The sequence below is a fragment of the Mya arenaria genome, chromosome 14 (assembly GCF_026914265.1).
Source record: "Mya arenaria isolate MELC-2E11 chromosome 14, ASM2691426v1".
NCBI lineage: Eukaryota > Metazoa > Mollusca > Bivalvia > Myida > Myidae > Mya > Mya arenaria.
Window position 1 is genome coordinate 39,222,126 of NC_069135.1, and position 121,896 is coordinate 39,344,021.

At 35.4% G+C, this 121,896-nt stretch overlaps 3 protein-coding genes across 7 annotated transcripts; 1 reads left to right on the plus strand and 2 right to left on the minus strand.

Annotated features, from left to right (window-relative positions):
- Positions 1 to 27: 27 nt before the first annotated feature.
- LOC128216114 (fibroin heavy chain-like) lies at positions 28 to 2,721 on the plus strand. Its single transcript, XM_052922702.1, has one exon. It carries the CDS (start codon positions 28 to 30, stop codon positions 2,719 to 2,721), a length of 2,694 nt encoding a protein of 897 aa, XP_052778662.1.
- A 33,752-nt stretch (positions 2,722 to 36,473) lies between these two features.
- Positions 36,474 to 104,566, minus strand: LOC128217749 (uncharacterized). Of its 5 annotated transcripts, XM_052925114.1 has the most exons (39): positions 104,457 to 104,566; positions 103,498 to 103,936; positions 102,943 to 103,029; positions 94,323 to 94,432; positions 93,944 to 94,063; positions 93,397 to 93,473; positions 90,198 to 90,335; positions 89,373 to 89,452; positions 88,812 to 88,977; positions 88,082 to 88,288; positions 87,494 to 87,655; positions 87,128 to 87,217; positions 86,436 to 86,588; positions 85,958 to 86,060; positions 85,542 to 85,694; positions 84,880 to 84,970; positions 84,559 to 84,667; positions 84,079 to 84,233; positions 82,461 to 82,511; positions 81,619 to 81,701; positions 80,443 to 80,541; positions 79,537 to 79,705; positions 78,202 to 78,321; positions 73,084 to 73,265; positions 72,747 to 72,825; positions 67,717 to 67,922; positions 67,292 to 67,465; positions 66,476 to 66,841; positions 64,924 to 64,963; positions 61,244 to 61,477; positions 59,136 to 59,363; positions 58,319 to 58,374; positions 53,792 to 53,827; positions 48,650 to 48,702; positions 46,129 to 46,215; positions 43,557 to 43,684; positions 41,230 to 41,428; positions 39,757 to 39,915; positions 36,474 to 38,779 (listed from the first exon to the last, which is right to left on the minus strand). In XM_052925114.1, the coding sequence occupies exons 2-39, from the start codon at positions 103,904 to 103,906 to the stop codon at positions 38,584 to 38,586; spliced, it is 5,355 nt and encodes a 1,784-aa protein (XP_052781074.1). In that variant the 5' UTR covers positions 103,907 to 103,936; positions 104,457 to 104,566; the 3' UTR covers positions 36,474 to 38,583. The 5 variants fall into 5 exon arrangements, with proteins under 5 accessions (XP_052781074.1, XP_052781070.1, XP_052781072.1 ...); XM_052925110.1 differs by lacking the exons at positions 88,812 to 88,977; positions 89,373 to 89,452; positions 90,198 to 90,335; ... (4 more) ...; positions 103,498 to 103,936; positions 104,457 to 104,566 and adding an exon at positions 70,942 to 72,228 and having other exon boundaries at positions 88,082 to 88,271; XM_052925112.1 differs by lacking the exons at positions 78,202 to 78,321; positions 88,812 to 88,977; positions 89,373 to 89,452; ... (5 more) ...; positions 103,498 to 103,936; positions 104,457 to 104,566 and adding an exon at positions 70,942 to 72,228 and having other exon boundaries at positions 88,082 to 88,271.
- Positions 104,567 to 108,950: 4,384 nt separating this feature from the next.
- Positions 108,951 to 110,981, minus strand: LOC128216115 (uncharacterized). Its single transcript, XM_052922703.1, has 2 exons — positions 110,129 to 110,981; positions 108,951 to 109,183 (listed from the first exon to the last, which is right to left on the minus strand). The coding sequence occupies exons 1-2, from the start codon at positions 110,979 to 110,981 to the stop codon at positions 108,951 to 108,953; spliced, it is 1,086 nt and encodes a 361-aa protein (XP_052778663.1).
- Positions 110,982 to 121,896: the final 10,915 nt, after the last annotated feature.

Below are 121,896 nucleotides of genomic sequence, written 5' to 3' on the forward strand. Positions count from 1 at the left end.
GGTCATATTGGCACTACTCGAGCGAGGATGTCTAGTGGTGCGGGTCATATTGGCACCACTCGAGCGAGGATGTCAAGTGGTGCGGGTCATATTGGCACCACTCGAGCGAGGCTGTCTAGTGGTGCGGGTCATATTGGCACCACTCGAGCGAGGATGTCAAGTGGTGCGGGTCATATTGGCACAACTCGAGCGAGGCTGTGTAGTGGTGCGGGTCATATTGGCACCACTCGAGCGAGGCTGTGTAGTGGTGCAGGTCATATTGGCACCACTCGAGCGAGGCTGTGTAGTGGTGCGGGTCATATTGGCACCACTCGAGCGAGGCTGTCTAGTGGTGCAGGTCATATTGGCACCACTCGAGCGAGGCTGTGTAGTGGTGCGGGTCATATTGGCACCACTCGAGCGAGGCTGTGTAGTGGTGCGGGTCATATTGGCACCACTCGAGCGAGGCAGTGTAGTGGTGCGGGTCATATTGGCACCACTCGAGCGAGGCTGTCAAGTGGTGCGGGTCATATTGGCACCACTCGAGCGAGGCTGTCAAGTGGTGCGGGTCATATTGGCACCACTCGAGCGAGGCTGTCTAGTGGTGCGGGTCATATTGACACCACTCGAGCGAGGCTGTGTAGTGGTGCAGGTCATATTGGCACCACTCGAGCGAGGCTGTGTAGTGGTGCGGGTCATATTGGCACCACTCGAGCGAGGCTGTGTAGTGGTGCGGGTCATATTGGCACCACTCGAGCGAGGCTGTCTAGTGGTGCGGGTCATAATGGCACCACTCGAACGAGGCTGTCAAGTGGTGCGGGTCATATTGTTACCACTCGAGCGAGGCTGTGTAGTGGTGCGGGTCATATTGGCACCACTCGAGCGAGGCTGTGTAGTGGTGCGGGTCATATTGGCACCACTCGAGCGAGGCGGTCTAGTGGTGCGGGTCATATTGGCACCACTCGAACAAGGCTGTCAAGTGGTGCAGGTCATATTGGCACCACTCGAGAGAGGCAGTGTAGTGGTGCAGTTTATATAAGCACCACTCGAGCGAGGCAGTCTAGTGGTGCGGGTCATATTGGCAACACTCGAACGAGGCTGTCAAGTGGTGCGGGTCATATTGGTACCACTCGAGCGAGGCTGTCTAGGGATGCAGGTCATATTGGCACCACTCGAGCGAGGCTGTCTAGGGATGCATGTCATATTGGCACCACTCGAGCGAGGCCGTCTAGTGATGCAGGTCATATTGGCACTACTCGAGCGAGGCTGTGTAGTGGTGCGGGTCATATTGGCACCACTCGAGCGAGGCTGTCAAGTGGTGCGGGTCATATTGGCACCACTAGAGCGAGGCTGTGTAGTGGTGCGGGTCATAATGGCACCACTCGAACGAGGCTGTCAAGTGGTGCGGGTCATATTGGTACCACTCGAGCGAGGCTGTTTAGTGGTGCGGGTCATATTGGCATCACTCGAGCGAGGCCGTCTAGTGGTGCGGGTCATATTGGCAACACTCGAGCGAGGCCGTCTAGTGATGCAGGTCATATTGGCACCACACGAGCGAGGCTGTGTAGTGGTGCGGGTCATAGTGGCACTACTCGAACGAGGATGTCAAGTGGTGCGGGTCATATTGGTACCACTCAAGCGAGGCTGTCTAGTGGTGCAGGTCATATTGGTACCACTCGAGCGAGGCTTTCAAGTGGTGCAGGTCATATTGGCACAACTCGAGCGAGGCTGTCTAGTGGTGCAGGTCATATTGGTACCACTCGAGCGAGGCTGTCTAGTGGTGCAGGTCATATTGGCACCACTCGAGCGAGGCTGTCTAGTGGTGCGGGTCATATTGGCAACACTCGAGCGAGGCTGTCTAGTGGTGCGGGTCATATTGGCAACACTCGAGCGAGGTTGTGTAGTGGTGCGGGTCATATTGGAACAACTCGAGCGAGGCTGTCTAGTGGTGCAGGTCATATTGGCACCACTCGAGCGAGGCTGTCTAGTGGTGCAGGTCATATTGGCACCACTCGAGCGAGGCTGTGTAGTGGTGCGGGTCATATTGGCAACACTCGAGCGAGGCTGTCTAGTGGTGCAGGTCATATTGGCACCACTCGAGCGAGGCTGTGTAGTGGTGCGGGTCATATTGACACCACTCGAGCGAGGCTGTCTAATGATGCGGGTCATATTGGCACCACTCAAATGAGGCTGTCAAGTGGTGCGGGTCATATTGGCACCACTCGAGCGAGGCTGTCTAGTGGTGCAGGTCATATTGGCACCACTCGAGCGAGGCTGTCTAGTGGTGCAGGTCATATTGGAACCACTCGAGCGAGGCTGTCTAGTGGTGCAGGTCATATTGGCACCACTCGAGCGAGGCTGTCTAGTGGTGCAGGTCATATTGGCACCACTCGAGCGAGGCTGTTTAGTGGTGCGGGTCATATTGGCATCACTCGAGCGAGGCCGTCTAGTGGTGCGGGTCATATTGGCAACACTCGAGCGAGGCCGTCTAGTGGTGCAGGTCATATTGGCAACACTCGAGCGAGGCTGTGTAGTGGTGCAGGTCATATTGGCACCAGTCGAGCGAGGCTGTTTAGTGGTTTAGTGGTGCGGGTCATATCGCCACCACTCAAGCGTGTCTGTCTAGTGGTGCGGGTCATATTGGCACCACTCGAGCGAGGCTGTCTAGAGGTGCAGGTCATATTGGCACCACTCGAGCGAGGCTGTCTAGTGGTGCAGGTCATATCGGCACCACTCGAGTAAGGCTGTGTAGTGGTGCAGGTCATATTGGCACACCCGAGCGAGGCTGTCTAGTGGTGCAGGTCATATTGGCACATCTCGAGCGAGGCTGTCTTGTGGTGCAGGTCATATTGGCACAACTCGAGCGAGGCTGTCTAGTGGTGCAGGTCATATTGGCACATCTCGAGCGCGGCTGTCTAGTGGAGCAGGTCATATTGGCACATCTCGAGCGCGGCTGTCTAGTGGAGCAGGTCATATTGGCACATCTCGAGCGAGGCTGTCTAGTGGTGCAGGTCATATTGGTACCACTCGAGCGAGGCTGTGTAGTGGTGCGGGTCATAGTGGCACTACTCGAACGAGGATGTCAAGTGGTGCGGGTCATATTGGTACCACTCAAGCGAGGCTGTCTAGTGGTGCAGGTCATATTGGTACCACTCGAGCGAGGCTTTCAAGTGGTGCGGGTCATATTGGCACTACTCGATCGAGGCTGTCTAGTGGTGCAGGTCATATTGGCACCACTCAAGCGAGGCTGTCTAGTGGTGCAGGTCATATTGGCACCACTCGAGCGAGGCTGTCTAGTGGTGCAGGTCATATTGGCACCACTCGAGCGAGGCTGTGTAGTGGTGCGGGTCATATTGGCAACACTCGAGCGAGGCTGTCTAGTGGTGCGGGTCATATTGGCACCACTCGAGCGAGGCAGTGTAGTGGTGCGGGTCATATTGGCAACACTCGAGCGAGGCCGTCTAGTGGTGCAGGTCATATTGGCACCACTCGAGCGAGGCTGTGTAGTGGTGCGGGTCATATTGGCAACACTCGAGCGAGGCTGTCTAGTGGTGCAGGTCATATTGGCACCACTCGAGCGAGGCTGTGTAGTGGTGCGGGTCATATTGGCACCACTCGAGCGAGGCTGTCTAATGATGCGGGTCATATTGGCACCACTCAAATGAGGCTGTCAAGTGGTGCGGGTCATATTGGCACCACTCGAGCGAGGCTGTCTAGTGGTGCAGGTCATATTGGCACCACTCGAGCGAGGCTGTCTAGTGGTGCAGGTCATATTGGCACCACTCGAGCGAGGCTGTCTAGTGGTGCAGGTCATATTGGCACCACTCGAGCGAGGCTGTCTAGTGGTGCAGGTCATATTGGCACCACTCGAGCGAGGCTGTCTAGTGGTGCAGGTCATATTGGCACCACTCGAGCGAGGCTGTGTAGTGGTGCGGGTCATATTGGCAACACTTGAGCGAGGCCGTCTAGTGGTGCAGGTCATATCGGCAACAATCAAGCGAGGCTGTGTAGTGGTTCAGGTCATATTTGCACCAGTCGAGCGAGGCTGTTGAGTGGTTTAGTGGTGCGGGTCATATCGCCACCACTCAAGCGTGTCTGTCTAGTGGTGCGGGTCATATTGGCACCACTCTAGCGAGGCTGTCTAGTGGTGCAGGTCATATTGGCACCACTCGAGCGAGGCTGTCTAGTGGTGCAGGTCATATCGGCACCACTCGAGTAAGGCTGTGTAGTGGTGCAGGTCATATTGACACACCCGAGCGAGGCTGTCTAGTGGTGCAGGTCATATTGGCACATCTCGAGCGCGGTTGTCTTGTGGTGCAGGTCATATTGGCACATCTCGAGCGCGGCTGTCTAGTGGTGCAGGTCATATTGGCACATCTCGAGCGCGGCTGTCTAGTGGAGCAGGTCATATTGGCACATCTCGAGCGCGGCTGTCTAGTGGAGCAGGTCATATTGGCACATCTCGAGCGAGGCTGTCTAGGGGTGCAGGTCATATTGGCACCACTCGAGCGCGGCTGTCTAGTGGAGCAGGTCATATTGGCACATCTCGAGCGCGGCTGTCTAGTGGAGCAGGTCATATTGGCACATCTCGAGCGCGGCTGTCTAGTGGTGCAGGTCATATTGGCACATCTCGAGCGCGGCTGTCTAGTGGAGCAGATCATATTGGCACATCTCGAGCGCGGCTGTCTAGTGGTGCAGGTCATATTGGCACATCTCGAGCGCGGCTGTCTAGTGGAGCAGGTCATATTGCACACGAATGTGATTCGATTATCAAGCTTTCAAGCATTAACAAATGTTACCGTTGTTGGTATTAAAAACTTTGTTTTTAAACAATTAAAAACAATTAATGCGTACACGTGCCCTTTAGTGATTCAGCTGTTTATTGGAGGAAACATAAATAATGCTCTTTGGATTGAATTTTAGTGATCTTTCATTCAACCTTTTCAATTTTGTCAGATTCAAAAATATGTTCCGTACTTTTTTTATAGCTTATCATCATCGTCTCTGAAAAACGAACAAATTGGCCCAACGTTGAATTTCTCGTAAACTGTTCCATAATATTAGACGCTCTCGCGAGTGTTTGCGTCCATGATCTTTATTGCGTTTACTAGATTGGTTCTATAATGTTTGCATTTTACTTGAATGCATTTGAAAATAGGACTTTATGGACAAAGAGTGAATGTCGTTTCAGATCAGACCTTCTTAATGAGTATATAATATAATTATACAATTTCGCATTTTCTATCCCTGACAGATTCTGCCATTTATCATTTATCATATGACCATCGGCACTCTCTCTTGACTCATGATGTGTTTTCTAGCACTAGGTTTTTACCCAGAAAACGGACAATAATATAGATCGGGGATTGGTTCGGGGTAATCTTTAAATCTTCTTACACTTCGATAATGATTAACTGAGGCAATTAAAGTGGCCATAAATCCGAGTGTCGGTTTACTTCTCAAATTTAACCACCATGAACTTGGTGCTTCTGGAGATACGGGTATTCTCTAACAGCCATAATTTTTACTAATTACGTTCCATAATACGATAAATGTTACCTGTCGGATTAGCTGTAGATCACTCATCGAACATTAGCCCAGCTTGGCACAGAATTTGTTTCTTTTAGCTCTCTTGGGTGTGATTAAAGATACCAATTTTCTAGATATTGATGTCAACAAAGGTAGTAGAAAAAAGTTGTAAAACAAAACCATGAACTATTCTGAAAGTTTTGTAAGATAATCTTAATCATTTTGTTCTGATTTTGTTCTGCAAACGGGAACAACTTGAATACAGTCATATCCTCAATATACACTCTCTGCATGAGGATCTGAGATTGACCTATAGGTCAGACACCACTAAATAAAATTCCAATATATTATATTGTCAATTGAACAATTTGCATGAGGAATGTCACTAACTTCTAGTGATTCACAACCCGTATCACCATATCATCATATTTGGGTAGAAAGTTCCACATGTGTACTAAACATCGAAGGGTGAAAGCAAAGAAGATCTATCTGCTTCTTTATTTAATGTCACTTAGAACCTTTTCACATTCACACCTTGACAGGATTGTAGAACGTAACGACAGTGTATTCTATAAAGGTTAAACACTACTAAATTAGTCTCGTACAGTGGCTTTGCATTCCTGGAAAAGCAAAACAACAATGATACAAGGTCAGACAGGATCATATAATTTATACTAGTACATATCTGATTATAGAAATACATCTTTTCTCATTTGACAAGTGACATATTATTTGAAAATATCAAAATAACTTGAAAACCGATGGTCACTTTTTACCCGACTGACCGATTTGAATATAGATATTTCGAACCCTGTTTGGTAGGTAGTAAAGTCAAAAGTTTAGGCTTACATCGAATATTCGAATACTCGTCCGAAAGAATTACGAATATTCGAATATCAGGTTTGCCACTCGTTTGCATCTCTACTACTACTGATTCCCCTATACATTTGAATGTGAACAGGCACAACTTCATTTTGGAAAAAATGTAATTTCAAGCGTATATTACAGCCATACATTTTCTTAAGATTCAGTTAAAACCCAATTGATTTAAACATTAAAAAGCTATGTCGCGTTTCTCCTTAGAAAATTCACTCGCTTTGAAGTTTAGCCCCGTTAATTATTCAAAGAATCCATGTTGCAGCCAAGTTGTGGTCGAGCAATACCTGTTTACTCTCTGAGATATTAATGATTTTTTTCCCCTCTGAGTGCAGGCATTGGACGGTCGGCGCAATCAAATTAGAAGAAAAACGTGCATGTAGATAACCAAAAAAATGGTTATTATTTCAATGATAATTTGTTGGGTATACATATGTTCGAAGGACATTATGGTTGATAATATTGTTACAATAGTAAAAACCCGGAATTATAGATATTCCATGTTTTTGGAAGCTAATCCTACAAACTAAATAATGCCAAAAATATACACACGCTACTCCGTTACTTTTATTTGTACCGGCATGGAAAAACCCAGTTATGTGAATTCTGGGCTAAATATATGTTGTATTTTTGTTTTTGTGAACACATTTTACTCTCGAGTTAATAGAACGGGGATAAAAAATACCATACATTCAGAGGGAATTATCTGGAGTTCATTCTTTCGAATGACATTTTCAAACAAACAATTAAGCTCAATGTTATTTGTTCAAAACTCGCTGTCGCCAAGGGAGATTACTGCGTAGGAGGTTTAGAAACATAAAGGATATTGTAATAGTACCGTGTAACCTTCATCTATCGGGGGATATCAGTTGGAACACCTCGGCCAGTATCTATCTTGAACCTTGCCGGAGATGTCCGAGTTGTTGTGATAGAGTTGATATTTAAAATCAAAATTTTCAAAATGATAAGCAGGGCTATTATAATTTCAGGTTTCCTTATCAATTAAAGTGTAAAGTTTTATAAAACACACTAAACTTCATATTTTACCATGCAATGTGGAAAATATAGAGAGTTTTGTTCTGCAATTTGGCGCCGACTAATTATGTACATGTCTCAGACTTAAACAAAATATCAATCTCAACCTTAAATATAAAGAGGACATCCTAGATTACGTCCTGTACCTAGCATTTAGTTATAGCGTACCTACAGTGACCATATCCGGTGTACGAATACAATGCGGTGTAAATGTAAACAAAAAGGTAGATCAAGTAGATCAAGCATGTTCAGCCTGTTTTTAAAATCACAAACCATTCAGTCTAAAAACCTAATGGAACGCAGCCAATGGTCTGAGATGGTATACCCATGCTTTGATTCACTGTCATCTGTAAATAAAAAGCAAATAAGCATTCAACACTGAGTAATCACTTCCGAATCGGTGTAATTAGTCCTAAAGGTCATCTTCTGACAACAATTCCATCTAACCGAACTGATAACTCAGTGGTAAAGCGTTCGTTTCGGGTACGGATGGTCGCGAAACGATTCAAACATATCCGAAGATGTTGCGTACATCGGAGAGTATTTGAAATTGTCGAAAGGCCGTTCATTTAAGGAATGAAAGTTAACATGCAAATATAAAGTTGTGAACTTAAGAATAGCTCCGTCGATTATATCCCTTAAAACATTTTTAGAATGTCATTAACGCATATTCTTCATTAGAGGTTTCCTTGTCTATCAATTCCGCGACACAAATTACATGTATTTATAAGAAAAACAAAAGCTTTCACTTTGACTGTTAAGGGTCATGAACTTTTAAGTATTTTTGTTTCAAATCTTAACATGTATAAATCAAAATTGTAAAACATTTTTTTAGTTTTTGTCCTGGTAACGTAATTTCTCCCGTTTTAATCGTGTTTTAAGGCATGCCTGCACACGTTCGAACCTCAAATCTAAAACATGTATTGTCAGATCTTCTTTTTGACATATGTTAAAAGAATTAATGCGCCGGGGTTATAAAAATGGACTTATGATGTTATGCGGTTTAAAATTGTGCGAATAAAATGGCCACAATATGTTCATACGATTTCAACGCTAATGTAAATTGAAAACAGACAGACTAATCTTAAATGAATCTAGCTCAGGAGCCGAGGGAAAGAGGTAATTATAGATGCTTACGCAGAAAATGAAAACGTATTGAATAAAAGGAACCTCCCTTATTTTACCAACGACAAGTAGTTAAAACATCCTCCGCTTTTATCAGTTTTCATTCATTTAACTTTAAATAGCTATACAAATTACAAGATAAAGGTAATGTTCATATATCTAAGAACATATAGGTTAATCAGTCACTGTTATGAAACTAGCTGATTGTATTAGAAAACTGATTGACATTACCTATTCTTAAGTAATGGCAAGCTCTTATTGGTAACAGTTTGGGTCCACATATTTTTATTATTTCATCTTAAAGTGACACTCTTATTCAAAATCAATACATACACATGAATTATACACTTAACTTTTGAGTGATTAACCTTTAACTACTTACTAGATAATGCATTTATGAAAAATATTTGTTACTGATAACAAGATTGTAACCATGGATCTAATAGCTAAAAACAAAAAAATATATTAAATGATTTCCTTTCTGGGTGCTACTGTGATCTACTATCGTCTCATAAGGTAGTGTTTTCTGCACGTTTCCTTCAAGTTCAACTCGTTATACTTCATAAGAACCACTGTTTTTTACATTTATTCATTCTTTTTGACATACTAAAACAATTGAATCAATTGTGGTAAATCTGATTTGGTAATTAGAGTGAATCTTTAAATACATGTGAACAAAATTGTATAAGAAGTGAAATCAGCGCGCCTTCAGCCTTTTAACGCTTTCATTGCTTTGATTTACATTCTATGGACTATAAAACACAAACTATATATTGATCCATTTGTTTCCCATTCTGAGCACGTAATCAGTAGCTAAAATGTTCAGGAAAATAACAACACCTACCGGCATTGTCTGGTTAGTTTCTTTTAGCACTCAATGGGTCAAATGTTAACACAAAATGGATTATGCGCGATGAAAACAACGTAATGTAATGAATTTGTTGCGGACCTGATTACTTCTTGTTTTTTTAGTTTCGTTTGAAGGCTTTCGAAGAATATAACCGACTGTTCCGACGAGGGAAACTCAATCGGAGCACCTCGGCCATTTTCAATCAAAGGTCACACACTACTAAATAAATCCCCTTTGTAATATATAGACAATTGACCAACTTTCTAGCGAAATAAAATTGATTTCTTGTGCTTCACGGCCCCAACATAACATATGAGGAGAAAGTTCCACATGCGTACTAGACAACAATAAACGTTTTAAAAAAGTTTTTATAAGAAAAATAAATTTAGTTGAACGTAGCCCATGTCTATTTGATCAAGTGACCAAATCCGGTGTACGTGTACATACAATGCGGTGAAAGTATATGCAAAAAGTAGATCAAATAGATTAACCACGTTCAGCCTGTTTTTGAAATCACAAACAATTCAGCTACAAAGTAATGAATATGGAAAGTAGCCAATGGTCTGAGATGGTATAACCATGCTTTGATTGACTGCCGTGTGTCAATTAGAAATAAGGCATATGACAGTGAGGAGGCACTTCCGAATTGGTGTAATTTGCTCTCAAAAATAAAGAAAATGACCGAGGCGATCGAATTTTAGGGAAACTAACACAGTACGTGAGATATTAACTGTTGAGCTTAGAACCTAGCTACAGCCTGTTGTTCTTTTGTTTCGTTTGAAAGCCTTTCGAGGTTAATAAACGACCGAAGAGGGCCAGAAAACCAACACTCCTTGTAAATGAATGTTTATTATTCATGTATTCATGTTTCGTTATCATAGACCCGACTTAAAATGATGATTCTTGTATCTTGAAATATGAACTTTTTGTGCAAAACGATATTCCTTTTCATTAAAAGGAAGGTAATACTGAAATTGCATACATTAGTTTATAAATATTTAATGAGTTTCGAAACCGTAACCCACAAAAACGGGTAATATAAAACATTAATTGTTTGCAATTTTCAATACAACAAATGGTTCATGTTGATCTTAACTTAAAATTGAGAACGTGTGTGTCTTAAAGGCACATTAGCTGCAGTTTCTATGTGATCAGATGTAAAATATTTCTCAACATTTTGATATGTTTATCAATGTGATAGTTATAACATGAAATTAAATGTATAGCAATCAAAAGCAAACCGTGGCGCTGGCAGCAGGAACCAATCCTGGTTTCTCTAGATCTGCCCGGACCGTATCCAATAAACCATGGTAGTAAAACAAATGCCGTAGAAATTCGTGATAAAGTAAACGTAATTTAAAATTTTGGCAGAATTCGTCAACATCACAGCAAAAGACACATTCAAATGATTATGTGTATGTTCTGCAGGTAACTTAAACATCCCTTTAAAATTCGAAATGTTTTACTTTCCGTCAGAAGATAAATAAAAAATGAGCAATTTGCACTTTATTTTATGCATTCGTAAATATAGCAAACAAAAATGGTCAACACAGAGAATGTGGCTTTAAGAAACGGCTAACCAGGTGAGCAAGACCAAAACATTACAACATGTACTCCAAGTATGATTTTTTTTCGTGAAATCGATTTCGTTTTTTAAAAACGGTGAAAAAATCATGAAACGGCCTAATTGACACCACGCCGATTACGATAAGCCACGCCTACATTGTCACGTGACGACTTAGTAAGGGCCCTCCGACATGAACATAGAAGCAGACGATAATTATACAGAAGTCATACTTGACAATCAGATAAAAAAGATGCATGGAACATAGTAAAACATAGCAATGAAAGATAGTACACGTTTAACATTATATTAGGTAATTGTTATTATCATTAGTTGAATTCAATGTTGGATTAAGGTAGATATAATTTAATGTCTAAACTTTGAATAAATTACAATAATTAATTTCCAAATAACATCTGAATTTTGTTACAATAGAAAGGCAGTCTCTATTATAAAACTCAATTTCGGGAAACAAAACATGTGTTAATTTCCTTTACGAAAGTCAACAATAAACGACGTTTGTTTAGATCAAATGGATTTTGCTGTTTTTCTTCCTTTCTCAATTAAAAATCACTTTTTTTTTATAAGTTTAGTGAATTATTATTATTGATATAACTACCGTTATGTTTCTCTGAATGAATTAATATCCGTATTAAATGAAATGCGAAACAAGCAACATACATGTAGGACTTACAAATGATCATAGTCATTATAAATACACAGGTTTATACATTAATTTGCGTCATTTACGAAGATGATTTTGTTTTATCTATACGCATATACTTTTTGTGACCTTAAGCTATATGATATTAGATCTTTTATGTAAGTTTAATAAACAAAATGCAACTCAAGTCAACTTAATTGTCATTTTCACTAACAGTATGCCCAACCAAAGTCAAAAGCAAATGTGTATGCCTCGGATTTAAACCTTAACGCGCAAGAAGGAGAAAAAATATTAATAAAAATAAATCGCAAGATGTCGTCAATATTATACACTAATACTCATAATGATACTTCTTGTTTTAAGACTAACGGAAAAGATACGTATATCATGTACGAATTAAGAATTTGGAGGGTGGGATAGTCTACTGAAAATTCACTTTGTTATAACACAAATGCCAAAAACATGCATAATTTGAGCAGCAATAAGGGAAAACGTCAGTATTATGGGTTTCCTCTCTTGTCTTTACCATCTCTCAGTTATAAGAAACATATTTTGTGTTAAATATATATATAAAAAAACAGAGTAATAACACTACTGTTGATAAGTGCAGATTGTCGGAGGTCATGGCAGATAGCAACGGGCAACTGATAAGCCCCGCCTAATCTGGACGCTGATTGGTCAGTCGGGTATCGTCCAGCCAGTTTGACTGACAGGCCGCTTCTTGTTAATTATACTAGTGAATGAATATTGCAAAGTTTCGGAAATGACGAATGCGATAAAAAAATACGTCAATTAATCGTTCAAAAATAGTTCACATAACAACTGGTTCATTATATAATCAGATAAATTCAGCGTTTGCTCGAAACACAAATACGAAAAGTTTTGTCTACACACCAAAAGAGGGTTTGAGAAGCATAACTTGTTAACGTACGTGGTGAAATGCCGTAGTACTGTACATACGAGTTTATACATGGCAAAGCAAGCAGCAGAATTGTACATACACGTACAGATGGCACAGCAAAGCAAGCAGCAGAATTGTACATGCACGTACAAATGGCACAGCAAAGCAAGCAGCAGAATTGTACATACACGTACCAATGGCAGAGCAAAGCAAGCAGCAGAATTGTACATTCACGTATAAATGGCACAGCAAAGCAAGCAGCAGAATTGTACATACACGTACAAATGGCAGAGCAAAGCAAGCAGCAGAATTGTACATTCACGTATAAATGGCACAGCAAAGCAAGCAGCAGAATTGTACATGCACGTATAAATGGCAGAGCAAAGCAAGCAGCAGAATTGTACATACACGTATAAATGGCACAGCAAAGCAAGCAGCAGAATTTTACATACACGTACCAATGGCAGAGCAAAGCAAGCAGCAGAATTGTACATTCACGTATAAATGGCACAGCAAAGCAAGCAGCAGAATTTTACATACACGTACCAATGGCAGAGCAAAGCAAGCAGCAGAATTGTACATGCACGTACAAATGGCACAGCAAAGCAAGCAGCAGAATTGTACATGCACGTATAAATGGCACAGCAAAGCAAGCAGCAGAATTGTACATACACGTACAAATTGCACAGCAAAGCAAGCAGCAGAATTTTACATACACGTACAAATGGCAGAGCAAAGCAAGCAGCAGAATTGTACATTCACGTATAAATGGCAGAGCAAAGCAAGCAGCAGAATTGTACATACACGTACAAATGGCACAGCAAAGCAAGCAGCAGAATTGTACATTCACGTATAAATGGCACAGCAAAGCAAGCAGCAGAATTGTACATGCACGTACAAATGGCACAGCAAAGCAAGCAGCAGAATTGTACATGCACGTACAAATGGCAGAGCAAAGCAAGCAGCAGAATTGTACATGCACGTATAAATGGCAGAGCAAAGCAAGCAGCAGAATTGTACATGCACGTATAAATGGCACAGCAAAGCAAGCAGCAGAATTGTACATACACGTACAAATGGCACAGCAAAGCAAGCAGCAGAATTGTACATTCACGTATAAATGGCACAGCAAAGCAAGCAGCAGAATTGCACATGCACGTACAAATGGCACAGCAAAGCAAGCAGCAGAATTGTACATGCACGTACAAATGGCACAGCAAAGCAAGCAGCAGAATTGTACATTCACGTATAAATGGCACAGCAAAGCAAGCAGCAGAATTGTACATGCACGTACAAATGGCACAGCAAAGCAAGCAGCAGAATTGCACATGCACGTATAAATTGCACAGCAAAGAAAGCGGCAGTTTTTTACAAACACGTATACATGTCACCGCAAAGCCTGCGACAGTCTTGCACACACTCGTGTACATTTAACAGCAAAACAAGCGAAATCTTGTAGACGTACGTATACATGGTACAGCAAAAAAACAATGTCTTGTACACACACGTATACATGTCACAGCAAAGCAAGCGGCAGTCATATACACAAACGTAAACATGGCACAGCAAAGCATTCGGCAGTCTTGTACAGACACGTACACATGACACAGCAAAGTGAGCGACAGTAGTGTACACACATGTATACATGGCACAGCAAAGCAAGCGACAGTCTTGTAAACACACTTATACATGGCAAAGCAAAAGCAAGTTGCAGTATTGTATACATACATGTCACAGCAAAGCATTCGGCAGTATTGTACACACATGTTTACAGGACACAGCAAAACGAGCGACAGTACTGTATACACATGTATACATATCACAGCAAAGCAAGCGGCAGACTTTGCGCAAAGCAAGTGTGTGTACTGTACACTCAAGTTCAAACAGCAGTGTTCTACACACACGTATACATGTCACAGCAAAGAGAGTGGCATATTAGACCTTTTACAAGAGTTCTAAAAAAAGAAGGCGCACTATTATACCGAACTCGTTTCACTGCGACGATTGCAACGAAATAAACGACAACGCCAAGTCTATCACAATACCCCCGACCATTTTTTCCTTCAAAAACCTGTGATAAGTGACAATCAAATTTAGATGTAATTGTTCGTATTTACATCCGTTTGGTCTTCTGTGTATAGAAAACTCGACGATCTTATTACATAACCCGCAAGGAGTTTTGACGTAATCGTTTATTTCAATATTAAGGGCTTGTCACACCTAATCGAGTTTGCTCGCCGGAGCTATACCGGTGCACAGTTTTGGCGATTATCGGGAATCGATACTAGTACGGCAGCTCTCCAGTGGCCTCAATGTGTACCGTACTGATACAGATGTGATATCGTTGTCCTGCCGATGTACTAACGATGTACTACCGTTTTTGGCAATGTTATACCGTACTGCTAACGTACTAGTACCGTTTATCGGTAGTACAACTGCATCGCACCGGTCAGCGGTGTCACAACGGCGGCTCTTTGGTATAACACCGGTGACAATAAAGTGTTATCTCGGTAGAACATCGGCTCTTACGCCGGAACTACATCGGTATTGCTACGGCAAGTTCTGGTTATTTTTTTCAAGTGCTTTCTCGACTAAGCTCCTCCGATTGTTTCGCCGTTCTTGTGTGCTCCGGTTTTGTCCCGGTGAGGTACATCGGTAGTGTGTAACAGGCCCTTTACGTAGCGCAAGGTCATGAAACCAATGGTATGCGACGAAACACTTATTGCCCACTCTTTTATAAAAATAGTATCTTAGCATTTATCTTCCTTTATTTATGAAACTCGATTGCGGAAGATTTTAAAAATCTAAAAGTGCATCCTCTCTAATGTTTCGTCTCAATCAGAGCAATCTGCTGTAAGCAATATGATCGCCGAGTTTCGTTCTATACAAAAGATGCGGATGTAAATATAAATCATTACATCTAAGATTTACTGGCATGCGCTTATCGCATGTTCTAGAAAAAAGCAAAATAGGTTATTTAAATATAAGAATCGATCGTATTTTTCTCGTGTTCAAGATGCATGAACACTTGAGGGCACGCAAAACACGCGCGTATAACAGCTATGCTGTCATTTTGTGATAGGACTCGCGCGTATAACAGATATGCTGTCATTTTGTGGTAGTACTCGCGCGTATAGCAGCTATGCTGTCTTTTTGTGGAAGGACAAGAGCGTATATCAGATATGATGTCAAATATATATAACGTATAACAGCTATTTTGTCATTTTTTAAGTAGGACACACGCGTATAACAGCTAGGTTGTCATTTTGAGGAATGACGCATGCGCATAACAGCTATGTTGTCATTTTGTTGTAAATTAAGTTTGTTTTTGTTTGTACGACCAACACCGTTACGCGGATTGTTAATGAACTTAAATGATAAGTTGATATTCAATTGCAATTTACATACCTGACAAAGTTAACTTTTCACAGTACACTTCGGTGGCATAGAGATGACAAACATGTTATTTTTATCTCGTTAAAACGACCTACATATCTCGTTAATCGAAATTTATCTGACCAATAATTATTTTGTTAACCACTGATTATTTGGCTCCGTTTTGATTTTTTAAATTTTAGTTTCTATTATTTCGGAAGAGGTCTGAGGACGCAAAACAATTATTATATATCAATTTGACATGGCCTGATATTATTACGTAAACCAATAGGCAAAACAGTTTAAAGGTTCCGTCCCACAAAAAAGCCATTTCTATTATACTTGTGTACTTAATATTATTACAATTTTATATGGGTTCTTTAGTTCAACTGAAACCGGACTTAAATGAGATAATTTGCAATAAAATCTATATTAATTATAAAATTGTTACTACTCAAGTGTTTTTATGCCCCCACAAAGTGGCGGCATATAGGGTTGCCCTTGTCCGTACGTCTGTCTGTCTGTCTGTCTGTCTGTCTGTCTGTACGTACGTACGTCCCGAAGATTGTTTCCGATCTAATTCTTGAAAACCGTTTGTCCAATCCTCACCAAACTTTAAACACATGTTTGTGACCATAATATCTTGATCAAGTTCGATAGTCATGGAAATCGCTTTAGTCATTTAGGAGTTACGGCCCTTTTTTGCCAAAAATACTTCAAAAATATATGTTTCAAATCTAATTCTTGAAAACTGTTTGTCCAATCCTCACCAAACTTTAAACACATGTTTGTGACCATAATATCTTGATCAAGTTCGATAGTCATGGAAATCGCTTAAGTCATTTATGAGTTACGGCCCTTTTTTGCCAAAAATACTTCAAAAATATATGTTTCCAATCTAATTCTTGAAAAGTATGTGTCCAATGTGGATCCAACAAGTTTTTTCCTGCCTGAATGGCGCCATATAACCTATACAGTCTTGCGATGCCGTAAAACCCAACTCAACTCAACTTATCCTATATGTGCAGATTATCCTGAATAATCATTATTTTCCTTTGTACCTCACATTTAAATGATAATCCCGAGTAATATAAACGTTATTTTACTTGTTTTCCAACCATTTCTGAAGCTGTCTGCTTGAAGAATTCTTATGTTTAAAACGACGCCTCGATAGGGGGCATTAGGATTGTTTTGCATTGGACTTAAGTTTTGAAATAACATGTACGTTTGACCATTCATAGAGAGTTAGGGGTAGACAATGTATCAATACCATAGTTATAATATTAAAATCGTACTTATAACATATCTTACAGCGATGCAGTAATATTTGCCCCCGTTATAGTTTTCATATATATATATAGATTAAGTATAACAATAATATTGCAAAAAGGCGACCACTTTAGTTTTTTAATATTCGTTGTTAAGAGATGTAAACAAGGAAGATAAAATAGCAAATATACTCAATATATCATATTACCGTATTAGCTTAAGTGAACGATGTGATCACATGACATAATGGATTCAACAAAAGATGTATATAAATAATATTTGAGCTGATTTGCTGTTTGCCACTGCGAGCTCACTCGCATAAAACAGAGAGAGGACAACGCTGAACAGTAAACTTCTGAAATTTAAAAACATGGCGTCAGGACTATTGATAAATCAAGATGAATATAATGACTATTTTACAAACAGTTGTATGTACGGTACAAAAGGGTGGCCAAACAAACCCGTTCTTTTATACAAGTACAAACTTAAATGTTTAAATTCGAAAACAAAAAAAAACGTGATATAATATGGAATAGTGGATGGAAACGTTGTTATAATGATAAAGATCACGCTGAGATAACCATGATAGACCAGATTGATAAGTGGGTAGAGAGTCAGAATGACGGATTTTTTTTACAACACAACATTCGTGCTTACAATTTACGCCAGCTACTCACCTTGTAGCAACTGTTCAGAGAAGCTGAAGCAGTTTATTCACTCAATGACAATCGACGGTATTGGAGACGTAGAGGTCAAGATTCGATTCCAGTCATTTTACCTTATGCCAATGACGTGGAATGGAGGCAATCCAAACATCGTCTTTGACATTCGTCACGAGCTTCTCGAGCTTCACGAGAATCTAATGGGCATTTTGGATCTGATAGCCCTCGATGAAGAAGGACGAATAGAGCTAGGGCTAATACCGGATAGGGGTTTCAACTACAATAAATTCTTGAACTCCATTGGCATCTCACAACATGACAGAAAAACATGGATCGTCCCTGCTCCACCGGAACTGATAGCTAAGAATAACGTTACAAGAAGGTGGATGAAGCAACTACGCGAATATCAAGAGAATACGATTCCTGAGATGACGATGGCTATATTTTCATCTTCATAGATCAACGTCAGTGCATAAAGTGCTAACAAGCGTGAAAGCGACTTTCGTTTTGATTTCCAAAATTATTTCCTCGCTTTCTCATAAACTTTAAAATGATCATATAAGTGTGAAACTTAACAAATGGCTATCAACGAACTCTTGCAATGGACCAGTGGGGGTTTGAACATCGGATATTTTCTACAATATATTCTTAAATTTGTAACCTTATTTTTTCTCAAGTGAGTGAATGAATTCATCAATAAATGAATACATTCGATCCAGCCCGTCGATTCGGAGATATGTTATTAATTAGGTGATTTCATGTTGGCCAAGGCATTTGTCCGAGGTTAGTTGTATAATAATGGCCTGAGGCCAAAGGGCGAAGGCCAATACACGTGACTGAGGACAAATAACTCGGCCAATATGAAACCACCTAATTTATGAGTATTTTATTATTTAACTATAACACATGCTACGACATTTTGATAAATAACATTTTAATACCTTACTTTATTATTGGAGCTCATTTTCCTTTTTTATTCATGGATTCTGCTATTCAAAACTAGTAATTCAAGACCAGTCTTTGCCGAATTTGACATGCATCCATAATAGTGACATTGCACAGACTTACGTATAAATAAAGCCGATTGCACTGTTCAGTCAAAGGAAACATATCTTTTCGTGATTATTTCGTTAACCGTTTGCCAGAAGTTCAAAATTGTTTTCGCGATTGTTTTCTCCTCCGTCGCCCAAAAGATAACTGTCATAAAATCCACCAACAGATTAAATACAAATGTTATATAAAACCGTACAAAGTGGTTGAGGTATTTTAAAGTCTAGTATTTCAAAATATATATTTAAACAAGGCACACAATTTTCAAAACAGTCTGTAAAACGGAAAACAAAATGCTGCTTTTAAAATAATTTCTAGCAAATTTTTCATATAAGGGCAAGTTTCGACAGCCAATGAAAATGGTCCATTTCTAATATCATATATTTGGCGAGTTTAGAAGCCAATCAAAACCGCAGAAACTCATATTGGCACCCTTTGGACGATATTGTGCGAGTTTTTGGCATATACTGTTGTCCTCAATTGTCTGGTATTAGTACTATGAATGTTCCGCGTCTCGCGTCAAATTCGTAATAGGTGATTAAAAACACATGACTGTATATATGTATGTATCGAATTGTATCAGTTGGTGGGAATTCAAATGAATAGATGTGTCTTTATTCTTGTAGAATGTTCAGTCATAAACATGGAAGCTAACTTATAAGTGGAAGTTTGCTGAACAAAACAGAATAGACGATTTATTTCGACTTAAGCATTACAAGCTCATTGTATTTGCATTGTATCTGCGTTTTTTTTATTCATATTATTACTTGTTGTGTATGATCTAATCTAATATTTCGAATGAATTAATGCATGAATGAACTAAACGACGATACATGTATATGTATCGAATTTTATTAGGTGGTTGTACTGCGCTTTGTGTTGTCTTTCTTTCTTATTAAGCAAACTTATCTGTTAAATATTTGGATATAGCCTTAATTCCCCTTTCAATTAATAATGAAGGCATTGTAATGAATACATTAAAATGAAATGTTTCTGATATACATATTTGCTTATATTCTAATATGTGTTTGGATTGACTGAATAAATGGATGAATAGATTGCTGGTGAACTTATTTACATAATTTTATGAAATTCGTATGACTTTGTTAGCCCCTCTATCAGTCAAAGGTCTATAAGCATCATGAAAGAACTGAACTGGTTGTAAGAACCCAGCATTTATTAATAAATACATTACGATGCTTTTATAACTGTCCTTGTTGTGATGAACGCCACTTATATGCAGGTCTAGGCGTAATGCCTTTAAACAGTGGTTTCGTTCAATGCGTTAGATTCGTTGACCTTGTCCCGGTACATTTCTTTGTACAACAATACGTAAAATTTACAGCAGTCTTGTACACACACGTATAAATGTCACAGCAAAGCAAGCTGCAGCATTGTACACACATTTATACATGTCACAGCAAAGCAAGCAGCAGTCTTGTACACACATGTACAAATTTCACAGCAAGCATCAGTCTTGTCCACACACGTAAAAATGTCACGGAAACCCAAGCAGCAGTATTGTACACATACATGGACATGTCACAGCGAACAAGCGTCAATATTGTAAACACACGTGTACATGTCACAGCGAAGCAAGCAGCAGTCTTGTACACACATGCATACATGTAAAAGCAAGCAAGCGGCAGTCTTGTACACACACGTATACATAACCCAGCAAAGCAAGCAGCAGTTTTTTACACACACGTGTACATGTCCAGCAAACAAGCGCCAATATTGTAAACACACGTGTATATGTCACAGCGAAGCAAGCAGCAGTATTATTCACACACGTGTACATGTCACAGCGAAGCAAGCAGCAATCTTGTACACACGCGTGAACATGTCAGAGCAAAGCAAGCAGCAGTATTGTACACACACGTGTACATGTCACAGCGAAGCAAGCGGCAGAATTGTACATACACGTATACATGTCCCAGCAAAGCAAGCGGCAGTCTTGTACACACACGTATACATGTCAGAGCAAATCAAGCAGCAGTATTGTACACACACGTGTACATGTCACAGCGAAGCAAGCGGCAGTCTTGTACACACACGTATACATGTCAGAGCAAAGCAAGCGGCAGTCTCGTACACACACGTATACATGTCAGAGTAAAGCAAGCAGCAGTATTGTACACACACGTGTACATGTCCAACAAACAAGCGCCAATATTGTAAATACACGTGTACATGTCAAAGCAAGCACTAGTCTTGTACACACAGGTATACATGGTACATCAAAGCAAGCGGTAGCTTTGACCTCTTGACAAGAGACCAAGTGAACGAAAAAAAGAAGAGAGACACTTCTCTACCGATCTCGTTTTACTGTAACGGCGACGACGCCGACGCACCAAGGGTATCTCTGGAAAAGTGTGATAAATGCATGACAGTACAACTTAGATGAAATTATAGGTATTCACATCCGCATATGTTGTGAAGAGAAAACTCGACGATTATACTGCAGAACCGTCGATAAGTTATAAGGTCATGGTATATTTCAATATTGCGTAGCGTAGTAGTATGCGACGAAGTACTTACTGTCTATTCTTTTATACAACTAGTACGTTTTAAATTCTCCTTATCAATAGTAACTCAGCTTGAAAAGATTTAATTGATTTTCATTTATGATGAATCTCTATTTAAAATGTTAATATAAGAATTGACATCTTGACGTTAGGTTGCATGAATGCAGGATGGCACGCGAAATACTGTGCAAACCATCTAAGTAGTACACAACTGGTAAACAAATGAACTAAATAGATTGTAAATCGTTTTAAATCATGCACAGAAAAGATTTGCATGTCGTTCTTAAGTAAGAAACACATGATCATACGAAGTGTGAAACATGAATTAGTTTTCAGATAGATCAATATAATAAGAATTTAAAAAGGACGATCGCAAAAATGTATTTATATGCGTTGTGCTAACATGTTAACAAAGAATATAATAGCCAAATTAGATCATTATAATTATATTATCATATAAGCGTATGTAAACAATGTGATCAAATGACATAATCGATTCAACAACATGTCTGATTTGAGCTGATTCACTGTCTACGCCTGAACAAATGTATCTCACACTGGCAATATTAACAGAGAGAAATGAACTCCTTAAACCAATTTTAAAAAAGGCGGAACAAACAAAAATAAGAAAACGTTTGGAAAAAAAAAGTTCGAGATTCGTTTCCAGTCGTTCTACAGTATTACATCTAAATGGGATCACGACGCAAAAAGATCCGTGTTAAACATTGAACGTGAAGTTAGCGGCCTAGCGGCCTGGCGGCCTAGCGGCGTGAAGTTGGTGGCCTAGTGGCCTGGCGGCCTAAAATAAATTTCTCTATTTCCAAGCAATTGTTAAGGCGTTTTTTTTTTTAAAAAAAGAAGATAAATCAAAGTTTTTTATTCATACAGTTACATAGCGGCATTCAATTGTTTTCTATTCAAATAATTTTCTATACGTTTTATTCTAAAACAATTATAAATTAACTGTTTTATGCACAAAATATCACTCTGAAGCGTTTTTCAATTTTTTTTCAAAAAAGTCGATCGAGCACTTCAGTGGCCTAGCGGCCTAGCAGCGTGAAGTTAGCGACCTAGCGGCCTAAAATGATTTCCTATTTCAAAGCAAGTATACATGCATTTTTTCTTGAACAATGACATATTAACTGTTTTTATGCACATATGATCACTCTTAAGGAACTATCTTCTTTTTTTCTCAAAATAGTCGATCAAGCAGTTCAGCGGCCTAGCGGCCGAGCGGCGTAAAGTTAGCGGCCTAGCGGCCTAAAATGCTATCCTATTTTAAAGCATGTAGACATGCATTTATTTTTCGAACACAATGATATATTAACTGTTTTTATGCACAGACTATCACTCTGAGGCGATTATAACCTTTTTTCAAAAAGTCGAATAAGCAGTCAGCTTTTCAAAGCATGTGAACATGCCTCTCCTTCTATTTTTTATATATTTTCTGTTTTTATGCCCAAATTATCACTCTTAAGCAATTCAAAAAAGTCGATAGAGCACTTCAGCGGCCTAGCGACCTAGCGGTGTGAAGTTATTGGCCTGGCGGCCTAGCGGCCTAAAATGGTTTCCTATTTTAAAGTGTTTATACATGCGTTTTCTTCCAAAACAATGATAAATCTATGGTTTAACAATTTTGCTAAATACAAAAAAATAAAAATGCTGATATTCGCTATAATGGAGTTTTAGGCAGCTTGGTCGAGTTTTGGGCGAAATGCAGATATTCGCTAAAGGATGGTGATTTGTGAATATAAACCATTAAAAAAAATTAGAAGAAAAGGCATGTATAAATGGTTTATAATAGAAACCAATTTTAGGCCGTTAGGCCGCTAGGCCACTAGGCCGCCAGGCAGCTAACTTTACGCCGCTTGGCCGCTGAACTGCTTGATCGACTATTTTGAAAAAAAGAAGATAGTTCCTTAAGAGTGATCATTTGTGCATAAAAACAGTTAAAATATCATTGTTTAAGAAAAATGCATGTAAACATGCTTTAAAATAGGAAACCATTAGGCGGCTGCTAACTTCACGTACATTGTTTAACGACTATCGGCCACAGCCATTTCCTGGTGGCTATCGGTCCCGCAGAAATGAAACAAGTGTGGCTCGATTCTGCTTCTCAGATGAACTGGCTTTACTGAAATAAAAGGATGAAGTAACTGTAAGGTGGAGGCAGAATATACTCGAACATAATGATCTGAAACTTAACAAATGACTATCGACGAATACTTTATGTATCAGCGAGTTATGCATAGCGGGCGTTTTACAACAGAACGATTGAGCTCATTATTGTAATTTAAATAGCTGTCAGTGTGGTACATCGTTAAAACTTCATAAATATATAAAAGATATTCGTTCGAGTTATTTAATACTGTATTTGTATAACCATTGAGTTCTATAGTTTTGAAATGGGGAGGCTATCAATGTTTAAGAATCAGCCAATGAGCGTTGATTTTAGAAAATTCTAAACTACATTTGTATATATCTTCTTATATGATTCTACATAATAATAATGTGATGAAATGAAATAGAATAACGAAATAAAGAACGGAGCAGAACAGAACCTAATATTTAAATTGACTTTAAAATTGCAAGCTCTTCCGTCATTTCATTGTATCTGCCCTTTCTATGCATATTATTATATGTAATATTACCGATATTTATTGTTCTATTTTATATGTGAGTGTATCTTTTGACATTGTACTGTACATAGTTACATAGTCTCCTATCTATTATTCAAGAAGGCGTTGCAATGAATTAATTAAAATTATTTGCTTAATCTTATTCGATTTATATTGCGTGTGTTATGATCGAATGAATAAATGAATACATGGCTGATAAACTTTTACATGTTAATATGATTAAGTAAATTATTGTTTAGTTATTCTCTCTTTCATTTATAAGCATTAATGAACCGCTGAACTTCCACTTGGACGTCTATATCGTTGACCGTTTCAAGAACTCAACATTTATAAATAAACACATTGCTACTTGTGAAGCCTATCCATATTGTGCTGAACGTCTTTACACAGGGTATTTGTTTGACAACTGATTGTCCCAGTAATGTCCTTTGTATTGTTATACATTCAATTTAGCTAGCATAGATAAAATTAAAGCTGAAAGAATTTGGTGAATTAGTTTGATCATCGAGTGAAACGTTTTAAACTAACCGTTTTAAGGTAGAAACGCTTAAACTTATTTTATCGTTATTGCCCATATTTTATTGTTAATGTCGATATGATATTGTTATAGCCGATACGTTATTGTTATGGCCGATATTTGATTGTTATTGCCCATATTTTATTGTTAATGCCGATATCTTATTTTTATAGCCGATACGTTATTGTTATGGCTCATATTTTATTGTTACGGTCGATATGTTATTGTCATGGTCGATATTTTATTGTTATGGTCAATATTCTATTGTTTATGTCCTTATTGTTATTGCCGTTATTTTATTGTTTTGGCCGATAATTTATTGTGGTCGATATTTAATTGTTTATGGCCGATGTTTTATGGTTTATGTCGATATTTTATTGTTATGGCCGATATTTTATTGTTATGGTCGATATTTTATTGTTATAGCCGATGTTTTATTGTTTATGTCGTGATTGCTATTGCCGATTTTTTATTGTTATGGCCGATTTTTAATTGCTATGGCCGATATATTATTGCTATGACAGATATTTTATTGTTTATGTCGTTATTGTTATTGGCGATATTTCATTTTTCTTGCCGATATTTTAATGCTATGGCCGATATGTCATTGTTATGGCCGATGTTTTATTGTTTATGTCGTTATTGTTACGGCCGGAATTTTATTGTTATGGTCGATATTTTATTCTTATTGTCGATATTTTATTGTTATTGCCGATATTTTTTGTTATAGCTGATATTGCATCCCCGGTGCATGCCATACACACTTTCTAATTATTTACTTTTAAATGTCTTTCTCTATAGGACCATAAGCTGGCTCATAATTTTGACTATTCATTGCATTACATCATGGAGTGAACAATGTATGCTTTTAAAACTTTATTGTGAACATAAAGAAGAACAATTAAATTATAAAGATCGATTAATTCGCAATGTAATAATGTTTTACAGTTACAATACCGTTCACAAAGGACCTATTTAGAAAATATTTTATATAAAATCATTTATAAAGAATGAAATAGCATGGGGTAGATAAACTTTCTCCTTGCTGGACGCCCACACAGCAAGGAACATGTTCCGACTTTGTTCATTTAATTAACGTTAACATTTTTTTTGTTCGAACGCATTCTTAACACATCAAAATCCGTGGCTTGTATCTTGTGCCCACATAATTTAAACGTTAACATGTTTCTATTAGTAGAATCACAGGCTCCTCAAACGATAGTTAAAAAAAAATATTAAGTATGAATACTTAGAAGTATTAGATCTCAAAATTGTTTTGTCATAAAATACATACTTGTATGTCTGCTATAGGAAATATAACATATTCTTTTATACTTTATAAAACTTATTTAGTCAAAACATTGTTGGACACAATGTTTTATTTTATTTAATGTAAAAGTCACACAAATACAATTAGCAAGCCATAAAGGTTAATAACTCTTTCATGTCACAATATTCATCTAAAATTACTAATCATTTATGTTATTCTGCCTGGTTTAGAACTTATATCAATATCGTCGGCATATAAAATAGAAACAATATTTTAAAAAAAACACACACAAATCAACTCCACTGAAGTCATTTATACCCTGCAATATCATTGAAATGCATGGAAAATAGAAAGGAAGATAATGATTCTCCCTGTCATACCCTGAATTTTAACTCATAATTAAATCATACTTAACATGCTATACATAATTATAAACTCCTGACGACTAAATTCTATTGATGTTTTCATTGAACTATTTCTTTCGCTGATTTAAAAAAAATATAAACACGAACGCCAGCATTGTAATAATTCGCTAAAGCTTTTAGCATGATAGAAGGCAGAACATAGTAATGGTTAACAAAACATGAAAATAAAACAAATCGCAGACAGGGAAGTTGGAGAAATCTGAACTGATAACAAGCTTAGAATCAGAGTTTTATGGCGTCTGGCTGTGTGAAAGTTCTTTTGTTTTATTAATAGTGCGGGTATTGTTTTCTTATCAGTATATTTTATATTAAGGCAGTTGAGAGTTTCAACCCTTGAGGAGTGAAAACTTCTATCAGATCTCAGGGTGCGCCGGTTTTTATTAGAATTATTAATACAAATTATATTGGTCGATTCTTGATTCAAGCTGCATTCTCACAGATTGATCGTTTTGACAACTTTTATTTTTGTAATGAATGAGCCATTTTTTGCGCATACGTTTGGAATCCAGTGATATAAGACTACTGTCAGATCGCAGTTTATCGTATTCACGTTCGAAAATTGATGTGTTATGGCTAAAAGCATTAATTACGCTTTAAGGGAAATTGAAATTTTAGGCAATTTACCAAACAGTGAGTTATTTAATATGTCAAAATTAAAACGTTGATGTCCAAATCAGTCCATTCTGGTTACTGACAGTCTGTGAGAGTACATCTATAATTGCAGAAGAAGTTTGAAATTTATTTGCAGAGATTTAATTACATACATTGATGGTATCTTTTTAAATACATAATACAGAAATAGGGAATTAAATATGCAACACAAAACGCTTTTCGGCGTAATATAGTCAACGAACAAAAAGAAAATAATGAGACTTGCATGATTATTCATTTTTCTCGGTCGTTCAGGAACTGGACAAAATGTTTTTTGAACATATTTAAACACCAAAATAGATTATAAATTATACTTATAATAATAATATAGTATTAAATTTGTTCACAATATGCCTAGAACTTCGTTTAAGCTAAATAAATTCTTAAATTTCACCTGGAACTAAAATGGAAACAATTGCAGTATTTCTAGCAAGATTCAGTTCACTTGTTTTTAAGATGTATTAGTTTCATCTGATTAGATTATACTGTTACAAAAAATCACCTTTTAAGTAACGTTATTTATTTTAACAACTTTCTGAACAATCGGCGAAATTTTCAACTACATTCTTTAACTATATCCAGGTCCGAAATTACTTTCGATACATTTCAGAAAGCCGCAAATATATAGTCATACATTGTAGTTGACTCATCTTACGGTATGTTTCATTCATAAACCTCACATATATGTATAAGTAATTACTCATCCCTTATATCATTAAATTGTTGACATATTTAAGATAAATGTTATAATAAATATCTTTAAGATAAACATATTATTAAGCAATGTTAGATTGAGTTTTTCCCCATTCTCAAAACAGAAGTTTCAGCGTTGGGACATGTTTCAGGAATCCATCAATTTAACCACAAGAGGGTGGATATGTCAGGTAAATTATGGAAAAGCTCACAGAAATATTTACGTGTTTCCCCTAAAAACATATACAACTGATAAGCCGCTAATCAGAAATAATTGTCGGGCAAGATAACCCACATCTTTTATTTCCACACTCCCACATGTCTTTTGTTTCTAGGAAATTAAATAAATCTCAGGAACAGCTGAAACTATGGTGTCATTTTCCAATAGGCTTGCCTCAGAGCAAGGAGAAACGAGAACATCGCAGGCGTATTCAAACGCGTCTGAGGTTGTTTTTTTATCGAAAACATGCGTTACTCAAGTGATAGGCATTGCTGTATTTTCGCTGCTAACAAACACACTAAGTTTCGTGTAAATACCTTAAATAAAGTCTGAGTTATTGCCAATGTTAACTTGTCATACCAGCCCATGACGACGACAACGACACGACTGCGTTACCACATAACCTCAATTATGAGTTAACATCCGATGACGGCGACCACGACACCACGGCTTTACGACAGAAACTCGATTGTCTTTCTCTAAAAGAAGCAAAAGATGACCTGATTTTATACATTATTATTTAGGTTAATGTACCCCCGCAGTGGCAGCAATAACGCATTAAGTTGTCACTTTTGAAATTAGCCCTCTGATAATCTCATTTTGTTTCCCAGTAAGATGAAATGCAGCAAACTCTGCGTCAGGTCGCGTCGCGTGCAACGGTAGAGACAGGTGCAATGTTTGTCGCATACAACGGTAGAGGCTGGTTCAACGAAAGTCAAGGGCAACGTGTCGTGTACAACAGTTTTCATGTGCAACGGAAGTTAGACAATGGCGGTCAAGAAACAGGAGTCAGGTGCAGCTGCGGTAGTGTCGGGTGAAACGGCTTTCGCGTGCAACAGTAGAGTCGGGTGCAACGCTAGTCAGGTGCAACGGTAAGTGCAACGGTTGTCGCGTGCAACAGTAGAGACAGATGAAACGGTTGTAGCGTTTTACAACGGTTGCAGAGTGCAACGGTTGCAGAGTGCAACGGTTGTAGTGTGCAACGGTTGTAGTGTGCAACGTTTGTAATGTGCAACGGTTGTAGCGTTTTACAACGGTTGAAACGTGCAACGGTTGTGACGTGCAACAGTTGTAGTGTGCAACGTTTGTAATGTGCAACGGTTCTAGCGTTTTACAACGGTTCAAACGTGCAACGGTTGTGACGTGCAACGGTTGTGACGTGCAACGGTTGTAGTGTGCAACGGTTGTAGTATGCAACATTTGTAATGTGCAACGGTTGTAGCGTTTTACAACGGTTGAAAAGTGCAACGGTTGTAGTGTGCAACGTTTGTAATGTGCAACGGTTGTAGTGTGCAACGTTTGTAATGTGCAACGGTTGTAATGTGCAACGGTTGTAGTGTGCAACGGTTGTAATGTGCAACGGTTGTAATGTGCAACGGTTGTAGCGTTTTACAACGGTTGAAAAGTGCAACGGTTGTAGTGTGCAACGTTTGTAATGTGCAACGGTTGTAGTGTGCAACGTTTGTAATGTGCAACGGTTGTAGTGTGCAACGGTTGTAATGTGCAACGGTTGTAGCGTTTTACAACGGTTGAAGCGTGCAACGGTTGTGACGTGCAACGGTTGCAGAGTGCAACGGTTGTAGTGGGCAACGGTTGTAGTGTGCAACGGTTGTAGCGTTTTACAACGGTTGAAACGTGCAACGGTTGTAACGTGCAACGGTTGTAGTGTGCAACGGTTGTAGTGTGCAACGGTTGTAGTGTGCAACGTTTGTAGTGTGCAACGTTTGTAATGTGCAACGGTTGTAGCGTTTTACAACGGTTGAAACGTGCAACGGTTGTGACGTGAAACGGTTGTAGTGTGCAACGGTTGTAGTGTGCAACGGTTGTAGTGTGCAACGGTTGTAGTGTGCAACGTTTGTAGTGTGCAACGGTTGTAGTGTGCAACGTTTGTAATGTGCAACGGTTGTAATGTGCAACGGTTGTAGCGTTTTACAATGGTTGAAACGTGCAACGGTTGTGAGGTGCAACGGTTTCAGAGTGCAACGGTTGTAGTGTGCAACGTTTGTAATGTGCAACGGTTGTAGCGTTTTTCAACGGTTGTAGTGTGTAACGGTTGTAGTGTGCAACGTTTGTAATGTGCAACGGTTGTAGCGTTTTACAACGGTTGTGACGTGCAACGGTTGTAGTGTGCAACGGTTGTGACGTGCAACGGTTGTAGTGTGCAACGGTTGTAGTGTGCAACGGTTGTAGTGTGCAACGGTTGTAGTGTGCAACGGTTGTAGTGTGCAACGTTTGTAATGTGCAACGGTTGTAGCGTTTTACAACGGTTGAAACGTGCAACGGTCAATGTGCAACGTTTGTAATGTGCAACGGTTGTAGCGTTTTACAACGGTTGAAACGTGCAACGGTTGTGACGTGCAACGGTTGCAGAGTGCAACGGTTGTAGTGTGCAACGGTTGTAGTGTGCAACGTTTGTAATGTGCAACGGTTGTAGCGTTTTACAACGGTTGAAACGTGCAACGGTTGTGACGTGCAACGGTTGTAGTGTGCAACGGTTGTAGTGTGCAACGGTTGTAGTGTGCAACGGTTGTAGTGTGCAACGTTTGTAATGTGCAACGGTTGTAGCGTTTTACAACGGTTGAAACGTGTAACGGTTGTGACGTGCAACGGTTGTAGTGTGCAACGGTTGTAGTGTGCAACGGTTGTAGTGTGCAACGGTTGTTGTGGGCAACGGTTGTAGTGTGCAACGGTTGTAGCGTTTTACAACGGTTGAAACGTGCAACGGTTGTAATGTGCAACGGTTGTAGTGTGCAACGTTTGTAATGTGCAACGGTTGTAGCGTTTTACAACGGTTGAAACGTGCAACGGTCAATGTGCAACGGTTGTAGTGTGCAACGGTTGTAGCGTTTTGCAATGGTTGAAACGTGCAACGGTTGTGAAGTGCAACGGTTGTAGTGTGCAACGGTTGTAGCGTTTTGCAACGGTTGAAGAGTGCAACGGTTGTAACGTGCCACGGTTGTAGCGTGCAACGGTTGTAGCATGCAACGGTTGTCGCGTGCAACGAAAAAGACTGGTGCAACGGTTGAGACAGGTGCAACGGTTGAGTCAGGTGCAACGGTAAACAAACACAACGGAAGTAATGAACGACCTCATTTAGATTAAACGGTACTTTGAACTCATTTCTAATACACAGCAGTAAGTGTTGTCTTTACTTGTAAAATACGACAGATGCAGCGGTGGTGTTGATTCAACGGCTGTGTTGACTTATACAAGTACAGCAGTACTTTTGACTTGCATTCCAATCTTGTCCAACGAATCGATGCACTGTTCATAAGCATCTGCAACGTTAATGTTTATATATTGATGAGCCCACCGACTCCCCTGTCGCTTTGAATCATCTAGCTGACACGTAGCTGACACGTACATCGAAGTGTTCGTGCAACGGTACTGTTGACTTTTTAAGTGCTATTGCATCATTGTTATATTCATTACAATCAAGTTAAACGGTATTTTCACTTTCTCGGTGATAGCTGTTTAATCTCAGTTTTGTCTCAGATGTTAAGACAAATGACTGTAGACCACTCAAATATATTTTAATGACTTGTGTAAAAGAACCGTTTATATGCTCAGAAGAAAAAGTTTAGTCAGTACTTCTACTTTGTCAAATAATTTTCGGAAATGAAACTATAACGTTAAACCATTTGACTTACCACATAGTTTATTCAGTATCCAACATTTGTTACCAATTTAAACACATAATACCAGTTGATTACAGTATTTTACACTTCATATTTGGCATAGGGGTCCGAATGAAAAATGATGTCGATGTCAATATCTAGTGTGACCACCCCTCGCTTCAATAACAGCAACACACTGACGTCTCATGCTGTTTATTAGTGTTCTAATAACGTGAAGTGGTATTCTCGCCCAATCCTCATGTAAAGCCCGCTCAAGGTCCGCAACGTTATTAACGTCATCTCTGCTACGTACTTTACGTCCAAGGTAATCCCACATATGCTCGATCGGTGAGAGATCAAGTTATTTTGCAGACCAATCAAGGGTGTCGATGTTGTGTCCAGCCAGAACGTTTTGTGTGTAACGTACAGTGTGGCAGCGAGCGTTATCCTGCTGTAGAACGTCAGCATGACGGTTGGCTATGTACGGTGCAAAGATGGAAACAATGATTTCATCACAATAGCGAACAGCATTTAGATATTCACGTATTGTTTTAAGTTCTGTTTTCCAACTGTATGAAATCCCGCCCCATATCATAACACTTCCACCACCGTATCGATCACGTTGGATGACGTTAGTAGGGTCCAGCCGTTCACCTTTGCACCCTGTCATCTGCCCCTTGCAGATTAAACTTGGATTCGTCTGTAAAACAATCCTGTTCCATTGCCGTCCTATCCAGCCAAGACGTTGGCGAGCCCAATTTAGACGTGCTGTAAGTTGACGCGCACTCAGCGGAATGCCAGCGTAAGGGCGACGAGTGCGAAGTCGTGCGTCCTTCAAACGATTACGTGCAGTGAAAACCAAAATTCTGGTTCCTGTGGCAGTTCTCAATTGATTTGCGATATTTCGGGCAATCATGAAACGATGACGTCGAGATGACGTCACTATGTACCGATCTTCGCGTGGCGTCGTTTTACGAGGTCTGCCTGACCGTGGCCTGTCCTTAATGCTGCCTGTTTGAATGAATCGTTCTTGCAGACAACAAATAGTCCGTTCGTGAACACCAAAACGTCATGCGAGGTCAGCTGCGTGTATACCGGCTCACAGCAATCCTAAAGCGTTATTTCTGTTATCTAATGATGAGCCTGGGCGACGTCCAATGATTGTTGTCGATATTTTGTGTTAAGATTATTTCAATGTGACCACTACACTATTCATTTGATAAAATTGCCGACAAAATTACCATGCCGATTAACGTGTGCACGTGTCCCAAGTGAATTTCGAAAAAAATAGCAAAACGTCTGTATGCAGTGGCAAATCAGGGATTAACCGATGTATTGATAATAAATAGGTCAACCATATGTTGTTAAAATTAATTTACTTAAACTATTTTCAAAATTGTTGACTTAGTTCAAAAATGAAAATCCTGACTAAACTTTTTCTTCTGAGTATAGTTAAGTCGGCGAGCATTTGAGATACACTTATAAGATGAAGTTTTGAAATGATTTTTTCCAGATAATGATTTCTAAATTCTTTCCTTAAACAAAAAAATCTTTGAAAACACATCAAATATTATGTTTAAGTACACACTATTAGATTGGTAATAAAAGGTGATAATTATGTTTTCAGTGAATTGTCGTTTTGTAATAAATGATGTATATGTTATAGTATACTAATGGCCAAAAGTCATGTCCGGTATGGGTTTCATTTGTGCCTTGCAAATCCTCAATGCCAATTTTCAACACATTACTGTACCGGCAGTACTGGCTCAAATTCCAAAATTCTTTTTTCATTGAATGCATATTAATGTCCTCTTTCCATCGATACCAAATTTATGAGTGTGCGATTTAAAACAAAACAGATATTGTAGTTTTTGTAGACCGGACAAAACTTTTGGATATTAATATATGTCTTTTGGGCCGGAGGCCTTTATGGACTGAATAAAGTTAAGTTGAGTTGAGTTGAAGAGACTTATTACTCATTGCGAGCCTCTCGTTATCATCAGTTATGTGTCGTTCGCTTGTACGTTCATTGATTATTTATAAAAAACAACCCTTTTTATTCTTTCTAAAGTTAGCATCAGAAATTCCCCATTTTCAGAAAAAAAATCCAAACAAAAAACTTTTTCTCACAAATCCGAAACAAAATCGAATACTTTCAAATCCACGATTGACCTGCCAAAATACAACTTTGGCAAATCCAATTAAGTTCAGGAAGATAATGCACTTATTCTGTAATGGACTGTTCGTTCATCTAAGAAAACTTCGGGCCGCGTCTAATAACATAAAAATATTTGCATAAAAAAGCAGTAGGACGTACCTTGAAATGAAGATAAAAAGCTACGGAAACAACTTTAGAAAGGGAAAATTAATATGATTAACTTCTACCCTAACAGACCCCGGGTATTTTTCAGGATATCTGCTGTATAGTTTTTCCTATCGATGTTTACAAAATATTGAAATTTTAACGTAATATTATTTTCAATATTCCGTAGCCAGTCTACAAAGCTGAACTCTCGTTCATGTGGTAGCATTATGATCATCCCATTCCCTGGCAACAGTTGTTATATAAACAATAGTGAGAAATGGTGTTCAGTTTCTATATTCTTCTACATTTCTATTGACGGATATTTTATTATAAATATTAAATCGGTTCCCATTTTTTTAGAAATATATACATTAGAATAGTTCTGATCGGCACATAAATAGCTAATGTGATCAGTCGTTGTTAACATGTATCCCCCTCCCCACCTTCGGATTTAAATTTTGGTTTAAGTCACATTTGGGGATGTGACGGGGTCAGGCCATTATGCAGCCATTATACGGCGCGGGCAGACCTTTAGAAACCCAGCAACAACATGCGCCGTGCGTTTTCCTTTTCTTCTAAACAATTAACAGGCACAGAATGTGTGTGTCATATGTATATCAAGTACGATTCTTGGTCACTTGTAAGGCAACAAGTCATAATGTTTGAGAATACTTGTGTTCTAGGTGCCAATGCCCACACAATCGTCATGAAAATAGGTCAGCATTATATTTTATCAATTTAAGTGAATTTCAAATGTGACCAGGCATATCAGGTCTTTAAGTAGCTCAATAGATCAATTGTTAACAAGAGCGTTGCCGACCGAACAGCAACGCTCGTCTATATACATGAAGTTGTTTTCATCAAAAAAGAGAAAGTACTCAGTAATGCACCAGTCAATTGTAACCACGGCCCCCACAGTCCCGGGGAATAGCGGGGACTTTGACTTTCGGTCCAGCCAACCCCGGGTAAAATCCCCGCCCTGCGGGAACGAACTGATGGTAAAATCCCCGCCAAATGCCCCCGCACCCCAGGGACCCTAGGTAAGGCCCATTCCCCGCTATATTTAAAGCGAAGACAAAACCACCATATTCGCCCGGCACTGCGGGGCCACCTGAAAGGTGAAAACACGGCCCATTTCCCCGGCTATCCCCCCGGACCTGGGGGCCGTGGTTACAATTGACTGGTGCATAAGTACTCAAATCAGATGTATGAGCCTTGATGTACACTTGCGTATTATTTTTATTTTTTTTATTTTTAGTTGTGGCCATGTTTCTGTTCTTTCTTAGCGACGTGAACGACGAAACCAGCAAATATATGTCAATACCTAGACTTTTCTTCGAAAGAACAGACGAGCTAAATAGGCCATAGTTAAGTCTCCCTCTCTCAAAGGAAGAGTAGGAGACATATTGCTTTTGGCATAGTTGACTGTCAGTTTGTCTATCTGTCACACAATCTTGTGTCGCTCGTATCCAAAAATGCCAGAGTGGTATAACTACAGAAATGTTTATCAGCATGTGAAGATGTGCACCTTTGTGTGGGACTGCATAAAATAGAAACATTACCAGAATGTTTATCGCTATAGAATATAGAATGATTAGTAGTAAAACACGTTGCTCTTAGTTTGTAAACATCTTCTTAGATGTTTTAATTCATATCGAAAACATCAAGGGAAGTAACTATTGGACCTTTAATAAATCAAAGAGCTACGGTTTTATACGGGTACAAGCACAAATTGGCATGTAATTTGTGATTTCTATAATCTTCCAATTTTATTTCTATACAAAATATTTGTTTGTCACAGGAGGTAATTTGGAAACAAATGGACAATCGCTGTCTTAGCAGCGGGTACAAAGTTTACGAACATTTTACAATCAAACAGGTTTGTAACGTTCCCGACCATTTATTCCCAGCACTTTTTTGCGGGACAAATTAACACGAAGTAGAGTGTTTTTACAGTAGATTGTGGACTGGCAATACATGAATGAGAGCGAAGAGTGAACCGCGAACAGTTTATAATTTTCTGTTTTATTTTCACTTTTTTTCTAGACCCCTCCCATATAAAAAAAAATAAAAAATAAAAATAAAAAAATAAAAAAAATAAAACAAGTTTTTATCAAAATATATAAAAAAGATAATTAATCTTAGCAGACATATCCATTTCTTGTTGTCTCAATTTGTAATCATATTTGTGTTCAGTCTGGATGCTTGATCTACACGAAACATTGAAAAGCCTACTTTAAACATGATTGTCAAGATTCTTGGAAATCTTGTAATGCTTGGTAACAATTAAGAGTTATGGTTCTTGAAATGCGCATGATTCAAATATGTATTACCATTTATCAATATTTCAATTTAAGCGTTAGCATAAGGGAGTTTTTTCCTAATCAATGGAGGTAGTTTGGCAACAGTAAATCACAGAATTATAGTTCTTATACTACACACAAATTGAAATTGCTATATATATTAATGTCCAAAGTTCCATTCCATTTCTTTCATAAGTTTAAGTTCTGATAAAAAGTTAAATGATCTGATAAATTTTAATAAGATAACTAAGGGCCATTATTCAGACAATATTGGAGTTATAACTCTATTATTTAAAAGTCTGTGAAGGAGTGAGTTGATACTGTAATAAAGTTTATAAAGTTTTAGGACAGACGGTTGGACGGACGGACAGATGGACGAATAGGGTGATTACTAATGGGCATCCTAATAAAGCATTTGCATTATTTCATGAATTTATTTCTATTCTTTTATAGATAAACTTTATAAAATCAAAACATCATCCTTCAAGAGGTTAACAATAATATATAAATGAATAAAAAACAACATACTTCCAATGAAGATATAAAGTCATATATACCTAACAAGCATAATACAATAAGAACATTGTAAACATACATCATTTTCATCAATTTGTTTATTCCTTAAAAACACACAAACAATTTGCATAATAGCTGCATCATCATCATCATCATCATCATCATCATCATCATCATCATCATCATCTACCTTTTTAATAAAATAAACTGGCATATCAGTGTTAAAATGCTTATAAAATCATACTTCAAATTCATTTTTTTATATATGTATATATTCTAGTAAGTTGCTATATAAAAACTTCATTTAAATGTTTATCATATAGGAAAGGAAAGCAAAAATGCAACACCGGCTAAACACTACAATGTGTAGATCATGTAATATGATTATGCCAAATTCTATAAAGAGTTCATCATAGTCTGTGAAAAAATTATCACAGTGTTTGATAAGTAAATTACAAAGTGTGAAAAGAATATCACAATGTGTGTTAGTATAAATGTGTGAAAATAGTTCACAACATGTGAAAAGTATATCAGTGTGTGAAAAGAATATCACAATGTGTGAAAAGTATATCATAGTGTACAAAAAGTATATCACAATATGTTAAAAGTATATAATGTGTGAAATGTATATCAAAATATGTGAAAGTCAGTCACAACATCTATCAGAAGTATATCACAATGTGTGAAATGTATATCACAAAGTGTGAAGTGTATAGCACAATGTGTTAAATGTATATCACAAAGTGTGAAGTGTATAGCACAAAATGTGAAGTTCATATCACAATGTGTGAAATGTATAGCACAATTATATATTATAAATTTGATAGATGGAAACAATATGAGTTTTAACCAGATAAAGACTTAAATAGTGTTCACTTTGGTTGTTTGCTTGGACTTCATGTACCAGTTCACTGTGTACCAGTTCACTGTGTGTACCAGTTCACTGTGTACCAGTTCACTTTGTGCCAGTTCACTGTGTGCACCAGTTCACTTGATGTACCAGTTCACTGTGTACCAGTTCACTGTGTGTGCCAGTTCACTGTGTGTGCCAGTTCACTGTGTGTACCAGTTCACTGTGTACCAGTTCACTGTGTGTCAGTTCACTGTGTGTACCAGTTCACTGTGTGTATCAGTTCACTGTGTGTACCAGTTCACTGTGTGTACCAGTTCACTGTGTACCAGTTCACTGTGTGTACCAGTTCACTGTGTACCAGTTCACTGTGTGAACCAGTTCACTGTGTACCAGTTCACTGTGTGTACCAGTTCACTGTGTACCAGTTCACAGTGAGTACCAGTTCACAGTGTGTACCAGGTCACTGTGTACCAGTTCACTGTGTGTACCAGTTCACTGTGTGTACCAGTTCACTGTGCGAACCAATTCACTGTGCAACCAGTTCACTGTGCGAACCAGTTCACTGTGTACCAGTTCACTGTGTGAACCAGTTCACTGTGTGTACCAGTTCACTGTGATCATGTTTATTTGTTAACATGAGTTTTCATGTGTATTACACATATCATTTTCAATTACCAAATCTAAATATTTTTTTCTATTTTTTATTTGCTAATTACAAAACTCAGCACAATCATTCCCCTTTCGCTACTATTGATGATCACTTCCAACATTTATGATTTTGAATTATTTCATACTATATATTCAACTTGTGATTTCATTGACCATCCCGACCCCTAAGCCCCCTCATTTTGTGCTATCATAAATATTTTAAGACTTAAATAAAATGTGTACAGCAGTCACATGGTCTTATACCATGGTCACATGACTTTCATGATGGCAGGGATTTCCCTTTATGACAATATCCCATCCCCAACCCCCCTCAATATTTGTTGCTGTAAATATTTGATGACTAATGAAACACCTACAACAGTGTAATTTACAGTCACATGACTTTAAATGATGGTCACATGATTTTCATTGGCCGTTATTTCTTTTTATGACAATTGCCCAGTATCAGAGGCTTGCACCTCAGTAAGTCAACAAAACACTACCGATAACCACACAACACTATGCTAATCTCTGATAAACAAAAGGACTATATTCGTAATTGTACGACTTCTTTATCCGCGGCGTAATTAGTTCGGGCATGGTCACTATTTTCTGTCCCATTTTTGGGAATCGTTCTATCAAGAGTTGTTCTTCTAATGGTGATGGTACGGGGTCCGAGACTTTTTCCTTGGGTTTGTTCACGAGGACATATCGACTGGAAATAGAGATATATGTAACAGAAGGACACAAAAATTTGGAAGAGTAAAATTAATTGACTCACAGTTCTTTAGTAATTTAATGTCACGGAGACAATAAAGTTACATTTCGTATTATAAGTAGGTAAGTCGATGTAGAATAAGTGTACATGACCACATGAGGTATAAACGATATAGGCCATTGTTTTTTGTGAATTGAAAATTGTACAATTTTCAGCATAATGATTTTTTTTGTAATTTTTTTAAGCAAAAGGGAGATAACTGAAGGTAAATGATATGCACATTTACAAATAAGTATTTTTCTCCTGAAAATAACATATAAACGAAGAATGAATATTCTGTACTGCAATGTAGTAAAAAAGGAAAATTTATTTATAAAGATCAGCCGATGATATGGTCCAAGATTGGCAGGCCATATCACCTATGTAATGAGATATACTAGAATACTGTTCAGACTGAAAGGCCATGCAGCCAGATTTTAAGACCAGATCAAAGTATGTAATACAACCAAGATTGGTAAATCTCCTATGGGTCAGTTTGATGGACCAAACAGCCCAGACCAGTGGACCAATGACCAAGAACAGCAACAATTTGTTTACTTTAGCTCATTCCAATTTTCGGACATCCAGTCTTTCAAACCGGGCCTAATCATCAGGCCCCAATTTCTCGAAACTTCTTAAGTCTCTTATAACAGGATTAAGCTAAGCTCACTATTTTTGTCTTTCAATAATTTGTGTAGTATTTACTTTTTAACAGGTTTTATGCTTTAGATGGAAATTATCATAATGATAATCACAATAAACCATTTTTCATTAATCAAATTCTAATTTTAGAATGTCCTCTGCCTGATTGAAATAAGCTACTTAAGCCTGTTAAGCTTAAGAAGTTTCGAGAAATTGGGGCCAGGTCTTGCAATCAAAGCCTCATGGGATAGATTTACTTTCATTAAACCGCATTAATGTAAAAACCTGCTTACTTGCACTTGCTCGGTATAGATCTACTAGATTTTGGCCTCCAAGCACTAGGGTTTCGAGGGTCTATCCAGTGAGGACTGAAGTCCGCTACAGATGATATTGACCTTGAACTTGCTGGTCGTGACCTTGCAGTTGACACACCATCCTTGCTTAGTCTGTACCTAAAATATGAAAGTACGAAATTTATTGCATGAACCATTGATGGTTAGAGTGGACATACTCGTATATAATTCTAGAAGAGGGCATTTATCATATTCATGTCAGAATTTTTTATATCACAAATAAATAAATAACTGTCAATAAACTAATACTTATAATTATTGACCCATTTATATGCTTAAGAAATATTTTTTTATTTTTTAAGATTTTCACTCTTAATTTCCCATTTATAATGAGTTCTCACCATTGAATTGCAAATAAACTTTGTATTCTTTATTGAAATGTAATTCATTGAGTTATTTTAATTAAAAAGCATACATTTTTTCAGGCTGTGGGATGCTAACATGCCAACAGCTAATATGTGCTCTTAAGCACAGGGGCCCATATTCACTTACGTCTTGAGTCTAAGTTTGAGACTCAGGCTCAGTCTAAGTTTGAGACTCAGACTCAGTCTAAGTTTGAGACTCAGGCTCAGTCTAAGTTTGAGACTCAGGCTCAGTCTAAGTTTGAGACTCAGGCTCAGTCTAAGTTTGAGACTCAGGCTCAGTCTAAGTTTGAGACTCAGGCTCAGTCTAAGTTTGAGACTCAGGCTCAGTCTAAGTTTGAGACTCAGACTCAGTCTAAGTTTGAGACTCAGTCCAAGTTTGAGACTCAGTCCAAGTTTGAGACTCAGTCCAAGTTTGAGACTCAGGCTCAGTCTAAGTTTGAGACTCAGACTCAGTCTAAGTTTGAGACTCTGAATCAGAAAAGCAAGATCTTAATTTTGGTGTAAAAATACTATATCAAGGACAAAGATGGTAAAAATGCTGTATCTGTCACATAGTATCTTGTCACATCTTTTGTCAAAATAAATTACATTATTATTTTGAAAAATTTAAGAGTCAAACTCAGACTCCAGATGTCAATGAACTCTGGGGCAGTGATTTACAAACAGTCTCAAGTCTGAGTCTGAAAGTGTGACTCAGTCTCAGCACCTGAGTCTAAGTCCAGACTCAGCTGAGCTTGTCGAATATTACATGATTTCAAACAGCCTCTGACTCAGTCTGGGGCCTGAAACTCAGAGTAGAGTTCAAGAAAGATAACCCATGCAAAGTAAACAATGGCTGCTTACATCCATGCAAATATAAATATTGCTGATTGGTCTCAGACTCAACGTTGAGACTGAGTCAGAGACTGTTTGAAATCGACATTGTAATTTTTGACAACTCAGCTGAGTCTGGACTTAGACTCAGGTGGGGAGACTGAGTCCTATTCTCAGACTCAGACTTGAGATTGTTCATAATGACAACCCCTGACCCTGCTATTTCCATCCATACCTAAATGCCTTCTCTTGGCTAAGCTCATTTTTCAGAATCTGTTGTTTTTCGAGATCAGCGAAGGCAGTCTTAGGGCGAGGTTTATCCCTTGAGGGAGGGGGCCCCATGTTGACCCCGTATCCAAGGGAAATAGGAACGGACATGGAGGTGTTTGCGCGCTTTACTGTCTGTATGCTGGCTGTGTCCATTGTACCTCCAACTGTAATTAAATAAAAATTATCTGTATTTGATATTGTTTATTTAAATCAATAACTTCCCTAATATATTCCCTATGACGATAAATAATCCAAAGTCATTTTGCTGAAACAGCAGGAAAACAGCAGGAAAACAGCTCTTATTTATAGGGGATTGACACCAGATGGTCCCTAAATCTGCAGATACATTATTTCCCCAAGACCAGCCTAGAATTGTCAATACAAGCTAGTCACATAATGAGACCTAAAACATCATTGTACATGATTAAAAGAATATTTTCTTGCTGTCTTAGCTGAGCTTAAATTTTTTCTATATGTGTTTACATATTAACATTATCACTGGAAGCAGAAATCAATTTTATGCACCGCGGTAATTTTTGACAATTTTCTCTTTTTTTTGCAATTGCATTATTAAGTGTCTAGTCCCTAATGCTTCTAGATGCTTCAAGAGTATAAAACAAATTCTCTGTATTATGCCTTAACTTTAAAAAGACCCAGTGAATAAGTATGTTTAAATTTGATTTAAATTGTAACAATATCATTCAAACTAATTTAATTTAGCTCCATTGTGTAAACAACTGAAATAAATCACTCTTGCATCTGTTTTCTTGGTAAGAAACCAGTATTTTTGTCCTTTTATGAGGCAAAAATAGGCCTATTGGTGGGGATTAAACCCATGGACTCTTGAGTGAGAGGCAGTCATCTATTCAAGTAGACCATTATTGTATCCTGTTTACGAGGCAAAGAGAAATTATCCTGTTGGTGGGGACTAAACCCATGGCCACTTCAGTGAGAGGCAGTCATCCATTCAAGTAGACCATTATTGTATCCTGTTTACGAGGCAAAGAGAAATTACACCTGTTGGTGGGGACTAGACCCATGGCCTCTTGAGTGAGAGGCAGTCATATATTCAAGTATACCATTATTGTATCCTGTTTACAAGGCAAAGAGAAATTACACCTGTTGGTGAGGACTAAACCCATGGCCTCTTGAGTGAGAGGTAGTCATCTATTCAAGTAGACCATCATTGTATCCTGTTTATGAGGCAAAGTGAAATTACACCTTTTGGTGGGGACTTAACCCATGGCCTCTTGAGTGAGTGGAAGTCATCTTTTCCACAAGACCATTATTGTGTCCTGTGGACAAGGCAAAGAGAAATACACCTGTTGGTGGGGACTAAACCCATGGCCTCTTGGGTGAGAGGCAGTCATTTATTCAAGTAGACCATTATTGTATCCTGTTTACGAGGCAAAGAGAAATACACCTGTTGGTGGGGATCAAACCCATGGCCTCTTGAGTGAGAGGCAGTCATCTATTCAAGTAGACCATTATTGTATCCTGTTTACGAGGCAAAGTGAAATTACACCTGTTCGTGGGGATCAAACCCATGGTCTCTTGTGTGAGGGGCAGTCATCTATTCCACAAAACCATTATTGTGTCCTGTTTACAAGGCAAAGAGAAATTACACCTGTTGGTGGGGACTAAGCCCATGGCCTCTTGTGTGAGAGGCAGTCATCTATTCAAGTAGACCATTATTGTGTCCTGTTTACGAGGCAAAGTGAAATTACACCTTTTGGTGGGGATCAAACCCATGACCGCTTGTGTGAGAGGCAGTCATCTATTCCACAAGACCATTCTCAAAATAATTAATGTCAGTTAAGCATCATTATGTCAAGTTGTACCCCAGATATTTTAATGAACATTGTATTATCTTTACTATTGAGACAGTATATTTAAGTATATGTAGCCCAGATGATATTTTAGATAGTTTAAGGGAGACAATTCATGCAGACCTTGACTGCACTTTTAAAATTACTTCCCTTAGACCATGGTCAGTTCAATTATATACATGTTAAGTGATGTCATTGGTCAGGTGATCTGTGTGCACAAGATTTCTCTCCCTGATGAAAGTTTGAGAAGTTTAATGGAAGCTTTTTTTTATATTCGCCAAGTTTAGGAAACCTATATGAATGTGTCATCTTTATATATAGATTGATATTATGTTTATTAAATGCTGAAATGGTGCATTAAAGGATTATAACGAACTCACGTCTACCCAAACATTTTCCCCTAAGTATAATTAATCTTCACGATATAAAATGGACAGAAGTTAGATATATACACTGTACTTACTAGCAGATTCACACCTCGAGGTGAATAGTTTTTGTGTGTGTTTATCTTTCTGTATCATCTCGATGGCTTGCCTGCGCTGCGCCGCCGACTGGGCCCGAATCTCTTTCTGCATTCGTAATAATGTGTGTCTGAAAAATAATTAGAATGATATTGATTCATTTTAGGGTTAGTTGCTAAAGCTATCTTGAGCGCTATAAGAACAAATCGTATGAAGCGATATGTTACAAAATAAATAAACATGTATCCTCTAAGGAGGAATAAGTAAATATGACGTAAATTTTAATGACCTTCATGAGTTGTGACCTTGACCTTTGCCTCCATGAACTCAAAATCCATAGGGGTCATCTTCTGGTCACCCCCAACCTAAATCAAGTTTGATGGCCATGGGTGCAGGCATTGTCGAGTTATCACACAGAATAGCTTTTTGCCTTCAACGTCACTGTGACTTGACCTTTGACCTGATGATCCCTTAAATCAATAGGGGTCATCTACTGGTCAGGCCCAACCGCAAAGTCAAGTTTAAGGCCATGGGTGCTAGCATAGACAAGTTACCACTAGGACATTCTTTTCACATTCAAGGTCACTGTGACCTTGACCTTTGACCTGATGATCCTTAAATCAATAGGGGTCATTTACTGGTTAGGCCCAACCTTTATGTCAAGTTTGATGACCATAGGTCAAGGAAAAGTTTTGCATTCAAGGTCACTGTGATATTGAACTTTGACCTAATGACCCCTAAAATCAAAAGGGGTTATCTACTGGTCAGGCCCAACCTCCTATTCAAGTCTGAGGGCCATGGGTGCAGGCATTGTTGATTTATCATTCAGACAACCTTTTAGCATTTAAGTTCACTGTGACCTTGACCTTTGACCCAATGACCCCTTAAATCAATAGGGGTCATCTACTTGTCAGGACCAGCCTCCATGTCAAGTTTGATGATCATTGGTCCAGACATTGATGAGTTATCACTCGGAAAAGCTTTGACAACTTTTTCCCTTTACAGGTCCTTTGACATGATGACCCCTAAAATCAATAGGGGTCATCTACTGGTCAGGCCCAACCTTCATGTCAAGTTTGATGACCATAGGTCAAGAAAACTTTGAGTTATCACTCGGACAAGCTTTGGTCTACCGACGGACCAACCGTCCGACTGACATGTGCAGAGCAATATACTCCTCTTCTTTGAAGAGGGGGGGGGGGGGGGGGGGGGGGGGGCAAAAAAACATGTCAACTTTCTGAAGGTTGGCTTAACTTTTAACCACTCTTTTAAATGGATCAATTTAACTTATTTTTAACCAAAAGCACTTTTGAAAAGCGAGACGTTGCTTAGGTTATTAAAGTTCTTTTGTGGCCCTATACATAATATATCTTGCTTGATTGGTTGGTTTTGTTTTTATGCAAAACATTTTAACCTCACTTATAGCTGCACTCTCAAAATCAGATCGTAGATTTTCATATATCTGTTCAAAAATTAATGTTTTATGGCTTAAACCGGTAAATAACGGTTTAAGAAAAATATATAAAACATCAATTTTTGAACTTAAATATAAAAATCTGCGATCTAAATTTTTTGTCAGCAGTCTTATACAACTGGTTTCCATCAATTTTCGCAAAAATTGGCTCGTTCCAAGACAAAAACTTAAGATGTTGTCAAAACGTTCAATCTGTGAGAGTGCAGCTTTAACTCTCCCTCAAAAGAGGTTTAGTTTCTCAGGTACTTAGCATGCTTGTTAATCAGTTAAACAAATGCCAATTTGAACTGAAGAGACAGTCAATTTGTAGAGTTTCAACAGCTGCTTCAAAAATTCAGTTTTAACTCTTCAAAGAGTTTCATTTGTCAATGAACTGTACTTACAAGCATTATTTAAAGCTGCCCTCTCACAAACTGACAGTTTTGACAAATTTTTTAGTTTTTGTCTCAGAATCAGTTGATTTGGGCATCAATGCTTTCAATTAAGTCATATAAGATAACTCACAATAAAACAGATCAGAATTGTTTGGAGAGCTTCTGAAAATTTAGTATTTTCTTAAAGCGTTAGTAATGCACTTGTAGCCATAAAACATCAATTTGCGAAAGTATGAAAAATATTTTATTAGCAGTCTTGTATCACTGGTTTCCAGACATTTAGGCAAAAATTGGCTCATTCCAAGACAAAAAAATAAAAGTTGTCTAAACAGTCAATCTGTGAGAGTGCAGCTTTTATACTACTAATTAATTGGTCGGATGACAATTGACACTAATGTAAACAACTTATGTAAGGATGCCCTGCAGGTGTTTTAGTAGTTTCATCTATGTGAAAGTTAATTCCATGATCTTTCAATGCTACAAAACCTTGAAATGCTAAGCTCATTTGCAAGCAGTAGTAAGCATTTATTGTTTAATCTAAATTGGTACAACTGCAGTGTTTTATATTCAGTCATTGCCCCTTGGCTCAAACTCCCAGGGACCGGCAAAATACCTCGAGCCTCAGAAAATTCTAACCAAGTGGAAATGATTACCTTCAGTATAGAGAAATCTGTCCTTTACATACAACTCCAGCCAAACAGGAATTTGGCTGTATATATTATATACCTTTCTATGACCCGTTCCTGCCAGTTATCTTCAAAATGCAATCCGTCATTTCTGTAAAGAGTTTCTGCTGAGATTAATGCTGGCGTTCTGGAAATATAAAACAATCATTTTATTACAATAAGCTAAATCATTCAACTTTTGACATGTGGATTAAGATCAAAGTTCCATAAATGATAAGGCGTCAGTTTTGCAAAAGATAAAAAGCTGATCACTTTTTAAGGCTTTCAGTTTCGTCTATGTGCTTAACTTTGAAATTGAACAATTATCGTTAAAACAATCATGACAATACCAAAAAGTCAATGCATTTTGTTTATTTTTCTTGCAGTTTCTTTCAAAAAAAAAAGAATAACATAGTTTATTTTCTAACCGAAAATTATTAGATGTCAAAATCAAAAGTTATAAAGTCTGTGTATTTTTTGAATGCATGGCTCTTCTATCAATTTTAATTCTATATGACATACATCTTAAAGTATTAACATTAAAATTAACATTATCAGCAGATACCAGTGTTCCTCTGTTCTTGTTCTCTGAGTCAATCAAAGGGGATATTTCTTCCTAATCATTTAAGCATACATGTGATAACGTCCCGGACGTCCGGGATTGTCCCGGAAATCGTATCTCTGTCACGGAGTCACGGAGGGTGCATGTTTGTCCCGGAAAGTCATAAAAAAAACGAAAAAAATAATAATCTCGGAATCGGAATCGATTATCTTAATTTTACCAATGTAAGTCAGCTATTTTGCCTGTCCGGGACACTGGTCGTAAAACACAGGACATGTTGACACTAATCCGTTACGGTACGTGTGTCGTCGAGGTCATCGTCAATCACCCGATAATTGATCTATCGGCCTATTGTTGTGCTTAACGAGTGGGGGAGGGTTCTTGTATACAAATTCATTGTTTTCATATGGATTTGTTTGGTCTTATGAATGATAGCTTTTAATTGATGAATTGATATTTTTCACACATTTTACCAACAAACGAGCATGAAGGTAAGTTCAAAGAAAGTGACAAAATGAGTAAAAAAACAAAATTAAAACACGGAAAACATCCCATATTCCTTTCAAATTTCAAAGTCGATACGTCGTCATACTTTTAACAACTTATGCGTCCATAAGGAATTTTAGTGTTTTGACCTTTTTTCCGAACTATCGTGTGTATTTTTACGCCGAAATAAAACTGACGATATGGGGTTTACAGGTGGTTATATAGAGTGCTTTAATCACGTGACCATGGTAAGTCACGTGATCGCTTTATACAGCCGATTGTTGACACGTCTCTATCAAAATTATATGCATCTCCAAACGGAAAAAAGCTCATCGACTGGAAAATTTTCTTTATCGTCTGAAAAATATTGTGTGTCATAAATTGCAAACGTTTTAAATGTGATGAAAAAATAAATATTTTGTAACGCATGTTCTCAAAAGCGCGGGAAAACAGGTGCCCGTATAGTTGTTTATTTCCTGTTTTGATGAAACCGAAAGTAGACTGCATATCCTCCTGGTTAGCACTTCATTTAAAGCCTGGGAAAATATCTGGTGGTTTTATTTTTTCAAGAAAATGCAGAAAAAAACAACCATGTCAAGTAAAAAATACGTCTTGGCAGTCAAAATAGGTACATTTTCCCGACGTTAAAAACGACTAAAATAGCCCCAGATATGCTATAGAATGCACCACAGACGTTCCCCATTTAAAAAAAAATCCGGGGGGGCATGCCCCCGGACCCCCCTAGTGTGCGTTGACATTACGATGGGTGTCCCGGAATCGACCCAAGAAATTATCACATGTATGATTTAAGGCAGAGTTATGGGCCTTGCTACACATGTGCATATTGTCACTGAACTAACCCATACTCAAAGAGATGACTTTTGTGGTCAGTCAACATCTAATTTGGCCACAGTCATGACTACATTTTTCTTCCAAAACACACTTTAGCTACCTTTTTTATTCATTTTCAAGAAGATTTCAGACAAAACTGTTCGGCCAAACAAAAATTATGTTGTGGTTCCGGTTACCCAAATTAACCCTATTTTTAAGTCCCATCACAAGTAACATGTAATATGAAGAATATTTTCATATTTTTTATCATTGGAAATATAAAACATGTGGCACTTTTATTTGTACAAAGTGATACAGTGTACTTGTGTTGTGTTTTACCAATATTAATTACAGAATGTGTAAACAAAATAAAAAAAAAAAACACTTAGTACACAATAGAATAATAAATTTCAAAACCAAATACATTCCCTACAAACCTAGACTTTTCTTTAGGTTTGTTATAGGAACCATAACATTATTTTTGTTTGATCTAAATAGAATGAGTAATTTTCAAAGCATAATAAAAAGAAAGAATTTTAAGCTGATATTAAGTGGGGTTTTATTCCAGTCTTTCTGGCTTCCCCACAAAACAAGACCACACTCTCATGCATCATCGTGCCAATGAAAGTGACTTAGCACAAGTTAATATTAAACTTGCTTCACAATTGTTGTAAAATAAAAAGTTTAAACAAAGCATACATACCCCGGCAAATCCTGATATTTTCTTAATGCCTCCTCAAAAGCAGACTGCAGGTCCTACAATAGAATTAATGTTATATCATTAATCGTTATTCAAAGAATATACCCCCTGAATAATTCAATTGCATAATTGTCCCTGATTTAAAAAGAAACTATAATTTAGAAGTTACAAACAAGTGGTTTATATATACTTCCCATGTATATTTTTATGAAAACTTCAGCAATTTTAATCGTAATATTAATTGAATGTTTAATGAACAATGTTTGTCTCCCCTTTCCATACATATCTTTCCTGCCCATAAATATCTTCCCAGAGCCCATTAATTTCTTCCCTGCACATTAATTTCTTCCCTAGTTGTCCATTAATTTCTTCCAGCCAATCAATCTTTCCCCTGCCCATTAATATCTCCCCTGCTAATCAATTTCTCCCCTGTCCATGAATATCTTCTCTGCCAATCAATCTCTCCCCTGTCCATGAGTATCTTCCCTGTCAATCAATTTCCCCCCTGCCCATGAATATCTCCCCTGCCAATCAATTTCTCCCCTGCCCACAGCTATCTTCCCTGCCAATTAATTTCTCCCCTTTCCATACATATTTTCCCTGCCCATAAATATCTTCCCAATGCCCATAAATTTCTTCCCTAGTTGCCCACAAATATCATCTCTGCCAATCAATTTCTCCCCTGTCCAAATATATTCCCTGCCCATGAATATCTTCTGTGCCCATAAATTTCTTCCCAGCCCATTAATCTCTTCCCTGCCCACAAATATCTTCCCTGCCAATCAGTTTCTCCCCTGTCCATAAATATCTTCCCAGCCCATAAATATTTCCCTGTGCCCATTAATTTCTTCCCTAGCTGCCCACAAATATCTTCCCTGCCAATCAGTTTCTCCACTGTCCATATATATCTTCCCTGCCAATCAGTTTCTCCCCTGTCCATATATATCATCCGTGTCAATAAATATCTTCCCAGTTCCCATAAATTTCTACCCTTCCCATTGATTTATTCCCTAGCTACCCACAAATATCTTCCCTGCAAATTAATTTCACCCCTATCCATAAATATCCTCCCTGCCCATAAATATCTTTCCAGTGCGCATTTATTTCTTCCCGGCCCCTTTAATTTCTTCCCTGCCCATGAATATCTTCCCTGCCCATAAATATCTTCCCTGCCCATTAATTTCTTCCATGCCCATTAATTTCTTCCCTTCTCATAAATATCTTCACTGCTCATTACTATATTCTCGTTTGGCTTCTGGTTTCTTGACCTACCCTTATATCTTGCACCTGATCTTAATATTTGTATTCCCAGCACTGGCAGCACAAAAATTGTTCTGACCCACAATTCATATTTTCTCCTTTTAGTATAATTTTTTTTTTAAATGAAAGAAAATATGCCGACCTAGCTAACTTAATTTTTTGGGCAGTGAAATTCAGGTAACAAATAACTATATTGTTTATTCCTAATTCTTTGCTCCTCTGTGTTTAATTATATTGCATGGATGTTAATGAATTCCATTATAAATAATGTCCATATGGTATAGTTCTAAGATAATGCATCAATTGTTCAGAACTTTGTTAAGGTTAACAACATTGGTAAAGTCTTGACTTAACTTTCAAATCCTTACGGCTCTGGAAGTTTTACGGATACACTTGTGATCTCTCTACTTCTAACAATTTGAGACAACTGTTTCAGATGTACTTATTTATATTTAAAGATATGAGCACATCAATAAATTGATATTGAAAAGGTAAAAATGATGCCATTAATCATGTTGTTAGCTTTAAAAAAAGTTGCGAACAATCTGTGCATAATATTATTTTGATTTATATGATATTGAAATATTCAATTTTATACATGTCAACAATATACCCTTATCTATAATTATGACTTTTAAAATTATTAATAATGGACAATAAATATTACATCAACCAACAATTACTAACACAGAAATCTTCTAAAACAAGATATTAACAAAAAATTAATTACCTTTAAAAATTGTCAGTAAATGTTAATATTTCCATATACCTGGATAAAAACTCGCTCAAATCTTTAAATCACAAAAGCTATCGATAAAAGTAAATTAGGTAGCTGAGATTTGAACTACTTTTGTCATTTTCGATACCTACATAAATATTACCATGAAACACAAAAGAGGTATTGACAAAATGGAAAACGAAAGCAAACAGAGATTTATTACACAATTACACCTAATTACTCTCCGACAAAATTTGTATAGATTTTGGAAACCAATCATTATAATTTTTTGTTCACTACAGTAATGAGCACAAAATAAGTCTTTTTTTCTCGTTTTTTAAATGGAGTCATGTATTCAGTAAAAGATCATTGACTATTTTCAATATACAAGCCATTCATCTATGAATTTATAGATTTAAAAGAATGCAAAAGCTCTTCTGTTTTTTGTTTGTGGAAAAGAGTCATAACTGACCAATTTGTCAAGAGTGATTGACCTTGTTATAAATGTGTGGATTGTCACTAGCAACATGTGTACCAAGTTTCATATGAATACCCTCAACAGTATTTGAGTAAAGGTCAATGTTAAAGATGTTCATGTTTTCTGTTTTTGTGTCAAAAAAGGGGCTAAACTCAACAATTACTTCAGTAAGAGTTATGGGCCTTGCTATGCAAGTGTTTATTGTCTTTGTGAACAGTTAGGCCAAAAATGCACTACAATGACAATGCTGCCATCAACAACGACTCCAAGGCTATGACAATGACTCAACATTTTTTTTCTTCTACAAACAGACAAGCTTAAAATCAGATCAGTAACAATGAATTCTCAAGAAATTAATTCTATTTAAAAACAATTTTTTTTTACATATCATAATTGTATCGATAGATTTATTTAGGATTAAACTGCAGAATAATTAAGGTCTGGGCCCAGTTTCGACATCAAAAAGATTTAACAATCTTAAACTTGAAGACATTAATAATTTTTATTTTTTTAACTTTGTGTTTATTTTTAATAATGGCTTAAGTTTAGTTTACTCAAATGTGAAGCAAAATAGTGAAACTATGACACAAAGATAATTTCAATTTACAACTAAAAACATCTATTAGAACTATATTGAAACAGCTGATAATCTGAAATTAGAATACAACATACATTTTCAGCCAATTAGGCAATCATTAAGTATTAATATACCTCACTTCTATAGAACATATAGTAAAAACGCCAGGGCAATATTTTCGACTATCACCCCGCACTATCACCCTCTGCCACACTGTCACCCTCTTACGTCATGAAAATACGCTACAAATACGCCGCCATGTTGGATTTGTATGTGAAAAATTATGATTAATATAAAACTGGCATTGCAACCTTAAAATGCACTAATTATAAAACCTCACTTCTATAGAACATATGAAATTGGCAATACAGTACGAATACAGGATTTACTGATGGTATTTTACTTAAAGTCTGTATCACCTGAGCGCTTTGTTTACCAGCCGACAATTCTTGCCAAAATGGCAGCAAGATTCGCAGCTGTCAGCGAAAATGGTATTTTTAGTCTTTAAAATACTACAGTTTTTCGACAGTATTTACCTCAGGTTGACAATATGCACTGTCACCCTCAAGGCAGTCAATATTTATATACTAGGCTTTATCATTAAGAATTTTAACTTTTGTGCGGGTGTTTCAAGGTCCATTTAGATTTTGCATTGACAATGTTCTAGTCAATGAGGTAGTATTCTAAGTATAGTATTCTTCAACATGAAGTAAAATTTTAATGATTAAGAAGGGCTCATTCCCTACCCTCACTCCGCCCATTTTTAATCATAAAAATGTTACTTTATGTCTTCAAACTATTGCATAATCATTTATACAAATGTTAAATCTGTCAAATCATAACATTTAAAGAGAGCGAAAAACAAAATCACATTCAACTTAATAAGCAAAATAGAAATTCTATTTAAAAATAAAAACAAATAAAATTACCAATTGAAGTAGTCAAGTATTCCAAAAGTCTGGAGTGAACTGATATAATTCATCAACCGACTTCTATAAACTTCAGAAATAAAATTTAACTTTAAATTTTCTGACCTAGATTAACAACTTGTAAATTCAATATTTCTTCTTTCAAGTACAAGACAAACAAACTGCGTGTTTTTATTGTTCGATTGCACAAAGCAAAGATAATTTGTTATGCAATATAATGATCCAGTTTCATAAATTACTTATCAAAGGCTTATTGTGTGCAGTTTCTTAAAATAATAATTCATAATATCGCCAAAAAATTATAAACCAGATCCAGTTTCATGAAGAAATAATCAAAGACTGATTGTGTGCAGTTTCTTGAGATTAAATAATTAAAAATTTGGCAAACAATTAAAAACCATTCTGAAATCTACTGATAAGCTTTCAGTTTTTTTTATTAAACAATGGCACTGGACACTTAGCTAAGATTTTTGCTACTTAAGTGCAATTGTTCGGCTGAGAACATTACAATGTTCAAGCCATAACCTAATGCAGAGATTCAAGATCCACTTTATTAAGCTAAGCCATTTATCAAGCTTTGGACCAACCACTGAGTTAATTTATGCTTTTATTTAACACAAGCTAAGCCAAATATCAAGTATTCGCCTTAATTCTAGAGTTAAGTTTCACATAAGGTAAGCAATATTGCAACCATTGGCCTAAAAAAACAACAGATTAAAGTTACATTTAACCCAGGCAAATTTCAATCATTGGTCTAAAAATTCCAGATTTAAGCTACATATAAAGCCAAGCCAATTGTAGGCCATGGCCTAACGTAGAGTTAAGTTTCACATATCTAAGTTAATTTCAAGCCAGTTAAAAATACATGTTACACACACATGTAAGCCGAGCCAATTTCAATTATTGGCCTTAAAAACAGATTCAAGTTACATATAAGCCAAGCCAATTTCAGGCCTTGGCCTAATGTAGTAGAGTTAAGTTTCACATTTCTAAGTTAATTTTAAGCCTAGGCCTAACACTGAGTTAATATACATGTTACACATACATGTAAGCCATGTCAAACTCAAGCAAGATTTCAGTTACACATAAGCCAAGCCAAGACAATCGCTTTAATTTTATGCCTTTGCCAAACTAATGCTGTGTTAGCTACACATCAGACAAGTCACCCAGCAGCTTAACTTACTTCTAATTGATCTGGTAGCTCAACTATAAACTCTAACTGTTGAGGAAACAGTAGCAATACTTGAAAGGAAACTTGCAAATCAAGGGAAGTAATAAGGGGAAATAATAAAAAATAGAATCAAAAGCTATTATCTCCCTTCCATGAGAAACAAAAGCAGCCATGCGCACACTATGGGAGCTCATATTTTGAGTGAATATATATAAACAGATTTTATTTCAAGAAGTACTTCAGATTAAAACAGGCTTGAAAAACAAGGGAGGTAATCTTTAAAAGCAATAGAAAGTTGGTTTAAGTTTATTGTGAAAAATGGTTATCTTAAAAAAATCAAGGGAGGTAATTTGTAAAAGCGAAATGATTTTTTATATTAAATATTTTCACTAAAATATCCAGGGGCCGTGTTCATAAAGCTCCCCCTAGGCTAGTGAAAAATATCAACTCAGCGGAAAATTCTTATTTTTTGAACAACAACAATTTTTAATTGCCCTCTACTTTAAAATCATATGCATTTACTTTTTGGAACATTCACCTGCTTATTTTCATACTTTGGGTTTTAAAAAAATGTTAGTTCCTTTAAAGTCAGCTTAGAAAAACAAACAATGTTCAACTAAGTTGAAAATGTTACTATAATGCTTTATGAATATATATAATGCTTTATGAGGATTAATTGATAATTTTATACAAATAATTTATATGAAAATATTGAAGCTTGAAAAATACCGAAATATTACATATAAGCAGAAACTTGCAAATCCAGGGAGGCAATTTGTGAAAAGCAATAGAAATAGCTTAAAGGAGTTATTTCTCTTATTTGATTAATAGACAAGGATTTAATGACAATTTCATGTAATTAATGCTGTTTGAAAAACCCTAACACTGATGATATAGAAATCATTTTCTTATTTTTGTTTCAGTTTATTTTTACCAATCAAACAAATATAATATGCCTTTGATTTTCAATATTTTTATAAAATTACGGGAAAATTTTTACGATGTTTAATAAAGGTATTTTCTTGTAAATATTCTAAAAAAATGATACGGTTTATGTTAAGTAAGCTAAGAATAAAGAAAAAAACAATATTTATTACAATTTAAGAAAAAAAAGATTAAAACGTAGCGATAATTAATAGAAGGTTTCAAATAAATACCCTGAAAAAAGATTTTTTTTATATCCTATGAAAGTTACTACGCACGTTTCTTGAGTACAAGACTTCGCTGAAAATTGAACCATCAGATGCCTCAGTTACTAAGCTAGAACTATTTTCATCATGAGAGCTATAGCGACATTATAAATATGTATACATTTATAGATAATTTCTAACATTATACTAACCTCTAAAGCTTGGATCTGCTCATAAGCATCATAATATAATGTTGTCATTGCTGCAATTTGATTATTAAGTGTCCGATTCTCACTAAAAAATCATATTCCTCTTAATCCGAAACTGCTCATAAAAGTGTAAATCCAATATTGCCAATTTATTTCATTTCTGAACAATATTTACTCCTAAAGTCTGAAAACTTTTTCATTATGTTTACATAAAAATTAATAGGAGATCCATTCTTCAATGTTTGTACTTTTAATAACAAACAGAGCCATATGTTCCACAGTTTATCGCATAAAAACCTGATTTGATAACTTCTATTTCACCACTCTTTTTTACAAATATCAACAGTTTATTCAAGATTTTTTCCCCTGAAAATTGTAGAAATATAATAGTAACACGTTTCACTTAATAGCTCTTAAACACGGAAGCACTGATTTTAATTATTGTGTTCGTTTTAAGTTCCTTTGACGAAAAGTATTCAATATTCTCCATCATATCAATTACAGACAATTAAAACTTGGGTGTCAAATATACTATCCACGTTTTTTGAAAAATCAGACAAAAATTCTTTTCACAACGGAAATTGACCAAACATTTTGTTATCAACTACAAATAAATGTTAATAATGACTTTAATTCGGTTTCAAGATTTCCGTTAATCCAAATCCATTGAAATGCACAAAATACATTTCGTAAGAGATTAGCAAAACAAAGTATGGCTTAAAAGTTTGTTTCAAAAGTTACAAGTTAATGGTATGTTTATCCATATTTTTGCAGGGATTAAATTTTAACCCCCCTAATGGAAACACACAAAAACCTTGAAAATCACATAAAAAGTTCAGTTTTCAAATATTTTCAATGTGTTGTTAGGTTAAAGTCATATTAATTTTGAAATTTGTAAGACAGATCAAAATTTAATATGACAAGATTTGAAGAAATTACAGATTAAAGGCCAAACTGTCAGGGATATGATTACAATTTGTTAAGGACAAATTCATTGTAAAACTTCTAAAGCTTTTAACTGAATTGGTTCTTTTAAAATGAAATAAAATATTGCCTTAATGTTTCACCTTGAATTTCGCGAGTTAAACTGAGGCTTTAGAGGCCCACAACGTAAGTTGATGCAAAAAATATGTTTTCAATTTTAATGCATTATAGTGTTTAACACAGTCATAAGACTTAAATTATCAAAACATAAAAATGTCAATGATTTAGGTACGGGCGATTTTTTTTGCTTTAATTAATTACTGGGAAATTTGTGGCTTGGTAGCTATTAACTAAAAAAAAACATTGATAAAGACGCTTATATTTTTTATCTGTACCAAAATCATTATACTTTAGTTTATGAGTATTATTAAAGCTGCACTCTCACAGATTGAACGAGGAACGTCTTGGAACGAGCCAGTTTTTGCGAAAATCCATGGAAAGGAGTTATAAAAGACTGCTGACAAAAAATAAGATGGCAGATATTTATGTTTAAGTTTAAAAATTGATGTTTTATGCATTTTTCTTAAACTGTTAGTAACAGTTTAAGGCATAAAACATTAATTTTCCATCACAAATATGAAAATCTGCAATCTGATCTTTTGTCAGAAGTCTTATATCAGTAGTATGCAAAGATTTGCTCATTCCAAGACAAAAAATTTAAAAGTAGTCAAAACGGTAATCTGTGAGAGTGCAGCTTTAAAGTCAAATGATTTAACATGATAATGCATTACAAGGAAAATGGTATTTTTTCCATCAACCCATATTGTGTGCCTTTAAATTTAGTATATTTTTTCAACATAAAAAGATAATAAGATTTTATGCAAACAGAATAACAATACATGAAAAAATATGCTAAGGCCGTTTAATAATAGAGATCTTGGTCAATCTGTGATAAACTTGTTAAAGGTTAATAAATTAGAGTAATTTCAAAGACAGCCAGAGCTTTAACCAAACTTCTATGAAAATAGTAATCACCTGGGATTTTACAAAATCAAAATGTAAACAATATTTTATCCATAAAATTTACCCAATAAAAATTAAGTGTTCAGTGGCCTACATGTAGTTTAATTTGCTTACACAAGAATTTTTGAAATAAAGCACCTTCATTTTTGTAAAATTATTGGTTTAACTTAATTGGTATGAATAGGCTTTAAAGCTGCACTCTCACAGATTTAGCATTGTTACAACTTTTTATTTTTTGTCTTGGAAAGATCCATTTTTTGCGTAAATATCTGCAAACCAATAATATAAGATTGCTGACAAAAAATCAGATCACAGATTTTCATATTTCCATTCGAAAATTAATATTTTATAGCTTAAACCGTTACTGACCATTTAAGAAAAATGCATACAACATCAATTTTTGAACTTAAATGTAAAAATCTGCAATCTAATATTTTGTCAGCAGTCTTATAGAACTGGTTTCCATGGGTTTTTGCAAAAATTGACTTGTTCCAAGACATTTAAAGTTTAAAAAGTTGTCAAAAGGTTCAGTCTGTAAGAGTGCAGCTTTAAGCCACTGATTGATTTTATCCAAAATTGAGTTTAAAGAGATGGTGTTGGTAAATGAAACATTCAATTGACAAAAACACAAGGATAGAGACAAAGATTGTATCTTAATCCAGGCCCCAATTTCTCGAAGAAATCTTATTAAGCGTTACAAGGTACCTTGTTTCACTTAACAAAAAATCATTCTAGGTCTATCAAAACTCTTAAAATTAAAACTGGAGTTATCACAGAATGTGATGTATACCCCCGCACACTCAAGTGAAGGAAATACAGCCTGGATAGAACAATCTAAGAAATCAAGTGGAACGTGTTTCACTGACAAGGTTAACTGTATTCTGATATCTGATTCGCATACTTAATTTTGTGTGGTGGGGGTATGAAAATGAGAATAATACACAAGTTATATTGACACAAAAATTGTGTGAGCTTAGCTTGAACCATTTATTAGGGACTTAAAATTGTTCAAAAATATGGAGCCAAAATCAAAAACTAATAATGTTATAGATATACTGCAACAGCTTTAGCACAGAAAAAAGGAAGAAACTACAATAAAGGTTGTAACCTTAATAAATCTAGGCAACTTCTGAGCAGCTTTCCACACCAAGATATTTAAGGGTTGGGAGAGTTTGGGTGGGATAAGGTGTTGGGGTTGGGAAGGATGTTAAAACCAAATAATTTTATGTGAATGACATTGTCCCGTTACGTACCTCAGCTTTAAATCGAACATGTGCTGTGTGGGGTCGCTCAGCCCGCAGCTTTTCTCCTAAAAATATGTATGTCAATGTGTAATGTTATCATTAAAGAAGCATGTGCACATACTATTATTGGCAAATTTTCTTTCAAACTTTGTTCAAATTGACTCATTTTACATCATTGATAAACATACACTAAACAGCAACTGCCATGTACTCATTTGAAAATAATTTTGTTAATCCAAGCCAAAAGTCATTCAATTTTACTTATGCTTTTCGACAAAGTAGAGCAATTCCTGTAACATTTTCAAATGAATGTTAACAACGGAGCTCTTTTTAAACTTTTGATGTTTTGTCATCGTTACAAACGTTTTAATTGTTCCCATTTTTATCCATGTCTGGAAATATAAAATGTGAGAGGCCCTTTAAGGTTAAGTCATTCATTTTCTTTTCCAGCATTTGTAAATCAAGTAATTCCAACATAATGATAGTCATGCTTGTAAAATTTATAGCACATCAATGTGCTGTTGTTATTTCCTCATTAATGGTATTTGTCAACTTTTATTAGTGAAAAACATAATTCCTTTTTTTCAGCACAATCAAGTTACATAGAATTATTATAAGAATTATCTGTTAGAAATTAAATAAACACTAAAATTCCATGAATCTAGGGCCCATCAATTTTCTAGTAATGGTCAGCACCTACTGACCATTACCAAAGTGCTTATAAAGTTTGAAGATTACACAACAAGTCATTCAAAAGTTAATGACGATAATGCTCTATGTGTCTGCCATGTTACGCAGGAGATACGAACAATCTGAACAGCTGTACCTTCTAACTGGCCTCGACGAAGACCAGTAAACGATGATGCTGGCCTTTTTATAGCATTCGCCTTATCTTCTTCCGACAGAAGACTGGTGTCAGGGGCAGATAATTCAGGGAGAGTTGTGTCATCATCATCTGTATCACCCGGATGCTTGTTCTGCAGAGATCTAGGCGTCTGACAGCCCTGAGTGGATAATCCAGTTTCATCTATGCCTGAGTCTGGTGAGCCTCTCCCTGCAAAACGAGAAAAGAATTTGCTAATGCTTGATTTATTGAGAATTTAAAGATTTCAAGACAGAATCAGATATATGGTAAATGTTGTTTAATAAGGTTGAGATGGTTTTCATATTTTTTCTTTAACCAACTGTATCAAACCAGTTTATTCTTTAGTTTGGTTAAAGTTAGTCAAAATATAAGTGATTGGTCCAATATTTATCCAATAATGAAAGTTGACCAATCAAATTGCTTGTATGGGCAAACCAACCAAAAGATAACCTCCAGATAAGTTATCCAGTTTAAAATGAATGATCTTATGGTAAGTTTTGAAAGAAAATATTTACTCATGATAATTTATATGAGCATAATTTTATGTAATAAAAATTAATGAAAAAAAGTTATTGAATATTAGAATACACATTTATGCAAATCACAAATTTTATTATGAAAAAATACATGCAGTGTTGATAATTCATTAAAAGGTTACATTTCAAGTGAATTCTTCCTAAAATTGCATGTAAAGTGTCGTGAATATTACAGCAAGTAATATACATGTATTACAAAGAGTTGAATAACATATTCCTTAAATTGAAAGACCTTTTTTTGCAATTGTGATTATCATCCGATAAACGCAACATCTTTGGATATGCTCGGATCGCTTATACATGTATACAGGTATACATGTCAATTGTTTATTTTGTTATTGTTTTTATTGTGTCAGCAGGCCATGAAAACTTAAATCCACATGTTAAAGTGTTAATTCATGATCTGTTAAAAAATATTTTAGTCATTAGCGTTTCAATTTGATGTTAAAAATCAACTATTAAGCTAAAAATTCTGCATTGTAATGACGACATATGATAAACTGTCTCCGCTTTTTGTCGGGTAGGTCTATTTCATGAATGGGCGAGATAGAATTACTGAAAGGTTTTCTGAGATGAAATTAAGTATTTCTTTAACAATTCTGGAAATGAATAACGAACTATTGGTGTAAATATGAGTAATGAATTGTGTCAATTATGTCATTATCGGGGATGTGAACGCAGATGGACTGGTTAAAGTACGCTTGAATACCTTCAGACTCCAAACACTTAAACCAGCCCAACTGTGTTCATACCCTGATAATGACATGAAGCACGCACTTCTTTTCTAGATAAAGCTTTCTCTATATATTTTGAGTACCTGCAGCACATGTTAATTAAAAATGCATTTGCATGGTATTTCAATACTTATGACACTAAAAGTATAAATTTTAAGTGAATTATTAACTGTAAGTAAAGCATTGTGAATATATAAGCAAGTCATATACATGTTTTACAAAGAGTTAAATATTACACATAAAGCTCGTATACACAATGATAAAGGTTACCTCTATATACTATGGTGACAAAATATTTGCATGGTGTTTCAAAAGCTGGATCGTTAGTTACCTGGTTTTCCATCAGACCCTTATTAAAAAGTCATCTGATACCATATTATCCAATATTGGATATTCAACATGAGACAATCAAACAAAATATTACTTTTTGAAATTTGAAACAACTTTTCATTATTAAGCAATTAATGCCGAATAGAAACCACATCGTCTGGAAATGGGAACTACAAATTTTGGCATCACGGAACCAAATACTGAAAAATCTGCATATCCAAACTACTTGGAATTGTTCATTAATATGAAATATTGCCAGTTGAAGTTGTCAGTAAAAATTATTAACCTGCAGTATCTGTAAATTATCATATTATGAACAAAATAATGTACAGGATGGGTATCCAGACAATGCAAAAGCTACAAACAGTTAATAACAAAGGTTAAATTGAAAGCCGCTGGAACAGCAAGGGTTAATTTAATCAGCTTTGGTAAGGCATCGCTACAAAAAAACAAAACACGAGTAAATTACGTGACGATTTTGCACTGGACACGCTTTCTCTCTCAGCTTGCGGGATGTACACATTCAATTTCGGCCTCGCTTTACGATTAATGGCAATACTTGGCATGCCATTCACTTTTTCGCCTTTATCGTTTTCGAAAACTTTGTCTGAGTCCAGTTTGTATCCTAGCCTCTTTGTTCGCTGCATTTGTGTCTCCGGTGCACGGGAATCGATGTCACGAACATCGTCCATGATTCCTTCCTCTATGTTACCATAGCAACGATTTACAGATATTAATCGAGTTTGAAACATAATTTGTACAATGTCTTTAACAAGCCTAGCTTATTTGTAATACAATTTTGTCTATGGTATAGCACTGATCATAATTGCATTTAATAATAGATTTCATCGTACCCGGCATTTTTATATATTTTGCAGGGTTTGCCTGCCACATGCATTTAAAAATTCATGAAATTCAACAAGATTTTTTTACAATCTTTTAGCTTTCAGAAATTGTTAAAGTTTTAGTTATCACTTAAACATGAGTGACTTCAAGGATATATATTTGTAACTCCGTTTTCCAAACTCCAAAATTCTTCTCTTACTGAGTTTAATTCTCCTTACAGCAAGTAATCCAAAGTTATCATCAGAGAGTCTCTTATTGAAACTAAAAATATTTGAATATTAGGCCAAAATAAATTAATTGCTAGATTTTCATCAATTTTTTTTTAAATGGAGGTGGGGAGAAAATTTTCTTATTTTTCTTAGATGACTGTTTCACCGTTGAATATGTGTTCATGCTCTTTCTTATTGCATTCAGGATGAACCACAAACAAGATCGTAACAATTCTTCTTTTTTTACATGTGAATGTTATACATCAGCATCGTAAGTATGAATAAATGCCGTTCGTGGACAGTACCGGACTGATAAACAAATAAAAGCACTAGTTCAACATTTTTATTTATGTCAAATTTTTTTAAGGGGTGTTGGAAAAAAGAGGGGGTGGGTGGGGATGAAAATCAAGCATTAATTTATGATCGCCTTAAGATGTCAATATCAATTGTGCATGAGTAGCATTATTCCCTGAAACTCCCATATAGGTGCAAAAAGACAAGATCAATACATCTATACAAAACCATTGAAGGTATGGACTGGTTTTCATATTGTATATATAACAAATCAATTTATATTCTCAAACATTATTATCTACAATATCAAAATAAATATGTAATTGTTTGCATGAACTTCTAACACTTGCGTAAGATAAACAAACTTGCCGCTGTCTGTTTGTTCACTTGTATGAGGTTGTTATATCAAAATAATGGTTTTAAAAGTTTTATGCCAGTGATAATAATTATTTTTACAGTACATCATCTTACGAGAGCACCATAAACTCGTACTAAAACGCCTCCATTTTTGTTGTTTTTATTAAGAAAAGGGATATAACTCAATATATCTGAAAGCTAGAGTTATGGGCCTTGTTGTTGGCTTAATATTGCAACATTGTTACCAAGTTTCATTTGAATATTCTGAATGGTTTTTGATTTTGGGGCAAATTAAAGTTTTGCATCCATCATTATCACAATGGTGACACCAGCGTCATAGAGGCAATGAGAATATCTTGCCTCTTTTTCCTTAAATAGAAAAACAATCCCATGCAAAGAATGAAACCTCTACAATGTGATACCCTGTACGAATCGAGAATTGTTTTATTTTGTACAAGTAGGAGTGTTTGGTACCTGAGTACCGGTATTTCAAAAAAAAAAAATAATAACAATTAAACCAAAGTTTAACCTTAAAAAGCTAAGAGCATCAAAATTAGACTTTTGAATGAACAAGCCCGAAATCTTATATTAATGCATGGAATCATATTTTTAAACAAGCCCTGCCATATAACATTCAGAATTTGAGCAAGCCTGGAAGACATTTTACCAGTGCAGGGCTTGCGGGCTTATGCTAATTTCGACCACTGCTTTAGTACTATGATTCTGTAAAGAAATACATGGGCTCCGCCATTTTTAATGTGTGGCATGCAGTCTGTTATTTGTGTACCATTTTTCATGTAAAATTACTTCATGTGTAAAAATTTAATATAAATTTAACGCTACAGATAATGAAATTGTATCGTTTAAAATTACATAATATTTTGTTGGTACCAAAAATATATGATATGGTATGGTCTCCTTCAGGTTCTGGCATTCAACACTACATACAAGTAAAATAATAGATGATCTGTTTAAAAACATGTATTTGACCTTTGGAGAACATTTTATCATAAAGGTCAAGGTCAATGATAGAATATCCATGCACCACGTTTTTGCTTAATTTCCACATCTTTAATACATCACAAGGTCATCAGAAAAAAATCAAGAAAAATTAAGTCAAGGTCATTTGTGACTCATAATGATTATCCATCGAAAAACACCTGAATTTCATATGATACTACAAAGACACTGTGTCCAAGAAATTTCCCAAATTTTCCGCTGTAGCTCCGTGGTTTATCTGTTTTAATACATATATTGCAGGGGTACCAAGTTTATGATGAACTCGGGCAAGGCCTATTCAGTGAGGGCCCAGATAGTCAAGTCAAGAGGTTTTTTTGTAAATAAAGGCCCAAAATACATTTCAAAATAGTAAATATCATATGTAAAGATAAGATAGTCAATTTAGGTTTTTGAAGCAAAGTGCACAGACAGAATGTTACCCTGGTTAGAGCTACCCTGGTTTTTTTTATGTACACCAGTGTAAAGCACTGTCACACCTAACCCCCATTTAACAACCCTCCCTGAAGACAATTTGTTGTAGTGGTGCGGCAAGGAATTGAACCTGTGACCCCATGATTGACAGTAAAGTGTCTTACCACCATAGACCATGGATCCACCAAATCCATAAATTAACAGCCTCAGTTTTGAGCAAAAGTATTGGTTATTTTTTTTAACAAATAATTCATAGGATGTCAGCAATTTAATGCAAGTTAGCATGCTAATTTATGTGCTAATTAATTTTATTTGCTTTTTATAAAAAATTATGCAATCCAAAAGCAGTAATTAAATCAAACACAGGCTACATTGACTCAATGATTTCGCAATTAAAACATGTTTGAACAATCTAATTGATTTAAAGCTCACGAGTTCGAAAGCAAACATATATATTTCAATGCACGAGTTTTCCATTTAAACTGTTCACAATAATCTGTTTGATGTATTAAGCAATTATTGACAGGGAAATTTTCTTGTAATGCAAAGTTGAAGAGGTGTAACATTTTTTGTCATCTTCTCATTGAATAAATGCAGGCTTTAGATTTATCGATATTGATGAGGCCAAGATGGAACCGAATACTGAAGTAAAGGACATTTTGCAGCCATTTTCAAACCATAGGGATACAGCTTTTCAAATTTCTATGTCAATTTTTTTTTTTTCAAATAACAAATAATATTTACCAAACACAAATACCATTTCTTTAAATGTTTGTATTCAGATGTGCATTTTGAGATAAGTGAATAATTGGTTAAAAGTGTGTCAAAAAATTCTTTTAAATGACATGTTCAATTTCGAGCTTATAATATGAGTGAGAATCAAGTTGAAGGCATTTTTTGGGCTATAAACAAGAAAAATGCAAAATTTATTTCCATTGATCGAAAAAATGGCCAGCATTTCTAATTCTGAAACTTTTTTTTAAACAAAATGTAAAAAAAATAATGTACTAACCTGTTGCACTTTTTCCGCTATGATCTGTGATTTCAATTCTCTGAAATGAAATGTTAAATTTATTATAGTTTATTATATAAATTAATGAATATTCTATAACGCAACAAGGTAGTCACATGTTCATTTTGTCACAAAGTCTTTTTGTCACATAGTCATTTTGTCACATTGTCACCAAGTCAAATGGTCACCAAGACACATTGTCACCAAGTCACATTGTCACCAAGTCAAATGGTCACCAAGACACATTGTCACCAAGTCACATTGTCACCAAGTCACATTGTCACCAAGTCAAATGGTCACCAAGTCACATTGTCACCAAGTCAAATGGTCACCAAGTCACATTGTCACCAAGTCACATTGTCACCAAGTCAAATTGTCACCAAGTCACATTGTCACCAAGTCAAATGGTCACCACTTCACATTGTCACAAAGTCAAATTGTCACCAAGTCACATTGTCACCAAGTCAAATGGTCACCAAGTCACCAAGTAATATTGTCACCAAGTCACCAAGTCATATTGTCACCAAGTCAAATGGTCACCAAGTGAAATGGTCACCTAGTTAAATGGTCACAAAGTCAAATGGTCACCAAGTCAAATGGTCACCAAGTCAAATAATCAAATTAAGAAATCCACTTAATATAATTAAACCTGAAATCAAATGCACTATGGATGATTTCCTGAAGCTTATAATACCCATTTTCAATATCATTATTTTCAACTGCTATTCATTCTTTCAAACCAGTTGTTATAAGTTAAATTTGTTAAAATTTGTTAATGATTACATATAGTTTTTACATATACAGTAAAATAGCTACGATGTTTATTGAAAAAAAAACAATTTCTAACTTTAAGCCAATGCCAAAACACACTTCTAGCAAAACCAATCTAAAATTGATTATATATTGCTCGTCAATAAATACATCAAAACAATAAAATGAGCATGAAATTTTGCAAGACATATCAACACAAATATAATACAATAAAATGTATTCCCAAAGCAATATCTACCAAACTTAAAATTGTATATCATGACTTGAAAATGATAACAAGGAAAGTAGGAAATAGTTAAAAGGCCATCTGTAAATTAATTTGTTTGCAGTCACAGGCCAGGCCAAGATTTGTTCTGTATGAGCGAGTGGTGAAATTATATCACAGTAAAAAAGAACTACTTTTTGTTGATGCACTGATATTGTACTCAGAAAGTATTAATATTGAGACATGGTGTTTTTGAAACGTCTTTAGTATCATTGCATACAAAGAGTTTTATCAGGATGGCCTAACATTTTGAATTAAAAAAAAAAAAAGGATTTATGTTGAATTGCAGTGGTCAAACCAAGATTTTTCATTATGAGCGAGTGATGACTGTATTTCACAGTTAAAAAGAACATTTGACTTACTATTAAAACATTGATTGCTTATTCAAAGGGTAAAAAAATTGAAACTCTGCATTTTTGGTGAGTAATTTTCAAATCACTGCACAGAAACAATTTATTTTCAAGATGGCCCAACATTTTAAAGCAAACAAATGGTAGGATTTAAGCTGACTTTTACCTGTCCAACTTCATTAACCTGGTTTTCTTTGTGCTTTGTTATCTCCCCTGGAGCGCTCTCTGACCAATCCAACTTTTCCAACTCTGCAGTTGGCGAAGAGCCAACTCCTGGAATATGACCCTCGACTGAATCTTTATCACCGAAAAGCTGTTTCCTGTCCTTGTGTCTCAGTGACCGTGGGTCAACTTTATCTCTATCAGTCATTCTTGCTTTGTTTTTGTCTTTCTGGGGTGGTAAAGTTAACGGTTGTCCAGTCACAGCAGCTTCCTGTGCCCATTGTTCCTCTTGGAGTTTTTCTGCGTCCATTTCGTTGTCAAAGTGAATCTGGGCCAGATTTGGATCATGGCTGCCATCTGATTGTCTATGCTGTGGGTAACAGGGGTAGATTGGGTTAAATGTAACTTGGGGTTCATTTTACTTTGGGTTAAATAGGGCTTTATACATACAGGTGGAAGTTCATGTTGAAACTGAAAATGAAGTTTTCAATGCGAAATCAAACTAGCACATTTCTAGCTTACACAATATCACACATTTTATACATCATAAATTGATTGTGAATATTTATTTTTTGATTGTTTTAAAAGCTAAAAAAATCATAATAATTATTTATCTTAGAAATGACAAAAAAGAAAGCCCCATAAATCTACCATCATTATACAAGTACCCTTTTAATTTCGTAAAATAACAATCATTAAGCATAAATCGAGCAAATCATTGTCACTCTTAAGAAACAATACGCTTCACACATACAAAATAATTACTACACAAAACACTATGCCTGAAACACTTAACACTACCAGCAAATCCACAACTTACGATCTCAGGTCTATGAAGCAGGTTAAACTCTAGGCTTTTCTGCTGGTCGCCGAGGCTCCGTTTCCTTGTCAACATGGACGGAGGATTGGGCGGGAGACTTGCCAGTTTGCTCATGTCCACCTGTCTCTCCCGCTGCTGTTTTTTCTTAATCTCTTTCTTTGGTCTCTTGTCATCCTGAGAAAAAGTGAACATCCATGGAATATAACTTCGTAAGTTATATGTAAATAATATGGATCTATAAAGTATGAACTGTCATGAGTCACGCATAAGACAGTTCAGAGAGTATAAACCAGTGCTGGTTTTAATTTTGAGAGAGCTTTTGAAAAAGTGCCTGTAATGGAATTAAAAACCATGACCTATTTGACGATGCATGCAATAACAATGCCTCGAATTTTAGACACATAAAATAATATCCAAGCCCTTACATGTCCATGATCATGATCATGCTCATCGTGGGTGTGGTCTGTCGACGATCGTCGTGTTAACGAGGGGGCCCTGCCAGATGTAATACGCCTCTTCTTCATAAGGCCCCGAACGTCTACTTTGGTACCCTTAACGCGACGTGTAACGCCATCCTGGTCTTTTTCATCATAGTTGGCGAGTTGTTTCTCTAGCGCTGATCCGGAGGCACCTGATTTATAGTTGTCGAAAGTTATGATATTAGAGTGATGATACCAAAGGAGGCATTTGGTTAATAGAGGACTTTGTTGAATAATCATTTATAAATATTTCATAATCTCTGTGCAGTGGACAAATTTTCAGCAAAGATCGGCCGTTAATACTAAATTGTCCAGTTGTATATTCATTTTCAAGATTGTTTTACATGGTGAATTTCAATTTTTGAGAATCCATTCCAAAATACGACCAATTGTGCATGCAGTCATATAATAACAGATTGGACAAATTTAAATAAGGTGAAATATGTTGTGATCTTACACTGAAAACAGCAATTTAATGATCTTCTATATTTCACTAAAAGATTTAAATGGAATCCATTAAACTGTATGAAAGAGCAAGAGTTATAAATATGTAATTATTCTAGAAATATATAATATATTAGGTTTTTCATGTAAATTAGGATTATATCTACTTACATGTATCTACTAGTCAGAAATAAAAAAAACGAAGGTATCCCTGAATTAATGAAAGAATTGTGCTAAAAAAATATACTATGCCATGCTTTTTAGCTTCAAATGTTATGAATATAAGTTTTTAAAAAAAAAAAATATTTTCTGTAAATTATATTAGCCGATGCAAAACAAAAACCTGAATCTTAGTGTGAGAGAAATTAGTTTTAATAATATGTCAATGAAAATTAACTTACTAGTAGAGAGAAATATTACTAAATAATTGCATAACATATAATCTAATACTACAGAATGCACTCATTATAGGCATAAGAATAATTAATTGTAGAAGTAATTTCAAACTACCTGAAATCAAGTAAGAGAGAACAAGAGTTCATGTGTCAATTGACCACTAATATTGGTTGGAAATAAGTTTTCTGGTCACACTTTTTCTTCAACCATTCATTTGCAAAAATTAATGCTACAGCAAACGATCAATAGCCAAATAAATCTATGTATGTTCGTGCTAATCAGGGCTTATCAATCCATTGCATTGATAAAATAAGTAATTATGCCATGGATACTCCAACAGTCACCTATTACCCATTGATGGGCAATGTTGACAAGATTGTTAAAGCCTCTACACATCCATCAAAAGAAGTGTTTTGATATCATCAAAGTGGTGAATTAGTTTTTCTGAATATCAAAAAGACTTGTATTTCACAAATTGAATTTACCAGCTTTTTTATGGTCAATTGGCACTTGCTAAACAGTATGTGAAAAAAAAACTCTATATACCATGGGTGTCCTTGTAAAGCTAATAAGGGAAAATCAAAGCAGATTACAGTATATTTGCAATACACAAGTTCAAAAAGCATTTTTACAGGAAACATACTCTTGCTTTACTTTCCTATTAAAACCATAATTAGAACAGTGGTCAAAATTGTTAAAACTACATTACCTCACAAAGGTATTAGAAGTTTTTTGTACCTTTACATTAAACCATGGTTGTGCATAAGTTGTTACAAACATATATAGACCAAACATTGGGCCAATTGTTCAGAACTTTGTTAAAGTTAACAATGTTGTTAACTACAAGTCTGTATTGATCTGGACATTAAATGGGTTCACTAGTGACCTGCAGTATTTCTAACAAGATTTGAGACAAATTTTTAAACTGTTATTGCTTTATTCAAATACATGAGTACATCATAAAGTAGTACACCTTTAACAGTTAACAACGATGCCATTAAACATGTTGTAAACTTTATCAAAGTTCTTAACAAAAGACCCATTATTTCCTTCACTTCTTAAGAACAAAATGTTTAGTTATGCATTTCAAGTATTAAAGCATATTATTCCTTTTCCCTGAAATGTTTACCGTTATTTACAAACTGAAGTTAATCTTTTACAGGAATATGCACCTGCATTTTTAATGTAAGTAAATTCAACCCTAAACCTTCTCACAAAGCACTGTTGTACTCGCAAAGATTCTCTATCCATCATCATATTAAAATATACAAAATGACATTGCCAATACCTGAGTCTGACTCTGATGAATCTAGAAATACCAAACATCTGCAGTTTTGAATTTGTTACAGAATGTTACAGTAAATCCAAATAAGAGCTCCTTCGCATGAACACCAATGCTTGTCTTGTTGTTTATCTTCAATCAAAGCTGCATAACTAGACATCTATTAAAACAGTTAGGTTACAGGTCCAGCTATAATTGTGTGTATATTCTCTGGCAACAAGTCTCATTTGTATATCTTCAACTGTTTGAGTTTTAAATTTACAATATGAGGTTTTTTTTGGTACCAGTAATTTTCGTGTTTTATCATTAATTACATATTTTATGTTTGAATTTGTAGTCAGGATAGCAAAATTTTCTTTACTGTTACTTAAAAAAGCAATAGTCAGAGAAAAATCTGAAAACAATACTCTGAATGAAATATATAGAATACAAAATTTCAGATTTTTTGTAAATTCTCTAATGGAACTAAAATGGCTACCAATGCCAATTGTGTAGTCATTGCAAGAGTGATAGCTGTAGTTTATATTTTATTGCAAATGCCTATATTAATTTTGTGAGTTATTTTTCATGTCACCTTGTCTACTCAGTTCCATGGCATGAGATATGCCAAAGATTTTTTTAATAGATAATTATTTTTAACCAGGTTTTTCAATGGAAACAGTGGAAAACCTGGGTTATAAATATTTTTATTATTATTTCACTTGCTCCATTATTTTTTTTTAAAATTCGATGAACAAGTTATCAATTTGGTGAGACCCAATAACCAGGTTTCAGTACCTGAAAACCTGGTTAATAAAAGGCATAATATGCAATAACAAATATTTATATAAATTCATTTGCAAGAGGTTTAACATTAGCTGTGACACAACCTGGATAATAAAAGACGAGGTGCATGTTAGTTTTTAAACAACAACTGTGACATGTAACGTGTGCGCTTGTGGGTGGGGCAAACACATCATACATGGGAGTATAAAAGAAGAGCCCAAATTTTGCAATACAATATTTGGTGAACACTGTGCTGGAAACCAAAGGTAAAGTGCAAGGTTTACCTTGAGAGGACCTGGGTGTCATGCTTTCAAAGTCTGACAATTCCTCCATACATTTTTCATTATTTATTTCCCCCTGTTCAGTCTCAATGTCAACAATTGTTGTTTCAGTGTTTTTATCAACTTGCCCTGATGAAATATCATCTTTTATTTTGTCAGTCTTGCTATCATGTGGACTGTTATGAATACACTCTTTTTCACCTTTCGATGCAACAAAACCTTCATTGGCCAGTGGTTTCACCATTTGTATATCTCTGCCAGTGTCATTTATGTGAGCTTCAGTTCCGTCAGAAGATGCAAGACATGAATCAACCTCTGAAACACTACCAGTGCCTGATAGTGACTTAGAAACTGCAAAGGTTTCATGTTCTTTAGAATTGTCTTGATATGTTTCATCAAGCTCAGAGACCCTTTCAGCTAATTCATTATCATTCTCTGATTCTGAATCTGAAACTAATCCTTGCATAACAAGTTCAAATTCTGTTGATACCATTTTAACAAGAGGAGCCTTTTTGACTGATTCAGACTTGTCCACAGGTTGATCACTAATATTTTTAGTTCCTGCAGATTGATTTGCCACACGTTTAAGTGTTTTCAACTCTACCACAGATGGTGACTTATGTACAGTTTGGGACAAATCTGTCTTAACTTGTTGTGACTTAATGCCAGGTTGTTCTTTTATCTGAGACTGAGACTGAACTTTTGGAATTGTCTGAACTTTAGCTTTGACAACTGGTTGAGGGGCTGGTCTCACTTGATTCTTCACAATAACCTTTGATCTCTTTTCAACTTGTTTAACATCTTTAGAACTAGCTGCTGACATGCTCAAAGCTGTTGACAAAGTAGTTTTTGTTGACAAGTCATTGTCTTCTACATCTGTTGTAGCAGTTTTACCAAAATTTTCAGAAGATTCAGCCAGATCATGTTTTGAATTAACATCAGACTTAGGGGCGTCTTTAACTTTATCACCAAGTGAGTCAATTGCTGTTCCATCCTTATCTGGGATATCAGGAATATCTGATTCCTTATCATTAGCATCCACAGATGGTTCAACCACATCTCTATGTAGTTCCATTTCACATTTCTCTTCAGAGGGTGGTTTTGCTTCATTACTTTCAATTTCAAAACTAGTTTCAGTTTGAACTGATGTTTTAGTGACCTCAACTTTATTTGGTGAAGGGGACCGTGACTTAGATGGTGATGAATGGCCAAGGGATTGATGGGCGTGAGATTCGGGGGTCATAGTTCGAGTGGAAACAGAGCCATTGTCAGACTGAACTGGGGATGGAGCTAGAGGAAAAACATGCAATATATTTGATTAGCATGCAGAAATAATGGATGCAATTTTAATTTAAAATTTATTTGTTTAAAATTAAATATTAATGTTATTTGAGCATTCAAACAAAAAAGATTCATAATAAAAATCTATATTTCTGAGGGAAAATATTCCAAGTATCAAAGTTATTCTTTTTTGTTAGTCTGAAAACTAAATTCATTTTTTGACATTCACATTTAAATAATGATAATTATTACAGAAAATATATTTGGATTATACATCATCTTGCTTAGCGATGCATGGTCACAAATTCATTTTTATTATTTGTTATAATTATTTTGTTAACATCCTTAAAATCATTTATAATCTTCAAAATACATCAATCGAAAACAAACATGTTAATATTTCTGATTTTGTAGCAAACTGGTAATAAAAAACCACTAAAACTAGCCTGGTAAGTATGTCATGCAATAATAAAACTCTTTATAACAGTCATGCAAAAGAAAATTCTGGTTGTAATACAATTCAATACCTTGTTTATCAGCTGGAATTATGGGAATAAATCCTCGAGGTCGCGATCTTCTCTCATCATCTGAATACTCTTCAAACTCCTATTAACACAATTTTAAATTTAGTATTTAACAATACATAATACAGTCCAACCCCATTTAAAAAATTCTGACATTGTAAACTGTCCAAATTGTTTTCAATGAAAAATGGCTAAGGTGTTTCGAATGACATTTATTATGACGCTAAAGATTACATTGTAAAATAGACGACACCAAGGCTAAGACAATACTTCGACTATTCTTCTTAGCCCCCTAAAAAAATAATCGAAATAAAGACAAGTAACAAAAAGTACTTCATACCTCCTCATTCTGATCTCTGTAGGGAGTAGCTTGACCTGATGGTGGGGTAATGCTAGGTGACCCCCCAGGGGACATTCCAAACGCTGGCAGAGAGAATTTCTCCATTTCCATCTCGATTTCACGCTCCTCCATGTCAGACTGTGCTAGGGCCTCTATGGCTATGTTCTTGCTACGTTTCTTGCCTAAAATGGTATAGAGACTTTTATTATACATGATAAAGATAATAATAATTATATCATATTTTTTTAGCTTTTTGTTTACTAAATTATGAACGTTTTGTAGGAATGAATAGAAAATAAATTAAATTGTTTATTTTAATGGATACAGAATTAATGGCAACTATCATGAAAATGTTAATTTTCTTAAATATAAACAATTTTTATTGGAAAATCGGCAATATTAAGAATCCAAACAGCAATTAAAGATAATTATAATAACGGGCATAAGTGAAGTATAAGTGATAAAAGTTATTATCTTAAGTCAAAACATTACAAGTTCTTAAATCTAAAATAAAAAGGTAATGATTAAAAGATTATATAACACCTGATCCAACCTACAATATCTTTTCTGTGAACAATTGATTTTTGTCAGACTGAATATTTCCAGGACTAAACTTGATAATGCATGAAACTTAAAAAAAATTATTTTATCAACCTTTATTATGGGCCTTCAAAGTTTAGTTTGCTTGACCTTCCTCGATCTACATTTTTAGGAATTGGTAATGGTATGTTGCTTATTTGCTGTTTTTTTGTGGGTATTTTTTACTTCCAAACCCCTTAATTCTGTGAAGAAAAAGAAATAAAATGATAACCACTGCATATAGTGACTGAAAAAACTTTTGAGGTCACCGACATTTCCATTAAGTCAATCTGGAGAGGTCAAACAAACTTATTATTGAATTGGGCCCTGAGCTGAAATTAAAAGATTTAGAACGTAATTTTTAAAAAGAAACAGTGGAACAGTGGAACAGTGCAATAAGGAAGAATAGATGTTAGAAAATGTGAATGTTTATATATAAGGCCATGTGAAATTTATCCTATGTTTAACATCATCAGGCTAAAAATGTTCAGCCTTAATGGAATGAAGGGAAAAAAAATAGTAACAAAATTGTAATTAAAGCAAACTTATAAGCAACAATTTTTTAGAGTTTGAATAACTAGTCGTATGAACTTGTAAATTTATATATGATGTTTTCTTTGGTTCTGCTATCATGTGGGCATCAGTAAATCTAAATGTACATTTGTATTTAGGTATCTTTAATAATAATGTTGTGTTACTTCACTAATGTCAAAGATTTCTCTATAACTATTCAGAGATTCCGTTTTTATAAGGCACTTTATTTGTTTTTTCTTGGCAAGTAAGTAGGTTTTGTAATCGGAAGCTGCCACATACTTAACATAGATTCAAGTTGGTATGGGCTAACTAAATTGTGACATTAATGCCTCAGTCACATTTGCCATGGTGGTTGTTACGGACTGGGAATATCTACGCAAAATAGCAATTATAGTGCTGCCACAGAATTCCTATTGTCACATACTGTAGCAGTCACATATGTTAGGGTAGTGACACGTCATACTTTCAATTTTAGGAGACAAAATCCTGCAGCTGCCGTACGACCTTTGAAGTGATGACGCAGTCGCTTTCTGGCGTCCCTCTTGCAGCCATAGCTTTTTGACAAAAGCCAAAACAGACGCAAGGTGGATGCATTAGGCGCCTGCAAAGTCACTGTAGGGCTGCCTTCAAGCTGCCTGAGGGTGCCAATAGAATTCCTGCAGCTGCCACAGTTTATTTGCGGTTAGCAAAAGTTGATCATAATTTATAAGACCCTAGGGCAGCCACAAACACAATGGCCACTGTATGCCTCATGTATGGTGGACGTGGAACCACTCTACAGTGTGATGGCTGCGGCATGTCTGTTTCACAACAAACGTAAAACTAAAAAAATATAACTTTGCGGTATAATCCTTCAGGGACCCTTACGGCCTATCAAATATAGGGATACACTGTACGATTGCCGCTGCATGTATGTTTGGATTTCAAGGGCCTATGGCCGCCATAGCCTAGCTGAAGAGCAAATGTGACTGAGGTATAACTGTTGCTTAATGGTTTCATTATCTAACATAATTTTAAAATTATTAAGCAAATAAAACATGAACAAAAATACTGTGATGAAGCAATCTCAATCCTCTTAAAGTAATTGAAATAATCAAAGAAAAAAAAAGTTCAAAAGCAAAAATATCAAAATTCTCATTTTTGAAAATCATTCTGCTTTGCAGTGATTAACTATGTTCAGAAAAAAAAATAAGTTTAAAGTTATCCTACAGATTACAGCTATACTTTCAGATAAAATACAGCTCAAACATTCAGAAACTGCCAATTCACAAAATTAACAACTTTTTGATGTCAGATGATGTTTGTCTGTTAATGGAGGGACTTTAAAAGATCAAAACATCAAAACTTGTTTAAACTTATTTCAGTCAAAAGTAACAAAGACTGTTATTTGCAGAAAATTTTGAAATGACAGTTGATCAATTTTGCAAAATTCAGACAACCTAAAACATCCCTATTTTTTTCAACATATTATAACCAACCATGTTAACTATTTATCTGGATATTACTAATATAGCTGAAATCAAAAGAAGATAAATACATGAAAGTTTTGAAAGGAGAAATTGTGCTCGCTATATTGATTGAAGGAGAAAAATAGGTAAAGCACAAACAATTTAGCAACATCGTTCCAACGAGAGTGACTTAGCATAAGGCAGATTTCACAAAAAAGGCAATTATTTGGCCCATTTGCTTTCATTTATTGTTATTGCATGTCAACGTCATATATACAGCAATTGCCTTTCCCAACCCAATAAGAACACCTAAAAGAAGTGATTTGTATTAAAATAATGAAAATATTGTGTTAAATAAGGTAAAAAAATGTAAAAATATGCCGATATTTAGGACAAAAAAGACAGAAAATCTTCCCGGTACCAATATACCACTTTTTTGAGGATGCTTTTCAGTAACATCTGGTAAGTATTTTATTCTTGTCTGTTGAATAATGTTTGCAAGAAATGTTAATTAAAACAATAATATATCTAAAATGATTGCATTTCGTTCGTAATATACTTAAATTTTCGGTAATTGCGCATGGTGATAACGTTACGGTAATCTGTCCTCGAATTGTTGTGTAACATTAGCAGACATGATCCACTGCTAACTGTTTTAAGCCTAAACACACCTTTATTAAATCACTGAAAACAAAGACTACGTGTCGGATAAAAACAGTATTGCATGTAACAAGAAATTGGTCATTCCCGATCATAAAGTTTTTTAGGTCTAAAAATGTGTTAATGTTACTCAAAATCGATTCTGTCCCATTATAGCATGACGATAGCACCTTTTCTATTCGTGAATAATTTACACCGACTGAGGGTTAACATCCGGGTAGCGATTACTTTTATATTGGACTGGTTCACAGTTGACATTGAAATGATAAAAATAGTGGTGAATACCGTTGATAAAAACTTAATCCAAGTTTGGCTCATTCTGTCCTTCGATGTAACGTTAACATTATGTCACGCTAGCATTAAGACAAGCGCTTAATAAAGCAAGAAAATCGTTGAAATTTGATGACTTTCCCAGAGTCAATTATTCGAACATAACAATGCCGTCTGTAAACTATCATTTGTAAGTATTCATTCATTAGGTACGTAGTTTATATTGAATTCATACCGCTTTTGTGTTTGATATCGTTATTTATTGGACAGAATTAAGAATTTTTGTGATTATCAATTGACCGTGTTTATCAATCATTTATATAGTTTGTTTTATACTGTATCAAGCTCAAACAGTCTGTGGTAGGTCTGTATTTTAATTTGTTGTGAAACATTCTGTCCAACTGCTAATGTGACATACTGCTAATGTTACTCATTCTGTTTTGTGGTAACACTAGCACATACTGCAATTAGCAATTTATAATATATATGTTTAATATCAAAGGTAATGATAATTGCACCATACTAGAGACATTTATATTACCACAACAAAACATTTATGTTTATAGCTTATCTGATCTGATATAAAAAGAAAACCTATGTTTGCAGAAAGCATTTTCTGTCTTGTTGTCCAGTTAGGGTTTGTTTCAATAAATTTATTTGAGAAAAACGAAACAATCTTTATTTTTTGTCTGTACAATCTGTTTTATAGATAAATGAACCATTTAGTGCAAGACAAAATACTTCTTAAGATCAAAATATTAAAAAAAAACAAGTTTTTACCGGCAATATTGTAACACTAGCACAAATGGTATGGTGATACAAAATTCTTTTTTTTTATAAAAATGCATGAATAAATCATTGCAAATGTTCTAAAATATGATAGATAAGATATTGCTGTAAAAGATTATGTTGAAATCACAAATCTGCAATAAATTTTAAAAATCAATATTCGCCGGGAACTTTTTGGTCACCAAAACGTGAAATCTGCCATAAGTTAATATAACTATCATCACAATCATTAAATAATAAAATTTAAACTAACATTTACAATATTACATGATTCAGTTTATAATGATGTTGATATTGACATTGATTTTGAAGGAAAACAAGAGCCCAACAAGTAGAAAAAGGGGCATAACTTTACAATTATTAAAGCCGGGACGGTCTTACTCTGGCAGCTAGTGTACCAAGTTTCATTTGAATAACTTAAACAGTTTCTGAGTTATGGTAAATTTTAAAGCGTTTACACGCCAATGACCCAATGTCAAGGCTATAACAATACCATGAAGATCAGATGTTGATGCATGAACCAGTTTGATCTAGAACAATTTTAACTTTTTTTATCTTTGTTTTTGTATTCAATAAACATTGTTTGTGCTTCACAAAATGAAACAGGCAGTGTTTGACTTACAAACTTGTGCAAAACTCAAATGTGTTTTTTTGCTAAATTTGACCATTAAACATCCACATGTCAAGAAAAGAACATAATTCTGTCACTTATACACAAATGGTACAGTTTTACCAAGAAACAAGTCAAACACTCATGAATAAAAAAGGAGAGAATAATATAAGTTAAGTCCAAAACTACATATTAAGTGAGAGGAAAGCGTATTTATTACTACGATACCCTCTTTCTTTCTCCTTCTATGCACATATTTAGAGGTCTTTGCATTAGCGATCTGGATTTTACGCAACTTAAGGTACACTTTGGCGCGGTTCATATCTTTCCACTTATTTTCCTCTTTGGCTGAATAAATACGTGGGAAACACACATATAATCAAATCATGTTAAATCTCATTGCGACACTATATCTTAGGCCAATATAAATTAACATTAATTAATTGCATCCAATTAACACTTCTAAAAAAATTATAAAAGATATGCATTTTTCTTAGATGACTGTTTCATCTTTGAATATGACTGTGTTCATGCTCTTTCTTACTGCAAATAATTTATAGAACTACTTTATAAGTAAAGTGCAGTCTTTAAATAATCTCATGAAAAAACAAATTTCCAAAACTTTGACAAGCATCCCAAGTTTGCTTATTTAACAACAAATTCATTCAAGCCAATTATTTTCTTAACAATTCACAAGTAATCAAAGTTGAATCACACCCCAACAGGTGATAATCATCAGATTTGAAATAATGCTGAAACTTAACATAAGGATACATATTAAAAGCAAAATCATGTTAACAAGCAGTTTCTATTATAAGTATATCATGGTTTGCTTCACCATGAGGCTGTGAGTTTCTTTGTAAAATCATTTCGCTCAGGTTATGTCAGTGAAACAGTGAAAAATAACAAAATTCCAACTTTCACAACAAAATTGAACCCGTTACCATCATGCAATAATGACATCTGATAAAAACATGCAAAATACTTTAAAATTATAATTTTGTAATTGAGATATGTTACAATAAAAATTAAGACTGCTCATTAAAATTATTTCAAATAATTATACATAAAATACATGTAAAGAATGTAGGTTCCATTAAAAAAATACTATGATATCAAATTGAAGAATTTATAAGGAAAATATTCAATCTTGTAATACAAACCCTTACAAAAACCAACACACAAGTTCTGCCACCATGAGGAACACATCAAATCATATCTAAGAAAACCCATTAAATCCTTGAAAAACAGCATTGTGTCTCATTTAACACAAAATTAATTAGATTAAAAAGCTCCTCAGAGCATAAATGATTAATGTCAGGCCAAAGAAAGATCAACTTTATTTTCTCATCCAAATTTATTTTTAAATTGTAGTGGGTAGGTTGAAGTACATTGAAGCCAAGTGCCAACTTTAAATGGATTTTGACCACCCATTGCCAAAGCAGGGTGTAATGGTCATATAAAAATTGTAAGGGTGGCAGTTTTGGAATAGTCAGGATGAGAATATAAAAATAATTTTCATTAGCCTCATAGTTAATATTATCCTATAATATCTTATTTTACCTCTAATCCCTATCTGATCCAATGTGGCCCTCATTTGGTCCCGAAGGTCGTATTTAGAGTAGTCTGCCCCTAGTGTTAGATCAATCATGGACAGGGATTCGATACTGTCGGCTGGAGACATGTATATAGAGGATGGGGCCAAGGAAATGTCAGTCTCTGTTTCAGACTCCTGAAAATAATGTTTTTCGACAAGTTTAAAAAATTCATGAGTTGTCTCCCTTTTTGTGACATCACAATAATTTCTGCTTGTAAATAGATATCTGAGCCAGCGATATGTGGATCTCCATTTCTGGCTCCAGAAAAATTACTACACTGCATATTTGACAATTTTCCTTAAAATCTACAATTGTCTTTAAAATTATAAGAATACAACTGATCAAGAGTTATCTCCCATATGATGACATCACACTGTTGTCTTGCTGGGCCCAAATCTCTCGAAAATTTTAAAGCATAACCAGCATTAGTCTTTTTTCATTTAGCCCAAAAAACAAAAATAGTTCATCATGATTATCAAAAAAGGTATCATTTACAAGTATTAAAAGTCTTATAAATAAAAAGAGTACAAGAATTATACCAAAGGAAATACAATGAGCTTAGCTTAATCCTGTTATAAGGGACTTAAACTTGTTCGAGAAATAGGGGCCAGGAGAAATGTTTATAAGTGGATGAAATAATGATCACTGTGGTTATAGCTCCAAAATCATCATTAATTATTCTACATTTTGTATGATATATATTTACTACAAATAATATATAAACAAATAGACAAACATATTATATTTTTTAAAACCTTTATAACTGAATGTTTTGGCATTATGCCGACATTAGTAAATAAATAAACAATCTTAATAATTAATCATAAAATAATTAATAATATTTTTATATATATCTCCCAAATTCACCCACCTCACTTTCCGCCATAGCTTCAGCAGCTGTTTTAGGTTGTTCAATCTTTGTCTTTCCTTCCAGGAAGTCTTTGTCAAACTCCAGATGGTCATATGGTACCTAAAAAGACAACAATAATTATTTCATTTTGGTTATTAAACTATTTTTAATCAGATGAATTGTAACTCTTTTATTAAACAAAAGAAATATGCAATGTACAGCATCTGTTTTATATTAATTTATAGTTTAGGTACCGTAAATGAGATACAAACTACCACATATGCAAATTATAACATAAAGGTGTAACCTGGCATTTGTGATGACAGTCTTCAACAAAGACTAATGGCCGATTATTCAGAACTAAGTTAAAATTAATTGTCATCATTGTTAACTTTCATCTTTTTTTCCTAGTCTTGAAGTTTAATGGAAACACTTCTGATCTGTGCCGTAATCAAAAAATGTCTTACATCACTTCCTAACTTAAGTCATTTTTTTAAGTCAAGAACCTCACTGGTTATATAATATAATAATATATAATAATATCTGATATAAATCAGCAAATGTTCCATTGGTATTCTGCAATAATTGGTTATTGAAAAAAAAAATCATGCAAGACTGTTTCTTTCACAATTTTGCCCTCAAATCATCCCAATATATTTTTGTAAAACATTAATATCCTCAAAAATTTGATTTTGGATGTTACTAATTTACATACAATATGTAGCATATAATGCATTAGATGTCTAAGTTAATTTTTAATTGTACCGAATGTGCAAATTAGAGGCGTCATGCATGAATGAAATCAATAATTGATCATTTCGATCCCAGATTATCAATAGTTTGTTTGATTCACAATTTTTCACTAATAATTCTTGACTGGTTTCTATCTAATGGAAAACATTTAAAATTTTGCATGAAGATGTTATGTATTGACTTGTATTATACCAAAATTCTAATGGCAGACAAAAATAACCTTACATCATATCATATATGGCCTTTTAACATAATAGTTGAGTATGCTCCTGTTGAGCCTTTAAGGGGTTTGCAGTAGATTAAATTCCCATCAACCTTCAACTTCCCCTCTAAGAAGGTAAGTATCGGCTTATCTATAAACAATTTACATGAAAAGGCTAAATGCCAGAAAAATCCAGATTTGGGTATACATTTGGCATTTGAAAATGAAATTAAGCTCCGCACCAGATAGTTTTCCAGTGTAACCGGCTCATCCTCCTCTCGAAGCATCTCATACAGCACGCGCGGGTCCTCATACACATCAGACTCTGAAATACGTATGAATGGTTCACACTGTAAAACAAACATGTATGTGGGATAGTTTCGAGGGATACTTTTGTACTGTAATATGTTCTATGATACTATATACACAGTGAGTGCACACCTGACTTTGTTGGACCATGTGAAATGTGATGTGTAATATCAAATGACAGTTTCATGTGTAATATCAAATGACAGTTTCATGTGTAATATCAAATGACAGATTCTTTCAAAAAGTTAATGTGTAATATCAAATAAAAATTCATGGAAAAGTGTATATTAAGTAATATCAAATGACAGATTCTTTCGAAAAGTTTATGTGTAATATCAAATGAAAGATTCATGGAAAAGTGTATATGTAATATCAAATGAAAGATTCATGGAAAAGTGTATATGTAATATCAAATGAAAGATTCATGGAAAAGTGTATATTAAGTAATATCAAATGAAAGATTCATGGAAAAGTGTAAATGTAATATCAAATGAAAGATTCATGGAAAAGTGTATGTGTAATATCAAATGAAAGATTCATGGAAAAGTGTATGTGTAATATCAAATGAAAGATTCATGGAAAAGTGTATGTGTAATATCAAATGAAAGATTCATGGAAAAGTGTATGTGTAATATCAAATGAAAGATTCATGGAAAAGTTTATATGTAATATCAAATGAAAGATTCATGAATATGTGTATGTGTTATTCAAATGAAAGATTCAGAAACAGAACAATAGTTCATTATTTGGCCTTATAATAAACAAAGAATCAAACCTTGGTCGGACGTTTCCATTTCGATCTCCGGGGGTTTGAAAGTAGGGCACACTGGAATTGTTATTATAGGAAAGAAATGTTAAACATGTTCTATGTTACTGTTAAGATCATAGTTATTTTTTGTATGAAATGAAGGCCTTAAAATAAAAATATTTGTTTAAGGTATCCTGTGTGGTGTCAAAAAACAAAACATGCCATGGAGTTAATGCTAACTTTAGTCTGTTTTTTTGTGTGTGTTTTTTTCCAGTAAAACAAGGGGCATAACTCAACATTATTAAGGCCAAGGTTAGTTTATGCTGAATTATTTTAGCACAATTGTAAAGACAGCGCAGATGGCTGATATTAATCACTCTCGAGTCCATTTCCATCTTAGAAACCAGTACTGATGACCTTATCGAACCCACAACCTCTTGGGAAAGAGGCTGACACTTAAACCACTTTACTTTTCTCAACCCAGGGTTTTGGACCTAGTTTCATATGTGCATATTTTCTCTGGCAACATGAGAACCAAGTTTCATTTAAATATCTTAAACACTTTCTGAGTTATGGCCCGACCACTACACCACTCTCACCCCAGGGTTAGGGGCCCAACGCTTCACATTTACATATTGTCTTTGGCAACATATGTACCAAGTTTCACTTGCATATCTCAATGGAGTTGTGGCCATGGTTAAAGTTTTTCCCCAATGATTCCACCAACAACTACAAAGACACCAAGGCAATACCTCAACATTTTTTCTTTGAAAAACAGATGATCTTAAAAACCTATGATCGGATGGGTTATGCTAACGGGTTACCCTAAAACAAACATTGTTTATTTCTGGCCTTAGTCATAAGGTATAATTATATAGGGTTTAAGTGAGTACAAATTAATAGGTTCATGTATTTTAGCCGTGGTAAATTCTATGAATTTTTGTTAAAGGAAGAATTACACAATATTATAGCTTGTATTATTGTATGATTTTTGTTAAACATCATTATATACATGGAAAAAGCATTTCTGTATTAATCAGTTTACTAATATCATGCAAAGGAATATTTCTACATTTACATTAAAATAGCTGTGTCTTTCTATAATAAAGTATAATTGTTATTTTTAAAAACATATTAAAGAGTGAAAAAAAATATACATAATAAACATATCGGTAAAAAGTTCAAAATATTTCATACAAGGAAACACTTTTTCAAATAATCTTAACAACTCAGCCATCTCCTGCAAGCTGCAGGATAGAACTCGTAAATACACTTCAAGATATACGAAAATGTGATGAGACCGCGGGTGATTAACCCAATTATCATTATACTATGTAGACCCATTCGATAACGTAAACAATACACTGAAATAAATGATTTTGACTCGTGTCTTAATTATGCTTTGGAGAAACTTGAATTCAACCCATATAGAACCAGTATACTGTCACTATGTTTCCTCCCTAAAACATTAAATATGTTCCTTGACTATTGAAAACACATACAAGAGTTTTCAATTTGGGCACCACTATAATGGAATATATTTAAAGACCACATTTTTTCCAAGGTTGTAGCTTTTCGATAATGGCCGAGGTGTTCTGATTGTTTTTCAAAAAGAAACAAAATCTTCCAAGTTACAGGAACGTACATTTAGAATGGTCAATGTAGAAGATGTGGTTCTTGAATCCCACAAGAAGGTCTCCCATCTCATTGAGGAATACAGCGGCACTGAGCGATTCTTCGAGCATCACCTCGGTAAGGAGGACCTTGTTCTCATCCCAAATCTTGATCGCTCCGTCAGAACTGAAAATATATGTTGAAAAAATATGGATTTTCATGATGGAAGAGGTTAAGGTTATTTTACATTGTTCTGTACCATAAGAAGATATATTTGAACGATAACACATGTATGTAGCTGGACGAGCCTTCAGGCGATTCAACTATGGTTTTCCAAGCTATGTTCAACTCCAAATATATCCTGTATTGTACAAAACAATATTAAATAACTAATTCATTCTATGTAAAGCCACCAAACTTAGGTTTTAAAGAAATGAAATAAAAGATAATAACCCATTCCTTACACACCTGCAAGCAACAAATACATGAATCTGTAGCAAAGCCAGCGTACCTGCATGTCACAAATATCTGAAGTGAGGCCAGTGAATCTAGCGCGACCAATGGGGCGTGGTGTTCTGGTCTGCGTTTTTCATCAACAACACTTTCAAATGCTGGCTCCTCTGTAAAACAATCTACAGTGTAGTGGACGTTTATTATTTCGATCCTTCAGTCATTGAATGAGTTTTCATGATTCTTGCAAATATACTGCTTTCATATAATTATTTAAGACACATTTGGTGCATTGGAAGCATTACGTTAATATTTGAAAGGAAGGATTCATACTTTGACTTCCAAAACTGAGTGAGTAACTTAAAACTATTATCAAATTTACGTTTTGGTTTAGAGATTCCCTGGTCCTCAACAGGTTCGAGATGATGTAGGTTGACCTGACCACACTCGTGACCTGACAGAATAGACAGGCCCTGTAAAAAGAATTGAGCATTTGTAAAACTGTAATACATTAAAAAAGGAATATACTGAAAAAATATTTGTCAGCAAAAAATGTGACTCACAGAGAACTCAATGTTTATTAACAATTACTTAAGTATATTTTCTGCTCTGTAATAAGTTTTTCTTTGAATTATTGACAAAATGTTTTTATCAAGACATTTTATCATGAGAACGTTTTAAAAAAGATTAAAATCATACAAGATTTTGAATCATACCATGCTAATACAGTCTAAATTCGCTGTGTGGAAGTCGTTAGAACACCTCTTTGAATTGCTTCGAGATAACGAACATTCGATAAAATAAAAAAACAATAAGTGTATAGCTAAACCTAACACATTTGAAAAAAGTTCAACATTATCCAGAACATCAAGATAACAGAGTTTGACAGAGCCAGTTTTGACTGTATGTGGTAAAATGAGCTACAATTGAAAATGAGACTTGACTTGAGTATAGTTTATAATGATACTGGAATCAGGAACATTGCTCAAATTCATTTATTGATTGACATTCCTCGGAAAAAATTGATGACCAAAATATCTTTACCACTCTAGCATAGCAGGTGATATCAGGGCCACAGTAGAATTCGTACATGGGGTCCAGATGAGGTAAACCCCAGATCTGTATCAGCACCAGGGTCTTCAGTCGACACATGGTGATTAAACAGCTGTGTGCTACATCGTGTTTCATTTCTTGTATCTGAAATGTGTTTAAATATTTGAAAATAAGGTCAAGTAAAAAAGGGGCCAACCTGAGATCTGTATAAACACAAGGGCCTTCAGTCGACACACTGTAATAAGACAGCTGTGCGCTACATAGTGTTTCATTTCTTGTTTCTGGAACAAGTTCAAATATCAGATCATTAATAATGTCAAATAAATATAAGGTAAACCTCAGATATGTATAAAAAAAAGAGTCTTCAGTCAACATATGGTGAAGCCGAAGTGACAAGAAAATGTTACCGGGTCTTTTGACGCCTTGAACTCCATATATTTCTGGCCCCTAATGACAGGGTCCATAAATAAAATACGGCCATCCTCCATTCCCAGCAGAAGATAAGTGTGTCTGAAATTAAAAAAATTGCTTTTTGGAATTGACATTGAAAGTTTAATTCTTAGCTAATACCATAAAACTAGAGTGCTGCAGAGTGAACCCTTATGCATCATGTATTTTTTTTCAGACAAAAAAGGGGGTTTAAACACAGAAGCAATAGCTTAGGGCCTTGTTGAAGATACGTCACTGTCTCTAACAACATATGTATCAAGTTTCATTTGAATATTTTTTTAGTAGTCATGGTAATGGTTACAGTAATTGCCAACCGTCACCAAGTTTAGGAATATTATAATCTTTCATTTTTCTTAGAAAACTAATTCTGTTTCCATATTCGTACTACATTCAAGCAATTATTCTAAATATGTGACACAAAAAAGACACTCATACCTGATTGGACAGCACAAGCCTTCATCTGTCCACATCATGGCTGTTGAGTTGAGGATACACAGACTACAGCAGTTTGTCACCGACTCATTTCCATTTCCATTCTCAGTCGCCCGGTGAGCAGCTAAAGTCTGACTAGGGGGTTGAATTACCACTCTAAAAATAATCGAAAGTACAGCCTGGGGATACTGGACACTTAACAATGATGTAAAATAATAAGCTTAATAAAAGTGCCATGGTCATTGCTTCGGTTAAACAATAGGATCATTTAAGCTAAGCAGGTGATTGGGTTGCTGCATTATTTAAAGTCTGATTTGCAAATGTAACGCTTCTATGTAAAATATTCCAATTTTATAATTAAAGTACTTTTTTTAGGGATTTAGAGATGGATTTATATTATTTGTTCAACTAAACAAGTATAGGTAATCCTAGACCTGTGGTGTAAATTTACACAAACAACAACAACTGCAACAACAACACATCATCTAACAAAAACAACAGCATCAGAAGCTTACTACAACAACAACTGCAGTAGCTAACAACAATAAGAGCAGCAACTAACAACATCATCAGCAACTAACAACAACAAAAACAGCAGCAACTAACAAGCAAATAAAAATAACAATAGCAGCAGCAACCTACAACAACACAGCAGAAACTAACAAGAACAACAGCAGCAACTAATATCAACATACCCCGGAGGAAGCAGGGAGGTGTCGCCACTGATGTAGGGAAGTTGAAGGTCATGGACGTTCCATATCGCTATACGACTCGAGGGATCGGTCCTAGGGAAGTAAGGATATACAATTATTGACTTTTGATCCAGAGTCTTAAATTTAATGTTCAGGAAGAAACTTTTGCTAGTTTCCGAAATTCAACATTAAGTAACATCGCCCAACATTGCATTCACTAAAATAAAATTTTGCATACAGACATCACCAATGTCATCAATATCAAGGCATTAAAAAAGTGATACATCCTTTAACATACAAGAAGTTAGTTTGTTAATTCAGCTGAAATCAGATGTAATTTAGCTTCTGTTGATAAACTTTACTCTGTACCTTGTAGTGTAAACCCAGATTTCCCTGTTGTTGACAAGCAGAAACGCAGCGTTTTTCTCGCGACTGTAGCAGACAGACAACACCTTCTGTAGTGGCGAGATGTCAGGGGGAGGTAACACAGTCGTGATGTTCTTATGGTTGCTACGGCAGAACATACGCACACTGGAAAGAATAAACAAACTTATTCAGTGTTTAACATTAGTGACTTAGAAAATAATTAAACATGGCTAGACCAGTCTTGGTTTTTTTCGTTTTAAAGGGGAGTAACTCACCTAGTACGAGAACAAACTACAACAGTTTTAGTTTTCTTCTCTTCACAAGTTCATATGGTATCTGGCAAATCTCGAGAAAGAAACGAAAAAAATGTGCCAAGTAAATTATTAACATGATAATAGTCATAATCAAGGGGCATCACTTACTGTACTAACATCCCCTTAAATGGTGACAATCTGAGTTGTCTTTTCTTCTAAACTTGCTAAAGATAGGATTGTGACCTGGTTTCTGGCTCATCTCAAGAAACAAAAGAAAGTTCCAAGATACCAGTAAATTTAATATTGTAACAAGTCAAATAAAAGGGGAGTAACTCACCTACTATCATCACCCACTGCAACAATTCGAGTTGTCTTCTCTTCACAACTTGCTAAAGATAGACTTGTGACCTGGTTTCTGGCAAGACTCCAGAAAGTGAAGAAATTGTTGAGGTGCCACAGGGTAATATTTCGGCAGGTACTGATGTACAACATTCGATCGTCTGTGAGGCCCATCCACAAAACACCGTCGGCTGATACTACAAGCCTGAAAGAAAATGACGGAATAATTCAGTTGTGATTTTTTTTTAATGAAGTGCATGTTAAGCTGTAAATAAGTGCCAAAGTAGATAGCCAAAGAGATCAACCTATTCTGTGTAAGTTTAAAAATTATACTCAAAACAAATTGGAATTTTAGTTAAAGGCAAATATCCCTGTTTTTACAAGGAATTAAGACAGTCTCATGGTTTAGATGCAGTTTACCAATCACTGATCATATAATATTTGAATATGAAATCCCCCTGAACTTAAATTCATTAACAGGTCACACGTCGGGGGACAAATATCCCCCAGAATTAAAAAAATAAATATACAAATTCTTAATTTACGCAACAGATAGATAACACCTTTTTCAGCATAAAAACAGTCACTCAGCAAGGCACATGTCGTCACCTTAGTGCAAGAACGCAATATCTGCTTCTATTTCTTTATGCAGTTATTGAGTTATTGCACTAAGGTGATGATGTGTTTTACTGTTTTGATTACAACACCATAACAATTTCAACACTCGCATAGACAGAAGATCCATGGTGTCCAGCGACCACATCCTGATGGAACCGTCCAGTGATGATGTGATAATGACGGAAGAAGTTTCTGGGTGAAGAATCAGACTGGTTACAGCTCGAGAATGACCGCGAAAAGTGTGAACCAGTCCGCCGGTTAGACTCCATACCTTTACTATGGGATGAAAAATATTAAAAACAAGGGGATTAAAAGTTTTTCAGATCTTGTTAAACCTCAGATGTACAAAGTAGTGTGGACAATTCAGATAAGTTTAGTTTGATTTTTTTTTTACATTTTATTGATTATGAAACAAGTTATTTCCATATGATATGAATCACTCTTGTTGGCATAATATTACGCGAAAGTGTGGTCTTATTCTGTAGGGAGAAACCACTGAGTACACTAAGGAAAGAGACTTGTTCAATCTGGTGACCACCAACAATAAACAAGGTATGTGACATGACATCAATTATAATATGAAGTTATAATTATAACTACAAGCGGTTGGCCATGATAAACAACTTCTATACAAGCAGAGCATGACTTTATTTTAATAAGGGCCTTCTTACCTTCAGAATCAACAGATGATGTTATAAGGACTTTGGCTGATGGTGAAAAACAGCACCCAGTTATTGACATGGTGTGAGCTCTGAAATATATTAATTTAAACATTTTTATATGGTAAATGGAACATATTATTTGTTCACAGTTTGAAGTTTTTGTCAGATCGACAACTTTAACTGCTATATACAACATGATAACTGAATCGTTTACATACAGCCTGACCAAAACTTCAACATTTGTGGTAACCTACACCTATAAAGATATTTATGTTTTAAAAAGATAAACAATTAAGCGCCATGGTGCAAATGAAAGCAGTGGTTCGTTGTTGCTTATATCAGTTGAACAAGGGCATAACTCAACAATTACCAAGCAAGAATTACACCCCTTGCTATACATGTGCGTACTGTCTCTGGCAACATGTGAACCAAGTTTCAATATTTTTAGATATGGCCACAGTTCAAGTTTTAGCACAATGATGCAGCTAAACCGCCGACGATGACCCCAAGGTTATGACAATACCTCTCAAAACTGTCTTTGCAAAACAGGCGAGCAAACATACACAGTCTAACCCCCTTGGCTGGAACTCACAGGGACTGGCATAAATACCTCGAGTCTCACGAAAATCGAGCCAAGCGGTAATTCTAACATTTAATAGGAACAAAAACAGTCCATTTCATCAAGCTCGAGCCAACCAGGAAATCGAGCCAAGCAAGTTCGAGCTAACATGGTTCAACTGTACAGTATATTTCAATAACAAGGTGATTTTATGTAAGTAATAAAGGCATCGGACCTTTTCAGATTTTAAAATACATGTTTATAAATTGTTTTACCTCTCAAACTTGAACAGCAGTTTCCCCGTAAGATCGTACACATGTAGATCTGTGTCGGAACAACAGTACAGGTGTTGTAGGTTGTAATCCAGCTCTACTTTCTTTACCCAGCTACCTCCGACATTCGGCAGCGTGTCCCTGTTGAAATGAGTGCAAGTTGTAGCTATTTTTCACATATTTCATGAAAATCTTGTTACATCAAGGACATTTTTTTAATCCTTATTGGCAACCAAGAAAATAAATAGTAGAATAATTGTTCAAATCATTATAGGAACCAACTAAGCAATATATCTTATGGTGTGGGCTTCAAAAATTATATTTCATGAGTGTCTTGGCAAAACAAACATTTTTTTCTTATAATTCAGCAAAATCAATAATTAATATTACATATAATTGGAAAATCACACCAAAATTATACCAATTGATATCATACCAGAAGTCAAGTCATTACTTTTTCTTCCCAAAACTGTATGCAAATACTTTTGAATTTTCCTATGAAACAGGCCAAAATATATGAAACACTGAAATTACACCTTGATAAAATTTCAAACTTACTGTTACAAAATATTCATTAAACCTCCAAAAAGCATTAAATAAAGATAGCTATCTAATAGTGGCATCCAAATAGGAAATTTCACTAATCTCTTTCTAAATTACAATTAAAAACAATAACAATTTAATAACGGTCAAAGTTTAAGTTTTGTTGCTTTGTCCTTGGTTATATAGAATTATGGCCAGGGCTGATAAAATTTGGAAATTTAAATTGGCCCCTGTCAGTGACCTTGTTCGTGTATTACATTTCTGTTGACTTTAAAGCCATTTTGCAAAAATAATTCTAAAAATTTAAAATAAAAGGACTGATTTTTAAGCCATTTTCTGTTGCAGTTTTAAGATTAACGACCATTCACAGTGTGAGGATAGTAGGTACATTTTTTAATCGTGTTAAGATGATGACTGATATTTGCAGATAAAAATATATCATCTTAGCAGCAGGGAATAAGTAAATTTGGACATAAATTTTTATGACCTATATATGAGTTGTGACCTTGGCCTATGACTCTAAGAACTTAAAATCCATAGGGGTCATCTTCAGGTCACCCCCAAACAAAATATCACGTTAGAGGGCCATGGGTGCAGGCATTGTCCAGTTACCACACTGACTTTGACCTCTGACCCAATGACCCCTTAAATCAATAGGGGTCATCTACTGGTCAGGCCTAACCTTTATGTCAAGTTTCATGACAATAGGTCCAGGAATTGTCGAGTTATCACTCAGACATGCTTTACCGACGGACTGACCGACCGACATGTGCAAAGCAATTATACCCCCTCTTCTTACAAGAGCAGCATGAAAACATTTCTAATTATTTGATGAAAAAATAGAATTTGTCTTTGCTTTATTTGAGGTACATTTTTCTATTTCAGGATATGTTTCAAACACCACAGTGGCCTTTTATTTTTTGGAGAACTTGCAGGGCCAAAAATGAACCTTCCTAAACCCATTCCTTTTAATTAAGCCAAAAGATGGCTTTCTCCTATGTTCTGGGTTAACTTCTATGTTCTAAGTAATGGAGTTAAATACCCTAACTGGCTAAGACCATCCACAATATTGTTAGTTATTAAACAAATGTTTTAAACCATGATATGAAATGATTTGCAATAGCTGGTTTTAGTTATTACCATATGACTCAAGCTTTCTTGTGTGTATTTCAAATCAGGCCTTGATGCTACTGAACAAAAGGTTTTAGATAAAAATATATCTTTTACAACAAAGAATCCAATATGCATTTCACATATGACTTAAAAAATGTCAAAATGCTTCAAATATTTTATGATTCAAAAATTCTTTTAAGGTACTTTTACATTTACAATGTTTTATATTGGTCTATTTTTAGCTCATCTACAGTTTTCCTCAGGTATGGCGATAAAGGTAGACAATACACTTGGACGTGTAAACAGATTTGACCTGTATTTGTCTTTTTTAATCAAAGGAAATTTGATGCCTTAATATTATCTTCATAAAATGATTTTTGCTTTTTTAACTGCATTTAAGTCAGTTTATAAGCTTAAAACAATTTCACACTAACTATAACTAATGGGTTTCTTGTTATATTGTATACACATTTTTTATAAATAACTTTAAGAATAGGGCTAACAAAATTATTTGAAGAAGAACATGCAATGATTTTTCTTAGCATCACACTTTTATTTTAATTTTTGGGGAAAATGTGAAAAGGCTAAGACCAAAAAGAGCAATCAGAGCAAAACAATTTTAAGACTACAAAAGAATATTGTCGGAAAACGACAATATTGTTTCCAACGCTTTCAAGCCAAAAGTGACAATTTTAAAAACTCAGTAACTAAACGAGGTCATCCCAGTTCTTTACTATGCAAAAATACCTTGCCCACCTCTTAGTCAAGTTTCAGGGCCATAGGTGCAAGCATTGACTAGTTATCAAACAGACAAGCTTTTTGCATTTAAGTTAACTGTGACCTTGACCTCTGACCCAATGACCCCTAAAACCAATAGTGGGTCATCTACTGGTCAGGCCCAACCTTCATGTCAAGTTTGATGACGATAGGTACAGGAACTGTCAAGTTTGCGTTTAAGGTTACTGTGACCTTGACCTTTATCTCGATGACCCCTAAATCAATAGGGGTCATCTACTGGTCAGGCCAAACCTCCATGTCAAGTTTGAGGGTCATGGGTGCATGCATTGTCCAGTTATCGCTCGGACAACCTTTAAGCATTCAAGGTCACTGTGACCTTGACCTTTGACCCAATGACCCCTAAATTCAGGATAAGGAGTTATCTACTGGTCAGGACAAGCCTCCATGTCAAGATTGATGACCAAAGGTCAAAGTATTGTTGAGTTATCATATGGACAAGCTTTTACAACATTTTCCTGTTAAAGGTCACTGTGACCTTCACCTTTGACCCCCTCAAAGCAATATACCCCGTCTTCTTCGAAGGGGGGCATAAAAAGGCAAGCCAAATAACTATAAACCTTTAAAAGAAAACATATCCATGATGAATCTGCCTGGCTGCCTTGACTTTTTATAGAAGAAAAACCATACAACTTTTCATGTTAATTTTCCTATTCTTATGAGAGCAATATTTAGGAAAATAGTGAGGACTGTTTACATAAGACTGATTAAAAGAAACTTAAAATATGAACAATTGAAAGATGACTCTTACTTGATTCGAAGCTCATAGTTAGCCAATGGTTTGAGCTCAGTAAACGCTTTCCCCGCAACCTGTTGAAACTGCCAGATCTGTAGAGTGTCACAAATGTGGTAAATTTAGTTGTCACACAACTAAAATTTGGTATCCAGTGAACCTGAACCCCCTTAAAAATCAGCCATTTAAAATTTTATGACAAATTTTTTCTTAGAAAAACAAAGTGAAACAAAAAAAGATAGCTGATGAGTAAATCAAACTTCATTCTCACATTGATAATTTGTAACTTATGCTTGAGCATAACCAAGACAAAACACAAAATCCATGCCCTAAATAGTTTCGGCAAGTATTTTTTTCTGTTTGATTTAAGTTCCAACAAGGGAAATAATTTTAATTAAATTTTACCATGAGTAAAATAATTAAATTTAATGATAGCTCTTTTAAGCATATTAAATCTTAAATTTTAATGAAATCATAAGTAAGTTTACTGCAAGAGATTACGGGTATTGGAATAGTCGAGCTACAAAAATGTTTCTAAACATCAAAGGGAAACAACTGTTTTTACCTTGATCCCTCCAACACCTCCAGTTATAAGCTCATCTCTGATTGGATTAAACAGAATGTAGAGAACAGAACGCATGTCCGTGTTTACCGAGCATGTCTCCTCAAAATCACGGTTTAGAACCTGAAAAGGAACAAATAATTTTTATCAATTAGTTGAACTCTACATTTACAAACTCGTCCGCATCAGATATTAATAACTGAAACCATTTTGATGCCCCAGTGTACTACATTTCATTTTGGGGGCTGGGTATGGGTCGAGGGATGAGAATCAAAACAAGAAATGATTTCTAATGGAAAGCAGTTTATTTCTGGTGAAATAGTAAAAAAAAACTTTTGTAATATTTAAACCAAAAATCAACCAAAAAAACAAGAACAATTACCTTTACAGAAAAGTCCTTCCCCAACGCAAAGTAGCAGTTGTATTTTGGTGCATATACGATGTTCATGATCAAACGGTACTCATATTTCGGATACTGCAACGCTCGTCGTACTGAAAAGAATATTTATAAATAACTAGAATGGGCTTTTGAGAAAAGCGCATGTCTCCCCCGAAGGCTTAGTAAACAGACACTTACCATAAAAATGCAAAGGCCTTCAAGTGCTGCTGTTTCTCAGGGAAAAAAACGGCAGGTCTTTTATGGACAAAAAACAAAATAAACAAAATGCACGAAAGTTGAAATGAGACGCCAGTTATTGATCGGAAACGGTTTTCATCTTCAAGCCCTTGTGGACTTGACCTTTGACCCAGTGACCCCAACTACTGCATGACCCTTACAAGCATGCAAAGTTTGGAGACTCCAGGTAAAGCAGAACTTAAGTTATTGATTGGAAACCGTTTTTCATCATCACTCTCTTTTTGGACCCAGTGACCCCAAAATCAATACGGATCATCTGCCCAAGAAGACCTACCAGCATGCAAAAGTTCAAGACTCAAAGGCAATAGGAACTCCACTTATTGATCGGAAACCTTTTCTTATGTTCAGGTGCCTGTGACCTTCACCTCTGACATAGTGACCTCAAAAACAATGCGGGTCTTGTACACCCGAGTAACATCTCTACAATTTTTGGTAAACATATGTGAAAGATATTACACGCAAATGATTTTTACATGGAAGGTCACCACGACCTTGACTATTGACCTTGTTACCCCCAAAACAATTGGGATCATCTAGACATCATGACCAACCTCACTTCAAAGTTTGGTGAACCTAGATCAAAGCATTCTCCTGATATTGCACGGAAATATTTTTTTACATTAGAGGTCACAGCGACGTTGACCTTTGACCTTGTGACCCCCCAAAATATAGGAGTTTTCTAAACCTCAGGATCAACCTCCCTACCAAGTTTGGTGAACCTAGGTCAAACCATTCTCAAGATATTGAGCGGAAATGTTTTTTACATTGGGGGTCGCCGCGACCTTGACCTTTGACCTAGTGACCCCAAAAACAATAGGGATCTTCTACACCTCATGACCAACCTCCCTACCAAGTTTGGTGAACCTAGGTCAAACCGTTCTCAAGATTTTGAGCAGAAATGTTTTTTATATTGGGGGTCGCCGCGACCTTGACCTTTGACCTAGTGACCCCAAAAACAATAGGGATCCTCTACACCTCACGACCAACCTCCCTACCAAGTTTGGTGATCCTAGGTCATGCGGTTTTCCAGTTATCGATCGGAAACGAAGTGTGACGTACGGACGGACTGACGGACTACCGGACTGACGGACAGGGCAAAAACAATATGTCTCCCCCAGAGAGGGGGAGACATAATTATTTACCTAGATTGAAGACATTTATATAACAGATTGATAAAACATCATTTTGCGGGGTAAATTCCAGATTGTAGCCAGTGACATTAAAATATAGAAGGTTTTGGTTACTTCTTAAAATAACCCCATGAATTTTGTACTTTAAATTTCCTTACTTTAAGTGACAAAATGACAACAAATTTTTTATTAAGACATGATCGATTAAAGCATGATTTTTAAGGCCTGAAAATATCATCAGTAATTATAAACAAATATTTATAATATATATGATAATCACCGATTATCTGAAAATAAAATAAAGACTTAAGAGTTACAAAAGATATATAAAAATTAAACAAGACACCTCAGTTATGAATACCTGACATTAGATTAAGGTAGAGTTTCATAAGTTATCGACTACTTTACAATTTTTAGGGTGGGGATGGGGGGGGGGACTGTGGGGATTTAGGGGAGAAAAGAGATATTCCCAGTGTGTTTTTCTTGTCAATTTAGGGCTAAAATAGCCCCATAACCAAAGCCAGAATATACTTTTTCCCTAAAATAAAACTAAAACTCCCAATTTCTCTTTTGAGTAAGAAGATTCAATTTTTGAGAAAACTGAAGAATCAATGTTTACATGATGGAGAACAAATCTGCAATCCGTTCAGTAAGGCGAGCGTTTACAAAATGCTCGCAAACGTTTTGTTTTGTATCCCTGTTGCAACGCAGCGCATAAACTGCAAGCAAGAACCAAAAAACAAACGTTCACCGCAAACGTCTTTACTGAACGCCCTGAAGATCAAAGTCTTTTTCAGTCGTTTTTAGTATTTCTGTTTCTACAAAAAAATAAAGTCAAAACACATTGCATTTTTCGCAATCAAGTATGCACTGACACATTTCCGAAAATGGTGGGGAAAAACACACTGATACCAAAACACCAGGAAATATAAAAGAAGAAAATTAATACAAATAAATATAGGTAAAAAACAGTATTTTTCAGTAAACATATGTTAAAATAAAGTCCTTTTCAAATGGGTAAATATGGTACACTCTTACTGGTCTGTTTTTTCCTGTCAGCTAAAAAAGATGTATATTTTACGATAAAGTCATAATTCCTATGTAGTACCATATTTTTCGATAAATTTACCTATTTAGACCAGCCCTGTGTTCAATGAAGGTTAGCAGTCGCTCAAATTTGCCACTATTTTGTTTTTTATCCCCGTTATATTGTCGTGCACACACCTCAAGCAGGGCTCTAACTCGCATAGTGACTTGTAAGCTAACGCAAACAAAGAATAGAGGGCTGGTTTCAATGTACAAATTATGTGACATTAACTTTTGTAAACATACCCATGTTGGTGCTCCAAAATACATACCTGCCCCTAGTAATGCTTACCAGAAACTGCTTCGAAAGTTTGTTTCATGACATTTTACAATCGGAGTATATGTCAATGATAAATTACTGAATGTGCAGTTTTTCACATACAATATGTGGATATAAATTGACAATGCAAACATACATAGCAAAACTCTAACTTGAAGAGTGCCACGAGTGATTTAATAACCAAAGAGTTGCATTCTTCTGTCCAATGGCACCAATTTAGAACTACCATCAGGCCACAATTATAAATAATTTGCTTGAAGTTACTCAAGCAAAATTTGAGGGGTAGGAAGGTATGTTTTTGGTGTGGGTTTTTTACCAACTAACCTTTATTAATGTAATAAAAAAAAAAAAAAATAACACTGGAGAAGCTGAAAATCTTTTGTGTTGGGTTGTTGCATTTTTGTGAGTCTGTGGGTACCAATTAACAATGAAATAATTAATTGTGGCCTTGGTATGAATTGTTCCCGATAGCAAAAAAATGTCCGCCACAAAGTGTCTCATGTGAATATTTGTGTCCTCTAAGACGTGACCATCTTGAACTCTGTGTTGATCCTTCAACTCACTCTCAAGGCAGTCAGTAAGATTGCCAGCCGACCATTGGCAGGTTGCAACATTGGTACCACTTGTTGCCATTAAACACACCTTATACCGCAATTTGGTACAGACTATCGCTCACTCACTCACGCGTAGTTCATATAGTAATCAACTGAACTCCACCACCATTGTGCAAACTGCAGTCTGCGATCTAACCATCAGCCCAAGACAACCAGACTACAAAACAATCTATTCAATTTAGGATCAATGATTGTGAACAAATTCATTTTATTTTGTTCGGTGTTCAGAAATGTGTATATTTCAATAAGACTGTTGATTTTGTTCATAATTCAATACTGCCTCACATTCGTCCCAAAGTTTCAAAAACCAGCAGGTCAAATTCTTGTAGTCTTTGACTTTTGTGCCCTGTTTCATTTTATAATATATATATCTTAGCCGTTAAACTTTTGCTACTTTAGAGTGCTTGGCAACTAGCAACAATCTATACAACAAATATTATTATGATATTGTTACTGAATCGCAGTTTAATTACACTCAAAACGGGGTTGTAAATCCCCTTAAATTGATAGTTTGTGGACAAGATCATATAGTTTTTGTTATTTTCAGACGAGCTTAAAATCAAAGAAGAATTATTTTGCAGACTTGTTTATAATGCAATGGCGTGCAAAGCAGTTACCAAGATAGCGATGCCTGAGCGTCACCTTATTTTTCTTCTTTTTCGCCAGGCTTTTCTTCAGATCTTGTGCTAAAGCAAGAAGCTTCTACTGCATTTAAAACTACATCTAATCAACACACAGAAAATACGTAAGAATATTCTTTACCGTAAATTCAAAGAAAATGCATTAGAAAAGTAGACTGAAGATTTTAAGCAACTAGTGTGTTACAAGTCTTGTATAAGCTACTATGCAAGAAAAGTAGGCAATAGAATATATTTATACACAGAACATGAAAGAAAATATTATCAATAGAATCAATGTGGATAAAGCAACAGAATGAATTATGGGGTTATATAATAATAATAATAATAATAATAATAATAATAATAATAATAATAATAATAATGATAATAATGATAATAATAATCATAATAATAATAATAATAATAATAATAATAATAATAATAATAATAATAATAATAATTATATTGCCATTTCAAAGCTACTATCACAAAAAATGATTACTTCAGTATTCATATTTTCAAATGAAGACACACAAAGTACAGAAAATATACATGTCAAGCATAATTATTTACTAGTTTACGGGATGGTGTATTACCCCCTCCCCTTTGCAAGCAATAATTAACTTCTTTGAGAGCCTGCTTATAGTGCCAATTTTTAAGTTTATCTAAGCTGCATACTGCATACACTGATGATGTACCACCCTCTCAGAGTGCTCAAGCTAGGCCTAAATAGCAGGGTGGGGCACTCCCTCCCTTTTCAAGCACCTTCTGCCCTCTTATTACACCCTGCCCTGCCCTTAATTATTCCTTAAAAGCCCCCGAATAGCCCACCCCAAAAGGGGGGGGGGGGTACATTGACTTACTGTAGACCAAACTGTATTTATGTTTGCTATTGCAAAACTATGTCAGTGGATAGCTGTATAAAATTAATGTTTAAAATGGAGAACCACAGGAGAATGCCAATCAAGCATGTGTTGGATCCAGTCACTTGTCCCATTGGGGCACCATCATATTTAAGCAGAAAGTAAAAACGTTACTCAAAATTAAAACCCAAGATTACATTAGTTTAATCGAAGCAAAAATTAATGCAAAGTCGAACAAAATGTTTAACTACAGATTTTTAGCACAGGAGGTTAAATGGACTCCTGACATCAGAAAAGGTCACTTGATTTCATGGGAAAATTAGATTAGTGTTGACCCCTGCAATCCTTAGTGTTCTACAGGTGTATGTTTTCAGTCAAAAAGGGGCATAACTTTATACAATTGAAGCCAGAGTTATGGATATTGCTATACATGTGAGTGTAATATCTCTGCCAATATTTGAACTTACTATTCACTTGAATGTCTTTTACTTTTTGAGTTACCACCAAGGTGAATAAATTTGCATGCAAACAAGTTTCTTTCATAATACAAAAAGAGAAGCTTAAAATGTTTCGCATAATATAACTACACATCAGCAGCTCCGAGCAACTAATTTTACGAAACCATAATACAATGTCTTCAAATAGCAACAAAAAAATAAATAGAAACAATGATAACTTATATAGCAGTCTTAGCATCTATTGTTTACACAGCCATCACCAGTGCCGGTTAAATACCTTGGTTAAGATTAAATGTTTTTGGAGTTAGATCTTTGGTCTCCAACGATTTTGAATCTGTGAAAATGGAATTTCAAAATTGATATGGCCTAAAAAAAATAATACATTTGGTTCGAGTTACCCAACCCTACCTACGGAATAGGCGCCGACCCTAACGTTTTTATAGTCAGTTTGAAAAAAAAAATGAAAAACTAAAAAAAAAAAAAAAAAAAATGTTCTTTTTTTTTTTTGCTTTTAATATGTAGTTTAAAACCTTAATTGCTTATATAGATGATAACTTTAACACCATTCTCCAATGATGAAAATGACATTCATATATTAAGCCTAATATTTTTTTTTTTTAAAAAGCCTACCTACCCTACCTATTTTTGAAAAGGATGTAACCCTAACCAAACAAAAATTTTTTTAGGCCTATGGTTAAAAGGCGCACACAGTGATTTTTTATGGAATTATTTTTACCACCTGTGGCTTGCAAATTGGGAAAAAATGTCGCCTTTGAGAAAAATACAAAATCAGGCCAAAATAGTTAATACAATGGCAAATATACATGTTTTATTTTTTTTATGCATTCATAATGCTGTGAAAGAGTAAGTATTGTCAAGATTTTTTTTATATTTTCAGAAATTCATTGCTTTTTCATTTATTAACTTAATGGACATTTATCAAATTGGAAAAAAATTATAAAAAATTGGGAAAAATGGACAGTTTTTGGCAAGGGGAAACATCCTTTAGAAGGCAGTAAATTGCACCAAAAAAAATCACTGGCACAATTTAGGTTTTTCTCTAGGTTTTGATGCATTGTCGGGTTTAACTCATTAGACTTCTATGAGCAAAACAAAAAATGAATATGATTTAGGTACAGATTATATTGGCCCTTTTTAAACTTATGCACCAGTCAATTGTAATCACGCTCCCCCCCCCCACAGGTCCGGGAATAGCGGGGACTTTGACTTTCCGTCCAGCCAACCCCGGCTAAAATCCCTGATGGTTAAATCCCCCCAAAATGCCCCCGCACCCCAGGGACCCTAGGTAAGGCCCATTCCCCGCTATATTTAAAGTGAAGACAAAACCACCACATTCACCCGGCACTGCTGGGCCACCTGAAAGTTAAAAACACGGCCCATTTCCCCGGCTATCCCCGGTATACCCCCGGACCTGGGGGGGCCGTGGTTACAATTGACTGGTGCATTAGTCTTAGGAATTTGTGGCCAAACAGGTATCAATTCAAAAAACCCATTCATAAAGGCTTATATTTGTTTATCCGTGCCTTAATCATATGCTAAATCTTTGTTGTTTATAATCATTACTGTCAAACAGGAGACATAACACTACAAGACAACAAACAAAGGGTTAATTGATCTTATAAGTTTTATATGTTTCATAAAAGCTATGTGTAAAAAGACATTCTTTTGTGGGTCTTGTATAAATTAAACGATTTATTCTATCATTTTTAGGCAGGATAAAAAATCTTCAATTGCAGTTGCAGTGGTCAAAATTAGCACAACTTTTGCAAGGCCTGCATTGGTTAAATGCTTTATAATTTCCGGGCTTGCTAAAGTTCTTGATTGTATATATATGATTTTATTAATATACAATTTTAATATATGATAAACTGGCACATTGTTGTGCACGACTCATAACTCATAGGGGCGGGTGGATGATCAATTTTTCTGCATTGGTTTGATGCTTTCTGGGCTTTCTCATAAGTTCTGGATTTTATAAACATGATTTTATTATTATACAATTCTAATATATATAAGATCAACTGACACATTGTTGTGCACGACTCATAACACATGGGGGTGGGTGGACGATCAATTTTTCTCAGGTCTTTAAAAAAATTGTGTGGTTAGGTTTTATCTTGTCCAAAAACAGGTACATGCAGAGACAATGAGAGTACGTAGGCATTTTTATCTTATTTTTTTGATAGGTTCTACCGTATGTTAGAATATTATTGTCATCATTGGGTAACAGCATTTACGTAACCAGTATTTATCAGAATAAAGCTTTTTAAACAACATATTAAAACACCAACTGACTTTATAAAACTCTAGAGTCAGCACCTATTTTGTAGGTAACAACACAAGCCAGAAGTCTTGTTTTTTTAGACCTTAGCAATGGACACATCACCAAAATTCATGCCAAGAATGCAAAAAAAGAGAATCAATTGAAAGCAGAACTTTTAACAAAGTTCTAAAACACTGTACACAAAAAGACACATAAAACATCAAAACTGTTAATAGATTCCTAATACAGAAAGCAAACAATCTACACAATCTCTTTTAATGTTTAATCTTTCCAAATATAAGTACATTTCTGTCTTTATTTGAAGAAATTTGCCAATTGGGGAAATACAAATAGTTCAATAGTCACCTTATATGTGATTTAATCATTGCAATTTGGCCAAATATCAAATATTTACTGATAACACACTCTGTAATTTTGTATTCAAGCAATAATAATAGAACGATCTGAATAAACACTGCTTAGCAGCTTCTACAAAAGAGTTTAATACCCTGAATAAAAAGAGGCATGTTTTACGACATGCGGGTAGTACAAATAAACCTATCAAAGAAACTGTTTAATTAAGTTTATATACAGTATTCTATATGAATTGTAATAAAACTTGGTTTAACAATTAGGTGTTTATCTATAAAATTCGTTAAAAGCACTGCATTAAGATTTTAGATGTTGTGAATTTGCAAAGCTCTATTGCTACCACTTTAACTGAACTTGTTATAGCCATGAACAAGGTGAAATACTTAAGATTTAAATCTAAAATTTTAAGATTATGCTTGGCTTTTGATTCAGAATGCATGTACCCCTTTAACCCTGATTAATTGTTTTAAACACCTTTAAAGAATGCATGCTTCTAATGATATGTAGAATAGTGACTTGCATTTTTTTTTCTGATAACACAGATTATACACAAATAAGCAATTTTGTCTATGAAAATCTTTCAACAAGCATAACATCTAATTGTCTGGTTAAAATAAAACAAAAAAATCTTGAAAGCTGATTGAAAAACAAAACATACCTCTAGGGTCAACAAGGTCTCGTTTCCATGTAGTGATTCCCTTAGAATCAAGAATGACAAACTGTCGCATTCTCCCATTGTACGCCACTGAAAATAATTTATTTTATTTTCGATTGTTTCACATCATTTTAAGAGACTGCATGTTTTCTTTTCTAGTGGAACAAAGGGCATAACACAAAAGTTTAATATTAAAACCAGAGTCATCAGCTTTACATGAGCATGTTGTCTCTGGCAAGATGTGTACCAAGTTTGAATATCTGCAACACCGCAGTTTTTTTGGGGTAATGTCAAACGTTAAGGTTTTGCACAAAGACATTTGAAGGCTAAGACAAAACCTCAACCTTTTTAACTTAAATGTCACCAGAGGCTGATGAAGACTGAAGACGTAAGTGGAATATGGTAATATGGGCAAAACATGGTATACTTCAAATAAACATTGAATTTAAAATATTGTATATTATATATATATATACATTGATGTAAATAACATTGTTTGATGTACATGTAAGCAACTTAAATGGCAAAAAATTCAGACTTTAGCGTTAAGCGTTTTACCTCCCATAATATCAGCATGCAAGCTGCTATGCTCATAGGTTGCTCTTGGTTGAATTCCGTACGGCACTGAGGTATAATGCTGTGAAATTTGAACATGAGGACTGTCACTCGTGTCACTAACACTACTCAAGTCTGATACCCTTGAATCTGTCCTTTCAATCGTTTTAGACAAGGTTTCTTTAATCTTTTCAAACACTGTGTCCCGTTCTCGGATAGAACCTTCCTCTCTATCCTCCAAATCATCCTCATCCTCCTCTTCTATGTTGCTTAATCCTCGATCAGAGGGTGTATCAAGGTCAACTGAGTCCTCAAGATCAGAGTCTCCTGACAACTCATCTACCGGTTCCAAACTTCCAGGAGGCAATTTAATAGGCCCCTGGTTGCTGAACGGGATAATAGCACTTGTCATCTTAGTTCATTGTTTTTTTACTATGAAATACTAAAAAAAAAAGTTATATGTGCATGTATCAAGTATAGCTATAAGGAAAGAATTTCATAAGATTAATTGATGATTTTTTTATAACTCGTTTAAATACCACTCTAATTTAATTTAACTGTTACAGAAGCTAATTATGTACACAAACTTCAATGTGTAAATGCATACTGTAGTTTATGGAAACACTTTCAAGTACGTCTCCTTGGATGAAACCAGTACTGTACTGTTGAGTGTTGTCCAGTTGAAATATATGGGTTAACCTCCAAAAGTAGCTCAAAAAGGACAAACGGCATGTAAAAAAGGACAAACGGCATGTAAAAACATTGAAGTATAATGCCATGTCATATACATCGATTTAAAACAAGATAATGGTATGCCTAAAACTTAACATAAGTAGTATTTAAAGCGTCCTAAATTTGGTGGTTTGAGTTCAAATAATCAAAATGACATGCTTAATTTTGATGCAACAAAACACTTAGAATATGAAATGTCAACCTATTCTTTCACTGCAAAACAATTTTACCTTAACAGAATTAGCACAGATTATTAAATTTTCATAATCCATCTAATCATAACGCTCAGAATTAATCGATAAAATAAACACGACCCGCCTCCACCATTTGTTTACATATATAGCAACGACTCACTGCGAAAATCTTGTGTCGTGATTTTTGCAAAATGAAGCGCGTGATTTTAATGCAATAGATAAGCTCAGAGGGTTGAGAAAATGCAGGAACGTTTGCTGACTGGCTATATGACTCCAAAATGTACAGAAGCATATGCGGCTTCAGGCGGGGGCGGACCCGGCGCGCGCCCCCTCTAAAATTGTCCACGTATTTGGTAAAACCGTTTGAAAAAATAGTGTAGAACTGTTAAAATATGAAGAATTTTCGAGTCTAGCATACATGTAGATCTACATATTATCAATACTAAATGATTCAATAAACTTCCTAGTCAGTAATTTGATACATCTACAGTTTATTACTCAGTGTACTCAATCCCAGTTTAAGAACTTACGCCCCCTCTAGCGAAAAGAGCACGCCCCCTCTAACTAAAAATCCTAGACCGCCACTGAGAAGCATTTTAAGTTCGAGCAATCACCCACAAATCAAATCTCATTTAACTTTTTAAACCTGATCTGTACCTCCTTATTTTAACTTTGCTTTTAAAAGTACTTCTTGCAGCTTGACGCGCAAATGTCTAGGTCCCCAGTATGGGTTTGACATTAATGGAAGATAGAAAGATAGACAAGTAACAGACTTTAAGGGAATTATGGAAAAAAGTGCGAGGTTGACATCACTGTCAAAAAGTGCAAATCATCTGGGAGTTTGATGATGGTTCCGTGCGTCTTTTTTAAAAATGTGCTCCGAAAGGTTATAATTAACATACCAATCTAGCTACTTCAAGAAGATTGAAGCCAGTTACATTGCTTGCATTTGTTTTCGTGACCAATAAACTAAATATCCGCCTTCAGGTATGCATGGGTGGCTCCAGGAATAGACGCTTGGGTCACGGTAGCTATTGTAAATCTGACCAATCCACGGTAGCACCTCGGCCGTCTCCGGCGAGCTTCGGAAAGCTGTTGGATAATGGCCGAGGTGTTCCGATTGCTTTTTGACGAGCGTCCCTCCCTCAAAACCGTAATGATATGGCATAAAATGTTTGCACGATGGTTTGTGTAACTCCCCAAAGAATTTTAACAATGTAACGTTCCGCTGTAGGCGGAATTCCTCCCATAGGACGTTGATGTACTTGGTTGGAAATATGCAAATTGGTATAAACAGTTGTCCGGTTGGAGGTTCAGGTCCTATACATGTATATATAAGACCAGTCGACCCCTTCATGGTTGAGCATGCTTTTCTCTGAAGGGATATGTTGGCCTTGTTGGCCTCGCACATTGCAACAATTTCAAACCGACATAGTGTATTTTGAGCGTGTTTTAGTTTTTTTCTCCGATATTGATGTAACAACCTGATCATTTCATAAATTCATTATATTTATTAATAAAGCGCGATCATGTTCTGCCCGTAGTTAATGTTCTGTCAGTGTCTTGTTATGTATGTTACATGTATGTTAATGTTTAAGTTTGTGACGTATGAAAGTAGTTGGTTCAGTATGAGTGATTTACCTATTTATAGATTTATAGAGGGCGCTTTTACTAATCAATTTACCCGTGCTAACTTTCCCGGTCACTCATTCCTGTACTGAACACCGCAACCAACGGACCACTATTCATTGTTTACGTAAAGTGTTTAATATTCTTGCAAAAGAGTATTTTGCCGCCGGTAGGTTAGATTGTTATTTCATATTAGATCGAGTGTATTGTTTTACTTTTATTCATTATATATATGCATATATTGTGTAATTATCATTAATTATTGTGTTATTATTAAATACTGCTGCAAAAAGGTGATGAATCATCTTTTATATTGCAGGCTTCATCTTCAACATCTACGATAAATATATATTCAAGACCTACAAAGGCGTTATATTATACCCCCGGTTACATTGAAATAAAAAGTAAACATGGACGATTCTAGTGGAGACGAGCGCCGGGTGCCACGTCCCACGAAGACCCCAAAACCATTGCTCCATCTGTATTTGCTCATTGTGGGGCTTTGGGATATATTTTTTTGGTATTGTCGGACTTGTGCGGTGTTATATGTTGTTTGTGGAAACATGATCATGTCCAAATGATGAAGTTTCCCTGAACGCCCATCATTGTGGCCAGGTTGTGGGTGGTAGGAACAGAGCTTTGTAATATCTCTCTCTCTCTCCGTTTTTCAAAGACAGCTGAATTTTGATATTCTGAATGAAAAATCGTGTTTACCGTGTTATTAATTCATTTCGTCAAACAAAACATTAGGGATCCTGCTGAAGGTCGCTAAAAGATACTAAGAATTTGTGTTTAAAAACAAGATTATGGGGAAGCATGTTTAAAAGAAACAATTTTAGTTACTAAATTTAACTAGTATGTATTAAATAGACTCGTTACGTTTACTAGTATGAGTTTCCTAGTATATAAACCCAAGACGTCTCAACGCTAAAGTGCAATATGTTTTTGAATTTGCGGGAACTATAGTAACTTTCGATCTTAAAGCTGAACTCTAACATGTTGACCGCCGGTAGAGCGGGCGTTAACAATTCACTATTGAAGTTTCAAATGGTCAAATGTTAACATGTTTACTATAAAAGGCACATTTCTTTTATAGGAAATTTCGAACATAAATATCCATACTACGGCAAAAAGTGTAGGGTATAATAATAGAAATAATGGGGTACGTCGGTTAAGTGGAAACAAACCATTTTTTACACCTAACAGGGTCTTCGTGATTGTTTAGGCTACCGTGTTTGTTCCTGTTCCATGGCATTATTCATTCGTATCAACTCGGTCATCTCCGGAAAGCTTCGGGATACACATATTTTGGATACTATTCGAGGTGTTCCGATTGGGCAATATTGTGATATTACATAACCGATATGTGGATCTAATATATTATCCATACTGTTTTTACTCACCTTTGTTTTCACTTTTTTAGGCTTTCAAAATGTTCTTGAAACACCGAGGGATCTGGTGGGGTAAGGAAATACGACACATGTGTACAGTGATGAGACATATCTTTTTAACCCGATTGACTAATTTGTACTAAAACGCCAAACCATTTACGTTTTGAATTGCTTAAAACGTGAATCGGTTTTGAAATGAGTTAATGTACAGTTGTAATATTTCGTAAAGGTAGTTAAAGGTAAAATTACCACCAATCAAAATAGTGGCTTGCCAAGATAGTCATCAGTCCTCTACCGAAGACAATGTATATTTTAACGATCTGGCAAACATCTAATGCCAGATGTTTCATTAATATGCATTGAAGAAAAAGTATTGGCCCCAGTTCATTATTATGCAATTGTTTATCTTAATGAAGAGAATAGATATGTTTAAACTAAACTGACAAGACACAAAATGTTAGAAAACGCAATAAATGGCCATTTAATTAAACACAATCATAATTTTTAACATTTGCAAATGGACAACAAAGCAACACATCTACATACAACAGATCACACATTTAAAAACATCGCAACATGTAAGTACGTTTGTAATACATGAAGTGGTACTGAAAACAATGGAAAAAAAACCCATCGCGACTAAAAATGCCAAAACAATTATAATAATGAAACCCGATCTATCGGCACGATGATCTAGTGAAAGTGGAAAAAGGCCTTCACCAAAAAATGTTTTTAAGTTGTATTAAACCAATATTCTGATAAGAATGTACAGACATTCAATAAATCACACCAGACTAAACATAAAACTCAGAATCATGCATATTAATTGCTCGTTTGTCTTGTTGTTGGGCACGGCGTTGGCAATGACATTTGTTCGGCTGAAAGAAAGATGTTATACCATAATAATTTATTTCCACAATAAATTGTTATGAATCTAAATTATGTAGTATCAAACATTATCAAACATTATTAAACCTAATATGAATTCAATATGTACTTGCTCTTGGTAAAAACTTTGCACAAGTAATTTCAAGTATTTTAACCGTTTCTTCATTACAATATAATGCTCTCTAAAACATGGAAGGACTCCGGGGATTCAATTGAATATTGTTCTCTATAAGATCCATCAACGATCTAGCTAATCGGATTTCATGATAAAAATAATCCACCAATACCGTAAGTTAAGTACGATCAATCATAAGATCGTCAAAAGTCATATTGAAATACAATCTAGGTAATACTGTTCTCATACCTTGAGCAAGCAATTGTTCTATTTCTTTCTGAACGTTGTTCAAACTTCCCTTCATTTCATTTACAAGTGTGTGTTTTTCCTCGAGTTTCTTGTCTTTCGAAATTTCACGTTTTCGCCCGGCAACCATCAGCCCATGCGTTTCTACAATGACGATAAGACAAAACGCTTGAAAGAGATGTTTGGCGATCCCCGACCCGATACAGCCTAACTTTATACTACTTAACGATATCAAATTTAAATGTGTTCTTCTACATGCACTTAGCAGTTAACTCGTAGCATTTCATAAAAGACACATGAACTTTTGTCTTTTATTGTTATTGAACACAACATACCTTCATCGTTTTCAAAAGTGCTAACAAGGTAATTCATGATCGGTTTAAAGGGTCTGTTGCCTTCTCTCGCTTTCACAACTAATGCAAACTCCCCTTCCTTCCTAAGTGATGTCAGTATTTCCAAATTCCCCTTCTGATCCACGCGTGTTGTAGTCATTCCTGAAAACAAAGGTGATTAAAATCAGCAGAAAGTCAAACCGTAAATTAAGACTCCAAATCGAGAGCTTAGCACATGTAAGAATACAACCTAAATTTTCAGGTAATGAAATTGCAGATATGTTATCAATAAGATCAAGGATCAATACTGAGGTGTTTCAACTTTCGGGGGTGTTTAGAGGTCCGCCTACTGCCAATCGTCTGTTACACAACCCCTGTGTCAGATTTAGCGACGACAATGTGTCAGCCAATGGGGTTGTATTCTAAGTTAATTAAATGACCTGAAGTAAAAACTTAATGATGACAAAGGTCTCGTTCGCTACTCTCATTTCACCTATTCATCATTATTAGGATTTTACTTTATCTAACTATTACATAAATGTTACGTGTTTCTTATGGTTCAGACTCACTAACGTCTTGCGTGAATAAAATTTGCAATATCACTAGCGAATCCAGGGGGCGCAACCGGCGACATCCCCCTCTCCCCCCGTCCAAATCACAATCGTCCGACTTAAAACAAAATCAATACAAAACAAAACCAAGTAGTAAAATACGCCTAAAATGCACCATTTTGGACGAGGTATTGCTAAAATTTTCCTGAGGGGGTACCCCCAAACCCCCTTTCGAACACTTTCAACCAAATAAATTTCTGTTCGGAGGGAGGGAAGCAAATCAAACACCCCCCTTTTAGTAACGCCCCTCATCATTTAGCCGATTACTTTGTATTAATGATACAAAGGGAACTGCAGGAACAAGCCTATGCGTCTTTTATCTTATATAAGCGTGTGTATGTGCCGAACTGACACTCGACGAAAAACAAATTACGTAAAACAACAGACACAGAATAGTTACATACATTTTTAGAAAAAAACGCCATATAATAAATTATTATTAATATTTCTATACATGTTAGAGTTAGAAAAACATGTTCAAAAACAAATGACTTACCGACGTCGATTTCATCACTTCCAACTATTTCTGAAGAAAATTCCACGTCATCTATCATGTCTGGGTCGACTTTGAACTTAAGTGATTCTTTCTTTTCCATACTCTCGGAATACGTGCATTTGAGAGTTGCGTAGTTTTGTGACGGATGGCTTAGGCCGCATTCACTTGCAGTAGTACTGAATCCAAATCCCATGTTACCTGCATCAATTGGAAGTTTCCGGCAAGCGGGGTCGGCTTCATTACAGCATATCCTTATCTCGAAGCAGTTTTTCAACTGAGCGTCATGAATCAATCCTGCAAAAATCCTCAGCATATATTCGCCAGTGACAGGGAGGCGCACTTCGAGCGATACGGTGTCTGGCGTCTGTGTTTTCATCACAAGCTGAGGCAAATCTGCTGGGTTGATCCCAGTGAGGTCACCTGTGCCAGAAACAAAGGTCAAGTGATGCTTGAACTGAACTTCTTTCAGTTTGGAGGGATCACCCTTTATATCGACCCAGCAACGACCATTGGTAGATTCGTATATACATTCTTTTCCAGAGACAACCTCCAATCCAAGTATGAAAAACTGTGAATCAGGTGTGAGTGCCAGCTCAAAATCTTTTGGAGAAAGTATTTTGTCAGCGGGAAGCAGCTGCCACTTTGAATTATCCGGAAAGGCGTGTAAGACGTAAATACGCGGGTGGATGCAAAACCAAAACTCGTCAAATGACGTTATATTTATTCCTTTGCGCCCTGCGCTTTCTTCAAACTCTTCAACCAGTTGTCCATTTTTTTCCATCACTGTTTCCCCTCCTCTTTCGAAGCCAACCAGAGTAGATGTTGCCCAACTTGGATTCACCAAATGGTACATATTGTTGCAACGAAATGTAGCCCAGCACATGCGTGGAAGGGTATCCATCGTCGATTTACCGGGAATATACTGCACAGTCTTTCCCGTACCTTCAATAATTTCGCATTCAATATAGTAAATCAAATGTACAATGATTACTTACAACGACTTTGTTGATAGTTTAATGCCAAATACATTTGTTTGGTGTTTTATTAAACCATTTACCAAACAGTCATGATAAATATGAGAAATATCTATGTATTTGTTCTAAAATATATTTCAATAATTTTCAACGAATTTCGTTACCGACAAAGTTCGTGAAAGATGAGAACAGGCGGATTATGAAGTAGACTCTGTAAATCGTTGTTAACGCTCAAACTGAATTTGTAATCATTTGCAATCCAAACAAATATTCCCCGAGCAATATAGATTTCTTTATTTTCTTCGTTCTTCGGGATAACGTCTTCAATATAGTTAAGCAATGACACCACGGAGGACATTTTGTCACTTGTTATCTGTAAAAAGAAATACCATGTCATATATTACAACTAAGCAAACACTGACTATGACAATCCCAAACGGTTTAGATTTTGTTTTGAAGTTGTGACTATCCCCTGTGTTCTGCAGTGTTGTTCAGTAAAAAAACAGGCACGAAATAAACTTGTCCCTGTAGCTCAATCCCTTGTATCGTTGAAATATTTGACCACATTAAAATAAAATGACAATACCAATGTATCTTTGGAGTAATGTTTATTCGAACTTGACTTATCATAGAGAAACATAGCACTGCATGTTTTAAATTACTTTTTAAGAACAAAATTATATCCATTCGCAATACTGAACGACTTTGTTTACCGCAATAGTATTAAGGGACTCGCTCATGTTTGTAAAGTGACCTCTTTTTTATTAATTACGAAATAAATTGCTGCAAATCATAAGGTCTGCTTTAAGTAAATAGCAAAGATGTTACCCGTCAGCAAATATTGATATTCTTACAAATCGTCTTTGAAGACTACGCTTTTCAATACCGCTACTAACGGGTTTCAGCGATTTCAGCAATTTCATTCTTGCGTGATTGGTTGATTGACATTATCAATCGTTGTTATCAATGTATTATCAAATCGTCAAAATACATTTTACCGGCGTGGGTTCGCACCCCACTAAAAGGAAAACATACTTCAATTGATTTTGTTTCTGCAATTTCGATATTATACAGTAAAATATTGAATAAATAAGTATTTTTAGATGCATAGCCGAGAAAACTATTTTTGGTCCAAAACCATGAGCGAGTTCCCTTAACAAAATTTACTACTTTTGCTAATTAAATTTGCAATTTTAAAAATGATTTTATTTTACATCGATTTCCCCGATCAATCTGTCGTTGGAATATAATATATTCCTTCCTGAGTATTTCTACAAAAACGTGAGTTTTAGTTATGATATTGAAAAAAGGTAACAGAAATCATTTTTAGTTATAGATAGTCATTAGCTGTGTTATATGTAATTTTTCGACGGCACTTCAAATGTAAAACAAATCTTAGGAAAACCCGTAGGAAAATACGCTGGTAAAGTTAAAAATGCATTCTATAGATCAAAATGTTATCACTTTGTTGCGGTAATGTGAAATTTAAAGTTTGTATTCTATAACTGCTGTCTTTCAAGAATGATGGTCCGATTAGATGTGAATTGCAACCATGCACTCACAATCTATGTAATAATTACGACTGTCTCTAGGTTCACAAAATGGGCGTGGCAATAATGACGTTCAAACAATGAACAATGAAACAAACGCTAGGTCACGTCTGGTTTAGAAGTTATCTACATAAGTATATACCCTTTAAAAATAAAATGATATATCTTTGTCACTTATATTCAGACATGAAAAATCGGAAATTTTGTTTGTAACATTTATCGTATTGTCATCCAGGGTATATAACAATACTCAAAATGCTACAAGAAATCTTAATACGATTAGAAAAGATGTAGGACAGGCCATTATCAGTAAGTGTTAAAGTACTCGCCTAGGCGTTATGGTGGTATATTCTAGAACAGATGACAATGATTATAGCTTATACTTGCAATTTGGCACAACATGTTGTTTAAAAAATTCTGATGTTTTTCCTCCCTCACTGACATTCATTAGAGCTATATTCCCAATTCAAAAGGTCTTTGTCTCATTCACAAAATGTTGAAAAAATAATAAAATTGTTGGGAAACGTTTTTGCATTGGTTATCTTTAATATCGTTACTAAAAACGAACAATGTAAATAAAAAGAATTGAATACAAATGTGTACAAACCTTCTTAATATGTTCATCCATATTGTAGAAGGAAATCACTCTCTCATCATATGAATATAGCTTTGCCATCTTGTAAAGAAGGCGTATTTTTGTAATTTTAACTTATAACAACCATAAAATTTCTCAAAAATTCACAAGTCCATGCTTAAGCGTTATTTTCAACGTATTTTTACATCTAGATCTATGTCATATTGTCTACATTTTTATCTTCCATAATTGGTTTCAATTGTTTTGGTTACCTTATCTTAAAAATCGAAGTTAGCCTTCTTTGTGTGTATAGTTTCATTGATATGTGAACTTCCTCCTTTTGAAAAACAATATAAATCTTGTAATCTACTCCGTTATGATTAAAGACAATGTTTATTAAGTTGGATTAAGTAATAGTTAAATGGCTTGCATAACATTTTTAATGATTAAGTATTGGCGGATTGAGCTTAGTCAGATTACCTGAAGTAATATCTTAATGATTAAGAAGGGCCCGTTTGCTACGCTCACTCCGCCCTTTCTTAATCATAAGTTTTTTTTTTTACTTCATGTCATTTAACTAGTACATAAACTTATAAAAATCTTAATATTGTTTCCTATCATATTCATGTGTTTCGTATTGAACTGAATGTATACACTTAAAGGATTTGACTATTAACTTAAATTTATTCTTGAACAACAAACTCGAGCGCCTTCTCTGTTCTTCGATATGTTCATTTTCATTTGTAAAACATGATTTCTTTCCGGCATGCATTTTAATCATATTTAAACATTTTAATTACTCTTAGAGAAAATTTACATACTATTTAAAGTTTATTTATAAATCGTGATATATTATTTTTACTCGCAAAATAGTTTTGATTTCAATAAATTGATGTTCGATTATACATAAAAAAAATTGCATCCAAAAGAACATTAGTAACAAAGATTATTTTTAAGTATTCTGTATATATGTATGCAAAACAACTTATTTGTCTAAATTGCTTCATTTGTGGGCAAGAGAACGTATAATATATAATAAAGAAGATATCATGTAATGCAACGTACACAACTGCTTGTGATAAAATTTGAAAGCTATTTTGTGTTTGCGAAAATATAAATAATACTATTATACTTATAAACCAATGGCAATCAACAGTTATAAGTAGTTAGAAATTGAGGGGAGCAGTTATCACTTGGTGATGTTTTACTCCTATAGAATTGAGGGGAGCAGTTATCACTATGTGATGTTTTACTCCTATAGAATTGAGGGGAGCAGTTATCACTTTATGATGTTTTACTCCTAAACGAGATTTTGTCCTTGGAAAGGCCCTTGGAAGCGGGAAGACTCGTATTGTATACTGTGATGGTCCTTTACGATATAAGTAAACGAATTGACAATAATGCGAGTGTGTATAAGTAAACGTGAATGAAAATTGTTGTAGAACGATATTGTTCTTTATAGTATAAGGGAAACAACTGCTACACTACACGAGGTGGAAATACGGAGAAGCGTTATTCTTCTTGATCACAGTCGATGGGTTGTGAGAGTACTTTAAATTAGTACTTGTTGTTGCTAAATCCAGATCGTTTGTTTATATTTAAAAGCGAGGATTATAAAGACCCTTTGTATAGCTAAATGCTTTTTCAATGTTTGATTTTAAGCTTGTACCTCGCAAGTATTTTTAATGTTACCACTAAGTAAATTAATTTCATCTTGAAAACAAGGTACAGTAATGTACGGACTTTATCTAGGACATCGTAAAAATAATATGTTGTGAGAATAGCTATACATGTAAACACAGGTACAAACCATAAACTAACACAGTATTAAAATTAAATCTAAGACAAATATCGTGAACGCTTTGAAAACCCTTTAAACGGTGTGTATTGTTCAATAGGACACAACGAAAAGTTACCGGATTATGGTGAGGGTTATTGGTCACATTTTTACAGTCTGTACTGGGTGAGTACCTAAATCGGAACAGTACCTAAATATGGAACACTCATTATAAAAGTGTTTTTCTGATTGAGATCAGTTTATTTACGATTTTAATCAATAAAGACGTTTGTCTTAGATACAAATTCCAAAGAACATGATTCTCCGGTAAGTATTTCAAATACTGCTAACATTTAAAGTTTTCATGTTCAAATGTAAATACATGGCATGCGGGGGAAAGACTTCATGCTTGCCACAATCCCAGCACACTGGTACAGCCTGTATTTTACTGAAATCATCAAATTTAACTGACAAAAAAAATACAAGCTGGAAATAACATAAATTATTAATTCACTTAAACAAATCATGCAGCTATAATTTTAAAAGAATACATAAAAATAAATAACAAATTCAAAACTGTTCCATGTTTAGGTACTCAGAGGACGAAAATGGCAGACCTTAATTGTGCCGTTAATAAAATACTTTTCATGCAGATTGGTAGTATCTTGAAAAATGCCATTTATATCAACCACTTGGTCTTGAATCCTAGTATGCTGATGGAAAATTTTGTAGTTGTGAGTGCAAGTCTAACTAAAAATATTTCAAAAATAGTGCCGAAAGTGTTCCAATTTAGGTACTCACCCAGTACATGCAGATTTGTATGAATTACTAATTACTCTCACCAGTAAACATCGGCTTAAGACGCCTTACATAGCACGATGATATGTATAATTGAGGTAAGTCGTTGTTATTTTGGTTTTAAAAGTCATTGCTAAAATGTTTGATGAAAATGCTAGCGCGTTAAAATAATGCGGCTAAAGTTGTAGTTTGTATCACGCATCAATACTGACATTGGGAAGCAACTTTTGTTTTATATATGTATGCTTTGTTTTAAATAGTTAGTTCTCTTTTGAACAGCTGGACCCATCGAGCTATTTTATTGCAAGATAAGCTTCAGTTTTTATAGTAGGAGGAATTTGTAATAGTAACACAGTTTATATCTTTAAAATTACCTTTTTGTAAAATATGTAAATGATGTAATTACCCCTCCCCCAACCTTCTGTAATATAAATTTATATAATTATCTTCTTTTGAATTGCTTTGAAGAAAATGATACAGTATAACTCTGAGATTGCTTTACAAAACCAGATAAGTGTGGAAATGGAAATGGATTTTATCTATCTATCTATTGTCCATACTTGTATTAAGTTTTACAGATGAAAGTGAGTAAAGTGTATACAATTTTTGTTTAATAACTTACCAGAGCTTACACTATCCCCGTTTACGTAGACTTTAAAAAAATGCCTTATTATACCTACTGTATTCCCCGCGTTTTACGCAGTAAAAAATGCTAAATACAACAAGGCATTCTTTTCTTTTCCTCTCACGATTTCCTTTTTCCTACCCGAATTAAGGTCTCCGGATTTCACTTATATTTATCGCTAAGATGATTACTTAATTATCCGAAAATATTTGCTTTATTTCGAGACAAGCAATGTTAAATTGAGGTCAATCGAATAAAAGCTTCAGTCACTTATTGTATTTTAAATTTTGAAGTATGTTCACTTAATTACTCCGTTTGGCGCACAAAAATAGTTTTATCCGAAGTTTAAGCCACTTGTAGGTCACTCCATTTTACCATCATTTACTACAAGATCTTGCAATGTATTATCGATATTTCTTCTTATCCTTTTCACGCAAGTGCTATCACATTGATTTAAATCGCTTCAACCCTTTTGTATCCTTTTATCATTTAACAGTTTTAGTTGTTGTTTTAGTTTTAAGCGATCACGAAAGGTAATTGACTATAGTAGCAGTCAACATTGGCGTTTGATGCAAATTGACAATTGACTATTTCCTACTGAGTGATATCCCTTTTCGAGCAGAGAAAATCTGTGACACCGCGTAAGACAACTAACTTGAATTGAGCTTATTATCGTTTTATTTTTGATAAATAAATATGTTGCGTGTATTAATGTAATATTGTATTTAAGTTTTACGAAATAACTTTTTACATTTAATAAATGTATAAGAAAATTTAAACTTCGAACTGATCGTTTCTGGGATTATCAAATACTCATAATAAGAAAATCACTTTGCAGTTTTGGCTTTTGTCCCTTTACTTATAGGTTCTTGTTCTTTTTTCAGAGTCTTCTTCCACCCTATCAATATGTACCTCAAATACAACAGGAGACAGGAGGGATTGACGAGGACACAGGAGGCTGGGAGGAGTGCTGAGGAGGCTTAAATGAGTGTCTAGTAGTGTTTTGCCAGCATTTGAGAAACGTGAGGGTTGCTATGTGCGCATGCCTTTAACAAATATACTTGTGTCGAATCAAAGTCAGTGTCCGGCGACATATCGTTGACAGATCTGCATTTATAATGGAACGAACCGAGAATGAAATTCGTCTATATTCGTGCGTCAAATGTAGGTACTTTTTCCTTTCCTGGAGAAATCTGTTGCACCATTTACGAGTATGGCATACCTGCGCGTATTATTCCTACACATGTATATGCTGCGAGCAAACGTTTCAGGATCGGAAAACATTTTTGCTGCATTTGAAGAAAAGACTTGGTACAAACCCGCGCGGTTAATGATGCTACTATAAAATCAAGTGTCATGAAGTTTTCAACCACAGTGAGTGTTTGGATGACAAGTAGTCAAGTCGTACATTAGTGGAAAAAAATGGATCTATTGGATACACGAAAATATAAGATGAGGAGAAAATTGAAAAGCAGTGCCTCTCGAAACAGACATGAGCCTCTCTCCAAAATGTATGTACGGATGGTTCTCCCGGCTGAACAGACGACAGCTATCGCCAAAAGCATGCTTGACCGTCAGTCGAAACCTAAAGACACTTGGATTGACTTGGAATTACAAAGAATGAAAGAAGCCAGCAAAAAACGAAAAGGCAAAGTGCTCAGTGCGGGTGTTATCGGTAATAAGGGCAGCAAGAAACCTAGAAAGGTGGCACCATCTAGACAGAAAACGCCGAGACAAACTTCAGAAAAGTCCGAAAACATCGTTACCATCGGGCAGGTTTAAAGCTGAATGTTTCACTCACTCCTCCTCATTAGCGCTTAAGGATTTTGTTGCGATGCACCAGTGTGATATTTGTTTGAAAAGTTTTGGAAGACGCGATAATATGTTGCGACATAAAAGGTCTGCGCATTCAAACGAAGATTCGGATGAAGACGCTATGTCTGACGTTACTGACCAAGAGGATATTTTTGGATCCGTTGATGAAAACGAGTCTGATAACAGCGACGACGACATGTCTGTAACCTCGGAGAACTCTTCGGGTATTGATCCTTGGCAAGAGGTTGTCGATGAGGCTTTTCAAGAGTGTCAATCGCAGTATGAGGAGGAAGTGCGTGAAATTATGCAGGATGATACCGACCTTAGTGAAAGCGAAGCCAAGAAGGATGTCTTTGAGGATATGCGAAGTACTTACAGAAAGGCCCTGATGAATAGTTTTGGGGCAAAGCTGATGTGGTTTGACTCTATCAAGCGAGATACCATCTATAAGACCATAAAGAAAACAGTTAATCAACTTAAAGAAACAGAGGACTACGACGAACAGGAAACCGTAAAGTACGCCATCCTTAAGCGGAGATTTCTGTTCGATAAGGTCTTGGACAGTTACGACGTTCCTCAGTTGGATGCAGAGCAAGAGGAAGAAACAAAACAGCGAAAATCATTCAAAGATACTTTAATTCGTTCGGACTAGAGTGCTTTGGGAAATTATTTGTTTTCAATCCTTACTCAATGCAGAATACAGACGCCATTTAATTCCATAACACAATTGTATCTGATAGTTTTGCAACACGTACTTGTTTTTAAGTAAAATGTCTTTAATGATGTAAAATAAAATGTCTAATAATACGAAACGGAGTTGTTCTTGTGTGTTTTAGTTGTAGTTTTATTTATGTTTTAAGCGTTTTCCATATATAAACAAGACAAATGTTGATGCTGGGTATCAAAGACGCCGCCAGATCAGTTAAAAATAATAATGATTGCATTAAAATATTATGTTAATATTGTATTCAGTCATACCTCTTAGTTTGTAAAAAGGTGTGCTAAAAATTAAACATCTCAACTATCCAAATAACAAACTAATTTCATTGTACTGAGCATTAGGTTTAAAGCTACAATTACTACAAAATTTAATCAAGTAAGTTTTATACTAGTATCTGGTTACAATTCATACATACTACATAAGTAATATTCTCGATGACATTTTATTACCCAGCTTGTATGTCTACAGGTTATGTTCTATTTTTATATCTCTATGTTATATGCGTTTACTAATACATTAATTGTGTATGTCATCTGCAACAGTGCAAATCCTTTTTCGCCTTTGATATCTGCAACACTATATCTATAATACTAGTATGCGTTTCAATCTGCGCCCGTAACCAGACTGCTGTAAATGTGCCTTTTCGACTGGCGCTTCGAGTTCTTTTCAATCCTAGTTTGACTATTATTATCAATTTTAAAATAAAGCGAACTTTGCTGATTATATCCTTGTACAACATTGCTTGCCATTTCTTGGTGAAAAATATAGGGAACCAATAGCGAGAAATGTCTATAATACTTCCGACCATCGTGAATTAAAACTCTGCTAGCAATCACGCGATCTCCGTCGGATTGTTTCAATCGAACACATCCATGATATTTGATAAACTCAACGCTCACATTTTTTTTGTTGTATTTTATACCTGTCCTTATAATACTTATACTGCATATTATCTTAGCTCTTACTTAAAGATAAAAAAATATCAATTTACCTTCTGTTTGGTTTTCGGATTTTCCTAAAGCTATAGAATGGACACGTCTAAAGAAAAGGATAAACCAATCAGGTCTCTCTTTCAGATCACATAACCCTACATGGGGGAGGGGGGGGGGGTACATAAATGTACAGAATGGAGAAGTCTAAAAAAGAGATCAACCAATCAGGTCTCGCTTACAGTTAACATGATCCTACATGTTCCCATATGAAATTTTCCTCGGCCTGGAACTACGTTGACTAATTACATTTAAATTGAATCCAATGAATAATTAAGAAAATCGAATGTATGCAATTTAAGTTAAATATGTTGTGCTGCTCTAACGAGGTCGTCGTAACAGACATATTGATATAAATATATATTGCTTAAAGATAGATCTAGGGTTCTTCAATACATGTTTCGTGGAATGCATACGTGTGACAACAATACGAAACATCAAGTCTGTTACACGCTTCGCGTTTTATATAGTTCAATATAGCGTATTATAGTCAGGTGTGGCTATACAGAAAAGAGGCGCTCTGTTGGACCCTTCTATATCGTTATATGTCCGCCATCTTTATGTATTACCTTCAAAAGGGAACCGAGGCTCAGGGAAGGGTAAGATGGTCCTCGGAGTGACTCCGTAGGTTTGAGGAGGGTATAAGGAGGACCTCGCAGTGACTCCGGATGTTTGAGGAGGGTATCAGGAGGCCCTCGGAGTGACTAAGGAGATTTGAGGAGGGGGTCAGGAGGCCCTCTGAGTGAAGGAGGAGGGAGTCAGGATCTTGTTTAAGTGTTCGGGAAGAGCCTCGGTTCCCTTTTGAAGGTAATACATAAAGATGGCGGACATATAACGATATAGAAGGGTCCAACAGAGCGCCTCTTTTCTGTATAGCCACACCTGACTATAATACGCTATATTGAACTATATAAAACGCGAAGCGTGTAACAGACTTGATGTTTCGTATTGTTGTCACACGTATGCATTCCACGAAACATGTATTGAAGAACCCTAGATCTATCTTTAAGCAATATATATTTATATCAATATGTCTGTTACGACGACCTCGTTAGAGCAGCACAACATATTTAACTTAAATTGCATACAATCGATTTTCTTAATTATTCATTGGATTCAATTTAAATGTAATTAGTCAACGTAGTTCCAGGCCGAGGAAAATTTCATATTGGAACATGTAGGATCATGTTAACTGTAAGCGAGACCTGATTGGTTGATCTCTTTTTTAGACTTCTCCATTCTGTACATTTATGTACCCCCCCCCCCTCTCCCCCATGTAGGGTTATGTGATCTGAAAGAGAGACCTGATTGGTTTATCCTTTTCTTTAGACGTGTCCATTCTATAGCTTTAGGAAAATCCGAAAACCAAACAGAAGGTAAATTGATATTTTTTTTATCTTCAAGTAAGAGCTAAGATAATATGCAGTATCCGTATTATAAGAACAGGTATAAAATACAACAAAAATGTGAGCGTTGAGTTTATCAAATATCATGGATGTGTTCGATTGAAACAATCCGACGGAGATCGCGTGATTGCTAGCAGAGTTTTAATTCACGATGGTCGGAAGTATTATAGACATTTCTCGCTATTGGTTCCCTATATTTTTCACCAAGAAATGGCAAGCAATGTTGTACAAGGATATAATCAGCAAAGTTCGCTTTATTTTAAAATTGATAATAATAGTCAAACTAGGATTGAAAAGAACTCGAAGCACCAGTCGAAAAGGCACATTTACAGCAGTCTGGTTACGGGCGCAAATTGAAACGCATACTAGTATTATAGATATAGTGTTGCAGATATCAAAGGCGAAAAAGAATTTGCACTGTTGCAGATGACATACACAATTAATGTGTTAGTAAACGCATATAACATAGAGATATAAAAATAGAACATAACCTGTAGACATACAAGCTGGGTAATAAAATGTCATCGAGAATATTACTT

Coding starts and splice junctions, on each gene's coding strand:
- LOC128217749 (XM_052925110.1), bottom strand. CDS start 88,257: ATGGGCCTCACAGACGATCGAATGTTGTACATCAGTACCTGCCGAAAT. Junction 87,218..87,493: donor ATCTGGGTTTACACTACAAG/GTACAGAGTAAA, acceptor TTACTTCCCTAG/GACCGATCCCTCGAGTCGTA. Junction 85,695..85,957: donor TCAAGGCGTCAAAAGACCCG/GTAACATTTTCT, acceptor AACACATTTCAG/ATACAAGAAATGAAACACGA.
- LOC128216114 (XM_052922702.1), top strand. CDS start 28: ATGTCTAGTGGTGCGGGTCATATTGGCACCACTCGAGCGAGGATGTCA.
- LOC128216115 (XM_052922703.1), bottom strand. CDS start 110,981: ATGTACCATTTGGTGAATCCAAGTTGGGCAACATCTACTCTGGTTGGC. Junction 109,184..110,128: donor AAGTGATGAAATCGACGTCG/GTAAGTCATTTG, acceptor CTTTGTTTTCAG/GAATGACTACAACACGCGTG.